A 112,899-nucleotide genomic window follows, 5' to 3' on the forward strand; every position below is an offset into this window, starting at 1 on the left:
GTCGTGTCTTATATTTAAGTCTTTAAGCCATCTTGAGTTTATTTTTGTGTATGGTGTTGAAGGTGTGTTCTAACTTCATTGATTTACATGCGGCTGTCCAACTTTCCCAATACCACTTGCTAAAGAGACTGTCTTTTCCCCATTGTATATTCTTGCCTCCTTTGTCGAAGATTAATTGCCTTTAGGTGTGTGGGTTTATTTCTGGGCTCTCTATTCTGTTCCATTGATCCATATGTCTGTTTTTGTGCCAATACCATGCTGTTTTGATTACTGAAGCTTTGTAGTATTGTCTGAAGTCTGGGAGGGTTATGCCTTCTGCTTTGTTCTTTTTCTTCAGGATTGCTTTGGCAGTTCTGGGTCTTTTATGATTCCATATACATTTTGGGATTATTTGTTCTAGTTCTGTGAGAAATGTCCTGGATAATTTGATAGGGATTGCATTAAATCTGTAGATTGCTTTGGGTTGTATGACCATTTAAACACTATTAATTCTTCCAATCCAAGAGCATGGGATATCTTTCCACTCTAAAAGAATACTTTTCAACAACTTACAGCTCAAACAACTCAATTCAAATAGCTTAAACAGTCAAATATCTCAAACAACTTATAGCTCAAACAGCCTTCAGGCCTAATACCAGTAAGTTCTAAGGAAACAGCTTGATCCCTGAGGAGCCAGGCTGAAGACTTCTCAGCCAGTTCCCATAGAACAATCCCTATTCCAATGGAATAGGTGGACAGCTGAATTGACACAGTTTCTGTGAAACAGCTCCTGTTGCAGTAGTAATGGGCCAAAGGCTTCTCAGCCAGCTTCAGTTGAAACAGCCTGATCTCAGAATCAGAATAAAGTGCCAAATGAGTACTCACATACAGAACAAGGCCTTAACCAGAAAGGACAAAACCTTAAAATAGATCCTGAATAAGTCCTGGAGAGCTTCTAGTGCAAAGAGGCTGGAAACCTGAGTCCAAGAGAAAGACATACCTTCAAACTTCAGGGTCAGCAAGAAAAGCAGTGAGCTCACTGGGCTTAATTGTGGTTACTGCACCTGTTGGCTCATCTGCCCCAGAGCCATCTGGCCCCCATATGGGTTACCAAAATATTGACCTAAAACAAATAGACTGGCAGGTATCTCTCCAGCAAAAATGGGTTTATTCAGGATCAGCAAACACACTCTATTATTTAGATTTTTGAGGCTTAGAGATTCAAGAAACCTGGCATTCAGTCTCTCCACATAGGAATGATGATAGGTTAAGGTGAAAACTCTTTGTTCTTGTAAACTGTTTATTCAGAAAGTAGTTTGAGGTGACTTGCTGAGTAAGTAATATTATGGATGACCACAATATCTACATTCTAAGTTATATAACATTCAAGGTATTTATTAATAAAACAAAAAAAAACCTAATAGAGTTAACTGTGATGGCATATGGTATAATTGTTAGCTATAGGATTATTTAGGAAGCACTGTTTATTGCTTATTAATTCATACCCTTTGGTATATTAAAATGCAAAGGAAATCTTTTCCTTGTTCCTAAAAACAAGAAATCTTACTGATAACCCAGATTTAAATGTTTCTGTGTTAGAAAATTATCTCAAATGTATGTTGAACTGTTGCTTGACATATTTACATGGCCATCTTTCTTTGATGTCTTTTTATAAACCAAATTTTACTTTTTGGAGGCCTCTGTGTGATGTAAAGTTATTTACCAAAAATAAAAAGGCAACTAAACTAATAGAACTGCTTTACTATTATTATTATTATTCAAGTAGTATTCGTAGAAGCAGCAGCAGTGGACTATACTACTCTGACTAGTAGTCACTACTCCTACTGCTACTGATTGGTGTGTTCTAGTACTATTAATATTAATACACTGGTCATAGTAGACCTTATGTTTATAGAGGATGTTAATGTTTACAAAATATTTTCACATGCACTTAATTTTATTTTTAATTTATTTTTTAAATATTTATCGATTTATTTATTTATTTATTTATATTGGCTGTGATGGGTCTTAGCTGTGGCATGCAGGATCTTTTAGTTGTGGCGGGATCTAGTTCCTGGACCAGGGATCGAACCCAGGCCCCCTGTATTGGGAGCTTGGAGTCTTACCCACTGGACCACCAGGGAAATCCCTCACATGCATTTTATAACTTTCCACAGAAACTTTCTGAGTAAGAAGGACTGCTTTACTTTCAAAGTAAGCTGACAATGATTGTTATTCTTCCGAAAGAAGGCCATGGACTACTGTTAAGTAAATATAATATCAGTTTAGCTGGTGAGGAAAAAGTAGAACCTTTTTTCTTAAGATGCGTTTCAGGTTCTACTCTTAAAATGCAGTATTAAAACTGTCTTGGAGGATTTCCCAGGTCCTTCTGGGATAAAAATAGTTTTATTTTAAAACATAGCTTCCTTTTTCAGAACCTGACCAGTTGCAGGAGCTGTAGCCTCAGGGGACATTATACAATAAGTCTTACCCACAACAGAGATTCTTAGCACTAGGTGACTTGTTATAGGAAATGTAAAAGTGAAATTCTCCATCAGTTCTCTATACCTACTTCTTAGCATTCAGTTCACATTTTAAAATACAAAAATGCCATTAAGAATTTTCAGAAGCCAAGTAAAAAGGTTAAATAACATTAAGAACTTTGGTGTTTTCTAATTCAGAAAGACAAATGCACCCCAATGTTCACTGCAGCATTATTTACAATCACCAAGGTATGGAAGCAACCTAAGTATCCATCAATAGGTGAATGGATAAAGAAGATGTAAGATATAGATATATACGTATACACACACACACACACACACACACAGACACACACACACACACGGAATATTACTCAGCCATAAAAAAGATTGAAATACTGCCATTTGCAACAACATGGTTGAAACTAGAGGGTATCATGCTTAGTGAAATAAGGCAGACAGAGAAAGACAAATACTGTATGTTATCACTCATATGTGGAATCTAAAAAGAAAACGAATGAATATAACAAAACAGAAACAGGGCTTCCCTGGTGGCGCAGTAGTTGAGAGTCCGCCTGCCGATGCAGGGGACACGGGTTCGTGTCCCGGTCCGGGAGGATCCCACGTGCCGCGGAGCGGCTGGGCCCGTGGGCCATGGCCACTGAGCCTGCGCGTCCGGGGCCTGTGCTCCGTGGCGGGAGAGGCCACAGCAGTGAGAGGCCCGCGTATCGCAAAAAACAAAACAAAACAAAGACAAAACAGAAACAAACTCGCAGATGTAGAGAACAAAGCAGTGGTTACCAGTTGGAAGAGTGAAGTGGTGGGGAAGGGCAGGATAGGGGTAGGGGACTAGAAGATACAAACTGAATATGTATAAAATAAATAAGCAACAAGGGTATATTGTACAGTACAGGGAAATACGGCCATTATTTTGTGATAACATTTTTAAAATAAATTTATTTTATTTATTTATTTATTTAGGCTGTGTTTGGTCTTCGTTGCTGCATGAGGTCTTTCTCTTGTTGTGGCGAGCGGGGGCCACCCCTCGCTGCAATGTGCGGGCTCCTCACTGCAGTGGCCTCTCTTGTTGCGGAGCACGGGCTCTAGGCGTGTGGGCTTCAGTAGTTGCAGCACGTGGGCTCAGTAGTTGTGGCTCACGGGCTCTAGAGTGCAGGCTCAGCAGTTGTGGCATACGGACCTAGCCGCTCTGTAGCATGTGGGATCTTCCCAGACTAGGGCTCGAACCCATGTCCCCTGCATTGGCAGGCAGACCCCCAACCACAGTGCTATCAGGGAAGTCCCTTTATGATAACTTTAAATAGAATATAACCTGGGCTTTGCTGGTGATCCAGTGGTTAAGAATCCACCTGCCAATGCAGGAGACACGGGTTCGAGCCCTTGTCCCGGAAGAACCCACATGCCATGGAGCAACTAAGCCCGTGCGCCACAACTACTGAGCCTGTGCTCTAGAACCCCCGAGCCGCAACTAATGAAGCCCGTGTGCCTAGAGCTCGTGCTCCGCTACAAGAGAAGCCACCGCAGTGAGAAGCCCGCGAACCACAATGAAGAGTAGCCCCCGTTCACTGCAACTAGAGAAAGCCCGTGCACAGCAACGAAGATCCAATGCAGCCAAAAATAAAAAATAAATTTAAATAAATAAATTTATATTAAAAAACATTTCAAATAATTTTCTAAAACTCCATCTTAAGGTTTTGTTAACTGGTATAGGGGATGATAGAAATAAGATAACATGGTTGTCTAGAAAGATAACCTGGCCCTATGACCCTTATCTGAAGAAGATGTAGGGATCCAGCAGGCAGTGCTGGGAGCACTATTGGTTCTGAGTGCCTTCTTCCCAGAGGATGCTGTCACTTGTCTGACTGGAAGGTTAGATGATTCTGCCATCAGAGTGTTGTGCCCACTCAAAGTGAACCTGCCATGTGAGATGCTTGACCTAACCCTTAACTGGTGGAGTCAGCCAATATTTATTAAAAGAATCTGTCGATTGTTGTATTTGTCAATTGCCCAATTGCTTTAGATCAGTTTGTGACAATCTGGTCAACTGTGGAGACCACTGGAGATTATCAAAGTAAGCCACCAGCAGACTGTTAGCATTTTAGAAAGATCACTTTGGGAGAAGGGAGGTGTGGTGAGCGAGAAGGTGAGACCCCATAGGATTCTATTTTAACTAGGGCGATATATACCTCTTACAATGTGTTTTGTATAATTGCTTCTCTTCTTCCTCCTATAGATTTTTAAGCTACCTAGATTCTGGCAATACCACTTTGGGGTGGTGTATCAGGATAGAGTAGGGATGAGCAGCCAGATAGGGGAATTTTAAAAAAGCTCTTTACATAGTCCTGATATGTTCATGCTTGTTTCTTCCAGGTGCTTAAGGGAGTGGGGAGAAGAGCCTCAGGGCAGGAGAGGGGACAGGGTTTTGTTGTTGCTGTTGTTTTGTTAGTATGTACATCGTATCTCCTCAATGTTTATACATTGTGAGCAACTTGAGAATAGGATGTTGAAATATTAAGCCCCTAAACTTTGATTCATCTAGTTTTTAGTTAAAAATATAAATAAACTATTGTCACAATGGTGTTTGACAGGCCTGAGGAGGAAAAAATCAAATACTTTGCATTTTCAATATACTGATTTGGATAAGCCTTGGAGAACATTTATATGCCAGCAATTTCTTAAGCACAAGGAACTAAGATACTGAACAAGTGGAAAAAGGACTTGCTTGTATTGGTGCAGGCTCTGCTCTTGTAATATTTGCTAAAAAAGGAAGAAGTTCCTCCTTAGTTATACATTTAATGTTAATTACATCGGGCTTGTTCAAAGTTAAGACAAAGTTCCTTGCATCTTCTCCCTGGAATGTAATTGTCTACTGGTTACATTTAGTCAATAAATTATATTTGTTGTAGGATATGAAATTTATTCAGTTAAATTGTAAATGAACTGTGTTCATCAATTTCATCACTATATAAATTGTGTACCCTCTTCTGACATACAGAAAAATCTCAGAGTCCTGTGTCTGTTTTTCCTTGCTAGCCGTGTATCAGTGTCTAACTTTAAAAATATTAAACCATGACTCATATAATGTACAGTGAGCAAGATCAAAGATATAGTCAATGAGGGAGCCAAGATGAAAACACAAGTTCAAAGGAAGATATGAGAAACTGATACGGAAGAAAAAAATGCCAGAATAAGATTACACAGTTAGACAAAAACAAAACAAAACAAAAACAACAAAAAAACAAACAAAAACAAAACAAAAAACAACCCCAAACCCAAAAAAACAAAACCAAAAATCAAAACAAAACTGGTGAATGTCCTACAGGGCAAAAAAACTCCTGAAACCTTTGGGGTTATCTTTTCCACTCTACAGAAATCATTTGCTGTTTGTCAATGTTCTACAAGTTAACACCTGTATTAGTTTCCTATTGCTGCTGTAACAAATCACCACACACTTGGTGGCTTAAAATAATACAGATTTATTATCTTACAGTTTTGGAGGTCATATGTCCAAAATGGGTCACACTGGGCTAAAATCAAGTGTCAGCAGTGCTGTGTTCCTTCTGGAGACTCTAGGGGCGAACCCATTTCATGGCCTTTTCCAGCTTCTAGAGACTGCCTACCTCAAGACATATCTTTTCAGAGGATGAACCCTACTAAATAGTGGATACATAAAGTTCCATTTCCCTAGAGCAGTACTGTCCAATATAACTTTCTGGGATGACGAATATGGTCTCCTCTATGCTGTTCAATATTGTACCCACCAGCCACACATGGCTTTTGAATACTTGAAAGGTGGCTAGGGTAACTAGAGAACTGATTTTTTTATTTAATTAATTAAAATTAAAATCTAAATAAGCCACATGTGGCTTACGGCCACCATATTGGACAGGGCATCCCTAGAGCATCAAATTACTCATTAATGGGTTTATTAGTTCTGGAGTATGACTTTGAACCCTCCCACAGTATTTTTTCCCCTTATTTCCAAGTTTTGGAAAAAATTTCAACATGTGCAAGTAACATAAATAGTGACTCCAACAGATTAAAATTCAATAACAATGTAGCCTGATTTCTCTGTTAAGGAACTAGTTTCTTTATTTTTACCTTCCTTAGATCTCCTCGCTCATGAATATCTGAGTTACACAGTATAGGTTTCACAACTATCGAAACTTTCTGTTTGAATAGAGCATATTGTTTGCTCTTCCTTAGTCAAACATGTGTTAAGTATCAGTTTGAGATAGACCCTGTGGTAAAGGATGAGTAAAATACAGTCCCTGACACCACAGTGGACCCATTATCTAGAAAGGGAGAATACACGTGTAGACAAATAGTTGGTGGGAGAGAAAGAAGAACCAGATACAATAGGGCATAAAGGAGGAAAGGTCACATCCACCCCAAACTGTATCTGTTAGTCTCAGCAAGAAGGTTTATTGGCATGGTGGGTTGAATAGTGTCACCCCAAATTCATGTCTACCTGGAACCTCAGAATGTGACTTTGTTTGGAAATAGGGTCTTTGCAAATGTAATTAGTTAAGATTAGAGGTCATACTGGATTAAGGTTGTCCCAAGTCCAATGATTGCTGTTTTAATAAGAGAAAGAGAGAGAGCTGGACACAGACACACAGGGAAGAAGGCCATGTGATGATGGAGGAAGAGATTGGAGTGATGCAGCTACAAGCCAAGAAGACCAGGAGCCTCCAGAAGAGGCAAGGAGGGATTCTTCCCTAGAACCCATGGCCTTGCCAACACCTTGATTTCAGACTTCCAGCTTCCAGAACTGTGAGGAAATAAATAGTTAAGCCATTCAGTTTGTGGTCATTTGCTACAACAGCCCTAGGAAAGTAATACCTTTTTTTTTTTTTTGGCTGCACCGTGCGACTTGTGGGATCTTAGTTCCCTGATCAGGGATTGAACCCGATCAGTGAAAGCACCTGATCAGGGAAAGCGCCAAGTCCTAACCACTGGATCGCCAGGGAATTTCTTTTCTTTTTTTTTTTTTTAAGGAGAGTAATACAATTGGAAAGATACTCTGTAGCTCACAGAACTGAGTGCTGAGCTGAAGAAGCCAGGCTTCAGTTGTGTAGGAACAGGGGTACCTCTGAGGATCTCAGCTGCAGAGCTCATGTACTCTCCATGCCTGGCCCGGCCATCCAGGCAATCTGCTCCAGTGGCCTTTTAACCTCGTGTACCTCACTCAAGAGTCTGACTCTCATCAGAGAAACTCTGATCTGGCTTATTCTGTGCCTTTCCCACAGCCCTCCAGGAACACATGGAGTGGAGGACAGGTAACTTCTCAAAGGAAAAGACCCCAGTCAGATAAAAATGACAGATGACCACTATGCCAATGTTAGCACCATCCTTTTTGGAAGAAGAAACTGTCCTGTTGGATGCTACTCATTTAGCCAAGGAGGGTGGGTGGTTACAGATGTTGAGAAAGATTATCCTGGCAGCTCCGTGCAGAGCGGTTTGGAGCAAGAGTAGCTAGACAGCTGGTGACGTCAGCCAGAGTGAAGTTAAGGGAGCATGGGGGCGTCTCCTGCTGCCATGTCTATGCCAAGGAAAGAACGCTCTCATTTTGCAATCTGTGGTTTCTTAACATTGACTCATTCAATGTTGTATAGGGAGGCTGAGAGATGCCTTTATTTTCTATCGCCAATTATTTCCACCTATTTTTTTACTTCTTTTTGGTATCTTGAAAGTCAGAAAGCTTACTTTTTGCTACTTGTCTACCCAGTTATATGAGACGATCGAGTGTTTTTACTGTTCCAGGGTGGAGCTCAGAGCAGATTGTTTTTCCTTTACGCGAGAGAAAACCCACCCAGAGAAGCCAGGCTCTGAAGGCAAGTGTACAGTGCCTCCTGTGCCCCCAAGATCCAAGCGGGAAGAACATAGAGCCCAGATGAGTGTCAGGGGTTACAATTTCTCACTATTATGGGCACCAAGGTACTCCTGACATGGAAAAGGGGGTGGAATTGTCTAGACAGAGAAAGGGGGAACAGCATCTCACTCAGTGGGTCCAGCAGGGGTAACAGGCAGGAACCCCCTGCTTGCCCTGCTGCCCTAGACTCCCCCTGACATGCTGACATTTGGCCTTTGTGTCCCATCCATCTGTGGGGTCAGTCGAGAGTAGCTCTAATCTTGACAACAGTGACTGGGCATTCTGGGACCAGCTATTCCTGAAGGAAAGAAAAAGGTAAAAAGTAGCTAATAAAAGTGGTTATACTCTGCGCTTGTGTAAGAATTGGCTGGATGGGATGGTGGTATGAGAGTCTTTACACTGTATAACTTTTCATATTTTTTTAACTGTGTGAATGTGTTACTTATTTTAAAAATTTAGTAAGTTTTATTCTTTAACAAGGCTTATAGAGCCCAAAGAACTGGTTTTTAGTATGTGGCTTCAAATATGTCTTTTAAAAAAAGTATTTTATTCATATCCATGCCACCCAGATTTTAGTGCATCAACTAACATGAATAATTTTTATTCAGACCCCTCTGTTCTTAGTGCTTTATAGTTCTCAACCGTGACAAACGTTAAATAAATACCCAGTAACCATCCTTAGCCCTAATACACCAAATTAAAATAAAAATTATATTCACCATATTTAAAATGATACAAATGATAAAACACACACATTTCTCACATTCATATTAGATCACACAGTTAAGGATTTTTTGGGTTTTTTTTTTGCGGTACGGGGGCCTCTCACTGCTGGGGCCTCTCCCGCTGCGGAGCACAGGCTCCGGACGCGCAGGCTCAGCGGCCATGGCTCACGGGCCCAGCCGCTCCGCGGCATGTGGGATCTTCCCGGACCGGGGCACGAACCCGCGTCCCGGACCTGCATCGGCAGGCGGACTCTCAACCACTGCGCCACCAGGGAAGCCCAAGGATTTTTTTTAAAGAGCCAAAACATTTTTTCTTTATTACTTTCAACTTATTTTACCTTGGCTACTCCCACTAAGTTCCCCAGCTCTTCGGCGCATGTGTGCGAAAGTCTTGTGTAATTTTTTTGTCCTGCCTGTGACCCTTCTGCTTCTGTCTCCTTTCTCTTTGTGCTCCTGCCCCACTTCCTCCCTTGGACTCCTGTGGCCCAGTGAGGCCTCCAGTCAGCCTGTGGACAGCTGTGTCCCAGTCACTTCAGTCAGACATACTCATGGCCTTCAGCAGCCCTCAGCCTCCTCCAGACTGACTACATGCCCAGTCTTTGCCTTCCCCCACAGTCACCCAGAACTCCCAGCTCAGCCTCACCTCCTCTGTGCATTCATTCCGGGAGTCACTGCAGATGAAGGCTTGGTGAGCCTGATAGTGTGGATTCTGGCTGACAGGGTGTCATTTTTCCCTCTCACTTTCTGGTCAAATAAGGCCTAATTCATATGCTGGTCTCTAAAATGCAGATTAGTAGAATTTGATGGATCCTGCATGTTTGTTTTTTTTTAATGATATGTATTTTTTAAAGTTTTTTATTTATTTAAAAAAATTTGTTTTGCTGCATTGGATTTTTGTTCCTGCACGCGGGCTTTCTCTAGTTGCGGCGAGCGGGCTACTCTTGGTTGCGGTGCACGGGCTTCTCATTGCGGTGGCTTCTCTTGTTGCGGAGCACGGGCTCTAGGCGAACAGGCTTCAGTAGTTGTGGTACGTGGGCTTCAGTAGTTGTGGCTCACGGGCTCTAGAGTACAGGCTTAGTAGCTGTGGTGCATGGGCTTAGTTACTCCGTGGCACGTGGGATCTTCTTGGACCAGGGCTCAAACCCGTGTCCCCTGCATTGGCAGGCAGATTCTTAACCACTGTGCCACCAGGGAATCCTAATCCTGCATGTTTTAACTACAACATAAAGGTGATTACAATTTAGAATTCTTTTGCTCCATGTTACCCACTTCAGTATGTGGGAAAATGAGCAATTATGTATTTCTGAAACTGATACCAGATTGTATATTTTTCATAAACAAATTAAAAAAAAGTTTTGTGATCATGTTATGAAAATGTTTTTACATTGCTTTTTCCCTCCAAATTCCAAAACAATGTTAACCAGTTGAATAGCTGACCTACCATGAGGAAAATACTCCTTTGCTGTCAGACGCAATACACAGACCCATAGCTACTCCACAGTAAAAACAAAGCAATACACAGACCCATAGCTACTCCACAGTAAAAACAAAACAATACACAGACCCATAGCTACTCCATAGTAAAAACAGAACAATACACAGACCCATAGCTACTCCACAGTAAAAACAAAACAATACAAATTGCAGGTAAAGGATGACAGTTAAAGACTCAGAATGCAATTTCTATTTGCATTTTGTTTTAATTGCACAGCATGGAGAAGATTCTGACACATAGAAATAGTTGTAAGTGGTAAAGTGGCAAGAGGTTTTTTTTGGGGGGGTTGTTTCATTTCATTTTGTTTTTTTATATTTGTCTTGCAATTTGAAGCTGGTCTTTATTTTAAAGTCTGTACAAAAACTCAACAACCTGTTCATTCATTAGTGGTCTCCGATTTGTTAAAATACGGCATTTAGCACATCTGAGTGTGTGTGTGTGTGTGTGTGTGTGTGTGTGTGTGTGTGTGTAGCTGTCCTTTATTGAGTACTAGTGTCAGGCATAATACTATGCACTTTATATACCTTGTTTTATGTAGGAATTAGAGTGGACTCGCCATCACATCCATACCTGGGTGTATGTTTTTAAATTACTATTTTATAATAACTTAAAATTTTAAATGTTGCCTATTTTGATTTTTGTGGTTGGTATTGTGAGAGGAGAAACAAAAGTCTCATTTATTTAGTCTGATTTAGCAAAACTATCAATGCAAGTTCTCATCTGACAAAGCACAATGGAATTAAACATGCACATGTTAGCCCACAACTTGTGGGTTGTTTTAGACATTTAATTGGAAAATTAGCATTTGATGAAAAAACTTTGTTTTCTTTGAATCTACAGTGTTGTTCTCTTTTGCTTTCAGTTTTTCTAATGTTGCCCATTAAGTGTGCAGAAAAGCAGAAGTTTAATTTTCTAACAACGAAAATACTTGTTCCTTTTTATCAGCATATATCTCCCAGGTAGTTTTGGTGGCCACTCTCCAAAGTCCTCAGTGCTTTGTATTTTGTGCTAAGCAGCAGTACAAAATTGTAGCAGTTGAACTCAACGAATACAAATAGACAACTCTTCCAAATAGCACTGGTTAATTATAAGTGCAGTAATCAATAGATTTTAATTTGATGTTTTGCTCTCAAGTTGTAAGTGACTCTCGAAAGAATCAGGGAGTAGGATCTTTAAAATATCTTAATCCACAGCATTTCCATTTAAATTTTTATTTTAAAATAAAAAGAAAAACTGCATGTTGGGTAAAACACCCTGACCTTTCCTTTGTCAGCATCCAAAGCCTGAAGGATTGAAATGTTGGATAAGATTTGAAAAGGAAACTTGATTTACACACTTGTGCAATCCTAAGATTCCACAGAGCACAGCTTGAAAGCCACTGGACTAGCTGATCTTGTCATTTTGAGGAATAATCTTTCAGCTTATTGATCTTACCTTTTAGGAAATGACAGCAGTGTTATGCTATAGGGATAGACCAGGGTTTAAATGTCTTAGTATCGTTTCTTGGGATCTAAGAAAGAAAGCAAATTAAATACTTAATATCGTAATACCATTGCAATATTTCACCAGGAAAATGATATCAAATATGTAGGTTTTGAAAAATTTTTCTGATGGCAGGATTTTCCTGGGGAATGGGACTGTACCATTCCTTTCAAGTGAAAACTCTGAAAAGACAGTGGGTCAGTGTTGTCATCTCTGCTACCTGTAATGTTGCTAATTAAGAGCGCACTTCGATTCGTTACCTATCTTCTCTGCTTCTCAGATGTGAATCCCAAAGAGAATTATAAATCCTATGAAAACTTTTGGGGGAGGAGAACACAAAGGGGAAAGTGGTTAGGCTGAGTGTTGCTTGGAGCCTTTAGACCCAGACTCCTTTGCAGTGATCCGAGAACAGCCCTGTCTACACATTTAGCCAAATGATTTGTGTGGTACACACAAATCTTCCTTGTGGTTCTTAACTCTTGTCTCTGCTGGGAATTCTCCCTCTTAGGTTTGGCCGAAAAGCAGAACAAGCAGAAGATACATTCCCCGCCTCCACTGCTGTCATGTTTTTGCTTGCAGAGTTGACTTTTAGTTACAAAGGTGTTAAAAACATACAAAAAAACTTCCCATAAATAATGAAAAGTTATGAAGATTCCGGAAATCTTCTCCTGATATTTATTTCACAAAAATACAAAAAGATGACAACAAACACAAATAAAAACACAGCCCGACCCCCAGGATATCTTTACAAGTTTTATTCTTACTGTTTGCTCTTAATCTGTATTGAAACGTAAATGGAGGGCTAGTTTGCCCTCCTCAAAGGGATTTCCCTTATTCTCTACCTAACTGCTGCGTTGGGAGTTACTTGGCTATCTTTATTGAGAATCAGCCTGTTCCACCTGGGCTGGGCTGGATGCAGGACAAATCGACCTCGTCTGAGGTAGATTCAGGTCAACTCTTCTGCTAAAGGTGATGGCAATTTTTAGTCTCTTCTAAAACCTGCTTCCTATTCTTCTCACTAGACCTGGGTTCCTGGGGTGCCCTTCTACTTTGGGACTCAGATCAATACTCATTCTCTAGCTACCCCAGCCTTCTTGGGTCTCACCCACTCCCTAGCTCCTTGAGTGAGGACACAACTTTCCTTTTTTCTCAAGGATCCCAGCTCTGGGACTTAAACTGCTCTTCATCGGCCCTGGCTGATGGTCCCTTTAACTTCTCCCTTGTTTGGGGCCATCATTCCCTTCCTCCTTCCTCCTCTTTCTCCCTGGTTGGTTCCTTTTTTTTTTTTTTTTTTTTAAATATGTGTATATATATATTTATTTATTTATTTATGGCTGCGTTGGGTCTTCGTTGCTGCACGTGGGATTTCTCTCTAGTTGCAGCGAGCGGGGGCTACTATTCATTGCCGTGCGCGGGCTTCTCATTGTGGTGGCTTCCCTTGTTGCAGAGCATAGGCTCTAGGCATGTGGGCTTCAGTGGTTGTGGCTCACGGGCTCTCAGAGCACAGGTTCAGTAGTTGTGGCGCATGGGCTTAGTTGCTCCGTGGCATGTGGGATCTTCCTGGACCAGGGATCGAACCTGTGTCCCCTGCATTGGCAGGTGGATTCTTAACCGCTGCGCCACTAGGAAAGTCTCATCCTGGTTGGTTCTTGATAGCTATGATTAAGGCAATATATCACTATGGCTGTCAGAGATACATCTGTGCCCAGTCTCACTGGTTTCAAGGCCTAGTGTCATCAATCCAGGATTGTTAATCATCCTCATTGGGCAGTAAAGGATGAATTTAGGAGGTTCCGTTGTCCCAACTCTGCACATTCCTAAGAAGGGGTTAGCCCTTGACCAGCTCGTGGGAGATAACACCTCAGCCCTCAAAATATCCTGCCTTATGGGAGTGTTTTTGTTTACCTGAGGCCTTGGGCCATGTGATATCACTTGACCTCTGGAAGACCTGGACACTGAATGACTAAGGTCAGCTATGCAGGTGACCTCTGTCTATGTGACTGATCACTAATAAAACTCCTGGACACCAAGGCTCAGCTGAGCTTCCCTGGCTGGCAATACTTTGTGTATCTTCTCCCACATTGCTGCTGGGAAAAGGAGGTGCTATCTGTGTGACTCCACTGGAAGAAGACAACTGGAAGCCTCACCTGGTCTCTCCTGGACTTTGCCTTATGTGCCTTTGCCTTTGCTGATGTTAATCTGTATCCTTTCACTGTAATAAGCCATCACCATGAATATAACAGCTTTCTGAGTTCTGTGAGTCCATCATTGAAACATCAAAACTGAAGATAGCCTTGGGGACTTCTGACTCCATCATCATCATCATCAATGTATATTGACCATTTAATATGTGTGACAGCTGCTAAATGCTTTTCATGGTTCTTATTCAAACCTTATAACAATGCTGTAAAGAAACTAGAATTATTCTCTCCACAAACATCTCCCCTCATTTTATAAAGAAACTAAATGATCAGAGAGGTTAAATAAATCATCAAAAGTAGGGCTGGGATTGCAACCCAGATCCCTTTGACTCCAGGGCCATGTCTTAAACACAAAGCTAAAAAAGTGTGTCATAACTCCTTTCCCTGACCTGATAAGATGGCTACCATTTTCCTTTTTCCCATTCAGCATCACTTATTCCCTCCCTGGTTCCACATTAAATATGTTTATTCCAGGATGCCTCCAGCTTTACCAGACTAAAGAAGTACCTTCCAGAGACCAGGTAGGAGAATTTTTAGATGCAAAAAATACACATTCACTGGGACTTCCCTGGTGGCGCAGTGGTTAAGACTCCGACCTCCCAATGCAGGCGGCCTGGGTTCGATTCCTGGTCAGGGAACTAGATCCCACATGCATGCCACAACTACTACACGTTATCGGGATAGGTTCCAAAACCGTAAGGAAAAAGAATGCAGGCTTGTAGGACTGTCAGGACACTCCCCATACCTGGAGAAATGCAAGGCTGTGTATGCATAGGATATGGGGTTGGGGACTAGTGTTTGGGGTCAAGCCATCCAAGAACAGTGTGAGTAAAGCAGGCTGGCCACAGCACAGGAAATGTTCATATGTCTTTCCTCTTTCATCTGGCAGGAAGGGCTTCCTTTACTGCACTAAACAGGTGGCACTTTGAATGCTGCCAGCTCTCAGAGTCTGTGTACCTAGAAATGCAAAAGAAAGCAGGGAGGGAAAATGAGACATGGGTGCTAGTGATGTAGAGGGAGGAGAGCAGGTGGAAAGGAGGCTGTTTTAGGGTTTTCCTTTTTTTTAGTTTTTTTTTTTAATTGAAAGTATAAATTGATTTACAATGTTTTATTAGTTTCAGGTGTACAACATAGTGACTCATATTTTTATAGATTGTACTCCATTTAAAGTTATTACAAAATAGTGGCTATATTTCCCTGTACCGTACAATATATTCTTGTTGCTTATTTATTTTATACACAGTTGTTTGCGTCTCTTAATCTTTTTCTTTTTTTTTTTTTTTGCATCTCTTAATCTTAATGCCCCTTCCCCAGGGCCTTCTCCCCATTGGTATGTTTTAGGTTTTCAAAGTGGGGAAGGTAAATGTCTTTAGAAACAAGACACTCACCAACTTTATAGAATAACAGGGCGGGACAAGTTCTCCAAAGCAGTATTTTTCTAATTTTTAAGGTTGTGGAACCCTTCATGTCTCTGAGTCCTAAAGATTTTTTTAAAAATGAAATCCTTGTTTCTAAGAAAGGTCCTAATTTGAAAGTGTTAATTAGGCATTTTCTGTATAAAGGAAATTTCATTTTTTTCTTGTGGAATTTTAAATGACTACACAAAATACATTTTCCAATAAATACATGTTTCTTTCTCCCATCACGAAAAGGAAATTTTGTATAGAAATGATATTTCTTGCGGCATCTGTTTGAGCCAGGCTGCTCTGTTGGGCTCAGAGCAGAAACTATCACCAGCAGCACTGTTCTGACCAAGTCAACCACCTAAGAAAGGGATAAGAGCGAAATCAACAACTCTGATCAAGGTTACCAAAGCCACACTGGTAAAAAGAAAAACAAACAACTTTTGATATGATTATTCAAACTGCAGAAATTTTTATAACAAAAATGCTCCAGCCTTCTTACAAATGTCTGCTTTTCATTGATGCTTAAAGTCAATTACCCGTGAAAAACAGGCTGCTAAATCTTAAGGGCTGTTTTTTCTGCTCTCAGCAGTTCACCTTGATTTAATGCGGAAAACTCTTTTTAAGCCTTTGGGAGAGGTATATTTTGAAAAACGTCATTAACAGTTATAGGTATTAGGTGGAGACCTTAACTGTAATATTTACATGGTGACTTGTATTTACACAGTATTTTACATGCATTATTTTACTTAATTCCAAAGGAAAAATACTGAATGTTTGACCCTGATTTCTGTTTAAGAAGTAGCTATATCCTGGCTTTTATTTACCTTATGATTATAAGAGCTTGTTATAAGACGAGGTTTGGGACTTTCCAATGCTCATGTTCTAGTACACAGACCTGACCGTCTCACCTTCTTACTTGTCAGAACAAATTCTTTTGACAGAAGTATTCAAAGGCCAAATACAAAGAGTGTTAGTATCTTTATTTCTCAAAAAAAATTTTTTTCATAGTACATATTGTATGCCAGTGTGAAGCATTATATATCTCAACTAAAAAAACCACATTGGAGTTCGACCAAATGTAAATGCTAATACAGGCTCAGATTTGCTCCAAGGTGCTTTAAAGAAACTGGTCTGTGTCAAGAGCCAGGCTACAACAATTTCAGGAGGCCTGCTGTGTGAATGAACTGTAGTTCGAAAGATCTGAAGCAGCAGACCTGCACTGTGATAGGGGCTACTTGCCAGCAAACTGCTGATTGGATAAGGACTATCCGGGTTTCACCCTGATGACGTGAAGATAAAGTTGCTTGGCCACAACATTTCTATTTCTTTTCTCTCTCCGCCACGGAGAAACAACAACTGCAGCCTTTCAGTTACAAGTTTTTTTCCACCAGGGAGTCAAGATCAGAAACTTACGAAGAAGGCCATTTTGGGAGGACTACTTAGTCCCAGGCTACTTTGAATCCATTGAAACTGCCACAGGGCCTTTGCACTAGCTGTTCTCCGCCTGGAAACACACCTTTACCAGCTTTACCGCTTGCTGCCCCCACTTCATATAGGCCTCGGCTCAAATGTAAATACTCCAGAGAAAACTTCTCTAATAATCTAAAATAATCTATCACAAGCTAGCCCCTACTCTTCTATTTTGCTTCACAGTATTTATCACCACCTGAAATTGTAGGTTTCTTTATTTGTTTACTGTCTGGTTTCCCAATAGAATGTAGGCTCCATATGGCAGAGATTGACTATCTCACTATTTTTTTAGTTACCAGCAGTGCCTGGCACATGTAAAGGGCTGAATAAGTATGCTAGATGAATGAATGATTGCATGATAAATGATCAAAGCTGGGGCCACATCTCATACCCTTTGACTGTAAGAAAAGGTTAAGTTAGACAAGTTTATTCTATTGACACACGGGGATAACCCACAGTTAGGCAAGCGCTTACATTTACAGTAATTGTTTGTCTTCCCCCTCTAGAGAGAAGGCGCCTTTGAGTCTAGTTCACCACTATACTCCTCGTACCTCAAACTATGCGAGAAGGAAAGTATCATTTAATTTGATTTGATTCAGATATGAATTTGATTGAAGATATGAAATTTGATTAAGATATGAAAGGTGAGTAGGGGGTTAGCCAGGTGAGGAAAAGCAAGAAAATGGTTCCAAGCTGTGGGAAGAGCTGGTGGAGGCCTCTGTCCTTGACATGAGGAACAGACAGAAAGCAAATGTAACTAATGTGGAGAGACAAGGTGGGGTAGGGAACCCCGTGTGGCTGGGGAAGTGGGTGGGGGCCAGCCATGCTGGAGTTTCCAGGTTTATGGGTTTGGCAGGGCAATGTAAACAGGTTTATCTTTACCCTAAGATCAATGGGAACCTTTTTGCCTCTGTACATGCTAGAGTGACATGATCATATTTGTCACACCACGTTGCAGTGGGTGTAAGGAGACCAGTTAGGAGGCTGCTTTGACCCAGGCTAGAGAGATGGTAGTTGGACTTAGAGTCTCTAGAAAATAAGCTTCTTGAAGGTAGCGATCACTCTCTGTTTCATTCACTGCCGTATTCCCAGCACCCAGATCAATTCCTGGCACCTATTAGATACTCAGTAAATGTTTGTTTAATGAATGAGTGACATAGTGGTTAGAAATGGAGGAAACAGACTGGTGGAAAAGATTGTTAGGGGCATGGTGAAGGACTAGCTACTGAGTATGAGGGAGAGAACTGTCAGGCCAAGTCCAAGGTTTCTGGTTTGTGTTACTATATGGATAAAGGAGTATCGACATTTCCTGTGGCAGGAAGTGGCAGAAGAATCTATGTTTTGTGCGTTTCTGGTTCTCTCTGTTAAACTAAGAGTCAGGACTTCCTCCTCCTTGTCTCTCTTGGGAGGCCCCACTCAAGGCTGGCTTCTGGCTGTCCTCTCCTCTGTTGGTGTACAGCTGAGGAGAGGGGGCCTGCAGGCCAGAACAGAGGAACGCTTGGCTCACGGAAGTCTTGTCAAGGATTTGAAGAAGGCTATATTCTCATTGATTCAAATAGATGTGAGGTCAGTAGAATGGCTAGGAATATTGTGGGTCAGGATGAGAATGAAAGATAAATGGTCTTTCTCAACATGTTCTAAGTAGCCTTAATAACAAGAAGCTTATTATTAAGAAGTTAAAAACTTCTGCCCTGCTCTTGCCTCCAAACTTATTCCAGTGGCTATAAATAAAGATTATGAGGGGCTTCCCTGGTGGCGCAGTGGTTGAGAGTCTGCCTGCCGAGGCAGGGGGACGCGGGTTCATGCCCCAGTCCGGGAGGATCCACATGCCGCGGAGCAGCTGGGCCCGTGAGCCATGGCCGCTGAGCCTGCGCATCTGGAGCCTGTGCTCCGCAACGGGAGAGGCCACAAAAGTGAGAGGCCCACGTACTGCAAAAAAAAAAAAAAAAAAAAAAGTTATCAATTTGCTACTCCTAGTAGAAGTCACACAATAGATTTTAAAGAAAAATTTAACAATGCATCTCAACCTAAATGAATTTTCTACTCCAAGGGTAGTTTCACATAATCTGCATACAGCAGTGCAAACAAATTCTGACCTTTACTTTAATTCGCAATTTCACTATTTTAGCAATTACTCAGGGTTGGTGTCTTTGTTTCCTGGCAGTAGTGACATTTTGGGCCAGATAATTTCTTGTTGGGGACTGTCTAGTGCATCGAAGGCTGTTTAGCAGCATCCCTGGCCTCTACCCACTAGTAGTAATATTTTCCCCCAGTTGTGACAACCAGAAATGTCTCCAGACATTTGGTAGCTGTTCCCTGTGGGAGCCAAATATCCACCCTCCCCCAGTTGAGAAATGCTGCTTTAGATCCATTTCTCAGTATGACTGAGGACTCTGGGCCCCTCAGAGGTGAGTGGTTTGCTTAACATCATAGGGAATTGGTAGAGCTGGGCAGGACTCCAGGTCTTCTGAGCCCTCAGTCCGGGATTGTGTCCATGCTGCCGCTGCTTTCTAAGATTTCAGTAGCATCGTGCCTTCAATCCCATTTAATATTTCAGTCTTCAGGTTCTTAAGTGAGAACGTCTTAAGTGAAAATGTTATTCTATCAAATCAAAGCTTCTTGCTGAATTTTAGAGTTTTCAGTGAAAAAAGAATATTAATAAATAAAATCCCAGGATTGCCATTGGGCAGATCATTTATCTTCTCTGAATCTCACTTTTCTCTAGGTGCTTCATCTCCAAATTGTAACAGTTTATCGGGATTGGGTCCTGATAACCATTGACCTCTATCTTTTATTTCGTCCACCTGCTTTCATTTACCAAGCTACCTGATCCATCACATTGTGTAGTAGTAGGTTTGGATGCTTACCTTGGATGAATAGATGGTTAGCGGGGTTTGTGATGATGGCAACGTGGAGACATTAAGCTCCTCTGGGACATCGCTGATGGTTGGAATTCTGTACTCATCTGGACCTCGAGAGTACAGGACACTCCCAGAGGGAGTATTTCACCTCTTCAGTGGTATAAAGGCCCATTCCCTGAATAAATAAACCTTCAATCTGAAGGGGGAAAAATGTCAAGCTCTGTGATATCGTGTGCTTTTTAGGAGGCCTTTACCTACCCCACAGTGGCTCTCAGGAAGCAGCACCCATCTTGGTGGGCCAGCACCTACTTGCCGAATATCAGTGGCCGGATTTTGACTGCAACATGCATCCATGACGATGTCTGTTCTGATTTTCTGCCTAAGTTAAAATTACCTGACCATGAGAACTTGAATTAAAAATACTATTTTAAGGTTTATTAAATGGTCCCAATTTATTCCAGGACTCGGGCTGGTTAATTAGCACTGCATTGAACCCCATCAACATTAGAGGTGACGAGACCATCTGCTAAGCTCTTCAAATTAGTGCTAGGACTGTCAATGACCCCAGAAGGTCTTCTGCATTTGTGGTTTTGATTCCTCTCAGGTGACTCCAAAGTCCGTGGCATGTTGGTGTGTTTGAGCGTCTCTTAGTAAATAATTGAGCCTGACTGTTTATCTGATTCTCAGCCTTGATTTGTTCTAATATAATCATGAGCTCATCTAGTCCTCATAATGGTTCACTGTAGGTGGTATTATTGCCGTTTTATTGAGGAAATCATGTAGTCACAGCGGCTTGTATGAATTTGGGGATTTGCAAGATCTTGGGTGTATTAAGGGCGAATGTTGAGACCAATTTACTTCCTTCCCTGAGAAAAATCACACTAATCTGGCCCTTCTGTTGTGTCACTGGGCATGTGCATGCAGGCTGTGAAGGAGCCACAGAAAGCCCTATATGGCTGTGGTCTATCTCAGGAATATCTCTGGGCTTTCCTTCTCCCCCACGTCCAGCGTTTGTTCCAACATCATCATTCACTGTTTAGGCCCAATACCCGGGCTCCTACTTTCTAGCCCTTTGAATGGGAAATTCTCTTTTGATTCAACCATTGGCCTCTCAGACAACCTACTATGGGCACTGAGACCAACCTTCGTCCATTCTCAACCTGGATAGGGCAGGAGATTAGACACACCCCAGAGTGAGTTTTCAACTTATTTCCATCTTGAAACCTGGTGTATTTTGCATTATAGGTATTGGAAAATGGGAAGAGATGGCTGTGCACTAGTTGAACCTTCAGATGGTTTAGTTCACCAACCACAAATAGCCATCAGCAATAAGGCCTGTCATTTTATTGCTCTGATTCCTCTTTAAAATCAGTTTTGCCTCTTCAAAGAATGAACTATTTCAAGGGACCAAAGTGATACTGAAATGACTGAACCTTAAGCTATAATAAGGAAGGCAGGGAAGACCAAATCTTAACTTTTCTGGCACCCCAAATTCTGGAAGATCTCCATGAGGTTCATTTCTTCAGGGATTTCTACCAAGACCCTCAGGTGGAATTGCCAGATAAAATAAATATGTCCCATATGGTGCATGGAGCATATTTATACCAGAAAATTGTTTGTTGTTTATCTGGAATTCAAATTTAACTGGGAGTCCTATATTTTTATTTGCTAAATCTGGCAACACCTCCTTTAAGGTGGAGGATCAGACAGCTAGTTGATTTCTAAAAACAGCTTCCCACCTAGTGTAGAGCCTCAAATGGGTTACAGGGGTGCCAAGATACAGACACAGGCTTTCAGAGGTCCTGGGGCAGGACACCCAGGCTGGTCACCTGCCAACATGGTTTCCTTGTTTGCAGCAGTGTGCCGTGCAAATATGATCATTGTCTATGTGTGCCAGGATGTGAAAAACATCCAGAAACACAAGTTTTAAAATAATCATGTGAGTATTCTGTGATCCTAATTTCAGGAGTTTACTTCTTCACAATGATCTAGAATGAAAATGGAGACATAATATTAATGTGTCCTAAGGATAAAATTGAGTGGAATGTGAGGGCAGCTGCTCTCCAGACATCCCTTCATTTATTGTATTTTTATCTTATTTATGTAATGTTTAAGCAGTGGGCAAGTTAACCAAAAATGGGGCAATAAAAGACATTTTGATAAAATTTATAGGTCAGTATTTGCAAAGTCCTTCCCATTTTTACATGGACTGACCATTTCTATTTTGGGGCAAGGTGGTTCAAGATGATGTTAGAATAATTAGTGTATGGAATTTAGATGTGTCATCGGTACATCCTGTAAATTTCCTATACTTTGGATTGTACTATATTCTCTTTAAGGTTTCTGTAATCTCTCTGTTTCCAGAATGGTACCTGGGGTTTATCCTTTATGGTAGAAGTTATTAGTTTTTGGTTAAATATGACTCCCTGTCTCCAATAAGGGTTTTTTTTGGATGCTCAATTAAATAGTAAACACAAAAATTATTTTAATTACCTGCCCTCCCCTCTCCCCCAGTCTATTTCTTTAGGACCAGTAGTACCTTTGGGTTAATTGACTTTGGGGGAATATCACATTGCTATGTGCTTTCAAAATTTTTACTCAAGACAATTTACTAAATTACCTAGTCAGATAGATAACTTGACCTTCTATAGGAATAGACCCTTTTCTGAAAAAAAAAAAAAACTTTGGAAAGTAATTCTGTCTGAAATGGAATAAAATATTTAATGCATTTTTGGCTGTCATGAGCAATTCCTTCTGTACTTCTTTTTGAGTGGAAATTCAGGATAAATCTGAATTTCTAGACATTCTCATGGAATTGAAAGAATCTTGTCCTTATTGTACAAGTATTACATAATCAAATTGAGCTATTAGTGTAAACATAATTTTGTTGTTGTTTTTACTTGCTAAGAGGAAAGTTGTCAAATGACTTACCTTGTGAGCTCCTGTCAGGCAGTCACTTTCAATCTTGGAACAGGCTGCTCCACAGACATAGTAGGAAAAAGGGTCTCCTTTTCCTTTCTCCCAGTCCATGAAGGCCTTGTAGCCCCTGATGGAAGAAATAAAGCCCTTTAGCTTGGGAGCGGGGGGTACAAACAATGTTGATTTGTTTTAAATTTACCAGAGTTTTAATGACAGCATTTTATTTGATCGATGTTCATTCTGACTGCTTTTAAGTTACCCATATTTACAGTCTAGCTACTTACAGCAACACTAACATTTGCCTCCATTTTTAAAGAGGATATGCTTTGTGCTGCAGTTAGGATGCCAAAAAGAGAGAAGCCAACAAACTGTTTCGGTCCAGACCTCACAGGGTGTCTGCATCTTGAGGGTTTAAGGTTTGACTTTTAGATCTGCACGTTGAAAACCTCAATTGATTTTTATTAGGGTTCCCAGAGGGACCCCCTAGACTGTGCTAACCAAACTCATAGGGGACTGGTGGTAATTCAGGGCTGGTGAGAAAGGGCCGGTAATTCGATGTGTTTATTAATGGAAGTTGGACCCAGCTAGAGGGCTGATTTGCCCTCTTCTTGGATTATTGAACTCAGGAATTTGGAACTTATTACGTACAGGGCACTGGGCTGGCCCTTACCTCCTTTCTTCATGAGGATTTTCTATACTCGTGTGCGTGTATGTGTGTGTGTGTGTGTGTGTGTGTGTGTGTGTGTGGTTTGTTGGCTTGTTTCATTTGATTGTAAAACTAATGTCATACACTTCCCACATTTGACAATCAGCTCCCCTCTTTGTGCTTCATTTAATTAACGTGCATCTACTGAGGGCCTCCCACTGCCAGGCACTGCACCCAGGATGCCTGGTGATGACCATCCTATCCATCCTATCCATCCCTCCATCTCTTTTGCTTTGTTACCAACAATAGAACCCATTCTAATATTTTTTTCTCCTCAGCTGATACACTAACAATTTCCTTCTGACTGAGTTCAGAAGTCTAAATTAAGCATCCTATCCATCTCTCTTGCCCAGCAAGGAGCTTCAAAATAGAAAAGTTTTATGGTAAAGGGAGGGAGATGTGTAAAATTGAGTTGCAACTTATTTCTAATGATATTACTACTCATAGTAAAGAATAGTAAATAACGATTAGACATCGTAAGTCATGTTTATTTATTTTTTTACCAAATAGGGGTATTTTTATTATTTAATATTTCTTTGGACATAGCTCAAAGGCCTATTCAAAGTCATGGAATTTGGGGCCTAGAAGGAACCTTAAGGATCACATAATAAAAACTTATTTTATGGGCTTCCCTGGTGGCGCAGTTGTTAAGAATTTGCCTGCCAATGCAGGGGACAAGGGTTCGAGCCCTGGTCCCGGAAGATCCCACATGCCGCGGAGCAACTAAGCCTGTGTGCCACAACTACTGAAGCCCGTGAGCCACAACTACTGAAGCCCGCGCGCCTAGAGCCTGTGCTCTGCAACAAGAGAAGCCACCGTAATAAGAAGCCCGCACACTGGAATGAAGAGTAGCACCCCCTCGTTGCAACTAGAGAAAGCCTGCGCCCAGCAACAAAGACAAAACACAGCCAAAAATAATAAATGAACAAAAATAAAATTTATAAAAAAAAAAACCCAACTTATTTTACAACTGAAGGAACTGAGGCCCATCGTGATTTGATGGCCTCATAATTTCTTAGCCAAGTCAAGGCATTATTGTAATTTTTACCTGGAGTATCCAGTGGCTGAAAGACTGATTCTTTGTTCAAAAGCAGTTTCTATGTGCAGAATGGGCATATTTAGTCAGAATAAAATAAACATACCATCTGATAGGTGAGAAGGAAAATATTCTATATATCAGAATTGACATCTGACAATTGTTACTGGTGCTTTGTAACCAATAATAGAACCCATCCTAATATTTTTTTCTCCTCAGCTAGTGCACTAACAATTTCCTTCTGATTGAATTCAGAAATCTAAATTAAGCAAGTACAATAGAATCTTGCTACACATCTGTGGTGTAGGGGCTTAGTTCACAAGATATTTGGAGCTTCATTTCTAAGTGTTAGAGCTCTGGTAAGTGTGTGTGCAAGTGTGAGATAATTGTTCTAATGAAATAAGATATAGGACATTGTAAAGTTGGATTAAACAAGTCTTCTCCCTTGAGATATATTCAGTAGCAATTAGGCTTTTTAGTTTTATTCCTCCCTCCCCAAATATCACATTCTTATGGCTTAGGAAGGCTCAGTCTTTTCTTTCTTATTTAAGAAAGAAAAGAGGTGGGCTTCCCTGGTGGCGCAGTGGTTGAGAGTCCGCCTGCCGATGCAGGGAACACGGGTTCGTGCCCCGGTCCGGGAAGATCCCACATGCTGCGGAGTGGCTGGGCCCGTGAGCCATGGCCGCTGAGCCTGTACTCCGGGACGGGAGAGGCCACAACAGTGAGAGGCCCGCGAACCGCAAAAAAAAAACAAAAAAAAAAGAAAAGAGGTAAGGCCTCTGGTAATTCTTCATACACTTCTGTTCCTCCTCTCAGCAATGCAGTTCCCTGTGCTCTCTCTCCACTCATACCTGGGATACATCATGGAGCAGTTGTATCACCTGGTGATCCTGCCCTTTCACAGAAATCCACTCCTAGGTCTGACTCTACGTGGTGCGTGTGCGCACTACCACAGCTCTCTCAGCACAGGTTTGGATTGCTTTCTCATTTGTAGTAACAGACAGAGTGCAACACTTACCCAGTCTTTGCAGGTACCTTCTGGATTTTTCTTAATGATGGGCTCAAGGTGTTTCAGAAGAATCTGACAAGCATTCTTGAAGGGGTAAAGAAGTGAATCCTCATTAGGGAAGAGCGTGGTGGTTAGGATTTGAAAGAATATTGGTTGACAATTGATCAGGTCAGTGAATGCTTTTGGGGTGCCTATACTGACACATTGGGAATGCAGAGACGATACCAACAGCCCCTGATCATGAGGAGAGTATCAGTTATAGAGGGTGTTTTCCCTTCCTCACTCACTTCCTGTGAAACTATGGGCTCAGCTGAATTTCTACTCTCAGATCCCCTTTCTAAGAATATTCATATTCTTAATTCCTTCTTTTTTTTTTTTTTCTACATTTTGGATTTATACCTTCTTTCGTATTTTCCAGCCATTAAGATCTATGGAACAAAACATCCTATTTTCATTCAAATTTGTGCCCTTTAGTCTGTAACAGTGACATGCCAGTATCCCTCTGGGTCTGAAATATTGTTCAACTGTCTGTCCAGTCTTTTGTCTGTTCATCCATCTGTCATCAAACTACTGCAGTGAAGGCCTTGGCTTTGAGTGTGAAGTGAGAAAATAATTAAATTTGTTTCTGTGATAACCTAGACCCACAGAGTTTATGATCCATGATATAGAAGCCCCAAACCCTAGAAGATGGATTAATGCCTAGTTTGGGCTGACAACTTCCATACACACAGAGCAGTTCCTATTTTGTGTTTGATTCTACCTAAAATTGGATCTCATGAATTTGAGGTTTCCCACCTTGTTCTGAGCAAAAACAGTCTGTTTTTTGAGCCCCTAGGAGGTGTCTCCACAAAGATAAGATGGATTTGAAAGTGGTTCCTCTTGGTAGCCTAAGTGCAGTGTCCTGGAAGTGAGGCTATATGCCTCTTCAGAATGTCCCAGTGGGAAAAGTGGACAGTTTATAACAGAAACATGACAAATAGATATTACTTCAAAAGTACATGCAGTCAGATCTTTGAATTAGGAATATGAAGTCATGGTTCTATTCTGAACTAGTGAAAATTTAGCAGTCTTTTTTTACATTAGTTAGAAAAATAAGTACAAAGAAAAAGGATGAGTGGTCTGGTGGAACTCTACTAATGCAGACACTTTAATTGCACCATATCTACCTGGCTGGGGTTCTGTCTGCCTACCTGCCTGCAAGAACTTGTTTGTATCAAGGGAAACTTGCACAGGTCTGCATTACTTGGTACCCAGATTTCTTTGTTCTGTGTCTCCCAGGGACACAGAAAATTTGTTCACCAAAATCCATTCTCCCCTTCTTCCATAGTAGCTGGGCCATGGTTTCCCACTGCTCTACATTTCCCCAACCTCCCTCGTTGTTGGACATGGCCTGAGACTGGTTCTGCTAATGGATGATGAGGGGAAGTGACTTGCATCCCTCCCAAGTCTGGCCTCCATGTTCTTTCCCTTCAGATCATCCAAGTGATGATGCTTAGGGCAACCTTGAAAGCCACGTGTTGAAGATGAAGGAATTGCCATCACACTCTGGGTGCTCGAATGACCGAATATTCCCTCTGGATTGTGTGCAAGAAAGAACTTTTGTTGTGTTGGAGCAATTATATTCTGGGTCTATTTGTCACCTCAGTTTAGCTTACTCCAACTAACACCCTCTCCTGGCATTTTGGTGATCCCAAGCCTATGTTCAGTGACACAGATAACTTCTCTGAATCCAACCACTGTGACTATATCCAGCTAAGAAAACCAGAGATGTGGAGAAAGCACCCAGGGAAAGACAGACAGGAGGAAGCACCTGTACACCTCTGCCATTGACATCTGAGCCAATGGATGCTGCTGTAGCAATTGTATTAGGTTCCATGGCTGTACTTGTTTCACAGATGTGCATGTATGACATGGGTATTTTTAATTCACGGCTGGCCACTCATGAGAAAAAGAAATAATTTCAAGTCTGGTAAGGACTTCTATGAAGACTTGAGTCATTATTTTTCTTAATTAAAAAATTACTATTTTTAGTACATCCGCAATATCCTTTAAAGCCTAAAATAATGTGTCTTTTAAGAATTAAAACCACTTTTTAGTAGGGCCTCATGCTATTTTTTAAAGTGTTTTCTTGGTAATATCCCACAGCAGTTCTTCTATTCAAATTTAGTGCATTTAGGATGTTAAGGATTTCCCTGTTTCTAAAGTTTACATGTGTAGAGAATAGGCCAAGTTGAGATTATTCAGATTTACTTAGTGGCAGTGGCAGGAAGAGAGACAGAGATTAGATTGACTGACTCAGTTTGGTCTTAAGTCTGTTGGTATTGGTTATCAGATGAACTTGGAAGGACCTTGGGGGCCTGTCTTCTTTCTTGCCCTCATTCCCACCTTAAGTTTAGCTTCCTCCCTCCTTTCTTCTATTTGTTCCCACTTGCTTATACTCCTCTAGTATGTGCTATTCACTTTTTCCTTTTCTGTGCTTTTCCTTCCATTTCTCTAGCAGACACATGTGGAAATTAAGATATTTAATCAAGAAAAAATGAAAAAGAAAGAAAGGGAGAGAAGGAAGGAAAAGAAAAAAGCACTGTTTTGGCCGATACTGTGTTTTAGTTTTTGCAAAAACACTTTCTCTAGATATCTGCAGGTATGTACCTGTTCATACTTGCCAGTCTTCAGACTAATACTGTTCAGTGATTAAGTTTCTCCAGAAAGATGCAAAATGAGGAAAAAAGGACACTTTGATGAATTCTTGGTGATGAAAATCCAAAAGGAATTTATTGGTCCACATCACTGGGAAGGATGGAGGAGCTAGTATCACATATATCTGTATCTAGGGGCTTTGTGGTCTCATCTGGATTCTCCCACAGCTTCTCATATTTGCTTTTCTTTCTATGATGGCCACGTCATTTTCAACAGTAGACAGGTTTCATCCATGGCACAGAATTGCCTCTGATAGCCACTGGCCTATAGCATAGTAGCTAAACTACCACAAGGGAAAAATAGTTCCTTTCTCCTAACATCTACACATCAGTTCCAGGAAAGGACATTGATTGGCCTTGCTTGGCCCTGTTTCTTCTTCCTCGACCAATCCCTGCAGCCAGCAGGGTTCAGGAACTATGATTGGTCAGACCAGGGTCCTGTGCCTATATATCTGTGGCAGGCATTGGGGCCAGGAGGGGGATGAGGTTAAAAAGTACCAGAATTGAGGAGTCTTTCAGAACTATATGGAATGTGGGAGGGGTATTCCAAAGGAGCTAAGGGGCTGGATAGTCAAAAGCCGCAGATGTGCACTATAACAATGTAGTAAATTAGTCATAAAGTTACATTTATTCAATTTAAAGCATTATTCTTTTTTTTATCCTGGGATTATATCTTCCTACTTTGGGTATATGTGTGTGTGTTAAGATATCCTTTAAAAATTATAGGATGATGACAGTTGATGAAATACTTGTCCTTGCTTCTCAAAACAATCCATTAGCCACCTGACGTTATTGTCCAAACTTTAAAAATTATACATACTGGTCTCAAAGTAGAAAAGTTGAGAAATGCCTACTCTAGGTAAGCCTAGAGTACCCACCACAGTGCTCTGGGGACATATCAATGGTGTTTTCACTAAGAACCATCTCTGTCCATAAACCTGGGCCAAGCTCCAGGAGTATCTGCACATGTGTAGGACTTCCACCACCTCAGCCATTCTCTTTCATATATAAGAAGTTTTTCAACTAAATAGTCAAGATCTTAGGGTTTGCATACAGGGAGTCATCATTGACTCTAAAATTAGTGCCAAATGTCTGTCATGTCAACAATGTATAGAGAGATGAATTTTATTTCTCTCACCTGTAGCATTTTGGTGTGAATAACTTGTCCCAGTTCGTTGACTCCATGTGTGACCAATACGGACCCATCGGTGTAGATATGAACTCTTTGAAAGTCATTCCTCTGCTTAAATCCTCTGGCTGACCACTCAACCAGCTCCTTAAACATTTGTAAGTGCTTGCACAGGTTATGTGCCAACCTGTGCTCAGCTCGACATGTAAAGACGAATAAGACGTGGTTCTTCCTCAAATAGCTCATAGCATAGTGGGGGGACAGGCTGGAGAGCAAGTAATTACTGTGTGGAATGTTCTGTGAGATAATGGATGTGGTGGAAGGGGCTCTGGGAGAACAGATCCAGCTGCTTCTGGGGAGCCTGGGAAGCGTTCCCCCAAATTATAACTGAATGGAATCATGGAGGGAAGAAGGGTTCACCACTGGGAAAGGTGGGTGAAAACTCCCCATTGTCTGTAAGGGAAAGCCCGGCTCCTTACCACAATATGAGGCCCTTTGGGATTTGGTCTCTTGAACTTTCCCAGATTCATCCCTGTCTTTTCCCTCCTTGCTTCCAAGTCTGGCCTGACAGCTGCTCCTTCCTGACCTGTACTCTTGCTGATGCCGTTCTCTCTTCCTGGCCTGCTCCCCAGCCTTCAGACCCACACCCCAAGTCTCTAGTCTGTGAAAATTTCCTTGAATGCTTCTCATTCCCCTCTGGGAAGGATCAATGACCCCTTCCTCTGCACTTCATCTTACAGGGGTGTACTGGGTTGAATAGTGTCCCCTTCCACACCTCAAACTCATGTCCACCTAGAACCTCAGAATGTAACTTTATTTGGAAATGGAGTCTTTGCAGGTGTAATTAGTTAAGATGAGGTCATCGTGGATTAGGGCGGGCCCACTAGGACATTGGCTAGTGTCCTTATGAGAAGGTCACGCGAAGATGGAGGCCACCATAAGCTAGAAGAGGCAAGGAAGTATTCTTCCCAGGAGACTTCAGAAGGAACATGGCCTTGCTGACACCTGTAGTTTGAACTTCTAGCCTCCAGAACTGTGAGAGAATAAATCTGTTGATTTAAGCCACCAAGCTTGTGGTACTTTGTTACAGCAGCCATAGGAAACAGATACTGGGGTGACAGGCTCTCCTGTGAGTCTCTCAGAGGAGGGGGCCCTGGTCTTGTTCATCTCTGAGTCCTGCAGAGAACTTTGAGCAGGTCTGAATCACAGAGACACTAAATACATGTTTGTTGAATTGGACAAATGGAAATGTGGTAGTTTTCTTTCCAGGAAGAGGAGGAGGAATTGGGACGTTATTCATGTCTGGAGATGCCCGGAAGCCCAGGGTGGCTTGGAGGCGCTCTGGGGCGTCAAGGCTTGTAGGCGCTAATAATAGTATTTATCCACCGTGGGCCTTTGACTCCCTCTGAGGAGAGTACTTCTCATACTTAACTGAGAGAGGAGGTGTTCCAGCTTTGTGAGTCATCGGCTGACCTGGAATAACACACTTCAGCTCCCAGCCAGATGAGTCTTGGGTGTGTCAATTTAGAACGCTGTGGGGAAGCTGGAGGCCTTTCAAATGGAGACAAAGTCGGCGCTGGATTTAAAGATTTTTTTCTTTTGTAGCAAGATGAGAAGCTGTCTCCCATGGATGATGGTAGAGAGTAGGCTATGGTTTAGGTGAAAGATGGCCATGCAAGTGAGGGGAGATGTGGTATAATAAAAAGTAAATATGTGGGGCTTCTCTGGTGGCGCAGTGGTTGAGAGTCCGCCTGCCGAGGCAGGGGACACGGGTTCGTGCCCCGGTCCGGGAAGATCCCACATGCCACGGAGCGGCTGGGCCCGTGAGCCATGGCCGCTGAGCCTGCGCGTCCGGAGCCTATGCTCCGCAACGGGAGAGGCCACAACAGGGAGAGGCCCGCGTACCGCAAAAAAAAAAAAAAAAAAAAAAAAAAGTAAATATGTGGCACAAGGATCTATTATACAATATGGGGAATATAGCCAATATTTTCTAGTAACTGTAAATGGATTATAACCTTGAAAATTGTGAATCACTACACTGTACACCTGTAACTATAATATTGTGCAGCAACCATACATCAATAAAAAAATAATAAAAACCAAAAAAGATGTGGTCTTTGGCCCTGGTTCTTGGCACAGAACTCCCCAAACCCTTGGAATTTACTGTCTTCTGTAAGTTAATGGGATGGTTCATGGAGGGAGCCTAGATAACTTCAGGATGGGTGCTCATTACTAGAACAACAAAGTACATGGTCAGAGGGTGCCATCTTTCAGCCCTATCTCCCGGTCTCCAGGGAGGGGAGAGCAGTTCAATTACCAATGGTCAATAATGTAATCAACGGCACCTATGTAATGAAGTCCATTATCAACCCCCACCCCCGCTCCCCGCCCCAAGTGACAAGGTTCTGGGAGCTTCTGGGTTGGTGAACACATCCACAAGCTGGAGGCAGCATGCCTGGGTGAAGAGGGCATTGGAAGCTCGACTCCCCTTCTCCCATCCCTTGCCCTGTTCACTTCTGCCATTTGGCTATTCTTGGGTTGTAGCCTTTGTAATAAACTAGTAATAATCATAGTAAAGTGCTTTCCTGAGTTCTGTGAGTTGTTCTATGGCATTATCAAACCTGAGGGTGGGTAGTGGAAACCCCTGAATTTGTATTTGTCTGGGCAGAAGTGTAGGTAGTACGGGTACCCTGTTTGCACTGGCATCTGAAGTGGGGACCATCCTGTAGGACTCAGTCCTTGATCTGTGGGTTCTGCGCCAACTCTGGGTAGTTAGTGCCGGAACTGAATTGTTGGACACCCAGTTGGTGTTGGGGAATTGGTGGAGGACAGACAGCACTTGGTGTCAGAGAGAAAAACCACACTGGCAGCTATCCAGGATCTCTTATACCCCGGCTGTTGATTCAGTCCAGACTTGTAGACGTGACGGTTAACCTCCTTGTGTCTCTTTATAAAATGGGCACTCTGGACCCAAACAGGAATGTGATCCAGGAGTCCAGGGAGTCCTACCCACCAGAGGAGCCACAGCCCTGGGAGATGTGTCTGAGATCTCCTGTGGAGGGGCTTAGGGCTGCCCTGGATAGCACACAGCATTCCAGGAACGCTGCCAAATCCTACATTCAGCATCTCATTGAATCCTTGTCAGTCCTAGGAGAAAGGGGTATTATTCTCATTTTATAATTGGGGAAGCTGAGGCTCGGAGAGCTTGAATAACCTGCTTAATATCACACAGCTAATAAGTGGCAGGGCCAAGGATTTCTCAGGTCCATCTGGCTCCAGTTGATTAGGGATTTGGGGCAACTGCTTTATTCCCTAAGAGGGATTCCCTTTGACAGGGCAGCTTTTGTGCTGTGTGTGTATGTGTGTGTGCTGGCTGCCAGTAGCTGAGTATAAGTGGAAGAATGCTTTCAATGATACACACAAGGGAGATCTAATGCACTTTCAGATTTGGATTTTAGATTTAGATCTAGATCTAATGCATGTAAGATTTTCCAGTTGCTGAGTTTCTGCTTTTGGTGGACAGCAATGGGGAGGCAGCAGCTTTTCTAACATCCTTCCTGTATATGACCCATTGGGATTGCTGGGAAACTCGTGTGTACCAGTCTTTGTGCTGTTCAAATGTCCCATCCCTATGCCGCCCTTCCTCCTCCTCCCTTCTGGAAGAGCCTCTGAATGACTTGACTCTTCTCTCACAAATCTACCTGGGAGGATTTTTGGACCCTCCCGCCCCCATTCCACCCCTGCAGAATTGACACAGATTTCCAGGAGAGGTGGCTAGGAGAACAGCCAGCCTGTCAACGGCAAGATGGAATGACTTCTCTGCCTCAGACTTAGAGGGACGGAAGAGTGCTGCAGGGTCTGGGGCACAGAGCAGGAGAAGCCCATTCTTGCCCAAGCCGTGAGACCTCCAAGCTCAGAAAGCATGGCACCATGGGCCTCGTGGGCTCCTGTCCCCTTTTGGAACAGCAGGGGGTCAGCAGGGGTCAACGCTCCATCATGGCAGTTTTGCTTCTGTGGATCTCATGCTTGCTGATGCCGTTTTCTGCCATTGAGGTGTTTTTCTACTGCACTGTGTTGAAAGTGCTTGCAGATGGGGGACTGCTCAGGAGGGTTCTGCACATTTCTCCCAGGTGCTGGGGGAGGGGCTCAGTACCCTGGGAAATGTGACACTCTTCCCACGTCGGAGAGCCAGAGTGTGTCTGAACGAGGGTTAGTTCCCACACATACAAGACTTACCTGATGATATCTTGTTGCAGCAAATCCGACTTAAAACTTCATGGGGATCATAGCAATGCCTCTCTTCTTCCAGTAATCCTTCTTATTGAATTCCTCTTATTACATTCTTCTGTTGTGAAAGGAAGACTTGTCCAGACATTCATTCCAACATCTTATCAGGGTTTCAGGGTTGAATGCCTGTTTGTAGATGGTTTTATCAACCGTTCTGTACATGTTTTTCTCCCTAATCTGAAGTGGGTAGGAAATTGAGTCAATAGTTATGATAAGACAGAAAATGATTGCAAAACAGAGACTTGTAAAGCCTCCCCACTAAAGCATAAACTTCAGTGGGGAGAAGACAGGGTCTTTCTTCTTTTTCTTTGAACAGCATGTGTTTTTGCAGAAATAGTGGGGGGTGGTATTTCTCCTGTCTTCTTCAATGCACCAATTGGGGTTTCTCCCTCCTGGAAGTGGAAGATAGAGGTAGTAACTGATTTTTGAAGGGCAGTGGGATGGAGGGGCTGAAGGGGGTAGATTTTCCTTTTTTTCCTACAAGGTTCAGAGGGGGGAGCAGTGTTGGTAGACAGGATATGAAAGCAAGGATTTATTGTCATAACTGAAGACTTGTTTTGCTAGAGAGGAAGAGCACTGCAGCTAGTGACAAATAGCAGATCTTCTCTAAGCCTTCCAATTGCCTTTGGAATGTGTGGTCAAATCTTTTTAGAAATGTATTTAAATATAGGTGTGTCGTGTCCTAGAAACTTGCAACATCTGACAAAGAAGAAGGGGAGCCCACTGAGATATGCTCAGGGTTTTTCATCATCCCCAACCACTGTGATGACAATAAAGGAATTATGATTATCAGCAGTTACACTGGCATACTACTACCTAGTTTATGAAACCAAATATTAACAAATTCATTTAATTCTCGTGGAAACTCTGTGAGGTGAATCACATTGTCCTCATTTTGTAGATAAAGAAACTGAGCCACAAAGAGGCTGCCTCTCATTGTTCAAGTGTTCCACTGGCCCAGATTACCTTTCCATTCCCTGTGCTATTATTCTTCAAGGCCTACCCCAGTGCCATCTTCTCCAGAAAGTTCTGCTTGACTCCCCTCCCCCAAGCCAATGTGATGTTTTTCTCCTTTCTACCCATAGAACACTATATGTGACTTCTCTTAGGATAACTACCGTCTTCCTTGTTCAACACACAGGTGTTCCCCTGTGTGTAGGAAGTACCTCAACAATCACAATTGTTGAATTGAAGGACAAAGGGGTTTGAAGACATGGGGAGTCTTTGCTGGAGCGGAGGGTCTATACTGGGGAAACAGGGGATAGAAGTGGAAAAAGAAGGCTGGGATTTGCTTGGAATGTGTGAGAAGTGGAAGACTGGTGTCAACAATTATCTCAGTTGCCAGCGGCTGCCTCTCTTTGGTCTGGCATATCGTACGTACTGTGTACCTTCTAGGATCTTGCACAAGATAGTATTCTTGGAGGGCATTCTTTTGGCAATACCTCTCAAAAGTTTTCAAGTGCACCAGCAATTCCACTTCTGTAAGTTTATCCTACAGATATGCACAATAGAGCAAAGATACAACCGTGGTACCTCTGTACCAATACCATTTTAATAGCAAAAAATGGGTAACAACCTGAATGTGTATCAATAGTGGAGTGGCTAAATAAATTATGGTACATTCATATTACACAGAAGTATTCAGTCATGAAAATGAAAGAAGTAGATCATTTTACCGACACGGGAAGATGGCCATGGCATAGTAAGTAGAAAAAGTAGGTGCAGAATTATGTGTTTATTATGGTCTCATTTTGGTAAATAAGCACATATGTGCACATTTGCATCATATGTCAGCATCTATGTAATTGTGTATGAATACAGATGGGTGGGTAAACATAGAGAAAGGGCTAGAACAATAAACATGGAACTGTTAACAATGGTTACCCTCAACCAATATGGACGGGGGATGAAAGGATGTCCACTTTTTCCTTTAATAACTTCAGTATGGTTTGAATTTTAAAAAGAGTAATTCCTTTCGTACAAATTAAAAAAAGAAAGAAAAAGAGAAATCGTTGCATAAGAAAGGAGACCGATAGGCAGAGGTGAGCTCTTTTAGGTAGCCCCTAATTTATCTTGAATTCTGAGCCAGGGCTAATTTGTATGGTTCTTCTGGGGTGTTTCCTTGGGTAGCTGGTTTCACACCTCATCTGACTCTTCAGCAACCTTGGTTATGACTTCGATTACAACCTTACCTCTTCTGGCGGAAGGCCACATTTGGCTGCCACAGCTGTGATGCAAGATTCTGTTACCAGGGTTCCTTGTGGGAAGCCAGATCCGCGAAAGGCCACGTCAGATGGTAAATGTGTCAGGCACGCATGGCCCTGGAACCTGAGGTTGGGGATTTTATATATGCATTTTTCAGCTTCAGTATAAGAAATTCTACTACCTAAAGTAAAAGGAGATATTCACATAATACTGGACAACATTTTTTTTTCTTTTCTCTAAAACTCAAGTACAGAGTTGAACCTCTTGTGGAACTAGGTAAGTACTTGAAGAAAGTGCTCCACAAAGACTCATATAGAAATTCTGGGGCTTCCCTGGTGGCACAGTGGTTAAGAATCCACCTGCCAATGCAGGGGACACGGGTTTGAGCCCTGGTCCGGGAAGATCCCACATGCCACACAGCAACCAAGCCCATGTGCCACAACTACTGAGCCTGTGCTCTAGAGCCTGTGAGCCACAACGACTGAAGCCTGTGTGCCTAGAGCCCATGCTCCATGACAAGAGAAGCCACCACAATGAGAAGCCCACGCACCACAATGAAGAGTAGTCCCCGCTCGCTACAACTAGATAAAGCCTGCACACAGCAACGAGGACCCAATGCAGCCAAAATAAATAAATAAATAAAAAAGAAGGAAATTCTGCATTCTGTTCACAAAGCAGGACGGTACTGGTTTCTGATGCACATACCTGCTCCGAGTCATCTAGTGTGCACCCTCCATTAATGAAGCACTCAATGTCTAGAGCTTTGATTCGCCCGTTGTTCATGAATCCCACCTGTCACCAAATGATGGACATTTTACAATATGTTTAGAATTTAATGCTAACCTTGAGCCGCAGTCCAGCTCCTCCATGGGCAGGACTGAAGACAGACCACCCCCGTTTGCTCTGTGGTGGACCACGTCTGGACGTTCTCTTGTTTTTCAGTGCTTGGCTGACAAAGACCTCCTCTGACCTGAATTTTGCTGAGCCCTTTAGTTTCAACGTGTAATTTTCTGGCTTCACAGTCAGTATGGAATTCTAAAGTTTTTGCTTGTTTCCCAGCATATAATTGCTACCCTCTTCTTCCTTGTCCTTGGAAGATTTTCCTTCACTTTTTACTGGATTTCCTTCTAATTTAGTCTGTGGTTTTCCCCCTTGTGGAAAAGTCTCTGGGATTCCAGAGTGCATTGGAATGAATCACAGTGCATCTTTTTACAGGAAAGCCTCTGGGGTCGGGGAACGGACATGGGAATGACTGCTGTCACCTTACTGAGCTAGTGAAGCACTTTGTCACTGATGAAGCATGTAACAAATGTGAGCTCATGCTGCTGTTAGTACCGGGCAGCTTGCATTTTTCTCAAGTTGCCACTCCCTTCCCGCCCACCTGGATCATTTTGTCTGCACAGCCCAGGTTGAAAAGAAATTCCCACTCCCTAGTGTAGTTCTACTAAAAAAGAATTGGCCTTGGTCCCTTTGCCTTTCTGAAATCAGGGATAGATACATTGATGGAACCATTTACCTATTTGGTTATCATCTACTCCAAGGGAACTGCTGGATAGTAAATCAGAGAAGTTAGGAAATGGAGCAAAATGTACAAATTTAGAATTTATGGTAATTCCAAAATTCTTTTTATTTTTAAAATTTTTTTAATATCCTCTCAATTGCCTTTCACCAAAACCTCCACTATTCTTTTTTTTTTTTACATCTTTATTGGAGTATAATTGCAATACAATGGTGTGTTAGTTTCTGCTTTATAACAAAGTGAATCAGTTATACATATACATATGTTTCCATATCTCTTCCCTCTTGCATCTCCCTCCCTCCCACCCTCCCTATCCCACCCTTCTATGTGGTCACAAAGCACCGAGCTGATCTCCCTGTGCTATGCGGCTGCTTCCCACTAGCTATCTACCTTACATTTGGCAGTGTATATATGTCTATGCCTCTCTCTCACTTTGTCACAGCTTACCCTTCCCACTCCCCATATCCTCAAGTCCATTCTCTAGTAGGTCTGTGTCTTTATTCCTGTCTTACCCCAGGTTCTTCATGACATCTTCTTTCTTAAATTCCATATATATGTGTTAGCATATGGTATTTGTCTTTCTCTTTCTGACTTACTTCACTCTGTATGACAGACTCTAGGTCTATCCACCTCATTGCAAATAGCTCAATTTCGTTTCTTTTTATGGCTGAGTAATATTCCGTTGTATATATGTGCCACATCTTCTTTATCCATTCATCTGATGATGGACACTTAGGTTGTTTCCATCTCTGGGCTATTGTAAATAGAGCTGCAATGAACATTTTGGTACATGACTCTTTTTGAATTATGGTTTTCTCAGGGTATATGCCCAGTAGTGGGATTGCTGGGTCATATGGTAGTTCTATTTGTAGTTTTTTAAGGAACCTCCATACTGTTCTCCATAGTGGCTGTACCAATTCACATTCCCACCAGGAGTGCAAGAGTGTTCCCTTTTCTCCACACCCTCTCCAGCATTCATTGTTTCTAGATTTTTTGATGATGGCCATTCTGACTGGTGTGAGATGATATCTCATTGTAGTGTTGATTTGCATTTCTCTCATGATTAATGATGTTGAGCATTCTTTCATGTGTTTGTTGGCAGTCTGTATATCTTCTTTGGAGAAATGTCTATTTAGGTCTTCTGCCCATTTTTGGATTGGGTTTTTTTTTTTTTGTTATTGAGCTGCATGAGCTGCTTGTAAATTTTGGAGATGAATCCTTTGTCAGTTGCTTCATTTGCAAATATTTTCTCCCATTCTGAGGGTTGTCTTTTTGTCTTGTTTATGGTTTCCTTTGCTGTGCAAAAGCTTTTAAGTTTCATTAGGTCCCATTTGTTTATTTTTGTTTTTATTTCCATTTCTCTAGGAGGTGGGTCAAAAAGGATCTTGCTGTGATTTATGTCATAGAGTGTTCTGCCTATGTTTTCCTCTAAGAGTTTGATAGTTTCTGGCCTTACATTTAGGTCTTTAATCCATTTTGAGCTTATCTTTGTGTATAGTGTTAGGGAGTCATCTAATCTCATACTTTTACATGTACTTGTCCAGTTTTCCCAGCATCACTTATTAAAGAGGCTGTCCTTTCTTCACTGTACATTCCTGACTCCTTTATCAAAGATAAGGTTACCATATGGGCGTGGGTTTATCTCTGGGCTTTCTATCCTGTTCCATTGATCTATCTTTCTGTTTTTGTGCCAGTACCATACTGTCTTGATTACTGTAGCTTTGTAGTATAGTCTGAAGTCAGGGAGCCTGATTCCTCCAGCTCCGATTTTCGTTCTCAAGATTGCTTTGGCTATTCGGGGTCTTTTGTGTTTCCATACAAATTGTGAAATTTTTTGTTCTAGTTCTGTGAAAAATGCCAGTGGTAGTTTGATAGGGATTGCATTGAATCTGTAGATTGCTTTGGGCAGTAGAGTCATTTTCACATTGTTGATTCTTCCAATCCAAGAACATGGTATATCTCTCCATCTATTTGTATCATCTTTGATTTCTTTCATCAGTGTCTTATAATTTTCTGCATACAGGTCTTTTGTCTCCTTAGGTAGGTTTATTCCTAGGTATTTTATTCTTTTTGTTGCAGTGGGAGTGTTTCCTTAATTTCTCTTTCAGATTTTTCATCATTAGTGTATAGGAATGCCAGAGATTTCTGTGCATTAATTTTGTGTCCTGCTACTTTACCAAATTCATTGGTTAGCTCTAGTAGTTTTCTGGTAGCATCTTTAGGATTCTCTATGTATAGTATCATGTCATCTGCAAACAGTGACAGCTTTAATTCTTCTTTTCCGATTTGGATTCCTTTTATTTCCTTTTCTTCTCTGATTGCTGTGGCTAAAACTTCCAAAACTATGTTGAATAAGAGTGGTGAGAGTGGGCAACCTTGTCTTGTTCCTGATCTTAGTGGAAATGCTTTCAGTTTTTCACCATTGAGGATGATGTTGGCTGTGGGTTTGTCATATATGGCCTTTATTATGTTGAGGAAAGTTCCTCTATGCCTACTTTCTGGAGGGTTTTTATCATAAATGGGTGTTGCATTTTGTCGAAAGCTTTTCTCTGCATCTATTGAGATGATCATATGGTTTTTCTCCTTCAATTTGTTAATATGGTGTATCACGTTGATTGATTTGCGTATATTGAAGAATCCTTGCATTCCTGGAATAAACCCCACTTGATCATGGTGTATGATCCTTTCAATGTGCTGTTGGATTCTGTTTGCTAGTATTTTGTTGAGGATTTTTGCATCTGTGTTCATCAGTGATATTGGCCTGTAGTTTTCTTTCTTTGTGACATCCTTGTCCGGTTTTGGTATCAAGCTGATGGTGGCCTCGTAGAATGAGTTTGGGAGTGTTCCTCCGTCTGCTATATTTTGGAAGAGTTTGAGAAGGATAGGTGTTAGCTCTTCTCTAAATGTTTGATAGAATTCGCCTGTGAAGCCATCTGGTCCTGGGCTTTTGTTTGTTGGAAGATTTTTTTTTTTTTTTTTTTGCAGTACGCGGGCCTCCCACTGCTGTGGCCTCTCCTGTTGCAGAGCACAGGCTCCGGACGCGCAGGCTCAGCAGCCATGGCCCACGGGCGCAGCCACTCCGTGGCACGTGGGATCCTCCCAGACCGGGGCACGAACCCATGTCCCCTGCATCAGCAGGCGGACTCTCAACCACTGCGCCACCAGGGAAGACCTGTTGGAAGATTTTTAATCACAGTTTCAATTTCAGTGCTTGTGATTGGTCTGTTCATATTTTCTATTTCTTCCTGATTCAGTCTTGGCAGGTTGTGCATTTCTAAGAATTTGTCCGTTTCTTCCAGTTTGTCCATTTTATTGGCATAGAGTTGCTTGTAGTGATCTCTCATGATCTTTTGTATTTTGGCAGTGTCTTTTGTATTTCGGCAGTGTCTCCTTTTTCATTTCTATTGATTTGAGTCTTATCCCTTTTTTTCTTGATGAGTCTGGCAAATGGTTTATCAATTTTGTTTATCTTCTCAAAGAACCAGGTTTTAGTTTTATTGATCTTTGCTATCGTTTCCTTCATTTCTTTTTCATTTATTTCTGATCTGATTTTTATGATTTCTTTCCTTCTGCTAAGTTTGGGGTTTTTTTGTTCTTCTTTCTCTAATTGCTTTAGGTGCAAGGTTAGGTTGTTTATTTGAGATGTTTCCTGTTTCTTAAGGTAGGATTGTATTGCTGTAAACTTCCTCTTAGAACTGCTCTTGCTGCATCCCATAGGTTTTGGGTCGTCGTGTCTCCATTGTCATTTGTTTCTAGGTATTTTTTCATTTCCTCTTTGCTATCTTCAGTGATCACTTCGTTATTAAGTAGTGTATTGTTTAGCCTCCATGTGTTTGTATTTTTTATAGATCTTTACCTGTAATTGATATCTAGTCTCATAGCGTTGTGGTCAGAAAAGATACTTGATACAATTTCAATTTTCTTAAATTTACCAAGGCTTGATTTGTGACCCAAGATATGATCTATCCTGGAGAATGTTTCATGAGCACTTGAGAAAAATGTGTATTCTGTTGTTTTTGGATGGAATGTCCTATAAATATCAATTAAGTCCATCTTGTTTAATGTATCATTGAAAACTTGTGTTTCCTTATTTATTTTCATTTTGGATGATCTGTCCATTGGTGAAAGTGGGGTGTTAAAGTCCCCTACTATGAATGTGTTACTGTCGATTTCCCCTTTTATGGCTGTTAGTATTTGCCTTATGTATTGAGGTGCTCCTATGTTGGGTGCATAAATATTTACAATTGTTATATCTTCTTCTTGGATCGATCCCTTGATCATTATGTAGTGTCCTTCTTTGTCTCTTCTAATAGTCTTTATTTTAAAGTCTATTTTGTCTGATATGAGTATTGCTACTCCAGTTTTCTTTTGGTTTCCATTTGCATGGAATATCTTTTTCCATCCCCTTACTTTCAGTCTGTATGTGTCTCTAGGTCTGAAGTGGGTCTCTTGTAGACAGCATATATATGGGTCTTGTTTTTGTATCCGTTCAGCCAATCTGTGTCTTTTGGTGGGAGCATTTATTCCATTTACATTTAAGGTAATTATGGATATGTATGTTCCTATTCCCATTTTCTTAATTGTTTTGGGTTTGTTTTTGTAGGTCTTTTCCTTCTCTTGTGTTTCTTGCCTAGAGAAGTCCCTTTAGCATTTGTTGTAAAGCTGGTTTGGTGGTGCTGAACTCTCTCAGCTTTTGCTTGTCTGTAAAGGTTTTAATTTCTCCATTGAATCTGAATGAGATCCTTGCTGGGTAGAGTAATCTTGGTTGCAGGTTCTTCTCCTTCATCACTTTAAATATTTCCTGCCAGTCCCTTCTGGCTTGCAGAGCTTCTGCTGAAAGATCAGCGGTTAATCTTATGGGGATTCCCTTGTGTGTTATTCGTTGTTTTTCCCTTGCTGCTTTTAATGTTTTCTTTGTATTTAATTTTTGACAGTTTAATGTGTGTCTGGCATATTTCTCCTTGGATTTATCCTGTATGGGACTCTCTGTGCTTCCTGGACTTGATTAACTATTTCCTTTCCCATATTAGGGAAGTTTTCAACTATAATCTCTTCAAATATTTTCTCAGTCCCTTTCTTTTTCTCTTCTTCTTCTGGAACCCCTATAATTCGAATGTTGGTGCATTTAATGTTGTCCCAGAGTTCTCTGAGACTGTCCTCAGTTCTTTTCATTCTTTTTTCTTTATTCTGCTCTGCAGTAGTTATTTTGACTATTTTACCTTCCAGGTCACTTATCTGTTCTTCTGCCTCAGTTATTGTGCTATTGATCCCATCTAGAGTATTTTTAATTTCATTTATTGTGTTGTTCATCATTGCTTGTTTCATCTTTAGTTCTTCTAGGTCCTTGTTAAATCTTTCTTGCATTTTGTCTATTCTATTTCCAAGATTTTGGATCATCTTTACTATCATTATTCTGAATTCTTTTTCAGGTAAACTGCCTATTTCCTCTTCATTTGTTAGGTCTGGTGCATTTTTATCTTGCTCTTTCAACTGAGTGTGTTTTTCTGTCTTCTCATTTTGCTTATCTTACTGTGCTTGGGGTCTCCTTTTTGCAGGCTGCAGGTTCGTAGTTCCCGTTGTTTTTGGTGTCTGTCCCCAGTGGCTAAGGTTGGTTCGGTGGGTTGTGTAGGCTTCCTGGTGGAGGGGACTAGTGCCTGTGTTCTGGTGGATGAGGCTGGATCTTGTCTTTCTGGTGGGCAGGTCCACGTCTGGTGGTGTGTTTTGGGGTGTCTGTGGACTTACTATGATTTTAGGCAGCCTCTCTGTTAATAGGTGGGGTTGTGTTCCTGTCTTGCTAGTTGTTTGGCATAGGGTGTCCAGCACTGTAGCTTGCTGGTCGTTGAGTGAAGCTGGCTGCTGGTGTTGAGATGGAGATCTCTGGGAGATTTTCGCCGTTTGATATTATGTGGAGCTGCGAGGTCTCTTGTGGACCAGTGTCTTGAAGTTGGCTCTCCCATCTCAGAGGCACAGCACTGACTCCTGGCTGCAGCACCAAGAGCCTTTCATCCACACAGCTCATAATAAAAGGGAGAAAAAGTAGAAAGAAAGAATTAGTAGAAGTAGAAGGAAAGAAAGAAAGTAAGAAAGGAGGGAGGGAGGGAGGAAGGAAGGAAGGAGGGAAGGAAGGAAAAAAAGAAAGAAAAAGTAAAATAAAATAAGATAAAATAAAATAAAGTTATTAAAATAATTATTAAGAAAAAAATTAAAAAAAAAAAAGGATGGATAGAACCCTAGGACAAATGGTGGAAGCAAAGCTATACAGACAAAATCTCACACAGAAGCATACACATACACACTCACAAAAAGAGGAAAAGGGGAAAAAAATCATAAATCTTGCTCGCCAAGTCCACCTCCTCAATTTGGGATGATTCGTTGTCTATTCAGGTATTCCACAGATGCAGGGTACATCAAGTTGATTGTGGAGCTTTAATCCGCTGCTTCTGAGGCTGCTGGGAGAGATTTCCCTTTCTCTTCTTTATTCTCACAGCTCCCAGGGGCTCAGTTTTGGATTTGGCCCCGCCTCTGCGTGTAGGTTGCTGGAGGACATGTGTTCTTCGCTCAGACAGGACAGGGTTAAAGGAGCCGCTGATTCGGCGGCTCTGGCTCACTCAGGCCGCGGGGGAGGGAGGGGCACGGAGGGCGGGGCGAGCCTGCGGCGGCAGAGGCCGGCGTGACGTTGCACCAGCCTGAGGAGCGCCGTGCGTTCTCCCGGGGAAGTTGTCCCTGGATCCCGGGACCCTGGCAGTGGCGGGCTGTACAGGCTCCCCGGAAGGTAGGTGTGGATAGTGACCTGTGCTCGCACACAGGCTTCTTGGTGGTGGCAGCAGCAGCCTTAGCGTCTCATGCCCGTCTCTGGGGTCCGTGGTTTTAGCCGCGGCTCGCGCCTGTCTCTGGAGCTCCTTTAAGCCTCGCTCTTAATCCCCTCTCCTCGCGCACCAGGAAACAAAGAGGGAAGAAAAAATTTCTTGTCTCTTCGGCAGGTCCAGACTTTTCTCCGGACTCCCTCCAGGCTAGCCGTGGCGCACTAGCCCCCTGCAGGCTGTGTTCACGCCGCCAACCCCAGTCCTCTCCCTGCGCTCCGGCCGAAGCCCGAGCCTCAGCTCCCTGCCCCGCCCGCCCTGGCGGGTGACCAGATGAGCCTCTTGGGATGGTGAGTACCCGTTGGCGCCGATCCTCTGTGCGGGAATCTCTCCGCTTTGCCCTCCGCACCCCTGTGGCTGCGCTCTCCTCCGCGGCTCCGAAGCTTCTCCACTCCGCCACCCGCCGTCTCCACCCGCAAAGGGACTCCTAGTGTGTGGAAACCTTTCCTCCTTCACAGCTCCCTCCCACTGGTGCAGGTCCCGTCCCTAACCTTTTGTCTCTGTTTATTCTTTTTTCTTTTGCCCTACCCACGTAGTGGGGGGTTTCTTGCCTTTTGGGAGGTCTGAGGTCTTTTGCCAGCGTTCAGTAGGTGTTCTGTAGGAGTTGTTCCACGTGTAGATGTATTTCTGGTGTATCTGTGGGGAGGAGGGTGATCTCCGCGTCTTACTCTTCCGCCATCTTCCCGGAAGCCTCCAATTCCAAAATTCTTGAAAGGTTTATATCGAACAGCTTAAGAATCTCCCTGCTCCCTCATTGATGGTACTATTTTGCTTAGCAAACCTTTCTTCATGAAAACTTCAGCCTAGCATTTGTCAAAATTACCAAATGACAAAATCAGACAGAAAATCTAGCTATGTGTATGCTATAAGCAATTCCCAAATGAAGCATGTTTGATATAGAAACATTACATTAGAACTGTCCTAACACTCAATCACAAACTTGAAAAGTAGTATTGTTGTCAACCAGATCCCAGCAGTTATTTTTAATAGTGTTTATGCTATAGTTGCATAAAAATGCAATGAACGTGGTTTGAGACAATTTATTTCACTAGTTTATTCTTTTTTCCTATTTGCAAAAAGCTTTTGTGGTGCTTTCATAACCATTTGGTGGAAACACTTGTAAAAAATAATTTTGCAGTTAAAACGGTCAAATGGTTTCCAAACAGTTTCCACTACAAAATAATATTTTTATAGTCAAGAAGTTTTGGTACAACAATGTCTGTAGTTTCTTTCATTTTTTTTTTGTCTTTGAGGAACCACTAACATAAATCCCATTCCTTCAATAGTGTTTTTTTTATCATTATTGGAAATTATTTTTATCATTTAGCTTCTTCATAATTTTACAACAAATTTACTAAAAGTTCCTCATAAAATGTTATTATGAGTATTCAAACACAGCATCCATTTTAATATTGTAGGTACTAAGATGATTGTTCTTAGAATTTAGCAAAATCAAAATAATAGAAAAGGATAAAGCATTCAAATAAAATGAGGCACTTTAATATTTTCATCTTTAATACTTACTTTATATTTTCCAAATAATGGGTGTCTTCTCCCAGTTATTAACATATCATCTTCACAATCAAGAACAAGACGAATGGGGTGACAAAGAAACGAATCTTAGATTCTTCATCCGTCCCACCCACCCACCCACCCATCCACCCATCCACCCATCCACCCATCTACCATCCGCCCACCTATTTATCCATCCCCTCATTTAACTATTTACCCACCCATCCATCTATCCACCTTTCTACCCATCCATCCACCATCCACCCTTCCACCTATATAGCCAACCATTTATTTAACCACCCACCCGTCACTTATATATATTCACTGAGTGCGTATGATATGCTAGGCACTGATATGAATTGATGTATGGCTAAATTACTATTATCTCTGTGTTCTAGAACTCATTGTTTGACGACCTAGCCAGAGGAGATTAATGTCACATGTCAGTTAACTTGTGTTCTCATGGCTTCAAATTTGACCCTCACCTAGATCCAACCATTTTGCATATCCCCACCACTAGTTACAGAGGCCAAAGAGTGTGAACAGGTAAATCAAACTTAACAACACAACTGGAAAAACAAGGCCAAGCACACAGCCTAGGAAGTCTGGATTAGAATCTTCATTTTCAGCTATGAATGCTACTATGTTAGCTAAGTTGGGCCCTTGGGTAGTGAGGACGTCCAGGCTTTCTGTTTCTCTAGGGCAGAGGTTCCCAGACTTTGAAGTGCAGATGAATCGTCTGGAGTGCTGGTGAAATGCAGATTCCTGAGCCTTAGCACTAGGACTCTGATTCGATAGGTTGGGAGGAGCCCTAGAATCTGGACTTTCCTCAGTGATTCTGATGCAGGTGTCTTCAGGTACATGTTGAAAACCACGACTCTACCTCTACCGCAGGGTTTTATGGTCCTCTTTAATGATGAGGACCACCTGGAGTATCAGTTAAATGTACAGTTTCCACACCCATCCCCTGGTGATTCTGATTCAGTGGGTCTGGGATGGGGAGGCAAGAATTTCTATGAGCCCAGGAGACTCTTATTATCAGCAGTTTGGGAACACTGCTCTGGGGACCACTTAGTGCATGGCAGGTGTTGTAGCTTAAGGCACTGGTTCCCACACTTGGCTGCACAGTGGAATCACTGTTTTAAAATAGACTGATGCCTGGGTCAACATGGGGAAGCCTAGGTACTGGGATTTAGATGCTCCCAGATGATTCTGATGTGCAGTCATGTTTGAGAAGTCTTAAATGCACAAAGCTTGGTGGGAATACGATGAATTAATTATCCCTTGCTGACTCCTTGTTGGGTGTGAATACAAAGAGTTTCATCATGGAAAACACTGGGGATGGATTTCAGATTCCACCTTTTCCCCACCTGTCATTGCAAAACGAGACACATATCTGAGTGCTTTGGGACCCTTGAACTACATGGAAGTTGTCAAAGGAAGCAGGACCTTTGAAATTTGCAGGCTGATTCGGGCTTTGACATAGTAACAAAACAAAACAAAAAACAGCCATAAAAAATGAACGAGGAATAACCATTGTAAAGCAATTATACTCCAATAAAGATGTTAAAAAAATGAATGAGAAATAGAAAAGCCAGCGCCATGAACAGAATGAACAGTGAAAGAGCAACACTTCCGGTTGAGTTCAGCCCAGGAGCTCTCTTTGAGGTTGTCATGTGTCAATTGAGCACACATTGAAGAGCAAGCCCTTCTCAGGAGCAGTGAGGGAGAGGGTGGGAGCCTTTTTTACCTCGTCCCACTGTCTTCAGCTGACGGTAGGAAGGAAAAGTTGGGGAGCAGCCTTCCCCCTTGACACTCCACTTGGGCAGGTGACTTGCCCCACCCCTAAGTGGGTCACCTTCCCTGAAGCTCGGGGACGGGGACGGGGCCGCGTCAGCTCTGGAGGTGTTCAACAAATAATACCACTTTTCCTTTATAGAGCAAATTAGCCTATTCAAAGTTCTATGTGCACTTGACTTTTCCAATAACTCTAGGAGGGTGGGTGTTATCTACAATTATAAAGAAAAAGGGACAGGAGGCTGAGTTGCCCAAGGACACTCAGGTGGTTATGACAGCAGCCCAAGTGACTCTCAGGCCACTGATTTGCTCTCAGCTGTGTGCATTTTACGCCCTCCCGTGCCCCCAAGCGTACTTACCTGATAGTGCCCACAGCTGCAATAGCCCTGATACAGCTGGTCCTCCTACCTTCCCGCCTAAACCTCCACCCACTTGTTTTACATGACAGGTGATTCTGTTGATGGGATGTTTAAAGTAGAGGACACTGTTTTCTGTAAAAGGTAGATAACAGGAAAGGTTTACAAGATTGAAATGGTAAAGAAGGTTTTTGCTTCCTGAAACATCACAGCAAAATTCATCGACATCTACTGTCAGTAAAAAACAAAGAAAGAAACAACTGAGATAGTCTGAATCTGTCTTTCAGAGCTTTACTGAGTCTATAAACATTGTTAGTCTCCAGCAGACTTTCCAGCAGAAAAATGGTACTTTCCTAAAGGGAAACTGTCCTGGATTCCTGTCAGAACCTGAATCTTAGACAACCACCTACCCCTAAAGTCCCAGCAAGGGGAAAGCTAGCGAACACCTGACAATTTACTAAAGAAGAAGATATGTTTGCAGCTAAAACCTGGAGCACTTTATGACTGGGGAAATGAAAATGTGCTGTGAGGTGATGTGTTTACTCCAAAGGTTACCTGTAGTGATTATTTTAGGGAAAAATCAAGTACGGAAATAATTAAGTGTTGTCATCCAATCACAATCACATTTAAGCACGAAGTCCATGAATGTACACCTCAAACTGAAAATGGCTGTGGCAGTTCTTTCATTTACTTGACAAGACCAGAAAAATATCAGAAAAGGTTCTGGGGTCTTAGCTGCTCTGCTGATGTCCGATACTTGGATTCTAAGATTCTGCAGGTAAAATGGTGGCCAGCTGTGAGACTGTGGAGGTGGAAGGCCATGACACAATTAGGAAGCTGGGGGTGATCCTGGACCTCACCTGCACGTGGGCTGGATCCTGTGTTGACACGTAAATGTCCAGTTCTTTGTCCTCTGTCTTTGGAATAACAAGCACTCGCTGTGTTTCCATGTAAACCTGTTCCTGTCCTCCAACATGGATTTCTCCTGTCAAGGGTAAGCACAGGGAAATGCCTGAAGTTGTATGCTGGTTGGGGAATTCAAAAGCAGGTGAGACGTGCACTGGCCAGCTGGATTTGTCCTGACCAAGGCATTGATGGATCAGGCGTTTGTCCTGTGACAACTGAGGCCATCTGTTTCAGAGACTGAGGTTCTGGATAACAAGTTGAAAGTGTCTGCTTCCCTTCTTCACTCTGTCCTTGACTAATCAAAGTCTTAGGAATTTTTCTTCTGTTTATTCTATTGCTTCCTACCCCCCACCCCCCAAAACAACACATAAGCCAATTTGAAAGGAAGCGAGAAAAGAGAACTTTGGCAAAATGCCAAGACCTTAGAAGCTGGTCTTTCTGAGAGGAAATCACGTGTTCTCAATGTCTGCTTCAGAAGAACGTTGTGCAAAGATTCTGTGAAACATCCTGAGTCACTTCAGCAATTTGAGGGACTTTTTCAAATGCCTCCTCAATGTTTCCTTGTTCAAGTTTATTTTTCAGGGCACAGGAATGAGTTGTGTTTTATGGCATCCTGAGTGACAGGAAGAAAAAGAGCTCATTCTTTTGACTGTTTTCTTCCAATGGCAATGTGTTCTTACTCAAAAACCAGTAAACTCCTGAAAATCGCCATCTGCTAAGACACACAAAGGAGTCAGGCAAGCAAGGGAGCACATACTAGAGTAGCAGACTCCCCGCAGAGATGAGATGTCGGAGGAAATAACTTCTACATTGCAGAGAAAACCAACAAGGATTAGAGAAACATTTAGAGTTGAGATCTGGGGACACCATGATGGTCCGGGATGATAGCTACTCATTTCTCATTTTCAGTGTAGATCTCCAGGGAACAAGTGATAGATCCAAATGCAGTAAGAGTGAGGCTCAGGGCCCTCCCTTTTTCCCCTCTTCTGGAAGAAAAATACTCGTGTCAGACTTAGGGAGCTCACGTATAGGATGGAGACCATGTTAATGGGGGAGGACTAAAGTCCTAACACAGCTCTTGGGCAAGAAAGCCCACCAGACACAGTACGCAGTTTGTTCATTTCTTTTTGTATTTGGCATATCTCATAAGGGCCTTTCTAGCCCTTTGCTCTAGGGGTGTTTTTTGGACAGTTACATGAACTGACTCACACATGAAGACTGGAAGCCATCCTGTCCTGTGGTTCTATGGATTGACCTAGGACAGCTGATCCTTGCTTAACCTTTAGATCCAGGTGTTTTCCACACTTGACAATGGCCCCTGACTCCTGCATTCTCACTTGCCAATGGCCTTAAGTCCATCGCCTTTCTTGCTAATGACGATAATGGGAATAATGAAAGCAGCTAATATTTATTGAGTGCATGTTTTGTGTCAAACACTGTACAATATACAGTGTATTTACATGTATTCTCACATGTATTCTATTATTCTCTCCATTTTCCAGTTGAAGAAACTGGGCTTAAGGAGGTTAAAATAACTTTCTCAAAGTCACGCTTCAAATAAGTGATAGAGGCAGCTTCCAAGCCTGGGCTTAGTTTTCAGAAGCATCTTGCCTAATAATGAATACTGGATTTCTCAAAGCAGCAGGAAATGAAGAATATAGTTGAAATTTTAATTTTTTGCTAAACCAAGATCTCAATATGTCACCGTAGTACATGTGGAAGTATGTTTATTGCCGTCCCATAAATGTGTCCTAGGGTAGTATAACCTTATTATAATATATGCTATATTTATCAAGTACTAACTACCAACATGTGCCAGGCACTGTTCTAAGTGCTTTGTACATATTAACTCATTTAGTCTTACAACAACTCGATGAGGTAGGTATTATTATTTTCATTTTACAAATGAGGAAACCATGGCACAGACAGGTTAAGAAACTTGCCCAAGGTCACACAGTTAGGAAGTGGTGTAGCCAGGATTCAAACTTGGCAGTTTGGTTTTATTTATTATTATTATTATTATTTTGCGGTACGCCGGCCTCTCACTGCTGTGGCCTCTCCCGTTGCGGAGCACAGGCTCCGGACGCACAGGCTAAGCGGCCATGGCTCACGGGCCCAGCCGCTCCGCAGCACGTGGGATCCTCCCAGACTGGGGCACGAACCCACGTCCCCTGCATCGGCAGGCAGACTCCCAACCACTGCACCAGCAGGGAAGCCCTGGTTTTAGAACCTGTGCTTTTAACTAGTACCCTATACTGCCTCTCATATATATAGTCACGTTAATGAATGAATGGATTAATGAGTATTGGTATATATGACTGTTCTTTTAGCTACTTTTTAAAAATTTATTTATTTTTTATTTTATTTACTTATTTTTGGCTGTGTTGGGTCTTTGTTGCTGCACGTGGGCTTTCTCTAGTTGTGGCGAGTGGGGGCTACTCTTTGTTGCAGTGTGCAGGCTTCTCATTGCAGTGGCTTCTCTTGCTGGGGTGCATGGGCTCTAGGCGTGCGGGCTTCAGTAATTGTGGTGCATGGGCTCAGTAGTTGTGGCTCACGGGCTCTAGAGCACAGGCTCAGTAGTTGTGGCACATGGGCTTAGTTGTTCCATGCATGTGGGATCTTCCCAGACTAGGGATCAAACCCATGTCCCCTGCATTGGCACATGGATTCTTAACCACTGTGCCACCATGGAAGTCCTACCTGCTATTCTTCATAAAAGGATTTAAAAATTTTTAAAAATTTTATTTATTTATTTTTTGGCTGTGTTGGGTCTTCGTTGCTGCACAGGGGCTTTCTCTAGTTGCAGCGAGCGGGGGCTACTCTTCGTTGCGGCGCATGGGCTTCTCATTGCGGTGGCTTTTCTCTTGTTGCGGAGCATGGGCTCTAGGTGTGCAGGCTTCAGTTGTGGCTCTTGGGCTCTAGAGCACAGGCTTAATAGTTGTGGCGTACGGGCTTAGTTGCTCCGTGGCATGTGGGATCTTCCCAGACCAGGGATCAAACCCGTGTCCCTTGCGTTGGCAGGCAGATTCTTAACCACTGCGCCACCAGGGAAGTCCGACCTACTTTTCTTCGCAAAAGAATTTTTTTGCTGATGGGGGACAGTCCTAATCGGAGGGAACTCTGGATCTCTAAACATTCCAAGTCCCAATATATTTCATGAGTGTGTCCTTTGGGTACCATTTCCCCCTTGAGGAAATGGGATTGGAATTAAAATTTCAAAAAACCCTTGTTAGGATCCTAGTACAACCCTAGGAAGGGGGGTGAGCCAAGAACAATGGCTTGGACTTCTTGCAAACTTGATGAAATGGGAATTTGGAACAGAGTTGATTTGGTTTAGAAAGAACAAGAAACATGACCTCTTTAACACTATGAATATTGAGTAAGTTGTACCTTTTAGGCACATTTTAAAAATGTTCAAATGGTTCACTAGGGCCTTTGAAAAAATTTTATTTTCTTTCACAAGCAAAGGAAGAAATAAGCTTTTCTCAACTTTCATTGAATTAGAACATGCAAACCCCTGTCCACATCTCACTTTTCTAATCTAAGTTCATTATTTTTGCTGGAAGTAGCATTTTCATTCCATCATCTAGACCCAGAAATGAGAGTGGAAATTTCTGTGGAATTTCATCATGAAAGTCCCACTGCTTTTGGGCTCTACCTTGAAAAGATTATTGTTCCCAATGTCCATTCTCACTATTTTCAAGTAATAGAATCCCCAATTTCTAGTGAATACCTGGCCACCAAGAATACAGTCTACCTTTCCCAGATCCCCTTTCTAGGTATGTTGGTGTGGCATGTGACTAGGTTCTACCCAAGGAGAGGTAGGAAGGTTATGTGCAGCTTCTGGAAGTGTCCTTAAGGGGAGGGGATATGCTCTTCGTCATCACCTCATTCTCTCTGCTGACTGACATGTGTTCTCAATGGCCAGAGTTCAGTAGCCATTGTGGACCAAAGTGTGATCTGGAGAATGGAAACCACGTAGGACGGAGCAACTATATACAAGAAGGCCAGACCCTTGACACTTAGAAACACATATAAGCCCGGGACTGGCCACTTCTAGATTTTCTGAACGTGAGAGAGAAAGAAACTTCTATTTTTTTCCTGTTTCTTGGAGCCAAAGCTAATTTTAATTCATTTAAGTAATATCTTCCAGAGCAAGCTGATTTTTCCGGAGCAAGCCTGTGACAAAAAAAAAAAGTAGAGCCCTGAATTAGTCTCGCATTAAGAAGTTTGTAAAGGAACTTTTGATTCTACAACCTTACGGGAGAGATCAGGCAGCCTGCTTTCCTCAATGGTGAAGATTATGGGCTCCAGTTCTTCACAGGTTACCTTTATCTTTTTGCGTGCTTTGCCTGTGCATCTGTCTCTGCAACCACAGCACAGATGATCTGGCCCACACAGAGTACCTGCGGAAAGTACATACATGAAGCAGGTGGAAAATTCTGGGTAGAAGTACTGTTAGTGCAAGCTTACCAACGGCTGGTGTCTTAGTTATCATTGTTGACCAATAATAACCACATGTGACTACATGTGCTTGGCTAAAAAAAATTTCTTTTAAATTTTAATTTAAAAATTAATTAAAATCATACAGATGCTTCTACTGGCCATTTTACTCAGTGAATGTCAGCCCCAGAGTGGATGTGAGACTGGCTGTGACCTGAATCGGCTGCATCCTCTGTCAAGGGTCGTCCGCAAGTGTCGCCTTCATGGAGTCATTTTAGAGTTTAAAGATAAGGAGAGTATTTTTTGTACAATGTGATTCCTGTGCTTCCCCCCACCCCACAACCCCAAAATTCATATGTTGAGGGGCTGACCCCAAAGGTGACTGTATTGGAGATAAGGCCTTTAAAGAGGTAATGAAGGTGAAATGAGGTCCTAAGGGTGGAGCTCTAATCCAGTATGACTGGTGTCCTTATAAGAAGAGGTAGGGACAAAAAAAAAGAAGAAGAAGAGGTAGAGATACCAGGGAGGCTCATACACGGAGAAAAGGCCATGTGAGGACACGGGAGAAGGTGGCCATCTGCAAGCTAGGAAGAGTGGCCTCAGGAGAAACCTGCTAACACCTTGATCTTGGACTTCTAGCCTCTAGAACTGTGAGAAGATACATTTCTCTTTTTTAAGCTATCAAGTCTGTGGTACTGGGTGGACCAAACGATTCGTTCAGTTTTTTCCGTAAGACGGCTCTAGTAGCGCTTAGTTGTCTTTAACTTCATTTGAAACAATTTTGTTAGATTCTATGTGACAGCTGTCATATCAGTGTGCATTTAGAAAAAGACATCAAAACTGGTGAATTTTTGTGTAGCCATTTTAATATTGAAGATGGAAGAAAAAGAGCAACATTTTCGGCATCTTATGCTTTATTATTTCAAGAAAGGTAAAAACGCAACTGAAACGCAAAAAAAGATTTGTCCGGTGTATGGAAAAGGTGCTATGACTGGCTGAACGTGTCAAAAGTGGTTTGTAAAGTTTCGTGCTGGAGATTTCTTGCTGGACGATGCTCCACGGTCCAGCTGAGCATCAACACAGGTAGACCACTTGAAGTTGATAGCGATCAAATTGAAACAATAATTGAGAACAACCAACGTTATACCAACGCGGGAGATAGCCAAACGTACTCAAAATGTCCAAATCAAGCGTGGAAAATCATTTGCACCAGCTTGGTTATGTGAAGCGCTTTGATGTTTGGGTTCCACATAAGTTAAGTGAAAAAAACCTTCTTGACCATATTTCTGCATGCAAATCTCTACTGAAACGTAAAGAAAACGTTCCGTTCTAAAACAAATTGTGACGGGTGATGAAAAGTGGATACTGTACAATAACGTGGAACAGAAGAGATTGTGGGGCAAGCGAAATGAACCACCACCAACCACACCAAAGGCCAGTCTTCAATCAAAGAAAGTGAGGTTGTGTATATGGTGGGATTGGAAGGGAGTCCTCTATTATGAACTCCTTCCGGAAAGCCAAATGATTAATTCCAACAAGTACTGCTTCCAAGTAGACCAACTGAAAGCAGCACTCAACGAAAAGTGTCCAGAATTAGTCTACAGAAAACGCATAATCTTCCATCAGGATAACGCAAGGCCGCATGTTTCTTTGATGAACGGGCAAGAACTGTTACAGCTTGGCTGGGAAGTTCTGATTCATCTGCTGTATGCACCAGACATTGCACCTTCGGATTTCCATTTATTTCGGTCTTTACAAAATTCTCTTAATGGAAAAAATTTCAATTCCCTGGAGGACAATAAAAGGGACAGTTCTTTGCTCAAAAAGATAAAAATTTTGGGGAGATGGAATTATGAAGTTGCCTGAAAAATGGCAGAAGGTAGTGGAACAAAAGGGTGGATACATTGTTCAATAAAGTTCTTGGTGAAAATGAAAAATATCTTTTATTTTTATTTAAAAAACTGAAGGCACTTTTTGGCCCACCCAATATTTTGTTATGGCAGCCCGAGCAGATAACATAGCTCCTAAATAACAGCCAACCTCTTCATCTGGAGTTCAACCAAAAGGACAGTGGTTTGTTTCATGGCTGGAAGAGATACAGCCTGAGATGCAACAGTAGTAGCTAACACCTACTGAGAGCCTTCACATGCCAAGCACTGTGGTAAGCACTTTGCACGTATCAGCTCATTTAAATCTCACAACAACACAGTGAGGTGGGTGCTACGATTATTCCCATTTTACAGATAATGATATTTTACAGGTATCATGATACCATTTCACAGGTGATGATACGCAGCTAGTGAGTGGCAGAGCGAGGCCATGAACCAAGGTAGTTTGGCTCCAAAAGCAAGTACTCAATGAATGATTGTAGACTTGAATTGAAAGGTCAAGGATGACATGAGCAACTTTATTAAAAATGGAGTATGTGAAGGTGAGTGGGAGGTGGCAGGAAGAGGGTTAGTCCAGGAAAGGAAAGAGTTCAGTGTAAAGAACAGAGACTGGCTATATATTTGTACTCTCCTTTCTAGATTTTTCAAGGGTTTTCTATCCTGATATATGTCAATTCCAGCATTTATTCTTCAAATAAGAGTAAATTGACTCAAGAGCACACAGTGGGAAAACTCGGACTTGTTGTTTTCCTGTAATAAATTTCCTTTTCTCGATGTTATTTCCTGATTCCAGAAGAGTAGGTCCATCTGAATAAAGGCATTAGGGGTAGAGAGAAGCGGGAAGAATTGGCACTTCTAGCCCCCAGTGACAGAGAGGGCTGGGAGGCGACGGAAGGCCACCTGGAGGTGGTACCTTGGTGATTATCTGCACAAAGTCATGTGGGAAGGCACGTTCTGTACCTTACCTTATCCACGGCCAACAGTTTGTCATTTTGGGTACCACTGGTGCCTGGAATGTCCTCCGCTCTTATCACATCAACCACCCCAGGTAGTTCAAGGGCCTCGGACAAATCAATTGATCTGAAAAAAGAGAAATATTTAAGAAGTAGAAATCAGCAAGCTTTGAGGGCCCTAAACCTGAGGGAGAGATAGAGCATGGGTGAAAATCAAAATATATAACAACTGGTTCACCGTAGGCCCTGACCAATCAGAGCTGATCTGACACAGAGCAGGGTCCAGGAGGCCCCCTGCTGGGCCTGGGGTAACATCATAGCTACTGGGATGGGAGGAGAGGGAGGGACCAGTAGGGCTGTGGCAGGGGTGTCCTTAGGAAGCTTAGGACAGTGGCCATTTACCATTCATTCATTGTTTTATCACCAGCTGAATATTAGCCCTACTCAGAGTTACTCCTTTGAGCCATGCTTGAGGCAGCAGCAGGGAGATGAGATTAGAATGAAAGCGAGGGCCCTAATTGTGATTTTCGTCTCTCTTTCATGATGGGCATTTCAAGTTACACTCCCTTCCTCCTCCTGGGGCTGGTGACCTTTTTAAAATTCTTTCCATAAGGTTCTTTGGGTTTAGAACATTCAGGAGAATGGTCACATTCCTCCAAGGGAATCCCCAAGTGTGCTTTAAAAAAGCCTTTTGAAAGCTTTTCATTTACTTACATGATTTCTGCATGGGCTTTGGTACTGGTCACCAAAGCCATTGAAAGTTCTTTATCCAGCATGGGGATCTCATCACAAAATATGGCTTCATCTGTGCCATGTTTAAGGCCTGGTAGGTGCATGATGGGGCATCCGACTGGATCTTGGAGGGATTGGTGAGAATCCACACTCTACAGAGAAAAGACAAGAGTTTCCCTGGAAAACTTTAATCTTCAGAAGTGACCTGGCCGATTACCAACACTCCTGATTCAGGATTGAGAAATCAGATGGTCACCCTCAGGCAACAAACAGTGGAGTGGGTCAGATGAGCGTGGCAATTTAATGATGTAACTAGACTGGGGAATTGTTATTTCAGTTATGCGGCAATGCTTTAGACAGGGCCAATGTTTTGGCAAAATTGTGAAGTAGGTGAAGGGGCACTCTGGCTTCCCCTTTTGGCATGTTCTTTTCCCAAGTGGTGCCCCGCACCCCTTTATTCTGGAATTCAGAGGGTCTCCCTGTCCTGCTTTCTTACCTTTCCAATGATCAGCCTGTTTACACGTAAAGTGACCATGATGATGAGGCCTTGAGTGCTGTAATTCCTGAGGATGGGGGACCAAAATCTAAGCCAAAAGCCTGCTTATTGGCTGAAGCAGGGCCTCTGGTGGGAGATGGGGGGCACATGGCAATGGAGTCTATCCAGATCTGGTCTAAGGTGCCTCGGCTGCCCTTGTAATATTTTTGTGCACAAAAACATCACTGGCAGTATAAGTAAATGGATGAATTGGGAGGTTGAGATTGACATATATACACTATTGATACTATGTATAAAATAGGTAACTCATGAGAAGCTACAGTATATAGCACAGGGAACTCTACTCAGTGCTCTCTGGTGACCTAAATGGGAAGGGAATCCAAAAAAGAGGGGATATATGTATACGTATAGCTGATTCACTTTGCTGTACTGTAGAAACTAACACAACATTGTAAATCAACTGTACTCCAATAAAAACTAAAAAGTAAAGGGAGCATGTGTTTATTCTGGAACTCTTCTCAGCGAAGATCTATGTGTGGACTGTGTGTGGAGATCGGGTGGCAGGAGGGGCTGTGCTCTAATAGATAATAATAGAGATACTTTCTAAATTGTCCTTCAAGAAGAGGGGCTTCAGTTACTTGCAGGGCTCTTGTCTTGCCGACTGGAGATTAAACATTTGCAATCAGGGCTGGAGGCTGAACCTTGCTACTGTCCTGCTCTGTCCTTCCCCCCACTCCTGGCTTAGCTGCTCCTCAAACAAATGCCCAAAGAACAGCAGTTTGAAGGCACTCTCAATTATTAGTCAGATGGTCAAACTGTTTCAGGTCGGTTTGGCCCTGAGTGCATCCAGCGGTAGCTCAGGCCTGGTCTTAGATCCAGCCTCTCCCTGGATCGACCTGAACAAAAGGGCCAATGTGCTAGCAAAAACTAGAAAGTTAGAAGGGAAAATCACAACTTTGAAGCACTTGCCTGTTCACACAGCTACAGCTGTCTCTTAGTTTCTAGGTTTCCATTAAATTAAACTCACTGACCTGGTACCTTTGGACTCCCTGGGGTACTGTGACCGGGAAGTCTTCTAGAGCACTTAGGAATCGGTCTGAAATTTCAGGATAACGGCGTCTGTTCTGAAAGACGATTCAAAACAATAAAGATAAGCTGATTAGTCTCTGATTAAACTGGGCTTTGAAAGTGACTTGGCTTAAGTAGCCAAGAAACCGTAAGGTTCGGGTAGCCTGGATGACGCAAATCCACATCACCTCCCAGGATTCACTTCTGTGAATGTTCTTTGCCCTCCCTCCCTTTCCACATAAGGAAGACCTGGACTGACTGTGAATCTGATCCTCAAGCCAGTCTGAGGAGAGAGAGGCCTGCCAGCAAGCTGGGCAGAGGCAGGAGGAGAAGCAAGAAAATCTGGGGTTGGAAAAGCCATTCTAGAATGAGCTGGGGTGGTTCATTGTACACAAAAGAGCCCAAATCCTGATTATTTTCCTCAGCAACTCAGTTTTTCTGAGAGAGCAGCAAAACTGGGAAGGCTCTCTGGGTGTCACTGAAACACATCAAGGGTCTTGATTAAGAAACTCAATGGCAGCAAGAGTTATTCTAGTAAATGTGGTTTGTGAGGGTCTTCATCTTTCTTTCTTTTCTTTCTTTTTTTATTTTGGCCTCGCCGCACAGCTTGCGGGATTTTCGTTCCCCAGCCAGGGATCAAACCCGGGCCCCCTGAAGTGGAAGCACGGAGTCTTAACCACTGGACCTCCAGGGAAGTCCTGTGAGGGTCTTCATCTGAATGAATGAAAACCAGACAGTTTAGGAACACACGTGGGGTGTGACTGGGGAACAGGGGTGCAAGTTAGGGTGAGAGTTGTAGTCACAGTCAGGGGAGGAAAGATAGATTCAGAAGAGAGAGGGGGAGGGGGAGAAAGAGAGGGAGAAAGAGAGTGAAAATATTTTGCTTTGGTAGGTAACATATTCCAGAAGTTTATAATCAGAAATTCTGAAAAGAAGCTACTTAAATATTAGCATATAAACCTTTTAGGTTTTTTTTTTGAATTTAATTTTATTTATTTTCTTATACAGCAGGTTCTTAGTAGTCATCCATTTTATACACATCAGTGTATACATGTCAATCCCAATCTCCCAATTCATCCCACCACCACCCAACCTTTTAGATTTTTTGAAAACTAAATTTTTGTTTTACATTTCATATTGAATATAAAATTCTAGAATAGGCAAAACTAATCTATAGTGTCACAAAGCAGATCAGGGGTGTTGCCTGGGGGCAGGGGTGGGAGGATTGACAGCAGAGGGGCAATAGGGCACTTTTTGGGGTGATGGAAATACCCTATCTCTCGTTTGAGGTGATGGTGATGCCAGTTTACACAATTGTCAAAACTCTCTGAGTTTAAATAGGCGCATTTTGTTCTATGTAATTCTACTTCAATAAAGTTGATTTTAAAAAGAAAAGAATTGCACATAGGAGATAGGGGTCCCGTCATGTTTCCCTGCTCAGGGCATGTGGTAAACATCTGTGCATTGAAGACAGCCTGGCATCCTGAGCGTCACGCAGTAGCCCTTCAGGGCTGACTTCCGGAAGAAGGGATGGCTGGGAACTGACAGGCTGCCCACAAGACAGTTTGCAAGAGTAGTGGGGAAGGTGGGAGCTTACGCTGCCAGGAGCACATAAAAGCCAGAGCACTTACAGGCACAGAGAACAGTTCTACTCGCTTCTTCTGTTCCTGCAGAACTTGTAGGTAGAATTTGAAGAAGAAGCTGACCACCAGAGTCCTCTCGAATGCTACCCTCCCACCTGGAGCCCAGCCTGGGAGGGAAAGGTCGTCCAGGAGCAGCCTGCAGGCCTCATCCAGCATCAGCTCACCCCAGCACCTGGAGAAGGGCAGCCTCAGTGACTACTGGCACGTGCTAGATATTGGATGGTGGCGGTTCAGACACCCCCGAGTCTCATTTTATGAGTTGCATAGGCACTTAGAAATCACCTAAACAAGGCATTCAGGAAAACTGGGGCCTGGTAGGCTGTACTGAGTAGCCTGAACATGCTGGAACCAGGCATTAAATAAATAGACCATTAGGGTCAATTCCATTATGAACTGGACAGGACTTAGACTTGGACACTGCCTTTACTGAGGAAGAAATAGAGTGCCCCCGAGCAGTGGGAGTGGTGGGTACCACTTGGACGCTGCCCGGTGTGGGTTTGCAGGAGTGTTGATGTGTACAAGAGCAGTGGGGCTGAACACAGTCCTGGGCCATTTTTGTTGTATTCCTCACTCAAAGAGTGGCACCTAATTAATCAAAGTCAAATAAGGTTGGATTCATTTAGCAAAATTATAGAAAGAACAAGCAGTGATTCTACATATAGGAGTTTCCATCTTCCCACTTGTTTTTTTTTGACGTCAAGCTTCACCATCAGGGTCCAGGGTTTGTTGCTTACCTCCCCAGGAGCTGCTGGCAGGATTTTTGTGCACTGACTGTGGCAGCCCCGACCCCTCTGTAGGCGATGCTCAGGTCCTCGACGGTGTCTGGGCCCTCCCTGAAGAGGACTTGCCTGCCAGCATTCACATGGGCCAAGGCATTTTGCTGGCACTGAGCCTGTCAGAAGGCTGACACAGATTCCCACTGTGGAGACAAAAGCCGTTTGGAGTTATTTGATATGTTAAAACTAAGAGCAAGTTTTCTGCTTCTTGGTGCCGCTAATTAATCACTTAGACTCAATCTAAATGGACACAAAGGACACTTAGCACAATTTGAGGACAATTTGGCTGCCTGTTCGTTCAAAGAGAGAATGACGTCCTCCCAAAGGTCTGTCCCCAACCCCCCATACCCTCAATGAACAGGGATCACTGTGCACTTTCCCTCTGAGGCCAGGATGCCTCTGCACAAAATGCCTGGAGCATTTCCACATGCTCTTATTTCCGGGTGCCATTAACTCCAGTCTCCAGTTCCCTTTGTCCCCTGTGAGGATGGAGGAGCCTTCTCAACACAGGTGCTTTTAAACGTGATTTGCTGAAAGTGACCCACCGAATTTCTTGGTTTGTAGATGCTATCATTTTTCCATTTTGCAGAGTTCGTAAAGACGTTGAATAGAACTTTCCAACGGTGGACTAGGGACTCTTCTATCTGAGACAAGAGTCAGGATGGTGATGGCTGCCCCCCTTACCCTTGGCACCATGACCACTGGTGTGCTGACATAGTGTTAACGGAGATGGCCGGTGCCTCGAGTGTGTTTCCATCTGTGTGGCCACCGAGGGTGCTGTGTTTGGTTAGCTTGTTTTCCTCTCTGGGGCCCTTACCCAGATGCACACTGGCTCGGGAACAGATTTCAAAGTTTCCATTCCCAAGGAAAAATAAATGAAGGTCGTACATGGCTGAAAGCATGACTTAATATAAGACTTCCTACATGACCAAGGTGACTCCTGGCTTGGGATCCCTGTGTGTGTGTATGAAGTATTGCCCCTCTTGGCAAGACTGTCCTCTGGGATTCAGGTACAGTTTGGGGCAGAAGCACAGGGAACAGGGAGTGAGGACAGAGGGCTCCCTTGGTAGCTGGCTGGGTGGCCACATCTCCCCCAGGGCTGGTGTATTAGGCACTCCTGTTTCTCTGAACTGTTGGGGTCAGCTCCGGGGTGGGGGTGGAGCACAGAGGTCCGGCCGCAGCCTCTGCCTCCTTTGGGTCAGGTGGAGAAGCTCATTCTGCAGCAGGAGAACTTGAATTTCCGCCTGCCGGCGTTGATGTTGGACACGAGGGGGTGTGGAAGTACCTCCGCGGGCCGGGCAGGTGCCACCCCACAGCTGAAGCAACGACCGCAGCTGGTCACTGGAGCTGCCTGCTCAAGGGTTGCTGAAAGCCTTGGTGCCGCACCAGGCTACAGAGGACAGGAAACAGGTTTTCAGGGCAGCCTTATTTTCCTTCCATCTGTTCTGAAATTTCTACAGATGACTGGACTCCGTTATGCAAAGAGAAAAAACAACTCTCAAAAGTGACCAGCAGAATTCTTACCTTTTGAGAGTGGGGGATATGCGCAGACTCCGCAATTCCCTCCGGCTCCAGGTCTGCACTCGCCAGCCCAGCAAGAAAATGTTCGCTTAGAGGAAATCTGTTGAAGAAAATGACATTTCTGCACAGGTACAAGAGGATTGCGAGATTATTCTGTACTCTTAAACGTCAGCAGCGGAGAAGAAAAGGTCACCTTTCTCTGCGAGGAGCAGCGCGGGGATCTGAGTGCGCCGTGGACCAGGCCCCCTTGTCCCTTCCACAGGGAGGGGTGGCAGCAGCTGCATGACATTTACTCTTGTTAGTGCATGCGCCGTGTGAACTGGGTCTCTTCCTGTCCCCAAGGCCTGTCAGGCCTGTTTTCATCTTTCAGCAGAGGCTGGTTAACTAAATCTGACTCATTCAATACTGGGATCAAGGTAAGGGCGTAACTTAAGCTGAGACGTGGTTTGTTTCCATTATGAACAGAGCTCAAATCATTGGCTTTGCCTTTTGTTCTTGCCACCGCTGTTGGCCTCTAAGCGGGATACCCACACCTTTAAAGCAAAGTGAACAATTCACAAAACCTCCTTTCGGCCCCGTTGTCACCCACATGGTGGTCAGAGAAGTCCCCTCTGGCTTTAAAAAGTGGTTGTGGCTCCACAGAGGAGATGTGGTGAGGAGATCAAGCGGCGGTGCAGGGAATCTGACGTGGGTTCTGCTCCAGGCACAGCAGCGGTATGCTGATTGGAAGGCAGGCGGCAGGGGGACCCCAAAGGAGCCCCTGTGGACCTTTCCCTCCCTGCTACTGGCCTCACCGGAGCAGGCTGAGCTCAGGCTGGAGGTGGCTTTGGCAGAGCTGGGAAAGCAGAGACCTTAAGCCAAAGGTAACGACCAACATCCCAGCAGAAGAACACAGCTAGTGCTACGAGTCCTAGTGTAGAAGGCCCCATGGGGGCCGGGCCATCCTTGCTATCCTGATGCCCCAGAGCCTAGGCTGCTTCTCCCTTAGTCTTTGGGGGTTGAGCTAAGGTCGTCCTGGACCGCAGGCCTGGAGGACTCAGCAAAACAGTTGACTGGGCCAGGCAGGGGTGAGGCCTTTCCTCTCCTCCCCGCTGGGTGGGTCCCACACAAAGCTGAATGGGGGCATGAGAGCTTGTCCTCTGCCAGTAGGTCTCTCCCAACACTTCTCAGTTCCCACCCACCAGGGACAGCCAGCAATCCCCTGGGGAGGGTTACAATGCCTGTAATATAATTCCTGGTTGGCCACACCCCGAAGTTCACAAGGGGCAGTGTGACTGCTCCCCTGCATCCAGTGCCAGCCTGTCAGCTGGTAGGAGGGCATTTGATGGGTGAGGGAGGGGGTGGAACAAGGGAAGCGGGGAGTTAGAAGCCCTGGGGAGGCGCTGATGGAGAAGAAACAAGCATGCCTATTTGGAAATCAGGCAGATTGGGTCTCCATCCCATGCCCGCCTCTACAAGCAACCTCCACCGGGTGGTTGCACACATTAGACGTGATGTGTGTAAAGTATCCAGCAGAGCCTGGCACAAAGTCAGCACCCAGTAAACGGGAGTGCTAGCATCCCTGTAGCAGCCGGAGGCAGTGTGAAGGCTGAGCACTTCGGGGGAGACAAGGGTGGTATAGCACGGAGCGCCCCAAGGGAGCGTCCCTCTCAGCCAGCACATACAATTAGTCATCGCCTTCCTCCTGCCCCCAGGGGCCCCGCGATGTCCCCAGCGTGTCCTAACTAGATCTGTGGCTTCTCTCACAGAAACTGGGGGTGTGGGCATGAAGAGAAGGAGGTGCTGGTCCTTGGGCCACAGAGAGCCTTCACGTCAGCCTCTGATACCGCCCCAGGCTGACGCGGGCTAACTGAACTGTGGTCCAGGCTGGGTGTTGCGTGTATGTGTGGTAGGTGGTGAAGAAGGAAGCATCAGCCACCCCTTGCATCAGTGTGCCTCCTGCCAGGAGCCTGAGCTTCCCATGGTGGATTGAGAGCCAGAGACCTGGGCTCTGATATAGCAATTCTTTAAAAAGAGACAAAAACTTTTTAGGTTCTGTCCAGAGTGTTCTGGGGTAGCTTACCTTCTGATATCAGATTGAGGTTAGTGTTGCCCACAGCCAGAAATGGATTCAGATCTGAATAGCGATGCCGGCTTATAATGTGTCCCCCTAAGGACTAAGGAGAGAGAGTTACAGCCTCGGCCTTCGATCCCTCAAGTCTGAGACCCATAGGCACCTGCTTACGGTCTTCTCTGGTAGTGAAAGGGTCAAGAGGAGTCTCAGTGTGCTCTGCAGACAAGACTCAGTTCAGACCATATGGGAGGCCTCCACCCACCTGCGATTTTGGATCGGGTGAGGAATGGATGGTAACACTCTACGGCATTTGGTACGTTCCACCTGCTGTCTAACCCCTTCACACGTATTTACTCAATCCTCACAACAACCCAGTGAGATGATGCAATTATCCCCCCTTTGCAGATGAAGACACTGGGGCACAGAGAAATTATGAAATTTGATCAAGGTCTGCCAGCTAGGAAGGGGCAGGACTGGGATTCAAGTGAGTGAGGCTCAGCAGCCAGTTCTGAGCCACCCCTACTTAGCTGGTGCAGGTGGCCACAGTGCTGGCCACAGAGGTGCCATCCTGCCTTGGGATCTCAGCCTCATTGCACGGCCTCTGAAATTGCTGTACTTCCCGTGGGCTGTGTTAAGGTGCTGGGCATCCACATCACTGAGGGAGAGTTGTCCTTTTCCTCTTGGGAGATTCCACTTGGATCTGGTTGAGGCTGTAGCATCTCAGAACGTGGCAGGGAGGGAAATGACTGGCCAGTCCACTCAGTGCTCTCCTTCCCACGTAGTGATGGAATCTACAGTGACAACCTGGGCTGTGTTGACCTGGGCTGAAACATGGGTGAGGACAGGAAACCCCAGTTCCTCTATGAACAGCTCAATTTTTTTTTTAACACCTTTATTGGAGAATAATTGCTTTACAATGGTGTGTTAGTTTCTGCTTTATAACAAAGTGAATCAGTTATACATATACATATGTTCCCATATCTCTTCCCTCTTGCGTCTCCCTCCCTCCCACCCTTCCCATCCCACCCCTCTAAGTGGTCACAAAGCACCGAGCTGATCTCCCTGTGCTATGCAGCTGCTTCCCACTAGCTATCTATTTTGCGTTTGGTAGTGTATATATGTCCATGCCACTCTCTCACTTCGTCCCAGCTTACCCTTCCCCCTCCTTGTGTCCTCAAGTCCGTTCTCTAGTAGGTCTGTGTCTTTATTCCCATCTTACGCCTAGGTTCTTCATGATATTTTTTTTTCTTAGATTTCATATATATGTGTTAGCATACGGTATTTGTCTTTCTCCTTCTGACTTACTTCACTCTGTATGACAGACTCTAGGTCTATCCACCTCACTACAAATAACTCAATTTCGTTCCTTTTTATGGCTGAGTAATATTCCATTGTATGTGTGTGCCACATCTTCTTTATCCATTCATCTGTTGATGGACACTTAGGTTGCTTCCATGTCCTGCCTATTGTAAATAGAGCTGCAATGAACATTTTGGTACATGACTCTTTTTGAATTATGGTTTTCTCAGGGTATATGCCCAATAGTGGGATTGCTAGGTGGTATGGTAGTTCTTTGTAGTTTTTTAAGGAACCTCCATACTGTTCTCCATAGTGTCTGTATCAATTTACATTCCCACCAACAGTGCAAGAGTGTTCCCTTTTCTCCACACCCTCTCCAGCATTTATTGTTTCTAGATTTTTTGATGATGGCCATTCTGACCGGTGTGAGATGATATCTCATTGTAGTTTTTGTTTGTTTGTTTGTTTTGGGGTTTTTTTTGCAGTACGTGGGCCTCTCACCGCTGTGGCCTCTCCTGTTGTGGAGCACAGGCTCCGGACGCGCAGGCTCAGCGGCCATGGCTCATGGGCCTAGCCGCTCCGCGGCATGTGGGATCTTCCCGGACCGGGGCACGAACCCGTGTCCGCTGCATCGGCAGGCGGACTCTCAACCACTGCACCACCAGGGAAGCCCTCATTGTAGTTTTGATTTGCATTTCTCTAATGATTAATGATGTTGAGCATTCTTTCATGTGTTTGTTGGCAATCTGTATATCTTCTTTGGAGAAATGTCTATTTAGGTCTTCTGCCCAGTTTTGGATTGGGTTGTTTGTTTTTTTGTTATTGAGCTGCATGAGCTGCTTGTAAATTTTGGAGATTAATCCTTTGTCAGTTGCTTCATTTGCAAATATTTTCTCCCAATCTGAGGCTTGTCTTTTCGTCTTGTTTATGGTTTACTTTGCTGTGCAAAGGCCTTTAAGTTTCATTAGGTCCCATTTGTTTATTTCCATTTTTCTAGGAGGTGGGTCAAAAAGGGTTTTGCTGTGATTTATGTCATAGAGCGATGAGCAGCTCAATTTTAAAGTTCTTGTTTCCACTGAGTGGAAATCTGCTTCCCTGGATTCTCAGCTATCGGTCGTACTTCTACCCTTTGTGATCATATGAAATACATCACACGTCTCCTTGGGAGTCTAGAAATATTTGAAGGCAGCTGTCATGGTCCCTCTGATTGTCCCCACCCCCACCATTCCTCTTTCTGATGTGGTTTCCAACCCCTCACTCTCCTGCCACCATCTCCTTGCCAGGCTCCAGGGTTTGAGTCAGAGTTCCTGACAGTGAATGGGAACATTTTGGAATCACTTGAAGAGATTTTTCAAAGGAAACATGTTCTCTCTCCATTCTCTGTATCCCAAGGATTTCTAATACACCGTTTGGGGTACATAAGGGAAGGAGCGTGTGTACTTTGAAAACTTACTTCTGCTTTCTTCTGAGGTCAAAAACAATCAGACCTTGAAGTGTGATTCCCTGATCTGAGCATTATTCTTCAGCTGTGATCTGAACAGTCTGAGGTAGAGGAGACTACCCTCCTTATTTTAGGTATTATACTCCTGTTAATGCAGCCTAAGTCTAAATTAGCTTATTTGAAGGTCTTATCACAAAATTAGCACTTGTATTCCTACTTGGCTTATTCTGTTGAACTTGACTTAGAGTCTTCTTTGAAATATGTTATTAAATAATGTTTGTTAAATATTGAATAGTTACTTATTGTGCCTGTCGTTTCAATCTGCTGAGACCCTTTTGCACACTGATTCTGCCAATGCCTATTTCAACATTTCGGTGAGGTTAAGAAATAGGTGCAGTGGGGCTCGTGATTGGCCCGGAGGACATACGGCCACGTTCCAGATCTGCCTGCCCGCCAGGCTCTTCAGGTGCTTCAGGAATGCTTGGTATGTCTGGGTCTTCTCCCGGAACTCAGATACCCTCTCAGCCAAGATGTCCTTGACCTGGGCCAGAAGACAGGCAGCACCTATTGTCAGTCCTGGAGAGCACATTGTTTTTACAGGTGAGGTGGGAGGAGCAGCTGGATTATAATCATGGCTCCAGGGCCTTGGTGACCAGCTAGTGCGGTGGCTCTCCACACTGGCTGCTCAGAGAATCAGCAGAACTCAAACAGCACAGATGGCCCACTCCCACGTCAATCAAATCAGAATCTCTGGGTGCAAGGCTTTATCAAAGTCTCCTCAGGGAGTTCTCCTGGGCAGCCAGGGTTGGGAACCCCTGTGTTGGTCTACACTCTTTGAATGAACGCAAGAAAACAGAGGCTAGAGAGAAGGGATGACGGTAAAAACTAGCAGGTGGCAGACTCTACTAGAACTTTCCGTGACCCCCTCCTGACTGACCACAGTGAAGCTATGCAAAGCTGTTTTGTGATTAAGGGGCATAAATATGATGGCATGAAAACAATCAAAGGTCTTTCAATTTCCTAGGTCATTGTCTAAAATCAATAGTGCTTTCACTGTTGATTTGCACCTCTACAGGTAGCCTTGCTATTCAAAATCGTCAACAACCTGTTCCAGGAGGGGCACCGGCCAATCAGAATGAACACAGCTTATGCAAGGAGCTGCCCTAGGTATTACGTTTGTTGTTGTTAGGTGTGTGGATCTTGGGGGTTCCCAGGGAGGAGCTTGGGGGCAGGAGCAATGGAAGAGCATCCATCTAGGGGGATCAGGGCAATGCTATTTGCTGGCTGGCAAGGAAGTAATTCAGAATTTAAAAACCGTTGCAGCCATACTCATGAGTACTGGCAGTATCTTAGCGCTGGCTTTGGGCTTCTCTGTAGTAGGGATGTAAAGCGTTCAGATCAATCTTTGAAAATGAAGAAGCCACCAAACCATGAGGAGGTGACTTAGCTGGACTTTAAAAATTAATCTCTCTGGGGTTTGTAGAATGAATCACTAACACGTAGAATCTGATTTGACATCATTTCCAAGGCTGGGTTCTAACCTCAGTTAGTCTGTTTTTTAACAGGCTGTGGGCTGGGCTTTGACTTTTCTCTTGTGGATTAATCGTGGAGAATATTTCACCCCCCCACATAACTTTATCTTCATCAGTATTAACAATGTACTTGGCACAATACTTCCCCCACCCCTGCCAACATACATGCACAACACCCCCTGCTGCTTCAATGATCATAGCTAACCTAATTGATTAGGGAAACCACTAGTTTCTCCTTATTATCTATATGCTAAGCAAATCTTGCCTAAAAGTAACTAAACTTCTCCTCTGCCCTGGAGCGTCTCTCAACTTAGAGTCCTCACCCTGCTTCTGCTTCAGCATCTCATCCAAGGCACTCCGTAACACGGGATCCCATCCCAGACCCACCAGGGATGGTCTATTGCTTCTCATCACTACAAGTTCCAGTAAAGCTTGGTCTTTAACTTCTGCAAAATCCTGCCTTCCCTTTGCCTGCAGAAGCACTGGGAAGACCAAGCTTGTTTCCTATCATACAGTTCCTCCTACCCTAGAGACCCAAAGCCTTCTTCGTAGGGAAAAAATCAGAGACAAAGACATTATTATTAATCTTTTTAAGGTCAGGAGCATCACACAGGCCAGTATGATCATCCCTTATTTGACACAGAATAGGGCAGTTCAGCCCTAGGGGAGAGTAAACTGTCAGCTGTTGCTACTGCCTGGGTTCTCAGAAGAATGGATTTCAAACTCAGGCTTAGGCCAGACAGTCCATTTTGGGGCTCTCGCCTGGCTCTTTCCATTGCTCACATTACCCCTCACTCTGTGCCAGGCATGACACTGCTGTACCGAGGAAATTCTATTTACTGTATTTCCATTCATATTTTATTCCATCTTTGGTCACAAAACCTAGCCTGTATTTCAGCAGAGTTGAAAAGAGCCTTATCTTTGATTCTCAGAACATGGATTTTGTGTTAACTCCATGCTTCTCAGAGTTTGCGGGTCTATGGGTAAAAGGCGCAGCAACTTTCTGGAGCGTTTACTATGCTAAAGATTTCGAGGAAAAAGAAGGATACAGAGCCAAGCGTGTATGTGACATGGATTAGCACACAAAATTTAAACAAACGGAAGCTGTCACAGAAACTGATTTCCTGCGGGAGACTGCTGGTGGTGGTGGTGGTGGGTACATCTGGCTCCCACGTACCCCTCCCCCACCAGTGTCCTTCCTTCTTCTGGGCCTTAGGAAAAGTTTGGGCATCCTTGGAAAGGTCCCTGGAGGCCACTAGAGATTACTCACACTTAAAGTTTAAGGGGCCCCCGAGGAAAGTGCATTGTTTGTTTCCTCAGATTTTAGAATCTGGCTCTACTTTGCCTGCAGAGTCCAAACTGATAAATAGCCAACTGGACAGGCCGTGGGGTGGGCCTGGGGGACGGGGAATGGCAGTAAAGACAAGAGTTCTGGATTGGAAGTGGGAGATGTGTGGCTTGATGACCCGCCACTAGCCAGTTTGGGGACCTTGGGCAAGTTCACTTCCCTTGAGTCCTGGCCCTGACGGAGGTAGATATAGGGGCTCAGTGGGATGGAGAAAGTCTTCCCCCTCCTTCAAACAGAGCAGCTTATTTTCATTTACTAAGATTTGTTTGAGGACAGGGTTGTGGTGCTGAAGACAAGTTTGAAAACCGTGGGCTAAACGATGCCTGGGGTGAACATGAGGGGAAGGGTTTTCGGGTCTTGACCGTCTGCTTAAGCTACTTGACTATACTCCCAAGCCATCCATTTTACTATTCCCTCTTTCTCTTCTCTCCAACCCCAAGATTTCAGATAAATCTAAGCACGTTCTCCTCCTCTTCTGAGTGGTATGCAGGTGTGCTACCTGAGTTGTCCCAAGGCTGAAGCTGTGAAGCTGTGGTGCTGGGCAAAACCAGGAAGGGTCCCTTTCCTAGCAAGTGGGTGGGGTGAGGCCAGGGAAGGGCAGGCTTGCTGGTCTGCAGCACGGTCAAAGTCTGGCTGATGATGGTTGAGGCCGGGAAGGTAGGACTCCTGGATGGCAGTGATACAGCCAAGGTGGGTCCCCTCCCCTGCCCACCACCAACCTCCAAAAACATACGGTGGCCTACCAGTCAGTCCGGACTAAAGCTTTCAGTTCAGTCAACCTCCCTGTTGCCTGAGTTAAGGAAGTCATTATTACCACTGCCTCCCAAATTCAAGTTTCTGACCCACTGATTTGTTTGTTTGTTTTTTGCATTAAGTTATTTGTCAGTAATTTAGCACATATATGCATGTATCTGGGACAGGCACATATATGCTAGGAGATCTGGGAGATGAGGGAAGGACTAAAATAAGGTTCCTTTTGCCAAAGGGTTTGCAGTGTATCTTGAAGGCAAAGCTTTGCATGTTTCCTTCCTACTCTGTGGGTGCCAGCTTGCCTGATGCAGTATCTGTACAAAAGGGGCCCTTAAGGATGTTGTAAGTGACTGGGGGTGTTTGCCTGGGCAGGTTTTTGTCTCACTTGGCCTTTTGCCGTTGTCCCCATGAGACAAGTAGCATTTGAGTGCCAGACACTACATCACCTACTTTCCTCCTGTGAACATACTCCCTCCCTGGAATTGACCATCCAACCATTGGAGAGTGCCAGTTCTCTCTTGCTGTCTTCCCATTAAAGTGACACTGCAAGACTGTGGCTTTTTTTTTTTTTTTTTGCGGTACGCGGGCCTCTCACCGCCGTGGCTTCTCCCGTTACGGAGCACAGGCTCCGGATGCGCAGGCTCAGCGGCCATGGCCCACGGGCCCAGCCACTCCGCGGCATGTGGGATCCTCCCAGACCTGGGCACGAACCCGTGTCCCCAGCATCGGCAGGCGGACCCCCAACCACTGTGCCACCAGGGAAGCCCGACTGTAGCTTTTTATAGGCAAGAATCCTGCAGCTGAGTGCAGGGTCTTGAATGACATTATCCAAGTACCTCATATTCTGTGCAAAGCTTTTGACAGTAAAGTTTCATGGTGGGGATGTCATATCACATCAGAAAAATGATGAAGAACTGGAAACAGGCCAGACAAGATAAAAGTATGAGGAGGTTCTAAACTATATAGCAAGTTTTAAGTTTAGTGCAGGAATTGGTTCATTGATATTTTACGAAGAACACCTGGAACTCACCATCACTTGTTTTAGACACCATAATCAGCTCAGAACTCCTAGCAGGAGAGAGGAGAACTGGGTGAAAATGTCCTTGAGATTTCAACGCAGGTCCTGAAAGTAAATGCATTATATATTCTAGAGAGAGTTAGGAAAGAGAAAATGCAATTTTTTGGCATTGAGAGTTTCTCATAAAAATATTCAGATGCTAATTTTAAAAACTGGCAATAAATGTGTATAGATGTTGGGCTTCCCTGGTGGCACAGTGGTTGAGAGTCCGCCTGCCGATGCAGGGGACACGGGTTCGAGCCCTGGTCTGGGAAGATCCCACATGCCGCGGAGCGACTGGGCCCGTGAGCCACAACTACTGAGCTTGCGCGTCTGGAGCCTGGGCTCCGCAACAAGAGAGGCTGCGATAGTGAGAGGCCTGTGCACTGCGATAAAGAGTGGCCCCGCGCTTGCCACAACTAGAGAAAGCCCTCGCACAGAAACGAAGACCCAACACAGCAAAAATAAATTAATTAATTAAAAACAAAAAGTACCAATGCCACCGTGGATGTGAGGATTAAATTAGTCAATGCTTTAAAAAAAAAAAATGTGTATAGATGTGAAAGCAGTGGCCATACACCCTGCAAAGTAATTTTATAGCACAGTCTCTCCTGGTATATGTACTTATTTATACTCTCTACATGTATATAAAAATAGGAAATAAAATGGATGAGAGGTTCTTAGAAAACCCTTGCATGTTGGCACCAGGAGACACATATAAAGATATCTGTAATAGCAAAAACTTGGATAATACTCCACATCCTTGAGCAATAGAATGGATGAGCAAATTGTGCCCTGGACACACGATGGAATCCAGCAGCACAGTCACACGCAACAATGTGGGTGAATCTCAGCTCAAGAATGTTGAACGCACAAAGCAATTGCAGAAGAATAATACCGTGTCAATTTATGTGAAGTTCAAAAATATGCAAAACTAAGGGACATGGTGCTTAGTTACTCAAATATATGGGGTAAAATTGTAAAAATGAGGAAGAGACTGACCAACATCGTATTCAGGCTAATGAGTGCCTCTGAGAAGAAGGTGGGGGGGGGCTGCGGTTTGGGAGGGCCCATGGGGCATTCAAAGTTCTTGGTAAAGCTCTGGTTCTTAAACTGGGTGTGGTGATGACTGGGTGTGCATTGTTAATATATCCATACATATTTTATAAAATTCTATTTTATTTAACAAAAACAAAGTTAAAAAGGACAAAGTAAATTAAATGATAAACTGTCCTCTAATACTTTTTTCCCACACCTCAAGAGGTTACACTGCATACTCCCAGGGTATATGTACCTCCAATTTTGGAGACCATTTTATATAATAATACGATATTTATATTATACTTTAATATTGTATATATAATTTATATATGAGTCTATATAGCACATATATGCTAGTATTTATAAAAATATATAGTAGATATAAAAATACTATGTTATGTAAATAATTATTATATAATATACAATATAGTAGTACATTTTATGATACAGTATTATAGCATTTTTATTTAAAAAATGAGGTTTTTATCCTTAAAAAGTAGTTTTTGTAGACTGTGAGCACAGTGGGGGACAGGAAATCCACCTCGGCACAAATGGTGGAGTGAGAATCGTTGCAATCACTCACCCAGTGAGGTGTTGCCCAGGATGAGAGGGCCTTACAGGTGTTTTGCTTTCAGCTCCAGGAGGTCCTTGAGGGTCCCAGGGGAGATCCAGGTGACGCTCTTTCCATGAAAGGCCAGGGTTCGTTTCTCTGGGTTCTTTGCCATTCTCTACGTGCAAATAACAAGGTGTGTGCACCTGTGCACACCTGTATTCCTGGGTTATGATAGATCCTAGGTGGAGGTATGTTCCTCTAGAGAGATTTCAGAAGTTCTGGGGTCCCCTTGACCAAAAAGACACTCACTACACCCATTGGCTAAGGCCTGAATTTTCCATAGTTAGATATTTACTCCTTTAGCTTAAGCCTTGATAATGTGTAGTTCTTTGGAGGAAACCGACAATATGAGCTGGCATCTGTCACTGACCCTTCAGTATAGATTAATTCAACGTAATTTAGTATCATGGCCTTAAAAATCATAATTATACTAATACTCCTAAATTAGAATCTTCAGCTTTTCCTCTGAAATCCTGAACGAATACTCAGTGTCTCTCCTTAGATGTGTAAAAGGCATCTCAAATTTAACGTGTCCAAAACTGAGCTCCTCATATCCCATTGCCCTCCAAGCCCCGGAAAAGGACCCCCCAAAGGCAAAAGGCCCTGCTCCTCCGGAGGTCTTCCCCTTCTCTGTAAATGGCCACTCCCCTTTCCAGCTGCGCAAAGCCCTGGAGTCAGCAGTGACTGTGCTCTCTCTCTCACACTGTACAGCAGCGGCCCCCAACCTATCTGGCACCAGGGACTGGTTTCGTGGAAGACAGCTTTCCCACGGACGTGGTGGTGGGGGGATGGTTCAGGCAGTAACGCGAGCGATGGGAGCAATGGGGAGCGGCAGGTGAAGCTTGCTTGCCCGCCCCTTACTCCTGCTGTGCTGCCCTGTGCCTAACAGGCTGCGGCCGGTATCTGTCCGCGGCCGGGTGGGTTGGGGACCCCTCCCCTCCCCTCCCCTCCCCTCCCCTCCCCTCCCCTCCCCTCCCCTCCCCTCCCCTCCCCTCCCCTCCCCTCCCCTCCCCTCCCCTCCCCTCCCCTCCCCTCCCCTCCCCTACATCACATTCATCAGGAAATTTTTTTTTTTTTTTTTTGCGTTATGCGGGCCTCTCACTGTTGTGGCCTCTCCCGTTGCGGAGCACAGGCTCCGGACGCGCAGGCTCAGCGGCCATGGCTCACGGGCCCAGTCGCTCCGCGGCATGTGGGATCTTCCCGGACCAGGGTACGAACCCATGTCCCCTGCATCGGCAGGCGGACTCTCAACCACTGCGCCACCAGGGAAGCCCCATCAGGAAATCTTGTTGGCTCTTCTTCCAAAATGTATCCAGAGTCCACTCCCTCCTCACCACCTGCATGCTGGCCTCCTGGTCCAGCACCACCATCCTCAGGATGACATTAGTGCCCTAATGGGCTCACTGCTCCTTCCCTCGCCCCCTCTGCAGGCTATTCCCATCCCAGCAGCCAAAACGACCCCGGATCCCATTACAAGGTTAATAGGAGCGTACCCCTCTTCTGTCCAACCTCTCTGATAGCTTCTCATCTCAGGCAGAGTAAAAGCCAAGTAGTCTAAGTTCAGCATGGTCTGCCCACCCCGCTGCCCGCAGCTTTCCGATCTCTCTGGTTCACTGCGCTCCAGCCAGGCTGGCCCCTGCTCCGTCCCTTGATCAGGCCAGGAGTTCTCCCCTCCTTGGCACCTTTGCACTTGCTGCCCCACTGCCTGGACTGCTCTTCCCCCATGTATCTTCGTGGCCAGTTCCCTCCCCTCTTTCAGGACTTTCTTCAAATGTTATCTTCTCAGAGAAGTTTTCTCTGACCGGATATTTAAAGTAGCAACTCCCTGCATCATCCTTTCCCCTTTCTCTGTTTTATTTTGTTCTCCTTCTCACTTGCTAACACACTATAACTTATCTAGTATCTTGCTCATTGTCTGTCTCTGCCACCAGATTACAAACTCCTTGGGGTCAGGTCTGTGTGAGTTTTGTTCCCTGTTGTATATTCAGTACCCCAAACAGTGCCTGGCACATTGCTGAATGATGAATATTTGTTGAATGCATGAATAAACACATCAGAATCTTTCAGAAATAGGCATTTTATGGAATGGGACCACTGGATGTTAGAGAGGAAAGATAGAGATGCTGACAGAGGGAAGGCTGAGGTGTCGGGAGGCCCTGGAAGTGCCCCTTGAGGTCAATATCTGGAAAAGGCTGGAAAGGCCAAGTTAGAAGCTGAGAAAAACTGGATTGCTTGGGACAGTCAATAGGGACACACTGCAGATGACAATGATGGGAGTAATGACGAAATCGCTGTAAAAAATAACCTCGGCTGAGGCTTAAGGGAAAGTGTGCAGGGCAACAGCCAGGGCTTGGTGAGCTGGACAGGGACAGGCATACTGATTTGATCAAGCATTTCCACCATTTGATAATTTCACAGGATGGAAAGTGTGGTTTTCGAAAACTGAGCTTATAACCAGTGGCATTGAAACGAGCACATAAAACACCCAACTCATCTTACCAAGAGTTCTGGGGGAAATGTGAGCTCCTGGGTAAGGTCTAAGGGCTGGAACTCCTCTTTTGCAAATAGCTCCATGCAGATCTCTATAAAGGGCAGAAGAAGATCGTTCTGTCAGCCCTGCTCAAATGGAAACAGCATCGTAATTCTTTACATTAATTAGGCAAAATGAACATAGTAATAACTTTCTGATTCTCCTTGTATGGGAAAATAGTTCAAACCAAATAGTTTTAAATAAGAATCTTGTTGTTAGAGAAACACTGATTTGACACTAATGTGATGTTAAAGAAAAGAGTATTCTATTAAATAGTTCAAACAGTACCCTGCGAAACACCAAGACAGCCTATGAGAAACAATCACAGGTCATATAAGTTTGGGAAACCCTCTCCACTGTGCCCCAACCTCTGTCCTCTCACCTGTCAAGTCAGGATTCAAAACTCTGAGAAGTCCTATAGTTTAAGTAAAAAAAAGACTCTAAACATACAGACCCATGTGTAAACACACACACACACACACACACATACACACATACACACACACACACCACTTGCTTTAATAACAATAGTTAACATTTATGGGGTGCTTACGTTCCAAGTACTTTTACACGTATTAATAATTAATCCTCACAACAATTGTACAAAGAAAGTAAATTATCAACTCCACTTTACCTATTAGGAAACTAAAGCACAGTGAAAAGTTACCCAAACTGGAATCTTGTCTGAATCAAACATATTTCAGTTTTTGGAAACACTTATTCCCAGGAAACCTTCCTAAAGAGAAAGACAAATTGGGAGGGAACTGTGGGATGCAGGGCTAGAGGGCTGTGTAGTGGGGAAGAGCATGGGGGATAGGGAGACAGACAGGTCTGGGTTCCTTCTCAATTCTGCCATGACTTGGCTCTCTGACCCTCTCAATGGAAAGGTACTTAACCTCTTTGAAGATTAAATAGAAATTGTGACAAGTAAGTGAAATGACCTGACATTTGTCCAATACTGCTCTGCCTTTTTTCCTCTCTCTCTAAGGTCTTCCTAGGTTGCAGAAGGACAACTTGCAGTTTTTCCTTGTGTAGGTTAGGACCCCAGACTGAAGCATAGCCGGCCAACATCTGCAGATCAGTTTTTGTGTAAGTTGGAATTAGAAGTATAGGCAGTACCTGATAGTGTCTGAGAATTAAAATGTAAAACAAACAAAATGAATCAGAGCTGAGGGATTAAAGTTCCCCTAAACAGGGACCAGGCCAGGACTTTACAGTTACCCCATGGAAGCTATTAACATAGCTTCAAGAGAAGGGAGTGTCATGGGGCAGACACCTGCCATCCAGCAGGTCTACCTGATGGATGGAGGGGCGTCTTCTATGATGTTACCCTTAAGATTATCCAACTGCTCTGCATCCATGGTCACCAAGCAACCTTCGCCTTATAATGTGGCTTCCTGTGTGTCTTTTTGTATAGGGAAAGGACATGTGGCTCAGTGATCCTTTGTGTTTCTCTTTATAAGGAATATTGGGGCACAGTCCAATTTAAATATGTTCTTTTGCATTTGGTTAAAGTGATCCAGGTGGACCCCAGAGTGCAATCATTGCCCAGATTGAATTCCCGGGGTGTTAAGGATAGAAACACATACAGCAGGGAATGACAGGCTCAGTTTTGTCTAAGGCCAACTGTGTTCTCTTAGTTTTCCGTGTCTACAGGGAGCAGACTCTATTTTTCCTATATTTGAACTAGGAATTCTTTCTAAGTAATTCCTTTAAGAGCTTGGCCGTGGGTCTTTTTTTTGAAACTAGTGTCTCTCAGAGAGCAAAGCCAGAGACTGGTGTGTTTCCGGCTGGACTTCCCAGCTGTGGGAGCCATGAACTCGCCATGTATCTTTGGACAGGCTCCTCAGCCTTCCTGACATTGCAGTGTCCTCTCTCTGCAAAGGAGGAGATGGTGATAGAGGCCAACTCTGCATGAGTAGCGCCAGGCAAGAATGGGACTCATCGTAGTTGGGGTAGGTCTTTTTTCTCTTGTCTGAGTGGGTTTATGATTTATTGTTTCAGCCTTCCAGAGAGTGAAGGGGAAATCAGAGCGTGGGCTTTGAATCACCACTTTACCCAGATCCCAAACGAAAAGTGCATTATTCGTGCCTGCACGTTGGACGTTTGTAAGTAAAGCGGAGAATGACCATCAAAACTCACAGCACAGTTGCAGAACTGGCCGGCATTAAGCGATACTCTCAGGAAGAGGACAAACAAAGGGACTCACGTCACTTTTCCTGTCTAGCGAGGAAGAATCATTTTCTCCCCGATCCAGGCGGCATTTTCCTGTTCCTTTCTGTTGACAACCATTTGACTCCTAGGATAGTGAAATGCCTTGAGATGAAAAACTTTTTAACATGTAAATGGGTGTGTGCCTTGAAGGGTTTGACAATTTAAATGAGGCTCCAAACTTTTAAAGTCACTTTTGGTGGTTTCTACTGGAATAGGGGTAATCACAAGATCTTCCTTTTTTTTAACTTTATTTTTTAAATACAGTGATACAGATAAATATGTAGAATATATAATACACACACAGTATATATTTTATAGCTTAAAACAATAATAAAGAATATGGAGAAGCATAAAAGAAATAAACTATCATTACTCTATCCCACTGATAATATTTTTATGTAATATATATTTGTACAATAGTTATAGTACAATATACTTTTTACTTTGACTTTTTGTTCATTTATTTGCCTATCATTAAAAAGCCTTTAAAATATAATTTTGCTGATTGCATAATAGTCCATCTTCTGGCTATTCCGTAATATAGTTGTAAAATTTGCTATTGATGTATACTTAGTGGGTTTTTTTTACATTTTATAACTACAGATAACATAGTGAACATTTCTGTTCATTACATGTACAGCTTTGTGTACATCTCTGAATTTTTTCTTAGGTGAATTCCTAGTTGTAGAATCAATTGATAAGATGCTTTTCACAGCAATAATAATGTATCCATTCTCTAGTATATACAAGACTCAACGACATTGAGTATTATCATTTATAAAGGGACCTTAAAAAGAGAAAAAAAAAAGAAAGACAAAACAAAAAAGAAAACCATTTTGGAACCAGATCTTCCCGACATTTGCGATCTGCATGGGACTGGCTGGGAATGAATGGACAATCAATGAATTTTAAAGCGGGTTTCCACTTGCTGGTTCTTTCATTTCCCATTTTCTCCAAGCTTACCTCTTGTACCTTCTTCCTCAAATAGTCTCTCCTAAGTTTCTAGTAGAATACTTTCTTCCAGATACTTCAGTTCTCTGTCTCTGCACAAATGTCTCAGGCTGGCAGTTGTGCACAGACAGCTTCTTCTCTGTCCAAGAAGCAAAACCACCTGAGCGAAGCCAGTAGTGCTTCCTCTTTCACTCAGAACTCTGAGCGCTCTCATGAGTGAGAGATAACAGAAGTCAGTCTTCTCTTGCCTAATAAATGGGAGCCTTGGGTATTCCCACCGGGGCTAGGTTCCTTTCACCCATTAAGGTCCCTGGGGCCAGTTGGCTGCAGGGTGGGTCTCTGACTGTATTTTTGCTTTTATCCCCAGAGTCTGTGCCTGGAAAGATGGATAACGTCCACATTCCAGAGGGAGAGAGGTTGCCTTTAACTTCCTTTATTTGTATTTCACAAGTGTTTTCCTATTTACACCAGCAATTTGATGGGTTTACAAGATACTCATTTTCTCAGCTTGTCACCTGCTGGCTCCCCCATGTGGCAGTAGAAGATGGGACACTCACTGGGGACCTGGCTGGCTCTGGGGAGTGGGACACACATGCTGGTCTATTTCCAGGTCCTCATCCACTGTTTGTGGAGTTGAGGCAAGAATACAAATGGAGGCCCCCAGCCTGTGGCCTGCTGCCCTTCCCTCCCCACCCTGCCTCTGTTCTGTACCGTGAAGGGCCTCACACACTTGTGAGCCAGCCTGCGTGTCCAAGCTCTGTCTACTCGTTCCCCAAACAGCTAGTCTTTGGCCTCAGGGTGTACATGCTGGCTGTTATGATCTTCTCGAGGAAGATGGACTTGGGGAAGAGATTTGTGGCTGGGAATGGGGTCAAGAATGTATCTGGAGCACAGTCTAGAAAAGGGTGAAGGCTCGAGGCAAACAAGTCACTTTGGCCCCGTGGCCTCCTGAGATTGGCTGCAGGAGGACCAGCGAGGGGCTCTCCAAAGTTTGGAATCCCCCTTGCTTGGGTCTAAGGGCAGTACTGCCTACATCCATCCTGCCCTCTGTAGAGGGTGATCAGATGTACTTGTCTGGTTTCCCTGGCAAACACTATTCATAGTGTGGACAGCATCCTCAATACAGTAGTAACTATTTGTTGAGTTCTTACTAAGTGCCAAGGAAGACTTTGTTATGAGCCTACAATTTCTCATTTGATTTTCACGGCAGCCTAGTGCGGTATCTCTCTTTGGTGGGGGAAACTCCCTGCACTCTGGTACTTGGGGTGAATTTTGGATTCCACTCTAGATTTTTGGCTTCTTTATCTGCTCACACTTTCCCAGCTGGTCTGGATTCTTGGAACTAACCTTGCATCCCCAAAGCAAACTCCATGTCTTTGCTTGTCTCCTTGGGTTTCCTTGAGCCCTCCTGCATGTCCTGTCCCGAGGCCTTGCTGAACTAGCCACGGAAGATGTCTGGCTGGCTGGCTAGACCACCCAGCTTCCCAGTGGTGTGATGTAGAGCATCAAAGGTGGTGTAACGTTCACCCTTCTCTCAACAAAGAGCTCAAACTCCAAGGAGTTAGTTGGAGCTAACTCAATTGGTCTTCCTTATGGTCTATTTAGATGGTCTAAAAAATTAGGGCTTCCCTGGTGGCGCAGTGATTGAGAGTCCGCCTGCCGATGCAGGGGACACGGGTTCATGCCCCGGTCCGGGAAGATCCCACGTGCCGCAGAGCGGCTAGGCCCGTGAGCCATGGCCGCTGAGCCTGCGTGTCCGGAGCCTGTGCTCCGCAACAGGAGAGGCCACAACAGTGAGAGGCCCGCGTACCAAAAAACAAAAAACAACTCACCTCCTGTGCTCCCAGCCTGGACCAGCTGTCACTGTCATTCTTGCTCTGTAGGTTGCCCCCACAGTCGCCTACTCACCAAACAAAAGGTCCCTCCACTTGCAAGAATTGGCCGATACCCAGTGCAGTGGCATAGATTACCTAATCAGAGGAGAAGAAAAGTTATCAGTATTCTCTATTTTTACTGACTTTTAATTTATTTTTCTTTAGAAAATTGAAACAAACACTGGTGTTTTGTTTTGTTTTTGAGAATATTTAAATAGCCACTAGGCTGTTCACTGCTTTTTTTCTTCTTAGATAATTATCCTTCCCACCACCTCAATTCCAGTTTTATTCTCTGTTCTAAAGAAGATGATAGTCTGTCTGGTGAGCTCAGTTGCATCCATCTATTAAATTATTTATTCATTCAATATGTATCTACTGACAGCAGCTATATTTCAGATACTATGTAAGATGCAAGCGATCCCAAAACAAGAAAATGTGGCCGTTTCTAAGGCACCATATGAGTGAAGTGTAATGCCCCGGACAGGTTGTTAATAGTGCCCCTCAGTGGATTTTAGGTCACTGCATCAGAATTTCTGCTATTTGTTTAAAACGCAGATCTCTGGCCTTTCTCCAATTCTCCTAAATTAGAACGTCTGGGTCCCGGTGGAGGAATCTGCATTTACGAGGTCTGCGGGTAATTCTATTGCATGGTAAAGTGTAAGAAACTCAGGTTTCCACAGATGAAGGCGTGGGAGAGGGTGGGTTGGAGGAGGGTCAGTGTGGACTCGAGTTCAGCGGGGGAGACTTCACAAAGAAGCTTGGATTGAAGGATGAGAAAGCAATGGATTGGTGGAGAGCAAGGAAGGGGCATTTGGGGTTCACAGCGCAGCACAAGCAGAGGTGCAGAAGTGGAAACATGCGGAGGATTGAGGGTTGAGAGGAGTCTGGCCAGCAGGGACTCATGTAGCTGAGGAGGAAGAATGAGTTTGGGAGGCCAGCTGTTGGACTTCTCTGGATGCCGGGTGAAGGAGGGTAGGCGTGGCCACACGAGGGGTAAGGAGCTGCTGAAGGACCTCAAATAGTGGAAGGACCTAAGGAAGGCAGGGTTTTAGGTGATTTGATCTGATTTTCTGCAGTGGAGCAGAGAGAGTAAAGGAAGTCCACCGGCAACTGGCAGATTAGGAGAGTGTGTGGTGCTCACCCTTCAGGCCTCAATCTAGGGATTTGTATATCTATGGTGTAACAGATATCTGGTTTAAGGATTGTTGACAGCTGAACGTGAGCTTTATTGATCCTGCAAAAGGGATATGTTTATGAACTCCTCTCTATTTATTTATTTGGCTGTGCTGCGCTGCTTGTGGGATCTTAGTTGCCCAACCAGGGATTGAACCCAGACCCTCAGCAATGAATGCAGAGTCCTAACCACTGGACCGCCAAGGAATTCCCATGAACCCTTTAGTAACTTAAACCCATTGCAAAATTTAAAGGATCCCTTCGATACATGAAGGGCTGTGTTATGGGTTGAATCGTGTCCCCCCGCCCCCAAAGATAGGTTGACGTTCTAACCTCTGGAACCTGTGAATTTGACCTTATTTGGAAATCTGCAGTGATGCAGATGTAATCAAGTTAAGATGAGGCCCTACTGGATTAGGGTAGGCCTTAATCCAGTGACTGGATTGTAAGAAGAGGGAAATTTGGACACAGACACACAGGGGAGAAGGCCGCGAGAAGATGGAGGCAGAGACGGGAGTGATGAATCTCTTAAGTCAAGGAACGCCAGGACTGCTGTCCACCACCAGAAGCTAGGAAGAGGCAAGGAAGAGTCCTCTTCTAGAGCCTAGATTTCAGACTCTTCACCTCCAGAACTGCGAGAGAAGGAATTCCTGCTGTTTTAACACCCGCAGTTTGAGGTGCTCTGTTATGACAGCCCGAATGAAGGCAGCCACATAAGTCACTGGGTAGAAAAGTAGGGTGTCAAGATGCGGGTGTGGGCCACGCGTGCTCTTTAGTTCTGTGTAGCACGTGCTCTGATGAGCTGATACACCTTGACGTTCTTCTCTGCTCAGGGGTGAAAGCAGCTACTTCAGAAACAACCGAGGGGTCCCTGAACGGGGCTGGGGTGGCATTGTAGGTGGGGAGGAACAGGCTGACGCATGACCCCACCTGGCTTTGGCGGGCAGTGGGCTTGTTCAAGTCAGACCTACCCCCCAGGGCTGCCGGCAGCTGCTCCTCTGAAGACTGTGGGTGGCTCCTGGGCAGCGTGTACGTGGACATCACCATCCCTGGGGTGCAGATCCTGCCCCAGGTGCCATGGCTCTCGGCAGTCTTCTCCTGGAAGGACACAGGCATGGTCACAGGCCCTGCCTTCCTGCTGTCACCGCCTCCTGCCAGGGTCCACATCCTGTGTCTCTCTTGTCATGGTGGAACCCTCTCCCTGAGCAGTGTACCCTCCCCTTGGGCAGAGTGGGCCGGCATCCCCTTTCCTTCTGGAGGAGGTGACCTGGAAGCCGTGTTCTAGCATTACACTTACTTCTCAAGCTCGAATGCCCAGATCCTTCTAATTGGGAATTAGCACGCAACCTCCATTCCCAGAGAGAGAATTCTCCAGAAATCAGTAATTGTAAGGAAAGCGTGTGTAATTTCAAAAACAGTTTCCTTGAGCACCCCTATTTCTTTCCCAGCCTGGTTCTGAGCATGGGGTCACCTCTTTCTGATTAACTTGGAGACTCTCCACTATGGACCTCATGTTACTTTGTTCTTTAAATTCTTCTGGTGTGGCTCAAAAGGAGCTCTGCTTTCAAAGGTCCACGATTTTGGTCTGTGTTCTAGATCCTTGCTATTTAAAGTGCAGTCCGTGGACCAGCGGTGTTGGTTCCACCTGCGGTCTTTTAGGAAATGTAGAACCTCAGACCTCTGCTCTAAACTTCTTGACTCATAATCTGCATTTTTATTTGCGGTACACGGGCCTCTCACTGTTGTGGCCTCTCCCGCCGCGGAGCACAGGCTCCGGACGCGCAGGCTCAGCGGCCATGGCTCACGGGCCCAGCTGCACCGCAGCACGTGGGATCTTCCCGGACCGGGGCACGAACCCGTGTCCACTGCATTGGCAGGCGGACTCCCAACCACTGCGCCACCAGGGAAGCCCCTCTGCGTTTTTAACAAGCTCCCAGCTGATTGATTCTTGGGCACGTTAAAGCCTTGCTCTGGATTCAGAATGGAGTATAATTCTAGGATTTGGGCTTATTGGCCTTGGGGTGAACATCCTCTCTGACCTTCTCAGAGACTCTAGTAAACTCTGCTGGGTCTTTTGCCTTTGTTGACCTTCCTGGAATTGACTCTTATGTGGTTAAATCCAGACTCCTTCTTCCTGGAAGGACTCGCAGTGTTAATGGGTCTGGACTTATGACTCTCCAAACCCCTGTGACAATGACAGAGGAACTGGTGTGTTTATAGCAGTGCATGTCACAGTACTCTTAAAACTCCACGCCAGAGGGAATAATCCTGAATTTTACCCTGTTATCCTCAGAGGTGTTTTATTCAATGCACAAAGCTCTTTGTGCAATATTTATTCTGCCTCACGGTCTAATTGGCATTAATCAATGTTTTGATCATGCTGTTATCATTCAAGCAGAAAAAGTAAGAAGAAAGATAATCAGCTAATGAAATGTAGATGGATTTCTAGCTTTCTTTTAAATCACTTAACAGATATTATTATCTTGATCAATATGCATCCAAAGCTTCTACTTACTGGACCACAACCTAAGAAGCCCCAGGAGGCACAGTCAACACAGCGCTGATTACAAAGACAGAGTTAAGAAATGAGAAATTTAGGATGTGCTTTTACCTGCACGGGGTGAAGCCTCATTTTGATGCTTCCAACACCTTTCACAGTGGTGACAGCAGCCCCACGCAGAGAGCAGATGGGCACCAGGCACACGGTGACAGAGAAGTGTCTTATATGAGAGGCACAAGGAAAATCCGAAGGAGGAACACAGCTCTGCCCTGTGGGGAATGTGGGAACCAAGAAGGGCAGCAGAAACCACCCCCTCTCCCTGTCACTCAGCCGAGAGGATGGAGACCTGGAGGAGTGCCTGGGAGGAAGAATTGAGAGTCCTTTCTGCTGACTCTGTATTATCTATAAGAATGGAGATCCTTAGGGGGAACGCGGGCATTCTGAACCTCAGAAACATTTTCCAAGCCTAGAACAGACCCACCTGGGTCTGGTCTCAGTGGGAATGGACTCGTGTCATCAGGAATATAGTTGGATGTCAACTAGTAAACATTAGGACATTGATCCCATAAGAGGTAAAAGGCGCACCTTTGTCTTTTAACTGTATTTGATAATTTTTTTGCTTGTTCATTTTAAACTCTCTGTATAAGGTCATTCAGTAGAGTTGGAAGGCCTGTGTCCTGAGGCCATTTCTTGATTTCTTGGGCCAGTGGATTTGGGAGCAGCCCAAGTCCTGGAATCCGACCCTTAATGAGAGGCTGGAATCATGGCCCAGATCCAGCCCAACAGTAGAAAGAGCATTAGTGTCAGAGCCAGAAAACGTGGGCTCAAGTTGTTGTTCTACATACTAGTTGCATGACCTTGAACAAGACACTTCATCCTTCTGACATCAGTTTCCTCATCTGTAAAATGAATGCTTGGCCTAAATTGCGGTTTCTTTCTTTCTTTCTTTTTTTTAAAAATAAATTTATTTATTTATTTATTTATGGCTGCATTGGTCTTCGTTGCTGCACGTGGGCTTTCTTTTTCGTTGCAGCAAGCAGGGGCTGCTCTTCGTTGCCGTGCGCAGGCCTCTCGTTAAGATGGCTTATCTTGTTGCGGAGCACAGGCTCTAGGCACGTGGGCTTCAGTAGTTGTGGCACGTGGGCTCAGTAGTTGTGGCTCACGGGCTCTAGAGTGCAAGCTCAGTAGTTGTGGCGCACGGGCTTAGTTGCTCCACGGCATGTGGGATCCTCCCGGACCAGGGCTCGAACTCGTGTCCCCTGCATTGGCAGGCTGATTCTTAACCACTGTGCCACCAGGGAAGTCCCTCTTTCTTTCTTTCTTTCTTTCTTTTTTTTTGTTTTGGCCGCACTGTGCCCATGCGGGATCTGTGGTATGTGGTATCTGCAGTATGCAGGATCTTCCCTTCCCTTTGTTCCCCAGGGATCAAACCTGTGCCCCTTGCAGTGGAAGCACAGAGTCTTAACCTCTGGACCAACAAGGAGGTCCCTTAATTGGGGATTCTTAACCTGGGATGCATTGATGGGCCTTGGGAGGTCCACGATCTCCCGGAAATTGGGTGCAAAACGTTATTAGTTTTTGTAAAAGCTCATAGATTTTATCAGCTTCTCAGAGGGGTCTAAGACCTAGAGAGAGTTAGAATCACAAGGCTGGAAGGTCTTTGAGATCTTCGTAAGCTGTGAGATGAGAGTGCAAGCCTGGTCTCTGGGCATCTGGACAGATACCTTATCTCCTGGGACGTGGGGTCTCGCTTAGACACCGTCATGGTGCAGGCACCACAGCATCCTCTTCTGCAGGCGTACTTGGTTCCTGTCAGGTGCACTGGGAAGGGTGGTCAAGGAAAGACTCCCAGGTGGACACGTTGCCTCTATCAGAGCTGCCTTCCTAGGGTGTCACTAGCGAGGAAAGTCTCCTTTGTGGGGTGAGCTGCAGATCTGAGAAGGCATTCGCCTGCCCGCAGGCCTCAGTCAAGGCCACTCTGTATCTTCCTAGCCTTGTGACACTGGACATAGGAACCTCTCCCTGCCTGTTTCCTCACTTGCAAAGAGGGAAAGGCAATACCTACTTTATCTTCTCAGGCTTAGCATAAGCATCTTGTAGGATAACAGAAGTAAAAGCCCTTGGAAAAATCCTGTTTCGTTATAGGTATTCTTCTGGGTTCCAATCATGTAATTGGAAGAGAAACACTTATTTTTAGCAGTTTAATGTATTGCTAGTTTTGCCCAGTAATTTGTACTGCATTTGAAACCAAGTCAGTGACCCTTTGGAGAAAACTCCCGTCCTTATTTTCATATCCCACCCGGAGTGTCCCTCTGCTCCTGCTTGGTCCAGGTCCAATCCCAAGGCTCAGCCTCTGCTCCTCTCTTTAGGTATCCTTCTCCCTGATTGTGGCCCATTTCCACACAGTTTATGGACTGGATGTAATTGACTAGACTGGCTAAGAAGACTTTGGAATCTTTGGCTTTCTTTTTTTTTTTAAGCCATATGGCTTGCTCATCTAAATTAAGTCATAACCATAAATGCTTATCAGAGAGGTGTGTGAATGAGTGGAGTGGGCTGGGTGTGACTGGAGAGCTTGTGCCCCATTTTAGATGGAGGATGACAGGCCCCACTCAGCTCTAAGCAAGACTGCTGCCAGGCAGGAAGGACTATCTTCCCATTTTTCATGAGAAATTCCTTTTTTTTTTTTTTAAAATGAGATTTCCTAATTTTAAAACGTTGACAACGAATTAAAAACCATGTGGGCTTTTAAACAAAACTTGTAATTTCTGTCTTTTTTTTTTTGGCTCCTCTGAGAGATCCATTAGATTTACCAATTAAAATATGTTTGCCATTATGAAGATCTAAATTTCAGAATATAGAATGGTGGGGAAAATCTGTTGTGAGAAAACAGATGTAGAGAAAGGTAATCTTCTCCTATGACACGTGCTCTTCCTGAATCTGGAGAATTTGGTTTTCTTCCAGGGAAGGGTACATGCAAGACAAACCTCTATTACATAACCACTGTCTTGGGGATCTGGAAGGCACTTAAAGGAATAATTAGTGCTGAAAGAAAGAACTTAGCTTCTATTTCATGGCTATTAAATCAAGATATAAGAAACTCTGGGGAAACTTTATCCTCTCCAAATAGCTCAATTAACTTAATATCCTTAGAACCATTGCCAAAAGCAAATAGAGAGCAAGGACCACGGGACCTGGCTGTGTGGGGATGGAGAGGTTTGATTAGTTCTCATAATTGTAGCTGGCCTATGTTTTTTTTTTCAGTACGCGGGCCTCTCACTGTTGTGGCCTCTCCCATTGCAGAGCACAGGCTCCGGACGCGCAGGCTCAGCGGCCATGGCTCATGGGCCTAGCTGCTCCGCGGCATGTAGGATCTTCCCGGACCGGGGCACGAACCCGTGTCCCCTGCATCGGCAGGTGGACTCTCAACCACTGCGCCACCAGGGAAGCCCCTGGCCTATGTTTTAAGGCAAACACAGACACAGCCAAGACTTGGATCAAAAGGGTCCAGTTCTTTTGTAAGAAGGTTAGCAGGGTGACTTTTGGGTCCACATTCCTCTCGATCACCTGCACTGGAAACAGAAAAGAGAATATTATGGGAATTGAATGGGTGACCCAGAGGAATGCCTGTCATGGCCTGCTTGGTTTATGGACTGGGGTATATTAGGCCTGATTTCATTTGCCTCTCTTTTTGTGCTCTACAGGCAAACAACTTTTACACACATCTATGGAGTAAAAGGTGCACCAAGCATCTGTGGCAACAGTGCTCTTATATGTGATTAGAGTTGGGAACCACCACTGAGTAAAGATGCCCCTGTGTTTTCCTCTAAGAGTTTTATAGTGTCTGGTCTTACATTTAGATCTTTAGTCCATTTGGAGTTTATTTTTGTATATGGTGTTTGGGAGTGTTCTAATTTCATTCTTTTACATGTAGCTGTCCAGTTTTCCCAGCACCACTTATTGAAGAGGCTTTCTTTTCTGCATTGTATGTTCTTGCTTCCTTTGTCATAAATTAGGTGACCATAGGTGCATGGGTTTATCTCTGGGCTTTCTATCCTGTTCCATTGATCTATATTTCTGTTTTTGTGCCAGTACCATACTGTCTTGATTACTATAGCTTTGTAGTATAGTTTGAAGTCAGGGAGCCTGATTCCTTCAGCTCCATTTTTCTTTCTCAAGATTGCTTTGGCTATTCGGGGTCTTTTTGTTTCTATACGAATTGTAAAATTTTTTGTTCTAGTTCTGTGAAGAATGCCATTGGTTGATAGGGATTGCAATGAATCTGTAGATTGCTTTGGTTAGCTCGTGGGAAGCAGCAGCATAGCACAGGGAAATCATCTCGGTGCTTTGTGATGACCTAGAGGGGTGGGATAGGAAGGGTGGGAGGGAGGCTCAGAAGAGAGGGGATATGGGGATATATGTATGTGTATGGCTGATTCACTTGTTGTACAACAGAAACTAGCACAGTTTAGAGAGAGCTATAAGATAGAGAGCTATAAAAAAAAAATAGAGCTATAAAACAAAAAATGCCCCTGGCACTTAAATTCTTCACGTTTGCTCTACTATCTAATTTTGTGGAGTCTTTCAACCCAGTATTCTGTACTCTTGAACTACTTCAAATTGGGGAAGGACTTGGATGCTGTGTGTGTGTGTGTGTGTGTGTGTGTGTGTGTGTGTGTCTGTGTCTGTGTCTGTGTTTGTGTATGTAAGTGCGAAGGGTCCTTGAGGGAGGAAGGCTGAATAGTAAGGGTTTCTATTCTGGCACCTCTGAGACACCTCCTGTGGGGAATATGTTTGATAACATCCGGGATCCTAAGACTTGGTGGCAGAAAGGGGAAGTGAGGGAGTTGCTACCATCCTGGAGTGGTCCCTGAATGTGCCACTGGCAGCGTGGCCAATGGTGAGCCTTGTGGCCCCAGCTCAGGACCCAGGGAGGCTCTAGGAGAACACTAGAATTCCTCCCTCCCTCACCTTGAAAACTGGGGGCTTTGGCACTCTAAAGCCACGGAGGGAGCTTCTTTGCTGCTTCTTTCCCATTTGCTTATTTCCTTTCACTTTTTCTTTGGGTGTCCTGTAAACACCTCCAGCCATTTTGTTGCAACAGAGGAAAGGAAGCTACAGTGGGCCATTCATGTTTGGTTCTTCTTCCTCCCCAGAAGAAAAACATGAACTTGTGTAGACCTCAAAGAATAAAATAGTACAGGAAGATGCTTCCAAGTTGAGATATTACAATTCAAGAGCTTTCTGGGGTCTCTAGGGGCTGCTACCAATGAAAGAAGCAGCCCTCATCTGCCTGCCCTTACTTTCATCCCAGGTCTTTTGAATATTTATTTATTTGGTTGCCCAGGGTCTTAGTGGTGGCATGCAGGCTCCTTAGCTGCGGCATGCATGTGGGATCTATTTGCTTGACCAGGAATTGAACCTGGTCCCCCAGCATTGGAAGCGTGCAGTCTTCACCACTGCGCCACCAGGGGAGTCCCCCAGGTCTTTTGAAAGCACTTAATGAGAATGTGGTTGGATAATATTTTTATCATCCAGCTGATTCCACCCCTACCACACAACCGGTGTTTCCTCTAACCCTTGACTTATTCCCTGTCCGGGCTGCAGCCACTTCATTCTGGGCTCATGACTCAGAAGGGATGCGGGACAGAAAATAGAGGAAGGAGGCTCCAAAGCCCTAGCCAGTGGAACAAGTGAGTAAGGACTCAGCTTGTAAGTGAGAGTTTTGGAAGAATGTTTGGTGTCTGCTGGCAGTGGAGACTGGATACAGGAGAGAGAGTTAAAACGAAAGTCATGAGAAGGTAGAGGCTCTGCTCTATCTCCTTCCTTGGGCCAAGCCCCCACACGGGGCAGGGGTGGAGGTACCTGACCAAATTCCAGCTAAGCTCATGGGATGGGAAGGCTGAGGGGCCCTGGAGGACAGGTGGCAAGACCCCAGAGAAGCTGCATGCCATGGAGCACAGAAGGGTCCCTTGAGAGACTCATGAGAGGAACAGGCCCGGCAGAAGGCACTGAGGGTTAACTAGTGGCCTGTGTGTACTGATGGTGAGGCCTGGAGGGGTGGCTGCCAGGGAAAAGTGTTGCAGAGTTTCCTCCTGCAATTCAACTGCAACTCAGGGAAAGGGGGGGCCTGGAAATTGACTGCAATTACACGTCAACTAATTCTGTATAATGGAGACTCAACAGAAAAATTAAGTTCAAAAAATAGAAAAATAAAGAGCGCTCCATTTCTTATCCTCCTGAGTTTGAGAATCGGTATATGTTGCTAGAATGGAGGGCCTCCAGTATATCAGGCCCAGTGCTAAGGGCCTCGTATAAGAATTTAAGAGGTTCCTAATCAATGAAAGAAGCGTCTCTCTCTTAATCTTTACAATAGCCATAACGATGGGCACCCTGAGGCTCAGGGAGGTGAAGAAACTTGTCCAGTAAAAGGCAGAGCCGGCTTGGAACCAAGTCTGTCTGACACCGAGGCACGTGCCATTACCCCCAATGCTTTACCGCCTCCCCACATTCCCAGAGGTCGAGCCTGGGTGGACCGGATAACGGGCCAAATTAGCCTGGTTCCCAGCCTATGGCTTCTTGTTCCTGATTGGAGCGGTCTCAACCCACACAGGCCACAAGTGCTCTCCTCACATTAGAAGTTTCCTGTTGTCTCTGCAAACTATGGTAGTGATACCCAACCCTTACCTTCCACCCATTCACAAAGAAAGCCAATTCGTCTGATCTCGATGGGCAAGGCATTGTACCCATAGATAAAGTTTCACCTTCCAGCTCCAAATGGGAATGCTCTTTGGCACCAGCTGCAGAAATGAGCAGAAAGGATTTAGGTCTGAGCAACTGAAATCTCTCCCTGTGTGGAAGCAGACAGCCTGGAGCCCCAGAGAGCAGGGCAGGGGGTGGAGACTCCCTTGCTTCGTGGCCTTTTAAGTCAAGGGCACCTGTGTGGCCCGGCCTCCTAGCTCATGCCTCACTTTGCCTCCCACCAGTCCTGGCTTTGAAGCTTGCTCGTGAATAGCCCACACCTCTTCAGTGTGAAAACCATAAACAACTGTTTAAACTTAAACCCACTCTGCATGCTGCTTCCGCCCCAGGGGCATGTCCTGGATGCACTTCCTCCTTCTCATGGAGAGCTAGCAGTGGGCTTTCAGAGACCTCCCACTTGCCCCAACGTTTTTCTTATTCTAGCTGCAGAAATGTCTCCTCATAGGAAATTGCATGGACAAGTCCAGTCTGTGCCCTGAAGTGGAGGTGTAGGGTGTTGCATCCACCCAGCACCTTGATGCCCTTCCTCCTTCCTCCTGGCCCACAGGATTATTCCATTGGAAAATAATGATCCAGTCTAGGTAACCACTCAACAGATAAATAAACTGGGGCCCACCTCTCTGAGCGCAGCTTCACCGCTTTCTCCCTTGGTCATCGTCTCTGCCACACTGGCCTTTCCCTGCTTCTTGAATGTGCTGAGTTCCTTCCTGTCCTAGGCCTTGGTGCATGTTACCCGTTCCACCTCGACTTCTCTCAGATGCTGGTATGTCTGTGCCTTCTTGGTACTTGGGTCTGAGCTCTTCCCTGACTACCCCGTCTGAAGGAGCATGTCCGTCACTCTCCTAACAGCTCTGTTTCGTTTTCTTCATGACACTCAGTCCTACCTGACGTGGATGCTTCTTCACCTGGTATTTGCTTTCTCCACTAGAATGTAAGCTCCCTGAGGGCACCACTGTATCCCAGGCCTGGAATGGTGCCGACCACAGAACAGATGCCCAATGAGTACCTGTTAAGTGACCAAAGAAGGCTCTTCCATGCTGCAGTGATAGCAACCCTGTTCCTGTCCAGCTGTGGTTGTTTGTCCTTGTATCTTCCCTCCTTCTCTATTTACCATCAAAAAGCAGCATCAAACCTCCCTTCACTGCTTTCTCTCAATTCCAAAGGCATCTGCAGATCCAACCAATTGCTTCTTTACTTTCTACTTAATAAACCAGGAAACCAGTCTCTAATCTGCTACTAATAGTTTGTTGGCTTATCAATGTTCATGTCTCATTTTCCCAATTAGGTAATAAGCTCCTGGAGGTTAAGCAGCCGGTTGTTTCCCCCACCATGCTCAGCATGGATGACAACTTGTTCATTGCAGGGATTCATGAATGCTTGACTGATTACCCCAAATACTTTAAATGAAGGAGGCATTAGTGATCATTCATTCATTGGCCCAGCAGTTATTAAGCATCTACCTTGCACCAGGCACTATGCTAAGTGGTAGAGGCACGGTGGAAAATAAGATCTACATGTTTTCTTCCTCCGAAGAGTTTATAATTAGCAAGAGAGACAATTAACATGTAATTAAATATCAACCATTGTGAGAAACATAGAACAGGGGAATTAGCTTTGTCTGGGGAGAGGGATCAGAGAAGGCTTCCCTGAGGAAGGGACATGTAGGCCCGCAAGATGACTAGGAGTAGATTCCAAGAGAATTGGGAATGGAGGGGAGGCAGGCTGGGGGAGAGGGAGAGTGGCATGTGGAGACGGAGGCCCTTCCTCTGGCTGCTTCCACTTAGGGGAAAACCGACACAGGGATTGTTTTAAGGGTCCACACGGTCTGTTCACCATCTTATTCTGCCCTTGTGTTTTTTTTTGTTTTTTTTGCCTCTGCCCCTGGCAGTGGAAGCATGGAGTCCTAACCACTGGACTTCCAGGGAATTCCTTCACTCTGTTCCTTAAAACAGAGCAGCCAGTGATCACAAAGAGCACACGATTCCCATCTATAGGAGCGCGGATACTGCCAACGAAAAGCATAAATCATGGTGTTTCAAAATATTTATAGGAGTAACTCCTTCAGAGTCAATATAAAACACAAGCATTTACTGGAGAAGATCACTTTTAGAGTACGAAAGTCAGATTACGGTATTAGAGTTGGAAGATATAAGTACTATGGATTAGGGAACCAAATACATTCATTGCTGGGAAACTGGAAACTGACCTTGAATGGCTTTAAAGGAGTGTTTTTCAAACACGTTTCAGCAGGGAAAGTTTTGCTTGAATGGTATCTTGTGGAGTATAAACAAATTATTAAGACGGTTACTGCTTATCCTGGAGGGCTATGGGTGAGGCCTGAAGTCCTCTGGTTTTCTCTCCTTCGGAAACCCTCAGGGCTCTGGGGAGCTGAGTCTAAAGATCCCTCATGGCAGAGGGAACAAAGGTTGTTCACAGTAGGAAGGTAGGAGGTTGTCTCTGCCAAGTTTTTCTGATTCTCAGATCTCGTTCAAGACAACAGGAAAAAAGCAACCACTGCCTTTTTTTTTTTTTTAATTTCTTTCCTTTTAAATGGGTTGTTCCGGTGGGTGAGAGAAATGCCACATCTGTTGACCCAGGTGCTTGTATGTTTGTTATAAAAAAGGTCTTATGAGTTACATCAAAGAATCCCTGTCACCCAGGGAAATAATTCACATTGGAAATGACACCCCTCCCCAACAATTCAAATGAACTTATTTCTGGGGAAAAAAAAAATGTAACCAGTCTTGCCTGCTGATGTAAATGGAAAAGTACTTGCCACCACTTCTGTGTCCCTGGGGGGCTGCCTTCTGTTGCAAGCTCCTCAAAACCTGAAGATGGAACACTGGCAAGCAGACCAACAGAGGGTGCTTTTAGGAACCCTAGGTTGGTCATTAAATGACCTTAGGTTGGTCATTACATGTCTATGTTCCAGGCCCTCCATTCCTAACCTCTTTGACTGTGAGGTCCCTTCCCTGCCCCTCCCAGCTCCAATCTTCCAGCCTCTGTGGAGCCAGGTGGCTGCTGGGCTTGTGGGAAGCTGAGTGCCAGTGAGGCCTGGGCTGTGTGTGGGGAGAGGTTCCAGGCTGGGGGAAGAACCTGGAAATCTGCACTTTGAGAACTGTGAATCTGGAGGGGTTTGGTCCTTTGGGGTGCAGGTATGCCACATGGGCCATCCAAGCCCTTCCTTCCCAATGGTCTGGGCGAGTATGAGGGGAGTCAAGGGAGCTGTAAGGCTGTGAGTCTTCCTCAGTTTCCTTAGAAGGGTGCTGGCAGGCTTCCTGCTTCTGCCCTGCCAGCCCACCGGGTGAATCAGGATCACTTTGGCTTCTATAGCCTGGTGCTTCTTAGGGTACTCCAGTAACTAGGTTGGAGCCCAGTAAGCTGACAAATATATTCAAGGGGGCCTGTGGTAGATTGAGCTGCATGAATTTCCCAATGTGATCTTATTTGGAAACTGGGTCTTTATAGATGCAATCAAATTAAGGTGAAGTCACACGGGATTAGAGTGGGCCCTATAAGGGCCCTTATAAGGAGAGGAAGATTTGGAGACAGACAGACATACACGGAGGGAAGATAGACATGGAGGCAGAGATTGCAGTGATGTGTCTATAAACGGGGAATACCAAGCATTGCTGACAACCACCGCAAGCTAGCGAGAGGCAAGGGACACTCCTTCCCTGAGCATTCAGAGGAAGTATGGCCCTGTTGACACTTTGATTTCAGACTTCCAGCCTTCAGAACAGTCAGAGGATACATTTCTGTTGTTTTAAACCGGGCAGCATGTGGTAATTTGTTAGCGCAGCCCTTGGCAACTCATACAGACCCAAGAGTTAGAGGGACAGTTATTCAAAATAGAGCACACTCAGCAAAAGGGAGCTGTCGGAGGTGACAACTGTCAATTTGAATTAAAAAAAAAAAATGATCCTTGAAGTGCAGCCCTCATTAGGGCTGCCCCTTCCATCAGAGGCCCAGTGTGCAAGGGCCTGGGAGGCAGAATGATTTCAAAGGAGGGGCTGCTGCTGCCTTGTGCCTGCACTGCGGGCTCCACTTCCTGTCCAACTGGTTAGGTGAGGGCCTTTGGCTGGTCCAAGCTGCACAGCCTCCACCTGCCTGCTGAGTGTACCAGCTGGGGCGTGGCTACCTCTGCCTGTTGTTGAGGGATGGAGCCACCTGAAGCTGTGCTGGCCACCAAGCAGGGAACAGCCTGGGGCGGGACAATGGTAGACAGCCCCCTCCAGGGCAATGCCCAGCAGAGGCATCGGGCCCAACTTCTGCCCAGCAGAGCTGACGGGGTGGGACCCTGAAGGCAGTCCCAGCGGCTCCTGAAGGCAGGTCATAGCCCCAGTGGGCCTGGAAGCTTCTAGAGCATCTAGCCAAAGGGGATTATTCTAGAGCATCTAGCCAAAGGGGGTTATTCTAGAGCATCTAGCCAAAGGGGGTTATTCTAGAGCATCTAGCCAAAGGGGGTTATTCTAGAGCATCTAGCCAAAGGGGGTTATTCTAGAGCATCTAGCCAAAGGGGGTTATTCTAGAGCATCTAGCCAAAGGGGGTTATTTTAGAGCATCTAGCCAAAGGGGGTTATTTTAGAGCATCTAGCCAAAGGGGGTTATTCTAGAGCATCTAGCCAAAGGCGATTATTCTGGAGCCTTAAGGATTTGGAATCTTTGGACCCGCCATCCTTTTCTTCTTTCCTATTTCTTCCTTTTGCAATGGAAATGTCTATTCTATGCCTGTCCCACCATTGTATTTTGAAAGCACATAGCATGTTTTATTTTCTGTGTAGCAGTTTGCCTGCATGAAAGAAGGACATGAATTCTGTGGGGCAGGGGTGGAATGCTATGGTCTGAATGTTTGTGTCCCCCCAAATTCATATGTTGAATCCTAACCCGCAAGATGATGGTATTAGGAGGTGTGGGGCTTTTGGAGGTGATGAGGTCATGAGGGCAGAGCCCTCATATAGTGCCCTTATAAAAGGGACCCCAGAGAGCTCCCTTGCTCCTTCTACCAAGTGAGGGCACAGTTAGAAGACAGCAGTCTATGAACCAGGCAGCAGGTGCTCACTGGACACCAACTCTCTGGTGCCTTGATCTTGGACTTCTGGCCTCCAGAACTATAAGAAATAAATACTTGTTGTTTGTAAGCCACCTGGTAGTATTTTGTTATAGTACCCAATGGACTAAGACAACCCCTGCCCCCAAGACTTTCTCAAGATAAAAACCAACCAACCAACTAACAAACAATTCAATCAATGGAGGAAGATTGGGGAGATGTGTCTACAAGCCAGGGAACACCAAGGAAGACACTCTCTGTGAGCTGAAGAGAGATCTGAGTCTAGAGATTGGAAATTCTCCTCAAGTTCCAGGCTGGATTGAAGAGAAAGACACCCATCTGACATCTCCTGACACCATTTTCCTACTCCAAGGATACAAAGAATTTCTTACAAGGTACTAGGTTGAAAGATCAAGTTTTCTATGAAGGAAAAAAATTCAGCTTGGCGTCAAACTTCTCGCTGCCACGTGGACGATAGAGGGTGGGAGACTAGCAGCTGCAGGTTTGGTTTCTGAGAGGAGAGAAGGGCAATAGATACCCTGTGGGTGGAGCTAAGTATTCCTGCCAGGGTAATAACCACCTTACCACCTGAAAGGATCAAACAGAAAACAACTCCATTGAGAAATGTGAAGAGGAGAGGAAGCCTGAATTATATAAATGTGACATTATATTATTTGTTATATATGTATAAATAAATAGAAAAATTAAACATTTTAGATAATTATAAGATATAGAAATGAAATAACTATTACTACTTAAAAATAATGACTAGCAGATTGGATTAGAAAAATACCCACCCTCCGCCCCCCCCAAAAAATATATATACATATACTAAGAAACATGTTTAAAGTGAAAAAGAAAGGATGAAACGTAGATGGGTGAAAGACATAACAGGCAAATGTAAACAACAAGACAACTTATTATGGAAGAGAATGGCAAAGATTAAAGCTCTGTCACTGAACAAAGCACCAGGAACAAATGTATTTACAGATGAATTTTACATAATTATTAAGATAATGCCAATGTTATTTAAACTCTCCCAGGTCGTATACAATAGAAATTATCCCCAATTCATCTTATAAACCTAGCAAAATGTTAACAACGAAACCCAACTCAGACAGTACAAAAAATTGTAGAATAGTTCTGCTTATGAATGTAGACACAAAAATTCTAAATAAAATATTAGTAAATAGGATCCAGCAATGCACTAAGGGATAATACACGAAGTAAGGCTTGTTTCTGGGACACACATGCAGTTCAATATCAGAAATTTAATCACATTTTAAAATTTAACTTAGTTTGTTACATCAAGAAAATAAAGGATCAAAATTAATCAAATTGATAAATGCTATTAAGTTACTTGATAAAATTCAGCAGACATTCCTAAGAAATACTCTAACTCAAAGAGAACAGGAAGAAACTAGTGAATAAGTGTATTTACAAAAAACAATAATTAATATTATCCTTATAGGCAAAAATAAAAAAATTCAATTAAAATCAAGGATTAGCTAGGGATGCCCTTTCTTACCATAATTGGATAACACTGCCTTGGAGGTTATAACAGATGTAGTAAAATAACAGAAAAATGAGATAACTTGTATAAGTTGATATAAACATTGGAAGAGAAGAAAACTCGATTTAGTGATTGGATATAATATAAATATTGAAAAACTAATAGTTTTGGTTATTATGTAAATACACACTTAAAAATGGAAGCGGAAGGACTTCCCTGGTGGTGCAGTGGATAAGAATCTGCCTAACAATGCAGGGGACACGGGTTCGAGCCTTGGTCCCGGAAGATCCCACATGGTGTGGAGCAACTAAGCCCGTGTGCCACAACTACTGAGCCTGTGTGCCGCAACAAGAGAAGCCACTGCAATGAGAAGCCCACGCACTGCAATGAAGAGTAGCCCCTCCTCACCACAGCTAGAGAAAGCCCGCGTATAGCAACAAAGACCCATCGCAGCCAAAAAATAAAAATCTTAAAAAATAATAATAGGGCTCCCCTGGTGGCGCAGTGGTTGAGAGTCCGCCTACCAATGCAGGGGACGCGGGTTCGTGCCCCGGTCCGGGAGGATCCCACATGCTGCGGAGCGGCTGGGCCCGTGAGCTATGGCAGCTGAGCCTGCGCGTCCGGAGCCTGTGCTCCGGCAACGGGAGAAGCCACACAGTGAGATGCCCGCGTACCGCAAAAAAAAAAAAAAAAAAATCTTGCTTCCCATCTATTCTTGTCTCCCCATGGACTCGCTCCATTATCAATTGCCTTCCTAAGCTCTTCCTTTCTAGGGTCTCATTTCCCTAAATTCCCTTGAATTTAAAAGTAAAGTTCAAGTGTTTGTTGTGCTAAAAAATATCCCCAAATCATTGTCTCTCTTCACCTAATAGCCCATCTTTCTCCCCTTCTTAGTCAAGTTTCTTCAAAAGCTGTCCAAGACTTCCTGGCCCTCCAGTCACTCCTGTCTGTACCTCACCATTTGTACCTCGCCTTCTAGCCCCACGTCCCTGCTGACAATGCTCTGGGAGCAATCTAATGGCTCTGGGCCACTCCCTGGCGTTTCATACTATTGAACTTCTACCATCTTGGAACTTTCTCGTCTAGTTACTCCTCTTGGTCTCCTTTGTGAGGGTGTCTTTCTTTGCCCATTTCCCTGTCTGTTGTTCTACAGTGTCCTGCACTTAGAAGCTCTTCTCTGGTTCCTGCTACATTCCAGACAACCAGGGCTGAAAACTTGCCTTCACCACTAACTGGCCCTCATGACATTGACAAGTTATTTAACCCTCTTACCTCCGTTTCTGCTTTTTTCAGTATGAGTGATACTCAAGCCTATCTCAGTGTTGTTTTGGGTACTGAATATGATAACATATGTAAACTACTTTGAACAGTGCCTCACGTTCAATAAATGTTAGCTATTTTTATTATCATTTTTAGTATTTATGTTGCTAAAGTCGAATAAACTATAGCTCCGGGTGAGACCTGTCCTCTGAATAACAGACCTGTCGACATAGATACCTGTGGACAGTCCCTCTCAGGTGTCCCATAATTACTGCAATGCAATGCGTCCAAAGCTAAACTCACTCCTTTTCCCTCCTCTGCTTCTCCTCTTCCTAATCTGTGAACAGCATCACCCAGGGACCTAACAGAAAAACTTGGGAATCATGCTAGACAACCCCCCACCACATTCAGTTAGTGAGCAAATTTACATTTTAGGTTAAGGTGACCTAGAATGCTCAATCATGTAGCATGATTTGAGGTCTCACTCAGCCCTTCCAGGGGAACAACTCTTCTAGTGTATGTTGACCTAACTCTTCTGCCAGGACAATGTATCACCTCTTTGTATTAAAGGCATCGTTGCCTGGCTCCCACTCTGAGATCTCCTGCTCAAAAGCAAAGGAAGTAGCTGTACAGCAATAGAGAGCATGGCCCTGAGAGATTGGCACACAGGACAGATATACTCTGATGGGAAGAAAGTCCATGGGAAAGATCTGGAGCTTGGGACGTTGCAGGAGAGCAGGCCTGGAGGCCGTGTGAGCGCGATGGACACCTGGAGAGAGGAGAGGGGACATATGGACAGGAAGTGGAGGCCCTGCACTCTTTCCAGAAGTGCTGGGGCCAACACAAAGGATACTGGATCTTCTTGGTCTCGGGGTTGTATCTTGACACCATGACGGTGCAGGCACCGCAGCCTCCTCCCCTGCAACCATACTTCATGCCTGTGAGGTGGACCGGAAGGAAGGGAGTCAAAGAAAAGAGGGGCCCAGGCCGCTCTGCTTTCCACTGGTTTCTTCTTCGGATACTGATAACAAGTAAGTAGTTTTCTGGAGTCTCCCACCAAGATTTCCTGCTTAGAGAGTTGTTCTACTTTTTTGCATATAAATGAGCTAACTGATGAAAGGGGAGAAGAAATCCCTACAGACCCACACTACACTGCTTTATCTGAAAACCCCCGATGCATTTCTGAATGCAACATTTTCTGGATTTTAGAAACATAGTACAATCGCCCTCCAGGTGGGGCTAGTGTTTGCAATCAAACACTGTTTCTGCAGTGAGCCATATGTATATTCACACTGAGTGGGACACATGAAGACTACAGAAAGCCTCATGCCAGTTAGATCAGAGTCTGCATCCCAATGAGTATGAAAAAGCCTGTTGAATTCAGGGTTGTGGACGATGGATTCTGGACTCGTGTTATATTATTGCTGTGGAAGTGCTAGGAGATGGTGCACGTGTAAAATTCAGAAACCCCCATCGGGAAGTTAAACTTTCCCTGGTTCGGCAATGTAATGCTTTTGCTTTCTTATGGGATTAGAGAATATTAATTGAATAATCTTGGCTCCTGAACCAGTAATGTCAACAGCCTCTGTGTTCCCCTTCCCTGTAAGACGCTGGCATATTTTCACAAAGAAACAACAAACAATATATGTAAATCTCCTGCTATAGGTTCTATTAGAATCTAATGCAATTTGCTTGGGACCTTTTCTGGGTGAGGTTTAAAAAGGACTTCATGGGTGCAGATTATACTCGGCTTGGGTGGAGTTATTTCATCTTGGAAGTTGCTGCCCATGAAGAAGTAATACTAGATCAAGACACCTTGGAGTAAAGTGCTGAGATTCTTTGCAGAGGTTCAGAGGGGCTGCACACCCACTTCCTCTGTTCTTTGGTCCTCAGTCTAAGCCAGCTCAGGAAAGTCAAGCTTTCGACCTTCAGGCAGGGTCATGTGGGTGATACCTAGTGAGAGTGCACCGTTGACCAGAACAGAAAAGGCAGAGAAACCCTTTCTTTTTGCCTTTGGTGTCCTGACATTTCCAAGCAAAGGAATCCAGGAGCCGTCTGTCTCAAAGATGGAGGCAGATTTTCACTTTCCACTCTGTCAGACCTTAAAACAGCTCTGTGCTGCACATGTTAACATTGCCTTGAGTGAAAAGTAAAACGTTGATTCAATTGGCTGCTTTGCCCTCTGGTCGTCAAACAACTCATTTGATGCCACTCCCACCAGCAGTGTCTGACTCAAGCAGTTTCTTCCATATTCTGTTGACTCATCCTAAAGCTCATCATTAGGTAGGGTTGCCAGATAAAATATAGGACACCCAGTTAAATCTGAATTTCAGATAAAAAACGAATTATATTTTAGTGTATGTCCCATGCATTCAGATTCACCTGGGCATACTGTATTTTTATATGCTAAAGCTGGCACCCCTACATAAGTCAAATACAAACAATAATATATCAGAAGTTTATTTTTTGGTCCTTTAAGAAAAGAGCTTTCTGGGGCTTCCCTGGTGGCGCAGTGGTTGAGAATCTGCCTGCTAATGCAGGGGACACGGGTTCGAGCCCTGGTCTGGGAGGATCCCACATGCCGCGGAGCAACTAGGCCCATGAGCCACAACTACTGAGCCTGCGCGTCTGGAGCCTGTGCTCCGCAACAAGAGAGGCCACAATAGTGAGAGGCCCACGCACCGTGATGAAGGGTGGCCCCCGCTTGCCACAACTAGAGAAAGCCCACGCACAGAAACGAAGACCCAACACAGCAAAGATAAATTAATTAATTTTAAAAAAAGAAAAGAAAAGAAAAGAGCTTTCTCAGTGCCCCCAAGATACACAGCCCTACAGCATATCCAGAAGTTACCCTGAGACTAAATGCTCATGGCCAGCATGGGCAGTTGACCATGGAATTTCCACTGGCTTCTGGTCATCCATCAGTGATTGATTGTGTCCTATGTGCCAGGCAGAGAATGTGACGTCAGGGTCAAACTTGATTCTTTGCCTCAACGATCTCACTCCTCCTTCATCTCTTGCTACACCCTCCCATCCCCACACACAACTCCTTACATCCATCAGAATAAATTGCTTTCAGTTTCTCAAAAGCAATATATTCTCTCGCCTCTGTATCCGCTCCAGCTCGCACATAACATCGACAAGGATACCCTTGCCCCCAAGACTTCCCTTTGCCTAGCAACTCCTATATAACCCTCCTCTCCTTCTTCCGTCCCCAAGCCTGCTGTGAGTGCCCTGCCCGTGTCCCGACAACATGGCACTCATCACACCCGCTGTCTACTTCTTCACTGGCTGTTTCCCTCACTAGACCGAGGGCAGAGGCTGTCTTCTAGCTTACTGTCATTTGAACACCTGGTGCTTGGTAAAATTCGTCAACTGAATAGTTGTTTCAAGAACTGCAAGAAGTGTTAGGGCTTCAGTGATGGTATATGCAAGGGGAAAATAAGGACAAATGTTTAGGGAGCCTCTGACACATCCCATTTCTCCAGTTTTATCCTAGAGCTAGGATCTCACCGGGATTAAGCAACTCTCTATGACACACCCTCCTTGACCCAAGCAGCTGTGGGCCATCCACTCTTTGTGGTGCATTATCTTGTTTTATAGATTGGATCCCTTAACAGCAGGCTAGGAGGTGTCATGTGGAAGGAGAGATGATGCAGGATTGCACCCCAACAGGTCTGGGCAGGGAGGCTGGTCTGGGTGGGTAGCTCAGTGGGAGGCTGTGAACTTGGGCAAGGAAAGAGTGGAATGGTTGAAGGGAGGTGGAGATGGCTCCAGACAAAGTTTCCTCTTTGTGTGACTGTGTCTTGTCCTGGAAACGACACCTAAGCCAGGCTTCAAGCCAGCAGTAAATTGGAGTTTTGTGGCAGCCTGAAGTTTTTGTAATATTGGACACCTGCCTTAAGGAAAAAAAGATAAAGTTATGAATAAACTTAGGTAGAGGGCTCTGGGAGGGACCATGAGAGTCCTGTGGAAAGTGAAGAAGGTCAGTGCTGGTGTGTGCATGTGGGGTGCTGATTCTGGTAGGAAATCTGTGCTTATTCATAAATATTCATGAGAATCACCCACTTGAGGAGCAACTTAAAAATAAAGCCCTTAATTCCATCTCAGAACTGCTGACTCTGTAATCAGAGGTTGAGATCTGGAAGTCTTAGGTGAGTCTTAATTCCTCAGCACAACTTATTTATGATACTAGGCACCAGAAAGGAATGAACAGAGAGGGACACTGGGGGAAGGGGTGGGAAGATGGGAGGCTGGGGCTGCTTCTGGCTATGCTTACCTGGGAGTCCATGAATTTTCAGCTTGTTCCTGATATAGGATTTCTTCATTTTAGGATGTCTAGAGAAAGCATGGTAAAGTGTGTAGTAGATTTAGAAGTGTAATAAAAGGGAAGTGATACGGTGTGCTAACACTGAGATTTTGAAGCTGGGTAAATGGGAGATGGCGGAACCAGTGAGGGAGGATTTGGCCTGTTTGGTTTTTGTTTTGTTTTGTTTCAACTATAAGCCAATTCCTGGAATAGTGAGTGCAATAGGGACACTAGGGGAAGATACTGGCTACAGTAGTAAAATAATGGGGTAGGAAACCAGATTGAAATGTTAAATAGTGAAAGATGGAGGCTGGAGAGAAAATGAGGCATCACATACACACAATTTATTAGATAAGTCTGGCAAGGAAAGAACAGGGAGAAAGGAAGTCATGTTTTTAGATGTGCGCATTGGGAGGCAAAAAGAGGCAGAAGGAAGTGAAGATTCTGGAGGCAGGATTGTATTGTACACCACTGACTCCTCAGTACTTAACACAGTGCCTGGCTCTTAGTAGGTGCTCAATAAGTATACTTATTTTTAACTTATTATTTGGTTATTTATTTATTCATTGGCCACGCCTTGTGGCTTGTGGGATCTCAGTTCCCCGACCATGGATGGAACCCAGGCCACGGCAGTGAAAGCCCGGAATCCTAACCACTAGGCCACCAGGGAACTCCCTTAACTTATTATTTTGAAACAATTATACTCTCACAAGAAGTTGCAAAAATAGTACATGGTCCTATGGGCCTATCCCCCAGCTTCCCCCAGTGATGACATCCCAAAAAACTACAGTACAATAGCAAAACCAATTGACATCGCCATCGTGCTGATAACCAGACTCCAGAGCTTCTTCAGATTTGATCACTTATGCATGCACTCATATCATGTGGGTATACTCAGTTCTATGCAATTTTATCTCATAGATCTGTGTAACCACTGCCACAATCACTCCCTTGTGCTACCCTTTAATAGTTGCACCCAAACCCAGGAATTTCTTTTTGACTATTTATTGAAGGTGCAGGAGGAGTGAGAAGTGAAAAAGGGTCCAGATCAGAGGTTAACAGCTGGGAGTGCATTAGTTATACATCGGGATTTTGAAATATATTTATAAAATCTTGTTTTCTCTGACACGGATTATAAAAAGGTGACAAGCCAATGAAATGCCCTTGTGGGAAGCTATTGTCAGTAACATGCACCCTTGAGCAAGTGGCTGGACATTTTTAATCTTGTTTTTGGTGGGGACCTGCCACGCGCCATGCAGGATCTTAATTCCCCTAGCAGGGATTGAACCCGTGCCCCCTGCAATGGAAGCCCAGAGTCTTAACTGCTGGACCCGCTGGGGAATTCCCTGGCTGGACATTTTTACATTCACACTCCTGAATATAAAACCATCATCAAGGTGACCATGGGGCTCAAAAGTCATAAAGTTATTTCCAAAGTTAGCCCCCTCGTGGTTCACTGGACTGTACAAATTGAACACAAGCTTATTTACCTGGAGCAAATACAGAGTGACTGTCTTCAGAAGTCTTAGCATGGTCTTTTTTCACCACCCAATCCAGATCGATTGCAGTAAGATGTGAGGATACAGACTTTCCTCAAGTAGAATAGTAGATTTACTTCAGGATCACCATTCTTCTCTATGACCTATACTGTTGAAATAAGAGAAGGGATTTTAGGAAGATAATACCAACATGTTGTGGCGATTCTATCCGTTGTTTTGGGGGGCACTTTTTTTTTTTTTTTCCTGTACGTGGGCCTCTCACCGTTGTGGCCTCTCCCGCTGCGGAGCAGAGGCTCCAGACATGCAGACTCAGCGGCCATGGCTCACAGGCCCAGCCGCTCCACGGCATGTGGGATCTTCCCGGACCGGGGCACGAACCTGTGTCCCCTGCATCGGAGGCGGACTCTCAACCACTGCGCCACCAGGGAAGCCCGGGGGGGCATGTTTTTGACAGGTGGTGGCTTCACAAGGACCAAAAACAACAAAGGAAACCATTTCTAACACTTGGAACTAGAATTTTGGAGAAATAATGGAGCATTATTTCAGAACTTTCTAATATATGTGACAATTGTAAATTCTGTATTATTTTTCCTTAGAGTTACCTGGAAAGGACCAAGATGGGGAAACAGGTAGATTCCAAAATTGACTCAAGATAACTCACAGCCACATAAAGTCATAAAAATGTTTAGCCTGAGAAGATTCCCTAAGGGAGTCATAAGGGAGTATGTTATAGGGGAGCCACTTCTGTCTCTGCCACCTCCCCTCCCCCAGTGAAACGGAGGTGCCAATGTGAAGGAAGAGCAGAAGAGAACATAAATCTCTGCTCTGTCTGTTCTGTGGTGCTCCAGGCTGCTCCTCTCAATAGATCAAACCTGGCACATGAGATGAAAGCTATCTGCTGTCCCTGGCTCAGGCAGCTCCTCTGCTGGGTACAGTCAGGCAAGATTAGAGAGGAGAATTGGAGAGAAACTCATCAGGAAGGGCAGCAACACTGAACCCAGAGAAAAGAGGACACAGGCTCAGTAGTTGTGGCTCGCGGGCTCTAGAGCGCAGGCTCAGTAGTCGTGGCGCACGGACTTCGTTGCTCTGCAGCATGTGGGATCTTCCCGGACCAGGGCTGGAACCCGTGTCCCCTGCATTGATAGGCGGATTCTTAACCACTGCACCACCAGGGAAGCCCCTTAATCTTTTTTTTATATTCACTTGTTTCTTCAAATTTAAGGGTTAAGACCTCGAACTACTTAAAACCAGAAACATGTACATAAGCTTGCTATGGCCTGGAGACCATTCTCAGGACTCCCTTAATCCTACAGCAGCTTGGTAAAATGGTATTGTCATCTTCACTTTCAAGATGCAGAAACTGAGGCACAGAGACATTAGGCAACTTGTCCAATGTCACATAGACCATGGTGACAGAGTTGCTCCAAAGTCTGTGTCTTTGACCTCCTTCCTGTGCTCCAGATGGAAACATGGTAGGAAATGAGGCTGGAGGAGTTGCCAGTGACCAGAGTCTGAGCCAGAGCATGTAGGGAGGCCTGGTAGGCATGGTAAAGGTTTTGCTGAGCTGTCTAAATATGATGGGAAGCCATTGGAGGGCTTTTAGGAGGAGGTGACAGGGTCTAAGTTTTAAAAAGATGGCTCGGCTGTTTGCAGAGAATGAAGGGTAGGGGCAAGGGTGGGAGAAGAGAGAGAATTAGAAGTTATGACATTGGCCTAGTCAAGGGATGATGAGGCTTGGACTAGGGTGACAGTTGGGGGAGTGGTAAGAAGGGGCCAGATTTGCTGACAGATTGGATGTGAGGGGGGTGTGTGTGTGTGTGCGTGTGTGTGTGTGTGTTTGAGGGGTGGAATCAAAAATGTCTCCACAGGGCTTCCCTGGTGGCGCAGTGGTTGAGAGTCCGCCTGCCGATGCAGGCGACACGGGCTCGTGCCCCGGTCCTGGAAGATCCCACATGCCGCGGAGCGGCTGGGCCCGTGAGCCAAGGCCACTGAGCCTGCGCGTCCGGAGCCTGTGCTCTGCAACGGGAGAGGCCACAACAGTAAGAGGCCCGCGTACCGCAAAAAAAAAAAAAAACAAAAAAAAAACAGTCTCCACAGCTTTTGGGCTGAGCAGGGGACTGGAGTTGTCTTTTACATCTCAAGTTCTATTTGGATACGTAAAGTTTGGGAACCCTGAAAAACATGCACGTGGTGCAGATGGAGACGGTGAGTGGGTTGTTGGATATTCAAAGCTGCCTCCCTTTGCTTCCTGTCTTGAGGAGAGGGAGGGCTCCGGGTTTGGGACAGAATTTCACTACAGAGACTCCGATCTTCCTTCGAGCCCCAAGTTCTGACCTCACCAGCTGGGCAGTACAGCCCCACCCTCCCCTGCCTTGCTGCCTCCGCAGTTCCCATCCTCATGCCTCTGCGTGCTCCTTACCCAGACAGGGGTTTGAAGGATGAATACAAGAACAAAGAAAGGACATTTCAGCAGAAGGAACCACCGTGTAAAGTCAAGGAAGTTTGAAATTGCGTATTATGTTTCAGAGATTTACAAGTAGTTTTATCCTTGCATATGAATTGCATGAGAATGAGTGAGAGGAATATGAGTATCAAATAAGATGATTCATTTATTCAAAAATATTTGCGTGCCTGACAAGATCCCTGTTCTCCTGGATCTTAGGGGTGTGTGTGTGTGAGTTCTGTGGGAACCGTAAAGTACTACATATTGGGTTGGCCAAAAAGTTTGTTCGGGTTTTCCTATAACATCTTACAGAAAAACCCAAACGAACTTTTTGGCCAACACAACAAAATGCCATGCATTTAGAATGTGATGGGATAAAAACAACTAGAGAAATAAGTTAACTTCAGGAAATGGTAAGCCATGTGATAAAGAGGGGAAGGTGATAAAAACTGACTTAAAAGACTAGTTTAGTTTTGGGTATTCAGCACTGCGGTGCATCTGAGCTGAGTCCTAAAGGCCAGCCTGCTGAGAGAAGGCACAGGAAAAGAGCCCCAAGTGGCCCCAAGGAAGAAATGAGCTTGTCATGTTGAAAAGCAGAAAGAAAGCCAGTGTGGGTGTGTGTGGAGAGAAGGAGGAAGATGGTATGAGAGAAGGTCAGAGATGGCAGGGCCAGGGAGAGGGGTTCGCAGGTTTCTAGGTGGGAAGGGATGCCACGGAGAGTTTTGAGCTGGGATGTAACATGATTCATATTAGATCATTCCACTGTACAGAGAATGAGTTATTGCTGGTAAGAGTGTAGCCTGGAGACCAGATCTGAAGCTATTGACGGGGTTGATGGGGAATTAGACTAGGGTGTAAGGTGGTGGCATCAGAGATGGAGAGAAGGGGACAGACTTGGTATGAATTTTGGAGGTAGAACCAACTGGATCAGTTGATAGATGACATACAGGTGGAGGTAAAGGAAAGAGAGGACTCAAGGATCAGTCCTAGGTTTTTGGCTTGAGCAGGTGGGTGAACTGTGGAGCCATTTGCTGAGATAGGAGGACTGGGTTCGTAACGTTGGGGGTGGGAGCAAGGGAGCCAAGAGTCTTCTCCTGGGTCTGTTCAGCTTATTTGACTTTCAAGTGCACATGTCAATTGGATATAGGAATCTGGAGGTCAGAGGAGTCATCCAGACTGTAGATGCCAATTTAAGAGTCATCAGCTCCCAGATGATATATAAGCACAAACTCCATGGGAACTGTAAAGTCATATTTCTATTGTGGCAGGAAATATTAGCTGATGTGCTTCCCACTTGCCACTCCTTTTCCCACTCTTCAGGTATTGGTGAGGGCCTGCCACACTCCCAGCCTTCAGAGTGCGTTTCTTACATCAGGAATGCAAAAAGAAATGCAGAAATGCCAGGCACAGAGACAGGGATGCCAAAGGTGAGTGTCTTCTCCTAATGCCACTGTCCCAAATCTACTACAGGATCTTTGTACTGCTGGGTTTCCATTGAGTAGGACTCAGTTTCTGCTGCCAGGTGGAATAGAGCTTGAGAAAGAATTTAAACATATATATTTACATATATATATATATATAATTACTATATATACATATAGTAAATGAATATATAAAATATATTACAGTTGTGTAATAGCTACCCTTTATTCAGTACTCAAGTACATGCTGAGTGAAAAGCTTCCCTGTATTAGCTCATTTAATATTTGTGATAATCTTTTTATTTTTTAACATCTTTATTGGAGTATAATTACTTTACAATGTTGTGTTAGTTTCTGCTGTATAATGAAGTGAATCAGCTATATGTATACATATAACCCCATATCCCCTCCTTCTTGCATCTCCCTCCCACCCTCCCTATCCCACCCCTCTAGTCATAAAGCACTGAGCTGATCTCCCTGTGCTATGCATCTGCTTCCCACTAGCCATCTATGTTACATATGGTAGTGTCTATATGTCAAAGCTGCTCTCTCACTTCGTCCCAGCTTACCCTTCCCCCTCCTCCTGTCATCAACTCCACTCTCTTCGTCTGCATCTTTATTCCTGTCCTGTCCCTATGTTCATCAGAACCTAGGTTCTTTTTTTTTTTTTTAGATTCCATATATATGTGTTAGCATACGGTATTTGTTTTTCTCTTTCTGACTTACTTCACTCTGTATCTGTGCATTAATTTTTTTTAACATCTTTATTGGAGTATAATTGCTTTACAATGGTGTGTTAGTTTCTGCTTTATAACAAAGTGAATCAGTTATACATATACATATGTTCCCATATCTCTTCCCTCCCACACTCACGTGCATTAATTTTGTATCCTGCAACCTTACCAAATTCATTGATTAGTTCTAGTAGTTCTCTGGCGGCATCTTTAGGATTTTCTATGTATAGTATCATGTCATCTGCAAACAGTGACAGTTTTACCTCTTCTTTTCCCATTTGGATTCCTTTTATTTCTTTTTCTTGTCTGATTGCTGTGGCTGAAACTTCCAAAACTATGTTGAATAATGGTGGTGAGAGGGGGCAACCTTGTCTTGTTCCTGATCTTAGTGGAAATGGTTTCAGTTTTTCACCATTGAGAATGATGTTGGCTGTGGGTTCATCATATATGGCCTATATTATGTTGAGGTAGGTTCCCTTTATGCCCATTTTCTGGAGAGTTTTTATCATAAATAGGTGTTGAAATTTGTCAAAAGCTGTTTCTGAGTCCACTGAGATTATCATATGGTTTTTATTCCTTAAGTTGTTAATGTGGTGTATGACATTCATTGATTTGCATATATTGAAGAAACCTTGCATCCCTGGGATAAACCCCACTTGATCATGGTGTATGATCCTTTTAATGTGCTGTTGAATTCTGTTTGCTAGTATTTTGTTGAGGATATTTGCATCTATGTTCATCAGTGATATTGGCCTGTAGTTTTCTTTTTTTGTGACATCTTTGTCTGGTTTTGGTATCTGGGTGATGATGGCCTTGTAGAATGAGTTTGGGAGTGTTCCTCCCTCTGCTATATTTTGGAAGAGTTTGAGGAGGATAGGTGTTAGCTCTTCTCTAAATGTTTGATAGAATTCGCCTGTGAAGCCATCTGGTCCTGGGCTTTTGTTTGTTGGAAGATTTTTAATCCCAGTTTCAATTTCAGTGCTTGTGATTGGTCTGTTCATATTTTCTATTTCTTCGTGGTTCAGTCTCGGAGGATTGTGTTTTTCTAAGAATTTGTCCATTTCTTCCAGGTTGTCCATTTTATTGGCATAGAGTTGCTTGTAGTAATCTCTCATGATCCTTTGTATTTCTACAGTATCAGTTGTTACTTCTCCTTTTTCATTTCTAATTCTGTTGATTTGAGTCTTCTCCCTTTTTTTCTTGATGAGTCTGGCTAATGGTTTATCAATTTTGTTTATCTTCTCAAAGAACCACCTTTTAGTTTTATTGATTTTTGCTGTTGTTTTCTTCATTTCTTTTTCATTTATTTCTGATCTGATTTTTATGATTTCTTTCCTTCTGCTAACTTTGGGGTGTTTTTTTTTGTTCTTCTTTCTCTAATTGCTTTAGGTGTAATGTTAGGCTGTTTATTTGAGATTTTTCTTGTTTCTTGAGGTAAGATTGTATTGCTGTAAACTTCCCTGTTAGAACTGCTTTTGCTGCACCCCATAGGTTTTGGGTCATCATGTTTTCATTGTCATTTGTTTCTAGGTATTTTTTGATTTTCTCTTTGATTTCTTCAGTGATTGCTTGGTTATTTAGTAGTGTATTGTTTAGCCTCCCATGTGTTTGTATTTTTTATAGTTTTTTTCCTGTAATTGATATCTAGTCTCATAGTTGTGGTTGGAAAAGATACTTGATGCATTTTCAATTTTCTTAAATTTACTAAGGCTTGATTTGAGACCCAAGATATGATCTATCCTGGAGAATGTTCCATGAGCACTTGAGAAGAAAGTATATTCTGCTGCTTTTGGATGGAATGGCCTATAAATATCAATTAAGTCTATTGGTCCAATGTGTCATTTAAAGCTTGTGTTTCCTTATTTATTTTCATTTTGGATGATCTGTCCATTGGTGAAAGTGGAGTGTTAAAGTCCCCTACTATTATTGTGTTACTGTCAATTTCCCCTTTTATGGCTGTTAGCATTTGCCTTATGTATTGAGATGCTCCTGTGTTGGGTGCATAAATATTTACAATTGTTATATCTTCTTCTTGGATTGATCACTTGATCATTATGCAGTGTCCTTCTTTGTCTCTTGTAATAGTCTTTATTTTAAAGTCTATTTTGTCAGGATTGAAAATAAAAAGACACAAATTATAAACCATTCAAACAATAAGTAGACAGAGAGTGTGACTACAGAAACATCTAACAACATTTCAAGAAAGAAGTATACAATTCAGAGCAAAAAAAGAAGTATTACCAAAAATAATGATAAATGTGACAATTTATCAGAAATACTTAAAAATCCTAACAGTGATTTATTTAATAACAGGACTTCAAAATACAGTGTTAAAGTCCATATACCACCACCAACAACAAAAATGTCTATTTTGTCTGATATGAGTATTGCTACTCCAGCTTTCTTTTGATTCCATTTGCATGGAGTATCTTTTCCATCCCCTCACTTTCAGTCTGTACATGTCCCTAGGTATGAAGTGGGCCTCTTGTAGACAACATATATACAGATCTTGTTTTTGTATCCATTCAGCCAGTCTATGTCTTTTGGTTGGAGCATTTAATACATTTACATTTAAGGTAATTATCGATATGTATGTTCCTACTACCATTTTCTTAATTGTTTTGGGTTTGTTTTTGTAGGTCTTTTCCTTCTCTTGTGTTTCCTGCCTAGAGAAGTTCCTTTAGCATTTGTTGTAAAGCTGGTTTGGTGGTGCTGAATTCTCTTAGCTTTTGCTTGTCTGTAAAGGTTTTAATTTCTCCGTCGAATTTGAATGAGATCCTTGTTGGGTAGAGTAATCTTGGTTGTAGGTTTTTCCCTTTCATCACTTTAAATATGTCCTGCCACTCCCTCTGGCTTGCAGAGTTTCTGCTGAAAGATCAGCTGTTAACCTTATGGGGATTCCCTTGTATGTTATTTGTTGCTTTTCCCTTGCTACTTTTAATATTTTTTCTTTGTATTTAATTTTTGATAGTTTGATTAATATGTGTCCTGGCATGTTTCTCCTTGGATTTACCCTGTAAGGGACTCTCTGTGCTTCCTGGACTTGATTGACTATTTCCTTTTCCATGTTAGGGAAGTT

The 112,899-nt window shown here is 44.0% G+C and overlaps 1 pseudogene; it reads right to left on the minus strand.

The window, feature by feature from the left end:
- Positions 1-18,503: 18,503 nt before the first annotated feature.
- Positions 18,504-91,570, minus strand: LOC116756339 (annotated as a pseudogene).
- Between the last annotated feature and the right edge of the window lie 21,329 nt (positions 91,571-112,899).

The sequence above is a fragment of the Phocoena sinus genome, chromosome 7 (genome assembly GCF_008692025.1).
Source record: "Phocoena sinus isolate mPhoSin1 chromosome 7, mPhoSin1.pri, whole genome shotgun sequence".
Lineage (NCBI taxonomy): Eukaryota > Metazoa > Chordata > Mammalia > Artiodactyla > Phocoenidae > Phocoena > Phocoena sinus.